Source organism: Peromyscus californicus, unplaced genomic scaffold (assembly GCF_007827085.1).
Source record: "Peromyscus californicus insignis strain IS unplaced genomic scaffold, ASM782708v3 Scaffold_1__1_contigs__length_55948999, whole genome shotgun sequence".
Lineage (NCBI taxonomy): Eukaryota > Metazoa > Chordata > Mammalia > Rodentia > Cricetidae > Peromyscus > Peromyscus californicus.
In genome coordinates, this window is record NW_026294492.1 from 37,953,641 (window position 1) to 38,097,819 (window position 144,179).

The 144,179-nt window shown below is 49.6% G+C and overlaps 1 protein-coding gene and 1 long non-coding RNA gene across 2 annotated transcripts; one reads left to right on the forward strand and one right to left on the reverse strand.

The window, feature by feature from the left end:
- Positions 1-27,057: 27,057 nt before the first annotated feature.
- On the reverse strand, positions 27,058-85,612 carry Kcnk12 (potassium two pore domain channel subfamily K member 12). The gene is made up of 2 exons (XM_052746516.1): positions 78,282-85,612; positions 27,058-28,109 (listed from the first exon to the last, which is right to left on the reverse strand). The coding sequence occupies exons 1-2, from the start codon at positions 78,670-78,672 to the stop codon at positions 27,208-27,210; spliced, it is 1,293 nt and encodes a 430-aa protein (XP_052602476.1). The 5' UTR covers positions 78,673-85,612; the 3' UTR covers positions 27,058-27,207.
- A 15,616-nt stretch (positions 85,613-101,228) lies between these two features.
- On the forward strand, positions 101,229-115,673 carry LOC128115634 (uncharacterized). The gene is made up of 3 exons (XR_008220239.1): positions 101,229-101,421; positions 102,441-102,550; positions 115,077-115,673. It is a non-coding gene; the product is annotated as an uncharacterized LOC128115634 (long non-coding RNA).
- The last annotated feature ends 28,506 nt before the right edge of the window (positions 115,674-144,179 follow it).

Consider the following 144,179-nt stretch of genomic DNA (forward strand, 5'->3'; position numbering starts at 1 on the left):
TGTGAGTGAGGTTAGTTAGAGTCAGGGAAGTAGAGATGGAACTCTTTTTTTTTTTTTGGTTTTTCGAGACAGGGTTTCTCTGTGTAGCTTTGCGCCTTTCCTGGATCTCGCGCTGTAGACCAGGCTGGCCTCGAACTCACAGAGATCTGCCTGGCTCTGCCTCCCGAGTGCTGGGATTAAAGGCGTGCGCCACCACCGCCCAGCCGAGATGGAACTCTTGTACACCAGTGGGAATGTAAAATTTCAGCCCCTTTGAAAAAACAATATGATAGGTCCTCAAGCAGTAAAAAACAGTGGTTCCTGTCCTGGGTGTATATCTAAGAGAAAGAAAAACATCACATCATAAATTGGCACACAAACACCAAGATTTTCATTTCTTTGTAGCCGAAAGGTAGAAACAGTCCCAATGTCCCCAGTGGGTGAGTGTATCAATGAAATGTGTTCTGGCTATATGATGTTCATCTGTGTTAAGAGAAACAAAGTGATACATAGGGAAAATTGGACAGAGTCCTGAAAATGTGCTGAGTGAAAGAAGCCGGTCAGAGGTCCACACAGGATAGTCTGCATTGAGTCACCTGCCAGAGATAAGTTGATAAGCAGTGGTTTGGGGTTGAGGTTTGGGTTCAGTGTTTGTGAGATGCAACTGTAGTCCTGGGTAGACACACTTGTGAACACACCAAAACCATTGAGTTGTGGACCTGAAATGGATAATCATGGTATCTGAGCAGTATCAGTAAAGGTCACTATCCAAGAGAAAAGATAGTAGACAGCTATAAACACAAAAGCGTTTTCAGGCTGGGGATGGTGGCACACACCTTTATCTTAGCACTTGGGGGACAGAGGCCTGTGGGTCTCATAGTGAGGCCAGGGCGGTGAGCGCTACAAGGTCAAACTCCCTCGGTTTTTTTAATTACCAGACACATCCATGCCAGGTTACTTCATCCTCCAGACCTGACTAGCTTCAAGTGGCAGTGCCAGTGTTGGTCAGGATATGAGGGGGCAGTGTGGGTGGGGGATAAACTTGGTAAAATTGAAACCGTGGCTCCAGCTTTCTATCTAAAACATTCTCTTCTGGGGGGACATTAGAAGGTTCATGATAGCTGAAAGATGAAGAGGAGCTACAGCTTCACTGAGTAATATCCACGGACCTGAATCCGGAAGTACTTTTTGGCACACCCTTTTAATCCCAGCACTCCAGAGGCAGAGGCAGTCAGATCTCTGTGAGTTCAAGGCCAGCCTGGGCTACAGAGTGAGTTCCAGGACAGCTAGGGCTACACAGAGAAACAACTGTCTCGAGAAAAAAACAAACTACTTTCCCTTACTTATGAAATTTATTAATTATTGGTTATGCGTGGTGATTCACCTGCACGTCGGTCTGCATCACATCATGCCTGGTGCCCGTGGAGACCTAACAAAGGCATTCGATCCTCTGAGTTGAGGTGCAGACAGGAGCCACTATGTGGGTGGGTGCTGGGAATTGAACCCTGGGCCTCTGGAAGAGCAGCAAATGCTTTTAACCACTGAACCATCTCTCCAGACCAGTGTGGAATTTAAGTAAGTGAAGTACAGAAATGTGCTCACTGCAGGGACCACTAAAAGAAACAACTAAGCCCCAGGAGTCATCCTGGCAGGGTGGACCTTTCCCCAGGGCCTCCAGAGAGCTAGTGTTCTTCACATGTGGCTTTGCAGGGTTTTTTAAACCATTACTTGTTAAGTCATGCAGTTTTGTTTCATACATGTAAATTTCCTGTGAAGATGAATTGAAAATTAAGCCTAATCTTTAAGTTAGATTACTGTGCTCTTTTCCATCGTAGACGGATGCTAGTTTTTCCTTTTTGAATACCAGAAACTCAGGAAGAAGGCCAACTTGGACAAAATATGTGTGTGGTTTGTATTTTGAAATGGGAACTTTCTGTGACAGGCCAGGCTGGCCTGGAACTCTAGATTTTCCTTCCTCAACCTCTCAAGTATTGCACCACGACCAGCTTCAGGGGTTTGTTTTTAAGACGGTCTCACTAGGTAACCCTGGCTGGCCTTGAACTCATAGAGATCCATCTGCCTCTTGAATGCTGGGATTAAAGGCGTGCGCCACCACGCCTGGCTGAGCCAGGGATTTTTTATATAATTCAAAAAGCAATTTTTAAAGTGAGCTGAAATATTTTCACCCTTGGATGGCTGTAAAAGGGTGTTTTTAGATCGCTGTACGGAAGCATGTTGAAAATGGAAATCAGCTATGACGGGTCTAGTTGTTAGGACTACGAGAGATGAGGGAGTCAGTACTGAGTCCAAGAAAACATTTAGTCTATCGAGCTCTACCAGCCAGGCTCCTTCCATTTATCTAAAAGAGGCTTGGCGTTTAGTTTGAAGACGTTTTGAAAATGATTAGGATGCCAGGGACTGGAGCTGGACTCCTACACATGCTAACAAAACAACCAGGCCTTCGGTTAGAGTGCCCTTCCTTTTGGAACCTAGAACAACCTAATTTCTGGCCTGTCAAAGTGCATTTGGGCTGGAGAGATGGCTCAGTGGTTAAGAGCACTGGCTGCTCTTCCAGAGGACCTGAGTTCGATTCCCAGCACCCACATAGAGGCTCAACCCTGTCTGTGATTCTAGTTCCAAGAGTTCCTAGGCTTCTGGCTTCCTAGGGTACTGCGCTCATGTATGAGCGTACTCCCACATACATATGCTCATGTATGCATACTCCCACATACATATATGCTCATGTATGCATACTCCCACATAGATAACATACACAAATTAAAAAAATAATAAAAGTAAATATTTATTTTAAAAAGGCAGTTCTTATAAATATTTAGCTGTAATTTAGTGGGTTTTTTTTCACAATTGAAATATTAATCAGTAATTCCAGAATAAAGCAAATATAGTGTCTAAGATTACAAACCCAGCCAGGCAGCGGTGGCGCATGCCTTTAATCCCAGCATGCACAAGGCAGAGGCAGGCGGATCTCTGAGTTTGAGGCCAGCCTGGTCTACAAAGCAAGTTCCAGGACAGCCAGGGCTACACAGAGAAACCTTGTCTTAAAAACAAAAACAAAACAAAAAGAGATAACAAACCCAACCCTGGTTAGCATGAAGTCTGTTAGTCATATAACCATGCTTCAGAGAAAATAACACAACCAAAAACAATCCATCTAAGAGCCGGGCGGTGGTGGCACACGCCTACAATCCCAGCACTTGGGAGGCAAAGGCAGGTGGATCTCTGAGTTCGAGATCAGTCTGATCTACAGATCAAGTTCCAGAACTATATAGACAAACCCTGTCTTGAACAATACCCCCCCCCAAAAAAAATCCATCTAAGAAGCAATTTTGTAATTGATTATATTTTCCCTCATTTTGGGGAGGGGGTGAGGGTTAAATGTAATGAAATAGTGGGTAAAAAGTGTGTGCGTGTGTGTGTGTGTGTGTGTGTGTGTGTGTGTGTGTGTGTGTGTGTGTATTTAGATATATTAAGTTGCCAGCTGTACCGACTTAGCTGGCCGGGTGACTGGGGTAGGTATATTTAAAGAATAACTTGTTCCCCTCAAAGTCTCAGTGTTCCACATACCAAGCACATCCTGTGAGACTTCTTGAGTATTAAATACATCTTCTATCCTTGGTCTTTCTGCATTTAGCTTTTTTGGGGAAGTGTGTTTTTACCCTCAGCATATGGTAGGAGCTGCTGATTCAGTATTGAATGGCTCTTTAAGCTTGTTAGTTACATTCTGTTGATTAAAATGGTGTGCAGAATAGTCAGGAGAAGCCTGTCCTGGTCTGAAATAAACACTGTTAATTAGTTTGGGGAGAACAAACAGAGGAGAGAGACTTTTCACCCAGATTCTGTGTGTTTGGGTTAAGGAGGGAGGGTGTGGTCAGGCAAGAGAATGAAAATGCCCAGAATGACGTGACGTTAGCGTGAAGCTGGAGGGGCAGCCCGACGTGAAAGAATAGCTTCTGCCAGATGTCCCTTCTCGGTGCCCACCCCCCCACCCCCGCTTTGGCCAGAGTTTGTACTGCTCTGCTTCCGAGTTTACGCTTGCGCTGTCCCACACCTGTAATCCCAGCACCGAGGAGGAGCCTGAGTTTGGGACCAGCCTGGGCTTATCTAGGAAGTTTGAGGCCAGCCAGGGCTACACTGTGAGACTGTCTCAAAAGACTAAAAAACAAACGGAAACCCTCCGGAAGCCTCTTAGCTTGTGTGCAGCCTGGCACAGCGGAGGGGTGGTAGCTCCCTCTACACAGCATGCCGCTGTACGGATTGGATCTTTTCGTTTGCTCGCGGAGGGAAGTAGCCTTGCCTTGCACTGGCCTGGCCACAGTGTTTTCCTCCATCCGCACAGTTTCAGACAGCGTTTAGAACATGATCCAGTCAGCACAGTTCTACTTCAGGGTGTGGTTTGGCCCGTCCGAAGTGCCCCCTACACATTAACAGCCGTATGGGAAAGTGCAAGAGCCATACGACGGCGGTGGGATGACGCTGATTTATCTTCTTGAGCCCAGGCTGGCCTGAGTTGAGACCCTCCCGCTTCAGTTCCCCTAGTTCTGGGATTATAGGTGTGAACCACCATGCCTTCCCCTACCCAGCCTCACTCATCATCATCTAGACCTGGTGACCAGGAGACTATGTTGAAGCCTTTGATTCATCTCAATGAGGGAAAAAAAAAAATAGAAATTCCCTTAAACGGTTAAATTTAAAAAAAAAAAAAAAAGAAGAAGAAGAAGAAGAAGAAAATCTATCTGTAAATAGTTCTGATTCTAAAAAGGACCACAGCAACAGATTTGCTTGTTCAGAATCTACCAGTAAATGCAGCCCTAATAAAATTTACAAAGTATCTTGGATGGAGATAGCTACAGCCAAACTGAGAATAATAAATTTAAGATGATGTTACTTTTCAGTTCAGTCACTGACCTTCAGGTTTAAAATGCCGCCCACCAGGACACTTTTATGGATTCACTTAGTTTTGACCCAGTGCTTCTGGTAGCCCAGATTAGCCTCAGCTGTGTGCACTCGGGTTACAGGGTCAGAGCACCGTGCCCGGTTTATGTGGTACTGCGGATTGTGCTCTTTGTGTGTGCTAGGCAGGACCTCTTCAGTTGAGCAATATGCCCATATCCTCCGTTTTTCACATAATGATTAGGGTTAGGGTTCAATGTTTACTATCAAGCATATTGTGATTTTTCTTGCAGAACATTGTCCAGTTCAGTCATATTAATAAAGAAAATGACTCTCCATGCTGAGTCCTTAATGTCACAACATGGATTCACAAGTTGTAGAAACTGGTCACAGTAAATACTTCCTGAAGGTCCGAGAAGAGCTCTAGCTGTTTAGGGGGTTCTTCCAAAGACTCCTTAAGCAATAGTCTCAGTTACTATTGTCATGAAAAAACACCATGACCAAGGCAACTTATAAAATAAAATGTTTAATTTGGGGACTCACAGTTCCAGAGGGTTAGAGTCCATGACTACCAGAATGGGGAGCATGGCAGCGGGCAGGTAACCATGGTGCTGAAACAGTAGCTGAGAGCCTTTTTTTTTTTTTTTTTTTTTTTTTTGGACAGGGTCTTAGTATGTAGTTCTGGTTGTTCTGGGACTCACCATGTAGACCAGTCTGGCCTCAGACTCACAGAGATCCACCTGCCTCTGCCTCTCAAGTGCTGGGATTAAAGGTGTGCACCACTATGCCCAGCTGAGAGCTCACATCTTGATCCACATGCATGAGGCAGAAAGAGCTAGCTGGGAATGATATGGGCTTTTGAAACCTCCAAGCCTGCCCTCAGTGACACACCCCCTCCAACAGGGCCACACCTCCTAATCCTTCCCAAACAGTTCTACCAACTGGGGACCAAGAATTCAAATATATAAGCCTATGGGGGCCATTTTCATTCAAACCACCACATTCAATTCCCTGGTCCCCATAGGTCTGTGGCTCTATCACAATACAAAATGCATCTAGTCCAACTTCAAAAGTCCCCAGTCTTTCACAGTCTTATCATAGTTTAAGAAGTCCAAAGCCTCTTCTGAGACCCAAGGCAATCACCTAAGTATAACCCTCTGTCAAATCCAAAAAGCAAATCACATGCTTCTAACATACAATGGCATAGAATATACATTACCATCCCCAAAGAGAGGAATGAGGACATGGTGAAGAAATACTGAACCGAAGCAAGATCAAAACTCTCAGCAGGGCAAACTCCAAATCCTATAGCTCTGCCTTTCTGTCTCTGCTGACCGAAACACAATTCTCTCTGTTGGTCTGATTCCACTCCCTACATGCCGCTTTCCCTGGTAGACATCTCACGGCTTTGGCACCTCCAACATCCCGGTTTGTCCAACCCAATCCAGGTTTCACTTTCTCAGATTCATGAAATGGCCTCTCAGAGCCTCCCTGTAGGGGGTCTCTTGCCACATGGCTGGCCTCGGTGACTCCCCTTCATCATAGAGGAAGATTCCACAGCCCCCTTTGCTTGCGCATCCTCTATGACGCTAAAGCCGGAGTCACGTGGCCAGTGTTGCCAAGTTTGGCTGCCAGTTTGGGATGGAGCCCGGCCCCCTTGAGTCCCATTTGCTTAAGTTTTCCTTTGTTGCACAGGCTTCCCATTACTTCCTTAGGCATTTTCTTTTTATGAGCTGGACACTTAGCTGGGTGGGGTCTTGCCCCGAGGGCACCACTCTCTTTATTTTATTCCCCTCACACTGTACATTTTTGCATTTCTTTTTTTTTTAATAACTTATTTTATTTTATGTTCATTGGTATTTCACCTGCATGTATGTCTGTGTGAGGGTGTCAGAAGGCCTGGAACTGGAGTTACAGACAGTTGTGAGCTGCCATGTGGGTGCTGGGAATTGAACCCGGGTCCTCTGGGAGAGTAGCCATCTCTCCAGCCCCCTGTATTTCTTTTTTGCCCCACTTGCTCATTTTCACTGCACACCTGCATAAGCATGATCACGAGTAACAAGTGAGAGAGTCAGTATTAGTCTGTCTTGAAATCTCCTCGGCTAACGAAGTTAGTTCAAAACTTTTCAGTTTAGCTTCAGGCAGATTCACGAGGGCAAAAAGCAGCCAATTCTTTGCCAAAATACCACACGAATGGTCTCTAGGCCAGACATTGTTTCCCTCTGACACCTCTTGAGCCAGGCCTCCACAATCCAGAGTGTTCTCAGCACTACTGTCTTCCAAGCTCCTAAGAGGATGGCCCGTTAAGTTCCACTTATAGCATCCAATTGCTTCCCTAGCCCGAAGTCCCAAAGTCATCCCCATCCCTCCAAGAAAAGCATCTATGTCAGGTCTATCACAGGACTAGCCCACTCCCTGGTACCAACTTCAATCTTAGTTATAGCTCCATGGTTGTGACAAAACATCATGACCAAGGCAACTTACAAATGAAAATACTTAATGTGGGGTTCTCGGTGCCAGAGGGTTTGATTTGGTGACCATCATGTGGGGAGGAGCATGGCAGCAGGCAGGCATGGCACTAGAGCTGGGAGGACTCACGTCTTAGTCCACCCACGAGGCAGAAAGAGCAAACTGGGAATTGGCAGGGGCTTTCGAAACCTCAAACCGGAAGTGTGGACAATGACAGAGAGAATACAATGTCAGACCCAGAGGAGCATGTCCTCAAATCTTGGGAAGCCATGTGTGATCTCCCACAAGCTAAGAATGCTTCAGCCCGCCCAGCGGGAGTTGCCCAGGGCTTCTCCTGATTAGTCTGCTTTGAATATGTGCGGCTGATGACTGAGCCGCGTGGGCGAGGATATGGTAGAACTAAAGAGAGCCATCATGTAGCCTATTCTGAGGACTGCCTTGGAGTGCAGTGAGTACTTATCTGTATGACTTTAAACTGCTCCCCACCTCCTTGGTTTTCTTCCCTCTTCTGTAACCTAAGACTGGATGACTAGAGCTCTCCAATGCCATTCCTTCAGGGCTGAGAGACTAAGGGGTACAGAAAGTGCCCAAACCTAACAGCGTTCAAAAAAGTAAGAACACCACTAGACATGGTGGCTATTCTTCGTTGTAACTTGACTATATCTGGAATGAACTCCAATCCAGAAATGGAGGGCACACCTGTGAGAGATATTCTGCCTGGTTTAAAGTGGGTGAATCCATTTCTAGTCCGGACCTTTGAGGTAGGAAGACATACCTCTGATCCGGATCTTGAGGTAGGAAGAAACACCTTTAATCTGGACCACACCTTCTGCTGGCAGCCTACATAAGGACATGGAGGAAGGGAGATTGTGCTCTTCGCCTGCTTGCCCGCGCCTTGCTAGGGCATCCATCCTTCACTGGCGTTGGAGTCTGCTCCTCCAGAATTCCAGCATATGCAGAAGACCAGCTGATACAGCCAGCCTCATGGGACTGAGCAACTACTGCATGCTTGAACTTTCCATTCACAAGTAGCTATTGTTGGATTAGCTGGATGCAGCCTATAAGTCATTCCAATAAATTCCATATATATGTGGAGAGAGAGAGAGAGAGAGAGAGAGAGAGAGAGAGAGAGAGAGAGAGCTTCATCCCACAAGTTCTGTGATTCTGGAGAACCCTGACTAATACACTGGGGTTGAGGGTGTAGGTTCAGGAATATAGCTTTGCATGACATTTTCAGTTCATTCTCTAGCTCCACAAAACAGAACAAAATAAAAGCCCACTAGTCAAGAAAATGTATTTTCTGTCCTTAGTTTGATACCTAGGAACCACATGGTGGAAGAGAACAGACTCCAGCAAGTATGTGCAATCGTGTGTGTACACACACACACGCACACGCACGCACACACACACACACACACACACACACACACACACACACACACACATACAAAACTAAGAAGAAACCTGAACCCTGGCCGGGCGGCAGTAACATACACCTTTAATCCCAGCACTCGGGAGGCAGAGCCAGGTGGATCTCTGTGAGTTCGAGGCCAGCCTGGTCTACAGAGTGAGATCCAGGACAGGAACCAGAACTACACAGAGAAACCCAGTCTCGATTAAAAAAAAAAAAGAAAGAAAGAAAGAAAAGAAAAAATAAACCTGAACCCTAAATAACAACAAAATGTAAAAAGGATTTGTTAATGCAGGTGATCTTTCCATACATGTATATGTTGTTTATATTTAAGTGCTTTTAAACATAAATGCCCATAAACATTTTTTCGGATATCAGACCCAGGAAAGCATTCCACTGTGGAACTACATCCCAAGTCCTTATCATTTCTCTGTGGCATAACTACTCAAAATCATTGATTCCAGCTTTTTGAGATATCATTGCTTCTGAGATACACAGTCCATAATAGCTCCATTTCATCATGGTGCTGTTCACCAGCACAGTGTGCTCCCGCCTAACTCACCCCTGCCAACCTCTCCCCTGCTCTTCCCTCCCTCACTCCTCCAAGCCTCGGGTCACCACATCCACTTCCATGAACCAGCCCTATCGCTGGCCTGTGAGTGAAGCCCCCTGGGACTTTCTCTTTGTGTGTCCACACTGTCTCATTTAAAACAATGACCTCGGTTTCTGTGGCAGCCCGTGCCGCAGTAGCGTACTGCACACGTCCGCTGTGACTTCTGTTCACGTGCCCACAAAATCGTAAATGCCAGCGAGTGTTAGGATAACAACTACACTGGACTGGAGGAAGGGTGTGAGCATGAAAATCTGCTACTCTTTGTAAGATAATATCTAAAATTGGAAAACAGCCACATAAGCATGCCACTGAAGACTAGGGATGGAAAGCTGGAGAACTGTGCGGACAGGGTTGGAAGTGGCTCCCTCCGGGACAGCGAAGAAGGCAGCCCTGGGAAGGGGCTATGCTTTCCATTGTGTGCTTCCCAGCATACTATTTGTGTGTGTGCACGTGTGTGCCCGTGTGCACGCATGCATTTGAGTGTGCGTGTGCGATATTTGAGTGTGTGTCTGTGTGTGTGCACTTGTAGACAGTCATGCAATGCAGGCTAAGGGTCGAAGGAAGGACCTTATACATGCTAAACATGTGCTCGTTCACTGTCTTCAAGCTCGCACATGTAGACAGTCATGCAATGCAGGCTAAGGATTGAAGGAAGGACCTTACACTTGCTAAACATGTGCTCATTCACTGAGCCACCTGCCTTCAAGCTCAGTCACGACAATTAAAGAGAATTAACGGCTCAGTGGGTAAAGGCGATTGTTGTCAAGCCTGAGAACCCGAATTCTATTCCGACACCCACGTGGTAGAAAGAGAAGTCAGACTTGCAGAGGTTGTCCATTGACCTCCACACATCCCCCACTCCTGCGAAGGCTCAGGGAACACTGTGGAAGAGGTGGGCAGAAAGAATGTTAAGAACCAGAGGATGGGCAGGAGCGCTGTGAAGTACTGTTTCCGGGACGCGACTCGGCCATCGCAGTGATGAACTCACCGTTGTGGTGACCTGCCCGAGATCAAGCCGGCAAGTCAGGCAGCATTCCAGCGGGCAGCACCAGTCGGACTCGGTGGGTTACAGACCATCAAAAAGAAAAGGCATGAGGTGGGAAGGGGCACGTGTTGGAAGCGTCCGCAGAGGTAGGGGTGGGGGGTTGTGGGGGTAGACACCATCACGATGCATTGTTTACATGTGTGGAAGTCATCTCGTGGACAAGACAACTTTGGGAGCTCCAGCCAATGCACCCTCGTTAGACCTTTTTTGTTTTAGGCCAGGGACTCATTATATAACCCTGTGGTCCTGGAACTCACTCCGTAGATAGACCAGCCGGACCTGGAAACCACAGAGATCTGACTGCCTCGGCCTTCAACTGCTGGGTTTTATGGCAGGTACCACCACTTCTGGCCCCACCCACATTTTAGGAGACAGGAGACAGGACAGCACAATCTGCCTCCTGTCATAGGCACACCAATGCTGTCACTGGCATCTTCTTTGCTTGGAAATATTGAAGCATACCTCTGCCCTGGTAGAGTGTTGCCAGACAGAATGCTGGGCTGGGGGATGTGCCCTAGGCTGGCTAGCAGCTAAGCTTCCGGTGCCTGGAAATCTGGCTCCAACACCAATTTCAGGAAGAGCCTCATCGAACAGGGCCATGAAGTGAAATGGAAACGGATAATAAATCTTCATGTGTTTGGAAACTGTTTCCTCCTCTTCTCTTGGAGTTGATTAACTTAGCTGAAAGTAATGAATCTGAACTGCCTTTTCGAGCATGAGGTCCAAGTGGTAATTATTGAGTGCACGCCCTATTTATAGGTTAATAGGAAAGACCACAAGCCTATTAGCAGGGTCCTTCCTCCCACTTCCCCAGTTTCCCCTTGTATGAGAACTGACAAGCTGGAAGATAAATGAGCTGGGAGGAAACCAGCTTCTCTTTTCTGCGAGCTGTGCCATGCCTCTAAAGGGCAGTGCTAGGAGCTGTAAAACTGTCCTCAGCATTTGGGAGGAGGAGGAGGAGGCAGAAGGAGCTCAGTGAACTTGTGGTCATCCTGCTCTATATAGTGAGTTTCAGGTTAGCCAGGGATGCAGAGTGAGCCCTTGTCTCAAAAACAAAACCAAACCTACAAAAGCCAAAAACCAAAACCAATCCCCCCAACCCCAAACAAAATAAAGCAGTCGCCTTTATATACACCAACAATACACTCACAGAGAAAGAAATCAGGACTAATATCCCGTTCAAAACGATTACCCCACCCCAAATTAAGTATTTAGGAATACACCTCACTAATGAAGAGAAAGCCTCTACAATGTAAATTTCAAGACATTGAAAAAGAAAATCGAAGGAGATACCAGACGATGGAAAGACCTTCCATGATCCTGGATTAACAGAACTGATACCGTGAAAATGGTTATACTTCTAAAATGAATCTACAGATTTAATACAATATGTACCAAAATTCCAAAGTCATTTTTTCACACATCTAGAAAAAAAAATCCAAGAATTCATATGGAACCACAAAAGATCTCAAATACCCAAAGCAACACTATGAAGTAAGAACATCGTAGCTGGAGGGATCTCCATCCCAGACTTCAAATTACACTATAAAACCATAGTGATAAAGTTAGCTTGGTACTGGCACAAAAACAAACAGGTGGACCCATGGAACAGAATAGAAGACCCATGTATAAACCAAGAAAGCTGTGCCCACTTAATTCTTGACAAAGGAGGCAAAAACAAAACAAAACAAACAAACAAACAAACCAACAAAAAAGCCCATACTGGAAAACCCACACTGGAAAAAGTCCGCTCTACAAATGATGCTGGCAGAACTGAATATTCACCTGCAGAGAATGAAATTAGATTTGTATCTTTCACCTGGCACGAAAAATCAATTCTCAATGGACCAAAGACTCTAATTAAAAACCTGAAACAGTAAAAATAAATAAATCTTAAAAGCAGGGGGCGGGCGGTCCATAGCCAAGGCAGGTGATTTCCCCAGGGACAGCTAAGTGCAAAGAGCTGGTGGGCGCTCAGGGCCTCAGCCGGATTCCCATGGCTGCACAGCCGCATGGCTGATCCTCTCTCTCTCAGCCCATCATGCTTCACTCAGCCAGCTAGGGCAGCATGTTGATGGGCCCTCGTTTTCACCGTGACAACAAAAAACATGATATTTTTCTCCTGCATCAGCTGCAAACTAGCTAGTAATATTTTCCTTTTCCTTCCTCTCAGGGTTGACTGAGGAGACAGGGAGGGTTGCATGGACCTTTCCTGGCTTCTTGCCTCCACCCTGCTGTGTGCAGGGAACACGGGTCCATAAAGACCATCTCTAACGTATCCATCATCTCCTCGTTTAGATCGTTTTGTTAGTTTCCAGATCCCTCGTGACAGGTCCAGCTATCATCTTGGAAGAAACCCGGCTCTGTGCACTGTCCTCGGAGGAGTGAGTAAGCATTGGCTGGAGAAATATGAGAGTGAAGGGAAAGCCATCGCTCAGGTTATGACAGTTACCATGTGAGGCATCTTCTTGTATAAGAGGGAAAAAATGTCCTAAAGTTTTCATTAGGGAAAGAGAAATTTGTATCAGATAAGATGAAACCCTAGCACTCGTCTTTGACAGAACATGAGGAGAGGCCTGGGAGCGTTTAGTCATCCAGTGCAGCTTCTGGAGCTCTCTTAAGACGCTTTCACTTCTGACAAGTTGTTTATTTCCAGGTTGGATGGTTAGTTGTCGCCTCCGGGTTGCATTGTCCTGTCTACTTTGATGGACAGTGTGCAGTGGTGTGTCTAATAGGTTCTCAACAAAGATGTGTTAGAGGCGGTCATCACATGATCGCTCAGTGAGTTAAAACACTTGCCGTGCGAGTGCGAGAATCCGAGTTCCAGTGCCCAGGACCCACATAAAAGCCAGAAGCATAGCATGAGTAGCTGTAATCCCAGAGCTCCTGTAGGGAGAGGAGAGACGGAGGCAGGAGAATTCCTATGAAGGTGTGTGGCATATGAAGAGGAAAACAACAAAGAGACTCTGTCTCAAATAAGGTGGAAAGCAAAGATTGGCATCTAAGGCTATCCTCTGACCTCTCACACGTGTACCACACACACACACACACACACACACACACACACACACACACACACAAACACACACACACACAAACACACACACACACACACACACACACACGGCGGGGGGGGAGCATTGATGTAATGCACATATTGGTGGGTGGTTGGAGAAATGGATGGGTAGATGAGTGAGTGAATGGATGGTTCAATGAAAGAAGGGTCAATGGATGATAAATGATGAATGGATGGATGATGGGTGATGGATGGATGGATCACTGGATGGATTATTAAATGGATGGATGGATGGGTGGGTGGATGGATGACTCACTAGATGGATGGCTCACTAGATGGATGGATGGATGATGGGGGATGGATGGATCACTAGATGGATGGATGGATGAGGGATGGATGGATGAGGGATGGATCAATGGATGGTTCAATGGGTAGATGGATGGATAGATGATGGATGGATAGATGAATAGATTGATGGATGGATGACTGGATGGATGGATGGATCACTGGATGGATGGATGATGGATCACTGGATTGATGGATCACTCGATGAATGGATGGATGGATGGATGGATGGATGGATGGATGGATGGATCACTGGACAGATAGATTGGTGGATGGGTGACTAGTTCTGGATAATCAGACTTGGCACAGGAAAAAGTTGTGGATCTAGAGGGAATGAAAGAAAGGAAGTGGTACTCATTGAGTGTCTATGCTGGACACCATTTAACACTGTATAAAGTTCCCTGCAGGCAACCCCCACACAAAAACAGTTGGATAGGTTTGTGTTCTCATCTCAAGATATTAAAACTGATTGCCAGGAGGTGGTGGTGCAACCCTTAATCTCAGCACTTGGAAGACAGAGGCAGTTCTAGGCCAGCAGAGTTCCAGGACAGCCAGGGCTACGCAGAGAAACTCTGATTTTAGAAAGCTTAAGGAATTGCTAGTGGGACTCTCATCTGGGTCAATGTGAATGAAAATACCCACTATACTATAACTTAAACCTGCACTATCTCCTTCCTCCCCAAAACATTGCTACTTTAAAGCATATTGTGGAGGAAAAGGGTTTCTGTTACCAAAACAAAGGCAGACTCAGAATCTTCCTCATTGTTCGATTCACATGACTTCCAATAGTTGACATTACATTTTTGCACATGCCTTCTTTGGGAGATGGCTTAGCATGACCCCATTCTCTTGCCCTCCATAGGGAGGCTCATTTATTTCTGTGACAGGCCCAGGTAGAGCAGGAGGTGCTGAGGTATATTTGTACAAGGACCTTGGCCTTTGGAGTAGATGCTTGAATCACGGAGCACATCCTCAAGATGGAGGACCAAGATTGGCTCTTCCCATCCCAGGGAGTGGGCAAGGCAAGGACCTGCGAGCCCCCAGGCTCACAATGCTTGCACTGGATCTTGGAATTCATGGAGGAGAGGTGTTTCTTAGACAGGCTGGAGAATGGTGGGATGTCCTGATCCCTGCCGATCCTCATTTACCTCCATCTACAGGTGTGCAAACACCTCTTTGTGGGCTCCCCTCGGCCACTGCATACACAGTGAGTGACCGAATTGAGGGGGGCAGGTCCCATGAAGTTCGGCTGTATGTCTCCAACAACACCTAGGACTAGGTGTTCATGTAACTCTGTGTGTGTGTGTGTGTGTGTGTGTGTGTGTGTGTTTGGGACAATGCTGTCATATATGTAAGCACACATACCCCTCCTCGTCTATTTATAAGCCCAGGTCTGTGGCGACTGCGGTGGGCACTCCTGTTGTACACAGTCATGTCCCTAGAGTACGGATTTACACTCGTGTAAATTCATGGGATGGATGTGGGGTATGGATGTGAATGTACAGGTGCATATGATGAACAGTGCCTGGGGACAAGGGAGAAGAAGCCATTTGGAGGTAGAGGGGACCACAGTGGCATGTTAGAGCAAGGCATCTGCTTCAGCCCCTCTGCCCCAAGGTTGCCCCCGAGTTCAGGCCTTTTGATCTTAGAGGTCCGTCTCTATTAGCACTGTGACAGAGCCTTCTGGAAGGACAGGTGCACTGTATACCTATGCTGACCAGAAGCTTGCCCTGTAACGCAGTGCCTGACAAAGCTACTCCAGAGAGAAAGGGTTGGTTTATGGTGGCTCTGGTTCGTGGGTGCCGTCCTCACAGCGGGGAGGCTGTGGTGGTAAACGTGGCTCCAGCTGTACCGGTGAGAGTGAGAGTCGCTGGTCACATTGCAGTCATGCTGGGGAAGCGGACGGACAGAGGTCACTGCTCGTTTGTTTCTCATTTTTATTCTGCCCGGGCCCCCAGTCCATGGGATGGTGCCACCCACATTTGTGCATTTTCTTCTACAGACGTGCCCAGAGGCGTGTCTCCTGGGAGATTCCAGATCTCAAACGGACGGTGAAGATTAGCCATCACGTGGCGGTGGTTAGGGACATGTAGCTATTGATCACGTGTGTCTAGAGCAACTGAAGATCGGGCGTTTTGAAAAAGTTGATTACATTCATTGTGTGGGGGGGTCGGGGGGAGAATGTATACCACAGTGAGGGTGTGGAGGGCAGAGGACGCCTTGCAGGCGTCAGTTCTCTCCAGGGATCAAGCTCAAATCATCAGGCTCGGTGACAAGTCCCCTTACCTGCTGAACATCTTGCCAGCCCAACACTGGAAATTTAATTTTAATTTAAATCTATGTAAACATTAGAATCTGTGTGTAGCTAACGGGGCCTTAGAGGACAGCATGTGTCTAGACAACAATGCTTTATGTGGCCCCCAGGTGACAGAAACCGGAGACACCAAGAGCCAGGAGCTTATGTTACTTTCTGGGCCGTCAGACGCTGAAGTTGCATCCTCAGCAGGGATGTTTCCTCCCATCCTGAACCCAGGTGGCTGGTCCTGCTGTACCCAGCCATGGAGACAGAGCTAGATAAATTGTTCAAGCTAGACAGACACTTGGTAGATGCTCACTACATACGGTTCTTGATAGGAACCCGTGTGACCCCTTACTTTTCTCCCTTCTTTCCTTGGCCATCAGAGCTTCAGGGAGACCAAAGGCCAGCCTCTCATTTTGCTGACCTGAGAAAAGAACCCGGGTGATAAGAGGGATCGGATTGCAATCATGCAGAGGCAGAACCAAGGCCAGAAGTTCTGACGGTCCGTTGCCACCCGGGTAAGAGTTTTCTAGTGATTCTATCAATAGCCCTCTGTGTACGTGCCCCTCAAAATGAACTCGTATGCTCTCAAGAGTAGACTAGAGTGGGACATGAGGGGAATGAATGATGATCCTGTATTCCTGTGGAGGCTGAGGTGCCTTGAGTCCAACCGCTTCCACCAGCCTGTGTAACATGGTGAGACCCTGTCTCCATAACCAACTGCTAACCAAATAAAGGAGCAGGATGTAACTGTCTTGCTTCCTGGTGGCTATGGTGTCCTAGCGGAGTGGTGTACCATTTATCTTATTTTCAAGGATTTGTTTTATTTTTGTTTATGTGTATGTGTGTGTCATTCTGTGTGTATGTGTGTACATGTGTGCAGGCACCCATAGTGGTCTTTCTGAGGATGTTGGATCCCATGGGTCCAGAGTTACAGGAATTTGTGAACTACCCAACATGGTGCTTGATGTACTATTTTATACTTACTGCCTGTGGTGGTTTGACTTGGAATATTCCCCCAAAATTCATGTGAATGCGTGGCTCACAGGGAGCGGCATTGTTGTGTGGCTCATAGGTGTGGCCTTGTTGGAGGAAACGTGTCACTGTGGGGCAGGCTTTGAGGTCTCATATATGCTCAAGCTGTACCCAGCACACAGTCTCCTTCTGCTGTCTGAAGATCAAGATGTAGAACCCTCATTTCCTTCTCCTGCTCCATGTCTCCCTGCATGCTGCCATGTCCCACCATGATGATAATGGACTAAACCTCTGAAACTGTAAGCCAGCCCCAATTAAATGCTTTCCCTTATAAGAGTTGCCGTGGTCACAACGTCTCTTCACAGGAATAGAAACCCTAACCAGCTCACTGCCTTTACACTGTTTTTGCTTTGCTGAGGCTGGAAGTCTAAAAACTACATTTCCCAGAATCCCTTGGCAGTTTCCTTCCAGACAAGCAGGCAGTTGCTGGGACGGCAACCAGAGGCGGCAACCAGACAGACACTGAGTCTGAATCACACTAGCAATAACGAAGGGATACAAGCCCGGCTTTACCATGAGCTCTTCGAGATGCCCCTGCGGCTGCAGAATGTCCCCTCAGGAGCCTGAACAGGAGCCAATCTCACCAAGCCCATGGCTCACTTGAGGAAAAATAGTTTTTAGATCCATGTGCAGCCTTGTTAGGTCATATGACGAAGTTTGGGTTGATAGAGTATGAAAGTGATGTGTGTTGTCTTGGGGCCATACCCTTGACGAAAGGCATCTGTCTAGACCTTTCCCTTGCCTGGAATGGAAGTGAATCATCTTGGACCACAGAGCCTTAGACCATTCCGCATGGATGATGTGGAAATAGGTAGATGTGGCAGGGGCGTGGATGCTGAGGACCCCTTCCTAGGAGAAAAATAACCTCTTACCTGTTGTTAGCTAATATTATTTTGAACTTCTGTTAGCATAGTCCAATTTTCTCTCTAACTAACATTCATAAGATGTGACCTGTGAAGATTAGACATGACAGCTCCATTCCCAGGAACCACTCACAAGCTGAGGCCCTTGCCACCAAACCCGATGCCTCTGCCTCCCCCCGCAACCCCCACCCCCAACCCCAGGTGTTGGGATTCGACCTTCTTCTTTGCTCTTTCTACACTTTTGGACCATCATCAATTCTCAACCTGTGGGTCGCAGCCCCTTTGGGGTTGGGCGACCCTTTCACCAGGGGTCACCTTAGACCACTGGAAAACACAGATATTTGCATTACAGTTCACAACAGCAGCAAGATTACATTGATGAAGTAGCAATGAAAATGACTCTATCATTGGGGGTCACCACACCGTGCGGAACTGGATTAAAGGGTCTCAGCGTTAGGAAGGTTGGGAACCCCTGGGCTAGAGACTCCGTTAGCCATCCCGAGGCTGTGGACCTCCGGATTACTTGTCTCATTTAGATTACAAAGTTAGTTTTTGCTGAGTGGAAACGTCTCCCCGGGACACTCCCAGACTCCTTTAAACCCAGCTTCTTGCCAGGCATGCTGGCACCCGCCTTACTCGAGGTGCTCGGGGCCAGAGGCAGGCAGATCTCTGGGCTTTCGGGGCCAGCCTGCTTTACATAGTGAGTTCCAGGACAGTTAGGGCTTCCAACACAGACCTTATCTCAAACAAACGAGAAAACAAACAAAAAACCAGTTTCTCCCCGTTTGAGCTCATCATTTTTCCTGTCCGAGAATATTCCCCCTCCAGGGTCACCGCTCTCGGTGTGGTCCACTTCCAGCCCCAAATCTGGGGCCTTTTGTTCTTAAACACTTTTAAGATTGTGTTTATTTGTCGTGCGTGTATATGTGCACATTCCTATACGTGTGCTTGTATGTGAGCACATGTGTGCCGTGGCACATGTGGGGAGGTCAGAGGGCACCTTGCAGGACCAGATTCCCTCTGTCCACCACGTGGGATGGAATTTAGGTCTCAGGCTTGTCAGACATCTACCTCCTGAGCTAGCTCGCCGGCTTTTCTCTCAGACTTTTGCCCACAGGCAGGCACAGTCATTGCTTCTTCCGTTGGCCTAGCTGCTCAGACATCTCCATCTTCACTCTCACAGACTTTTCTCCCCGAGTCATTCGGCAGTCCAAGCTTCCTTAGGATTCCTCTGCTAGCTTCCCAGTGTCCTCAGGACGAGGCGAACCTGCTTTGGTTTACGAGGCCCTTCGTGAGCTGTCACGTCTTTGGTCTGTCCCTCCAGACCTCAGGAACTGCACGCAGCTTTCTGAAGGAGCCCGGCTCTGGTCTCCCATGCGGCCAGCTCTGTCTGTTCCCTCTTCCTGTGAGTCACCAGCAGGCTCCCTGCAGCCCCCTCCCCCTGTGGGCTCAGTGGGAAAGCTTTCTCTGCAGCATCAGAGTGACCGCATCTCTCCAGCAGTCCCAGGATCCCAGAATGGCTGCAGCTGCAGACCTTCCCGAACTGTGCTGGAGTGCCAGCCTGTTACTGGTCATCGTGAGCCTGGGGTCCAGGGTCTGCAGCGATCATGTTTTCTCACCCTTTTTCTCCAGCCTCTGCTTCAAGAGCCCCAAACTAGAGAAGTTCCTTAGCCTCTCTGGCTGGAGGGAAAGCATCAATGTTTGCTTGCTTTTGGTTTTGTTTTTTGGTAGTTGTGATAAATATACAAGCCTGGCTTGAGACATGGTTAAGTTCCCTTTTCGTTTGTACTTATTAAGAACACAGGTATCTTCACAGAAAGGTAACTGACCACAGAGGAGACAGGATTGGCCATCCACCCACATATTGTCTGTCAGGCTCCTTAAAATGTCATAGGAACCACAGGCCTTAGGACCTGAAAAGCCGTCAAGGGTCACCAGGATGTTTCAGTGAAGATAGAGCACTCTCTGGAATGTGCCACACAGCTGAGCCACAGCTGGAGACCCCAATCAAAGGCAGAGCTGGGGGGTGGCTGAAGCTGGTGTGCCCAGCATTTTAGCCGCTTATGGTCTCGATTAGAAGTGGGACAGTTGGAAGCCCTCCCTCCAGAAATGCTCTGGGCCTGGGGGTTTAAATGGCAGGGTGACTCCATGGGAGGACCATGAAATCATTTCGCAACTTAGTCCAGCATTAAAACAAAAGGCAGCCGGGCGGTGGTGGCGCACGCCTTTAATCCCAGCACTCGGGAGGCAGAGCCAGGCGGATCTCTGTGAGTTCAAGGCCAGCCTGGTCTCCAAAGCGAGTTCCAGGAAAGGCGCAAAGCTGAACAGAGAAACCCTGTCTCGAAAAACCAAAAAAAAAAAAAAAAAAAAAAAAAAAAGGCAAAAACTGGCAAAGAGAGTCAGTGGTTTGTTAAAACTTTTATTTATTTATTGGGTTATGTGTGTGTGTGTGTTTTGCTTGAATGTATTTATTCATATCATGTGTATGCAGTGCCCAAGGAGGCCAGGGAGTGTGTCAATCTCCTGGAACTGGAGTTAGAGGCAATTGTAAGCAGCCGTGTGGGTGCTGGGAACCCAACCTGGGTCCTCTGCAAGGGCAGCCAGTGCTCTTAACCTCTTAGCCACTTCTCTCTCGATCCCTGATTAGACTTCTTGTTCTATTTCATCACTCGGTGTCATGAGAGCCTTGTTGTGGATAGGAGAGGGGAGAGACTTGTTCATTTGGTTGTAGTCAGCAGGATAGAGAGCTCAAGACGCTAGAGATGTTTGTAGATTTTTTGATGGGCAGGGCCAGGATAGGCAGGTGGAGGCCGGGTGGGTGTGGCCAACATTAGGACACAAGGAAGAAACAGGCTAATGCTGATAAGAACCGGAGTTTGTGCTGGGGGTGGAGGTTGGGGGTGGGGGTGCATGCTTTTAATCCCAGCACACTCTGGCAGCAGAAGCAGGTGGATCTCTGTGAGTTCGAGGCCAGCCTAGTCTACAAAACTAGTTCCAGGACAGTCACGGCTACACAAACCCTGTCTTTTATATATACATATATGACCAGTTTCTTCTTTGGCTAAAAGCAGGAAATGGCCTTAGGCCTGTGGGCAGCTTCATCCTGGTTGGAGCTCAGAGATGCTAGAAATGTTTAAGCCAAAAATGTCTCTGTTTCTGCCACAGCCATAGGCGGGTAATGGGAGCATGGTGTTTGTGTATGTGTGTGTGTTCCTTATCCCAATCCCCCTGAGAAAACACCACTCTCTTGGAAATGCTAATGAAGAAGTAACGGAAACTTCTAGACACTTGCAGGGAAAACTGGGCTGACCCAGCTCGCCTCCACCCCTCTCTTTCTCCATCAATAACATCTCTGCCTTATTAACTCCAAGGCAGTGAGGCTCAGTGGTACCCTACTTCCTGGGACCCCTCCTACTACGGGGGAGCTCTTCTCCCCCCCACCCCCTTAAGTGCCTATCTATTAGCCTACAATAAAATTCTCTCTAACACCCTCTATGGTCCACAAATTCCACTCTTCAAAATTTCCAGACAAGGACCTGAAACTTCAGGGTGGTTTTGGTGACTGTTGAGTTTCTGGGACCCTAGTTCCTCAAGAAAGGCTCAGTTGTCATCAAAGACTCCACAATAGTCCTTTATCACTAGGAGGGCATGTGGAGGAGGAAGTCTCAGCGGACTCCGTGATGCTATCGAGAGCTGAGGACTACTGTAAAGAAGAGGTTTGCCAAAGCAAGGACTAGGAGAAGCAAGAGGGGCCTCTGGCCCATGTCCTCATGAAATGCTTCTCAGGGAGGGGACCCCTTGCATCTCTGGAGCACTTTGTACTTTCAAGGGCTCCCAGCCTCTGCTTACTCCTAATATTTTGGGGAAGTGGGATGTGGGTTCATGATCCCATTGGAGAGATGAGGAAAGCCAGGAGCTGAGCCAGTTCTGTGCAGTGTGAGAATCACCTGCACTACTGAAAAAGATACTAATCCTAGTGCCTGCCCTGGGTCCCTCCTGGGAAGGGCCTGGTCTCAGCATTTTTTTCAAGCTCACTTTGGAAGGTCAAGTGTGCAACCAGATTTGAGAGCATGGTCATGGTTCAGTGAATGCCCCGGACTCTACCAACCTCAGCCCAGGCAAGCCCAGGGGTACCTCTGCTAATCTGTAGAGTAACTCCCTATGGCCTTCCCAGGTCTGGAGGGGCCTGGAGAGGCAGTGTGAGCAGGAAGTGAGGAGGAGGGGCCTGGAGAGGCAGTGTGAGCAGAAAGTCAGGGGGAGGGGCCTGGAGAGGCAGTGTGAGCAGGAAGTGAGGAGGAGGGGCCTGGAGAGGCAGTGTGAGCAGGAAGTCAGGGGGAGGGGCCTGGGGAGGCAGTGTGAGCAGAAAGTCAGGGGGAGGGGCCTGGAGAGGCAATGTGAGCAGGAAGTCAGGGGGAGGGGCCTGGGGAGGCAGTGTGAGCAGGAAGTCAGGGGGAGGGGCCTGGGGAGGCAGTGTGAGCAGGAAGTCAGGGGGAGGGGCCTGGGGAGGCAGTGTGAGCAGGAAGTCAGGGGGAGGGGCCTGGAGAGGCAGTGTGAGCAGGAAGTCAGGGGGAGGGGCCTGGGGAGGCAGTGTGAGCAGAAAGTCAGGGGGAGGGGCCTGGAGAGGCAGTGTGAGCAGGAAGTCAGGGGGAGGGGCCTGGGGAGGCAGTGTGAGCAGGAAGTCAGGGGGAGGGGCCTGGGGAGGCAGTGTGAGCAGGAAGTCACGGGGAGGGGCCTGGGGAGGCAGTGTGAGCAGAAAGTCAGGGGGAGGGGCCTGGAGAGGCAGTGTGAGCAGGAAGAGGAGCTCAGACCAGACAGAAAGCAAACAGTTCAAAGGGTGGCAGGCTGCTTTTTATTCATCGTTAATTTAAATACCCTTTAGTCTTCTCTCAGAGCAAAGTGCTGCTCAAAAGGAGAAATGTGTTGTTTCCAAGCGCTGTAGGCTTGCCTGCATGCTGGAACCCCTCCCCAGAGAACGCAGCATGAAAAATGAGTTGTAAAGCCAGGGCCAGCTTCCTTGGGAGGAGGGACAGGATCTCCAGTAAGGTTGGTGCCAAAAGGCCATGGCACTTCTCCTCAGTGCACAGTGAGGCTGGCTTTGCTCTGCATTCGGTGATGTCACATGCCAGGATGCCTTCTGGTGCCAAGGCTTCTCCAGGGTCATGAGAGTCCGGGCCACATGTCTGTGCTACCGAGCCCACGGCTTCAGCAGGTTTTTCTCCCTTCCCACTGTACGGGAGGCGCCTTCAGGGTCACCCAACAACCTTATGGACAGACAGACATGCCCAGCACCTCTTCTGGATGCTGAAGTGCCCCAAGCTGCTGACTAGCAGGGCCTCCCAGACACTGAGATTTGTGCTTTTTTTTTTTTTCCCTAAGAGTGTAAAAGGTTACATTAAGATAGACCCGGGTGGCCCACAGGCTCTGTGGTGGCTGACTAGATGGGGTGCTGTTGGCCTCAGTCCCTCAGAAGCACCCCCTCTGTTAATAAGGGCTCAGGTACCCTCACTCTAGAACCTGTAGGAAGAGGAGCCTGCTGGGGGTCTTGGTGACCAGCTCTTTCTAGGGGTAGACTTGGGGCTGGATGCTGGCTTCTGTGTAACACATAAACACATGCACACCGCACATAAAACTCCTGACACAGACAGGGACAAAGCCTGAGGAGATCTCTAGAGAATTAAACAGGAAAAATCGTTCTTCTTCAAGTGGGCCCCACCTGGGAGGATCCCTTGAGGAAAGGGCTAGTAGCTGTTTGTAAGGCTGCTGTGTGCGGGAACACCCGTGCGTGACATGCAAAGGCCAGGACTCCCTGTCACTGTTCAAGGGTTGAAGGCCTGAGACTGCCCAGCCCGTAGACCATCCCACCAGGACCCTGGGCTTCATTTGGAAGACACAGGGGCTGACTATGTGGCTTTAGTGGGCAATGACACCCACAGCGGCTTCTTTATCTACCAGCTCAACTCTAAGAAAGCCCGAGGCTCAGCCCCTGGCTTCTGCGTTCTGTGTGGCCGCAACCAGAAGACAAGGATTATGGGAGTCACGCTGTGTTATTATAGGAGCCCACAACCCAGTAGGACACTGTGAGTGTGAACCTGAGGTTAGGCAGGCGAGCTGCAGCCCACAGGAGTTGAGAAACTGGGGAGCTGCCAGCCATGGGTTAGACTAGAGATACCTGTGACCGTGGGAGAGGTGCTGCCATCTAAGGACACGGAGCCCTTCTTAGGAAAAGGGTCCTGAGCATTGTCATTGTTTCCAGAACGATAGGAGAGCCTATCTTTGCTTCTCTGTGTTGCCTTAAACAAGCGGTCACACCACATCGCTCTATTGCTCCATCAAGTCCCCTGACCTGAGGAGCCCCAGCTTTTTAAGAGCTGCACCCCCAGGCGTCTGGGGCACTGAATCCTTAGTCTGGGCAGGGGAGAGAAGGATGGCCTGTCGTACCACATAGTGGGACTGAGACTGGTTGTTGTGTGATGGGGACCAGAGGGGTACATGTGCCACCGGATCCTGAGATACTTGGAGGACAGACATTTCTCTGGGAAGTCATGTGAGGGAAGGAAAAGAGGGCCTTCCCTGCCCTGCCCCCTCCAACCATGTGTGTGCTTCCTTTAGAGGCTCTGCTCTAACTGTAGCCAATTGACTTCTTCCAAAGCCAGCGCATAGGAAAGGAACTGAAAACATCTAAGGCTGTGTGTGCAGCAGAAGCAACTTAGGGAGCCTAAGAAGCTTGGCGATAGAGGAGGCTGCCAAGGAGTGCTTGGCATTTCTCTTCCCTGGAGGAGGATCCTGGTGGTTGCTCCCCTGCTCCTGAGGAGGCAGGACTCCATGCATTCGTCAGTATGGTGGCTTGGATGGCTTATTATGTGGCGACTTGGTGGCCGAGCCTTAGCCCCACTGTTCTGTCGTCAGGGCTCCCCCGCCATGGGCAAAGTGCTATTTTGCCTGGTCCAGATGCCTCTGCCACAGGAATCTCTACTTCCCCCCTCTGGATGGCTCAGCTCCCCCAAAGTATTTCCCGTTGCCTAGGTGACATCTCTAACTGGATGCTTTTTAATCTGTTCTTCTTTTAAAGGGATAAGCCTGGTGCTTTATTTCCAGGTCCTGTCAGAAGCCCTATACTGGAGACTCACGTCTCTTAAGACTGTGTAGTCCCTTCCTGGGACCAAAGCCATTGTTCAGATGATAGCTCATGGGCTGGCCCTGATGTGCAGTCACAGTGGACTGGAGGGGTCATGGCTTCTGGAGGGGTCTACCCCTTGAGGATTTAGTAAGCCCGTCTCTCTCCTGTCAGCCCTACCTCGTTGGTTTTATACCAGACTAGAGCCTGTGTTTAAAGACCAACCCCAAAACCAGACTGGAAATTACCCAAACTAACCAAGCCCTGTGCCCTGGGTTATTTTTTTTCCTTCCTATCTGAAACTGGAAGGGAAAAATCAGAATTTGACATTCAAATATGGTTTTTAATGTTCTGTGTGTGTGAATGAACATGTGTGTATATGTGCACACACACTCCAGGCACATTTGCCAGGGAGAGGGATAGTGTACTGAGGTGATAATTTTTTTTTTTTTAAATTCCTACCAGCAGTGTATATTGGGTCACACCGTGAACTGACACTTTCCTTAAATGTTGGCATTTCTTCAGATGAGACAGAGGGCAGAGGTGTGCTCCTTCACAGCTTCAAACTCTGCCGGTTCAATGAAGCCTTGGGGATCTGGACTTCCCTCTGCAGAGGACGAGTCTGGGAGATTCTGTCCCTCAGCCTGAGGGCCATCATTCAGAACATCACTTTTTTTTTTTTTGGTTTTTCGAGGCAGGGTTTCTCTGTGTAGCTTTGCGCCTCTCCTGGAACTCACTTGGTAGCCCAGGCTGGCCTCGAACTCACAGAGATCCGCCTGGCTCTGCCTCCCGAGTGCTGGGATTAAAGGCGTGCGCCACCACCGCCATCACTTTTATCCCATGGGTTCTGGCATCTCCCTCCCTCCTTCCTGCCTCCTCCACCTCCAGTGTAGGGTATGCAGAGAGAACACAGACCTACCTGGTTATTTGGAGACCACACAGGCTTCAGAATGTAATGTGGTCTCATTGCGCCAGCCCCTAAACACTATGTGTTAGGCACGGGAGTTTAATGGCCTGACGTTTGCTTTTGGCTTCTGGTGCTGTAGGTCCCGGTTGGGGTAGAGGGCCGAGCCCTAAATTAGAGCAGAGGTGGATGGGGGCTGTGCTTCCCCTCTAGGCTCTCTAAAAGGGGGAAGGGTTGAACTGGTCAACAAGGGTTAAGAAGACAACGGTAACAAAATCTTATCTGAGAAGAGGCACCCAGTCCTGATTAGTACCGGAGAGCGGCCGTGCGCGTGCGCGTGCGCGAAGCTTGTGAATGAAAAGGAAGTCGGGGGTGGGAGGGGGGCTCATTTCAGAGATCACGCTGAAGCAGAGCAGGACTCCCAGTCTGAGAGCGCCTCTCCCTACAGGTCCCTCTGATTTTCCACAAGCAGAACTCAGGAAGCGGACTAGCTGCGGGCTGCGAAAGGCCAGCTAAGCCCCTCACCATTTGCATTTTCCAAGTGTGGGGGGAGATGCCACGGACTGCAGGTTGGTGCTGCGGTTCCCTCTCATTGCATAATACTACAGCAGCCCCGTGTGTAGTGGTGTTCTATATATACACACGGGGAGGCAGCATATGGCGCTCCCTACCCCCACCTGTCAAAACTGTGACTATATCACTTCTGACGACCAGAAGGAAGCTGCTAGGCTGGGCCAGGATTCTAAAGGCTGAGGAGGTAATTCAGAGCCATGAAAGGCGGCACCATATGCTTCGGGGTTGCCAGCTGCTTATGTGCATGGGGAAGGCTTTAGTGCCTGTCTGCAAAGCCCAGGAATGCACTCTCCTTGCTGCAGTATGCACTGGCACGGGGAGAGGGGGGGATTTGGGGTGCCACTTTTTCTCTTCCTGGAAGGGAAATCTGTTGCGGGGGCCACGGTGCTCCAAGAGGGGACTCAAAAGATCACAGTCTCATCTAAAACTTGCCCTTGGTCACGTCAGGCCTGGCCAAATAGTATTTCTTTAGAAAACATGTTTGTTTTTTTGTGTTTTGTTTTGTTTTGTTTCGTTTCGTTTTTATTGGATAAAGATTAAGAAAGCGCGGTCTCGGAGAGGATCGAAGCAAACCCGCCCGGCGGCGCGCAGCCCGGGCCGGGTCCGCGGCGCTGGGGGCGGGCAGCCGCTCTACCTGGAGGCGCTGGTCTCTGCCAGCCGGTTGTTCATGATGCCCAGCGCGCCCACGCCGCCCGAGAAGCCGTTCTGGCGCGTGTTGACGCACACGCTGCGCGGGTAGCCGTTGGCCGTCTCGGACAGCTGCTTCTGCAGCAGCGCCAGCGACACCTTGTTGGACGCCGTGAGGTCGCGCATGGAGATGAGCTCGCCCGACAGGCGGCGGCCCTCGGCGTCGCTGTCGCGGGTCGCGGGGTCGGCGCCCAGCGCGGCCAGGCGGCGGCGCAGCCGGGAGCCCGGGGTGATGGCATTGCGCCGTGACAGGGGCGCGCCGGGCGCCGGGCAGCAGCGCGTGCAGCAGCGGCAGCTCAGCTTGCGCAGCATCCAGTTGAGCACCTGCTTGATGAGGATGGAGATGACGTTGAAGAGCGAGTAGATGCAGCACACGCCGAGCAGGATGAAGAGGAAGTTGCCCAGGCGGTAGAGCCCCTGGTTCCGGTAGGCGGCGTGCTGGCTGCTCACCAGGTCCCCGAAGCCGATGGTGCTGAAGGTGACGAAGCAGAAGTAGAGCGAGTCCACGTAGTCCCAGCCCTCCACGCTGGTGTACATGGCCGAGGCGCAGCATGCCAGCAGCACGGCGAACAGGCCCAGGATGAGCAGCACGTGGTACACCGAGGGCTTCCAGCCCGCCAGGCTGTCGGCCTCGGACAGCGCCGAGCCCCGACGGAAGGTGGCGGGCAGCAGGCCGCTGCGGCGCAGCTGGCGCTCTCGGCAGGCGCGCATGATGAAGGCCAGCAGCGAGATGATGCGCTCCAGAAAGAGGTTGAAGAACAGGATGGTCCCCGCGCAGCCGAACAGTCCGTAGGCGATGAGGAAGGCCTTCCCGCCCACTGTGGCTGGGGTGGTCATGCCGAAACCTGTGGAAGATAAGAGCCGGGGTCAGCGAGGGCAGGTGGTCCCTATCTGGTGGGGGCGTGTGACAGGCCGGATACAGATGCGGGATCAATTCCTACCCTGACAATCATGGGAACCCCAACAAGATGGAGAGAAGCCTTTGCCGTGGGGACGTTTACACAGCATGGGTAGGGCAGATAGGCACTAGGATGGGCCCAGTGGGCTCTGCCAAGCAGCAACAGGTGCGCAGACGCAAACCACCGAGCTGCCCACAAAGCCTGCAGTAACACCTGTTCCCCTAACTGAATTTTTATTTTTATGGACTCCCAGGCAGACAGCCTTGGGCTGGACTTCCAGAAGGACATCTTGTAATTGCGATTGCTTATTCTGGGACCAGTGAGAGAGAATGACCAGATAGCTCTGGTTCACTTACCAAGTTCACACAAGGATCCTTTAGGGGACAAGTTCCCCTCCCCAGCCACGGGGCTTCTGCTGATCCCCCTCTCTCCAGGACCACCATCGGTCACCCTCGCACAGACCATGGCCAAGGGAAAACGTTTTTGGCCCAGCTGGGTCCTGTGGTGCTGGTCTACGGCTGGAAGGTCTGTCCTAAACCTAGGCAGCTGCTTACTGTTCTCAACCCTTACAATTAAGAGAGGAAACCTACCTACCCATTTGCTGAAAGCTGGGCCTTAAAGGATTTGTTAACCGATTCCCACAGGAGGCCTGGCTGCCCCACCAGCCTGAGCATTAGAGTTGCTTGAGAAGGGGGCGGGGTGAGAAGGGGGCGGGGCGGGTCTTGATTCTTTCTTGGTGCTTGGAGTCTGCGCAGTCTGACCACATCACACATTTCCATGCCTGGGGGAGCGAAGCTTCAGAGGTGTCCCCACTTCCTTCACGCCCGACAGAAAGGGACAGCCCGTGTGCTGCTGTGGGGATAGGTCCAGCTTTGGGAAGAAATCGAGGATGCTTTGTCCCTGTTGGTTTACTGCCTCCATAAATAGGCCAGAGAAAATACTCCCTAACGCTAACAGAGCAAATTCCTTAAGCGTGTATGCTAATCATTTTCTTGATTCCCTGGAGGCAACGCCCAAGCCGTCTATTCATTTTACGCTCACTGACTCAAGTTCAAGGAAAAGCCTATGCTATGACTCATTGAGAAAGATGATTTGTGCGCTGCATTCCAAATTTAGCCACAAAAGAATGAAAAAAAAAAAAGGAAATAACAGCAACAAAACAAAATGTTAGTGGTTTGTCCAGGACTGTGAAAGGATTTTACAGTAATCTAAAGCCAAATTCTACTTCTTGGGCTCATGAAGAAATTAACTCCGTATTTATATTAGTGCATGTGGAGGTACAGTGTAGGCACGGTGATGAATGCTTATAATCCCAGCTTTGAGGATGAGCAGATCAAGGTCATCCTTGCCTACATAGTAAATTATTAGCCAGCCTAGGATATAGGAGACCCTGAAGGGACTCTAGCCAGCCCGAGCATGGCGAGCATGGCAAACATGGCTCTGGCAGGCCTTGCCCTTCTCCCCGATTCTGTCTTCCTCTCTAAAAACCATGAGATTACATTCCTAAAGCTGGCCACCAAGTTCTATTCCCTATTTGGCCACTCCCTCCTCCTGACGCCGACTACCAAGGATCAGGTATCAAAGTATTGAAGTCCAGCAATCAAAAGCCCCTTTTGGTTCACCTAATTAACATGCCCAATTAAAATTAAACACCTCATCTTAACATGGGGCTTCCCCTTGTACCTTTATAATTGCCATTTTCCTGTGGGCTACATCTGTCTCCTCTCTCTCCAGAGGCAGTCCTTTGTCCCTCCAGGACAACTATCCCTTCCCCCTCTCCCTGGTTCCGTTCCCCTTCTCCCTCATTCTCTATCTCCTGTCTTTGCCTCTCATTCCCTACCCTCTGTCTCTCTGGGGCAAGTACATCTCCTTTATGCTGAGAACTTGGTCTTGGGGGTCCTGAGCTGATGCCAATCCCTTCAGACCCTGTCTCAAAAATAAAATAAGCCGGGTGGTGGTGGCGCACGCCTTTAATCCCAGCACTCGGGAGGCAGAGCCAGGCGGATCTCTGTGAGTTCGAGGCCAGCCTGGTCTACAGCGCGAGATCCAGGAAAGGCGCAAAGCTACACAGAGAAACCCTGTCTCGAAAAAACCAAAAAAAAAAAAAAAAAAAAAAAACAAAATAAAATAAATTTAAAAAGTTGTAGATTGGCGTCTGGAGAAATGGCCCGGCGATTAAGAGCACATACTGCTCTTGCAGAGGACCTTAGTAGATACTTCAGCATCTAGGTGATTCACAACCACCTGTAACTCTAGCTGCAGAGGGTCCAAAGTCTCTGCCATTCAAAGCCTTAGGCACCTTCACCCACACACCCCATTCAGCCAAAGTCCTATATTGATAAACCAGTGCCCAGCAACGTAACTAGACTATGGTCTGCTCAATACAGGGGAACCTCACTCATTGAAGAAAAAACAAAAACAAAAACCATGAGCCATAGCTATTTACAATACAATGAATCTCACACAAAAAAGGACATTAAACAAAAGAAGCTATAAAGGAAATAACCTGCACTGTTTCAGTAATATAATACAGTTTTTTTTTTAAGGGATGCCTACTTGATTGATCAAATTATAAGGAAAGAGTAGGGGCTTTCTTGGGGAGAGGGTGCAGGGAAGAGTGATTTACATCCAGGGGTCCTCGAATTGTCACCCAAATGCTAGCTCTGTCGGATGTGTTCAACTGTGCATTTTATATGTTTTCTCACACCTCCACGATAAGAAAAAAAAAAAATCTTGATTTTTAGAGTGTTACAACTTTTGTTATCACGTAGCTATTTAAGCTTGAGGACTATTTTATTAGAGTCTGAGAGAAAAACAACTGGCTGGTTTGTTATTTTGTCGCCATTGGCGAATGCAGCCATGCCTGGAGCAAGCCTGGTGAGTGCTCTGCCACTGAGCTCCATGCCCCGCTAAGAGACCTGAATTTTGACTTGTCCCTCGAGGTGTTGGTGAGGGGGGGAGGCGCAGCGAGAGCCTGGCACTCACACACCACCACCTTCCTGTGTCACAACGGGAAACAGACCTCTAGTGAAGGGGTTCCTTTGTTAAATTCCTAAAGAAACGGAAAATCCTAAGCCTGGAAAATTGGTGCTTGGTCTAGTTATGAGAATGTTAAATTGCACTTTCCTATTCTTTCCAATTTTTGGCTAAAGTCTCAATACTGAGAACAACCTGTGGCACGTAATTCTTCATTCTTCCTCTTTTTTTTTCTTTTTTCGTGTGTGTGTGTGTGTGTGTGTGTGTGTGTGTGTGTGTGTGTGTGCATGTGGAGGTTTAACAGGCTTCTCATGTAGTCCAGGATGGCTTCAGATTTCCTATGTAACCAAGGCTGGCCTTGAATTCTGGATCCCTTATTCTATCTCTAGACTGCTGGGACTACATAGTGTAACACTATGTCCAGTCAGACGTGTCCATGCTGGATTCACTAACAAAACAGTTTTGACAATTAGGACACCCTGCACACCTCCAGGAATCTGAAAGTCTAGAAATTATCCTGGATATTGGTGGGAGATGCATCTGAGGTATTAGAGTCCTTGTGTGTAGGCTTCTTCCACGAATCCCTAGGCCACTCACCTGGAACTGTCCTGGAACTCATTCTGTGAACCAGCCAGTTCCAGGACACTTTGTATAGCAGTAAAATTTGCTATGTATCCAAAAATGACCTTTAACCCCTAATTCTCCTGCTGCTAGCTCCTAAGTGATGGGTTTACAGCATTCACCACCATGCCTGGCTAGTTTGGATCTTGAATAGCCTCCAAATTCTCATCTGTTGAAGGCTTGATGCCTAGGCACGATTAGGAGGTGATGGAACCTTCGGGGTGAGGCCATAATGGGAGTTCTTTAGGCCAGTGGAGGGCCTGTCCTCGCAAGGGGGTTATGGGACCCTGGCCCTTTTCTCATTCTGTTTTGCTTTTTGGCCATGAGTAGTGGTTGGTTGGTGCTAGGAGTTGAAGCCAGGGCTCTAAGAAAGGGCATGCCTGTCCTTAGAGTGGGCAGTGTAGCCTCATCAGCAAGAGCCAAAAGGGGATGTTAAGGGTCCAGTGACATAAGACAAGGTTCCAGCCCTACCACGCCCTCCCTTGCACCCACATTCCTGGGCCACAGGTCAGGCCAGAGCAGGAGGAACACGCTAAGCTTTGGCAGGAGGTGAATTAGAAGACTGGATTTGGTACCTAGGGATGAGTCTCCATCTCAAGATTAGCACTAAAGCCAAACCCAAACAGAAGGCTGTTTGGAAACGCTGGTGTTTGTGGAAGATGCTGTGAGAGCATGCAAAAGGACGTCCTTAATGACAACCCGTGGAGATGAAGCTGCTCTGTCAGCCCCTTTGACAAACCGATTCCACGGCATTTGCCCTGCACACTGCGCCGGCCCTGTGTGTATCAGCTCACGCCACCTCTACCAGTTATAAAGACCCTTTAAGATATTTTTATTAAGACCCTTTAAGATTCGTGTTACAGAGACAGGCCCCACTTCACCGAGGAGACCATGGGTTACGGCAAAGCAGCTGCCAGGGCCCCACATCTGGGAAGTGGGGAGGCAGGGAGAAGAGTGTTATCCCTAAGTGTCTTGCCTCTGGTTGCTAAGAGGCCCTTGTGGCTCTTGATCACAGCTCCCCCCACGACCTGGACACATGGAGGCACCACTGATCTTCCTTCGTTGTTCCCAAGATGGACTTACCTTCCGTAGCACAGATGAGACACACTGGTCATTTAGATAAGAGCTGACCCAGGGCTTGGGCACAGCACATGAGATGTCTGCTGCTTCTGGATAAGGGTCTGGTTGACCACAGGCAGGGTACTCATCTCTCCCTTGAGGTCCCCACAGGCCCACTCTACCCCATGTGGCCAAGACTATTTCCTCCATTTTCCAGTGCATGTGGGGACTCTAGCACCCCCACCCCACCCCCACGTCTGGTTTCTGGCTTCTACTGAGGTCCTCCTTTAGTATTTGGGTTTAGGTTGCAGATTTGGCTTCTTCTTGGATAGCTGAGCCTTCCAAGGGTCTCAGCAAGATGACCAATACCAGATAAGTGGCCTTTAATACCAAATTATTAGTGCACAGCCTATTCCTATCGTTCCTACACAGAGCAGGGCCAGAACCCGTGCTGGAGTCTTCTCGTGGCCCTCGCCCAGTTTCCACTCAGCACAACCACTTGGAAGGGCAATGACTGTACCCCCCGGAATGACAATGGATGTCACTGTGCAGCCTCTCTGTAAGGAGGTGACAGCAGGTCTGGGGGCCCTCCGGCAGGTCTGGGGGCTCTCCAGGTCTGGAGGCCCTCCGGCAGGTCTGGGGGCCCTCCGGCAGGTCTGGGGGCTCTCTGGCAGGTCTGGAGGCCCTCCGGCAGCTCAATGAACAGCCACTGAGTGTGTCTTTGATTGTCTTATTCTGAGGTCTGGTTTGTCGGGCTCACTACTCCACTCTAAACCATACATCGTTAGTTCAGCTCAGCAGACAAGGCAGGAGATGAGCCGTCTTCCCTCCCCATCAACAAGATGGGCACAGGGCACTGGGGAAGGCTGAGGAGCTGGCCCACACGTTGCTTCCTCAGTAGAGTGGCTGCCCCCTCAAGCTCAGGCAGCTCAGGCTGAATCTGGAGAAAGACCCCAAAGCCCCGGCCCCAGAAAATGAAATCCCCAGGGAACTGAGGCTGCCCCGCCACCCCAAAACCTATCACACCCTGCAGAGGTGCAATCTGTCCCCGTAAACAAAACACCAAGCCTGCTGTTTGGTTTAACCACACATTTGATCTGCCATCCCAGTCTGCGAAGAGCAGACTTGCGGCTTTATTTTGTCACTCTGACAAAAGCTGTGACGCTCATTCCCACAGTCTGCCTGCTGCTGTTTTCTCCAACAGGGCCCTGCGGACAGGGCCTTTGCAGTTCGACTTGAGGAGCCTGGGACTGAGATCGGGCAGACACCGCTAATAGGCATCATGCACCCCTGGGTGGTAGCCTCTGTGAGATGCTGGACACTGACATTCTCTTCCTCTGCAGTCACTCTGGGAAGAGGGTGTAACTACCCCCAGGAACGCAGGCAAGGAAGTCAACACAGAAGCAGAGGTGCTCCCCCGACCCGTGTGTTAGAGGCTGTACTGCCCTGGGGCAGTGGGAGACTTGGGTCATCACCCTCTGGAACCTTCTGCGTGGAGATGCTGCTCTGCTGACTCCGGGGAGAGGGATGTGATTTATAGTCCAAGCTGGCATTCTTTTGAGACTAAAAATGCCACTAAGAATTTCCCCAGGGTGATGTAACAATCAGGGTGTTAGAAAGCAGCTGGACTGTATGACTACAGAGTAGATTCCAGGACACATCTCCTTCCAGAGGGTTTCCCCAGTAATCTGCATTTTAACGAATATCTCCACAGGACTCTGCTATAATCAACTGGAGTCATGATATTAGATTTAAATTAAATATGTCAGTAGGTATCTTGGAGGATGTCCAGCTGTAGAGAGTTAATTAGAATTTCCATTTGGGGCATATTTTTACTAAAAGACGATTTCCTACGTGAACTAGAACTACAATCGCAGGGCCTGAATTTGATTTGCTAACCTTGACCACAGAGACCCACCTGTCTCTAGGAAGCCTTTCCCAACATCACCGTCTCATTTTGACCCTGTTTTGAGACAATCATGCTCTGTAACCCAGGCTGGCCTTGAACTTTCAGTAATTCCCCTGCTACAGGACTGGGATTACAAGCATGCACCCCATAAATTTGAATTGTCTAAATTCAAATTTAATTCAACCCTCAAGAATTCCAAGACTCATAAGAAGGTCAGGTGTGGGGGGCACACCTTTAATTCTAGTACTAAAGAGGCAGAGGCAAGCGGATCTCTCTCTCTCTTTTAAATCACTGATTTCATTTTATTTTATGTGCTTTAGTGTGAGGGTGCTGGTCCCCTGAAACTAAAATTACAGTTGTGAGCTGCCATGTGGCTGCTGGAACTTGAACCCAGGTCCTCTGGAAGAACAGCCAGTGCTCTTAGCCACTGAGCCCACATTCAGCCCCGCCCCCCCAGATGAGGACCTAACTCAGGGCCTTGCCACTGAGCTAAATCCCCAACCCCGACAATCAGGTCTCTTAAGCGGGTCTCTACAGAGTGAGTTCCAGGACAGCCAGAGCTACAGAGAGAAACCCTATCTCAAAAAAACAAAAACAAAAACAAAAAAAACAACAACCAAACAACCAAGATAGACAGACAGACTGACTCATACAAAGCTGGGCTGAGGCCCTTTCTCTGGACATAGAAAAGAAGGAGATGTGGGGTGGGATGTGAGGGGAGGGGCTGCAGTGTGGGTGAAGTACAACCTGACTCTATAAGAGACTCCCAGCCGCACTCCGTGGTCCGGTCAGGTGAGAATGACAGGGTCAGAGACTTCCTGGGCCACAAGCCACGGACCTGAAATTTCAGGACTCCCTGGGTAGACCAAGAGCTGTCTTGATAAGCCTGAACCTTTGGAGAGCGCCAGGGCTAAAAGGGGAGCTGGGAAAGGTCACAAAGCACTGAGAGAGGGTTGGAACCCAGGAGGGCCAAGAACAGCCGATCTGGGGCGCCCTCAGCATCCAGCACTGTGCAAAGTCCTTCAGGCTCATCAGATCATTTAACCCTTGCCGCCCCAGGGTACCCACCCGGTTTCCTTCCCCACCCTCTGTATTTTAACATGTCTCAACTCATCATGCACCTTACAAGCAATGACGTAGTTTATTTGGCAATATTGTAAGTTCCATGGTACACACATGGTTGAGGGTATTCGTGACGAATAGTGCCTTAGATTGGATGGACCATGGTGGGAGTTACTATCTGCCCCGTCTGCGAGACTCATAAATGGGATCCACCCAACAGATAAAGACGCTGAAGTTGGTAACTTGCCCAAGAGCACTGCACAAGTGATAATGCTTGTAGCTAGAAGAGAAGGGAAGAGAGACGTCCATGGAAGAGTGTGGAAGAAACAAGGAAGGCAATGTGCCACAGTCCCAGGGAGACAGCACTCAGATCTAGTCACACACAGCAGCATCACCTGGAGCACCTACAGACAATCCCACCTCGCCAGATGCATCCCCTGTAGCTCCCCCTGAAGAACCCCTGCTGGAGTGACTGGGAAAAGCCAGTGGATGGAGTGTTTGTGCTCAGTTTTGAAGACTGGGATGTCAAGAGTGTAGGAGCCAAACTCCAGGACTGAGAAAGACATGCCATCCCCTAGAGCTGTACACAGGGTCTGGGCACATGTAGGGGTCAGCCTTCTGGCGCCTGCCTGCGGCTGTGTTGGAGTACATGAGTCTGTGGGAAAAAGAAAAGGAGAATGCAGGGAGAGCCTGTATCCATCTCATAGCTTTGCACGAATGAATGCTACCCAGCTCTGCTTTCTAGGAACTGAAGAGTCTAGAAGCCTCAGAAGAAAGTCAGGAAGTCGCCATTCCCAAGACCTTCGTGGACTGTTGAGGGCGGGAGCCGTGGTGGGTGTCGTGACGCCCCTGCCCTCAAGTGGGGTCACGTGGACAATGCTTCTCTCTGCCTCTCCACATTCCCTCTGAGACACCCAGTGCCAATCTCTCACTGTGGTTGTGAGGGCTAAGGGAGGGCGTGGTTTCTCCAGAGTTTAGGGAGTGATATGAAAGTACTAGCTTCCTGGGAAACGCCTCGGGCAGGCACTGCCCTTATGTCATAACTGAAGTGCTTCAGGGCAGATGTGTGAGAAAAGTGCACTTTAAAAAACTAGGTAGGAATCTGGGCATAGGAAGCAAGCTCCGCTGGCCTCTATCATGGACTTGTCTTTCTCTTCACTGGGCCTCAGCTTCACCTCTGGGCTCACTTCCAGCTTCGGGCTCTCTGCTGGGTAGAAGGTCCATCTAGAGGTAAGTGCCAGCTTTGTCAATCCAGAGAGATAGAAGATAGATTAGATGAAAGATAGATAGATAGATAGATAGATAGATAGATAGATAGATAGATAGATAGATAATAGATAGATGATAGGCGACAGAGATATGGGGCTGTTGTTGGAAAAGCAGAGTGACACTTGTGTGTTTGTTGCTGCTTGTGGTTGGGCTAATTCAAAGGGCAGAAGTGTTGGGTGCAGGTCTCTCTGTGGGTGCAGGGCTGAGTGTCCATCTCACTCCAGTGTTCAGTGACTCTGGATACAGTGCAGGAGCCAGTCAGTCACGTGGCAAAAGCACCTGCCCCCACTATCCTGCCTGCCTGGCTTGTCTTTGGGGGCCTCTGGGACGATTTTCTGTTTAATGGCAGGAGGCTGAGGGCTGGGAGGCTGAGGGGACAGGGCAGCTGGGAAAACAGGACTAAATCCCATGGTGCAGACCAGGGGTTTTCTTTCTTGGTGATGAAGATGGAAACCAAAGCCTTGTGCATGCATGCTCAGCAAGCTCCTACCCCTCGAGCCACGGCCCAGCCTCTAGGCCAGGGCTTTTCAACTCGAGAAAGGTTTGGGTAAGCTGTCAGCACAAAGCAGTCCCCTGGAGCGCTGAGCCCGGGCACAGCTTTCCTGCTGGGGTTGCGCTTAACCCCCACTCGGTGCCTCATCCCTGGGATTCAACTCTTGTCTCCTCACCAGAAATCATTCAACAAAATGAGTTATTAAAAGCCGGCTAACTGCTCTTGCCTCCGGGTAGCTCCCGTTTAACAGTCTCTCCTGGGGAGCAGCTGTCAAGCCCAGGCCCCGGTGGAGCTGCCAGGAAGATGACTCATTTACATAGTGTCGAGCTCCATCCTGCCCCCCCCCCCTCCCCAGCTCCGTCCCTGTCTCTCTGGTGACTAATCCCCTTCAAGGATGAGATCACCACCCCGCCTGTCCCCCATCAAAAGAGCAGAACCCCAGCCTCAGCCCAAGACTTTGGGAGAAGGAGGAATCTAAAGAGCAGACCGGGCTTTGGCTGAGGCAGAAGTGTGGCCAGCAATGGAGGAGATCGCCTGCCTTGCTCAGCCCTGCTCAGCCCTGCTCAGCCCTGCTCAGCCCTGCTCGACCTTGCTCAGCCCTGCTCAGCCCTGCTCAGCCCTGCTCAGTCCTGCTCAGCCTGGCTTCTTGCTCTTCCCACTTCAGAGCACCTAGTGAGGCTCCCTCCAGTGATGACCAGGAAGTCAGGCCACCTCTCAGAGGGAGACAGAGAAGCCGACGCAAGAAAGCAGGCCCTCTAAATAAACCCAATTTACATGGTCAATAGATGTCAGTTTCATCATAATGTATCTTGAATCTTCCAATCCCAGAGGGGCAGGATTTTTAGAGAATGCTGTGGTTCTAGAAAGGCAAAGAGTCCTGCTCGAAGTGGAAAGTTCAGCTCTGCCCAGTCAGGTCATTATTAAGCCCTCTCTGCCCACCCGTTTAGCCTCAGGCTGCCTTGAGGGCCTCTCCGTCCCCACTTAGCGAGGGGACAGAGCTCCAAAAGGCTAGCTGCCAAACCCTCAGGGATGATTTGGTGATACACAGAGGCCAGTCTTGGTCCTTTTTGACTATGGTGTTCCATATCTGCTCGCAACCTCCACCTCTGCGCACAGAAGGTAGCCTGTCGGCTGTTCACAGTAGATAAGAAGACACAATGAACACAGACCCACAGCTTGAAAGCTGCATCCAGAGAAGTACCCAGCAGGGACCACAGAGAAGCCGGTGTTTGCCCTGCCAATCTGCTGACAGGCCCCATCCAGGGGCTGGCAGACAGGCCAAGGCATCCATCAAAGCAACCACCATAGCACCTCAGAGTGTCTGAGCACAGACCCTCCCTTAGAGCCTGGCAGGGGTCAGCAGGGGTGGGACTGTCACTGCTGAGCTGAGGACCTAGGCTGGGCGGGTTCTAAGTGTGGATTCTCCTCTCAGTTGCTGTAGAGGGGAGTTCGATGACTGTTGTACAGGAAGCGAGTGGAGCTGAGGAGTGAACCCGCACCTTTGGAACCCCAGGCCCGGCATCCTGCTGGTGCCTTTGAGGTGCAGTCCAGAGTCACTACACAGGCTTGGGGAAGGGAAGGGTGTGACAGAAGAGCACAGGGCACAGTCATGACATTCAAAGCTTCCCCCATTGTCCTTGAGGTCCTGCTCAGCGTCCAAGTTAAGAGGATGCAACTGTGATTTTGCTTCAAAGCACATGCCCAGTCAGGTATGCCCAATCGTACCGTGCAGAGGAGGCTTGCTGCGGTCAAGATGCCTGCCCTGGGTCTGTGGCACGAGTTTGTACTGTCCTCTGTGTGGGAAGGAGATGGAGGCTGTGTGGTTTGAATAGACATGTCCTCCACAGGCTCATAGATTTGAGTGCTTGGTCATTAGGGAGTGGCACTATTAGGAGGTGTGGCATTGTTGGAGTGGGTGTGGCCTCACTGGAGGAAGTGTGTCCTTGGGGATGGGCTTTGGGGTTACAAATGCCAGGCCCAGTGTCTCTCTTCCTGCTTCCTGCAGAGATATAGAACTCCCAGCTACCTCTCCTGCACCATGTCTGTCTGCACACCACCGTGCTTCCGGCCATGACTAAACCTCTGAATCTGTCAGCCAGCCCCAGTTCCATGTTTTCCTTTGTAAGAGTTGCTGTGGTCATGACGTCTCTTCATGGGACATTGACTAAGATAGGGCCCAAGTTTTGGAGCTGTCCGTGACCTTGGCCAAGGGCATAGAATGAGGCCCTGGAGTTGTAGCTCAGGACTGCTCATCTTTGTTCCTCTTCCTCCACTACTTACCTTTTCTTCTCCCAGGGACACAGGGATGGCCGGGAGCGCTGTACCTCCTTCTACACACTGTCTCAATAGTATCACAGAAGCAGGGCCCGTCAGTGTCACGCTCCTGTTCTGGCTGGCTGAGCGCTCTGCCTTCCACAATCAGGGGCGACGGACTTGCTGCACTCACACCTTGTGAATTCACTCATCACCAGCTGGCATTTTTTACATTCTTTTTTACTTTTTCTTCTCTTGAGACAGGGTTTCTCTGTAGTCTTGGCTGTCCAGGAACTTGCTCTGTAGACCAGGCCGGCCTTGAACTCACTTAAGTTTTTTTTTTTTTTTTACATTATTTATTATTGTTATCATTATTATTATTTTTGAGACAAGGTTTCTAGCTCTGTAGATCAGGCTGGCCTCCAGAGATCCGCCTGCCTCTGCCTCCCAACTGCTGGAACTAAAGGCATTTGCTACAACTGCCCGGCCATTATTTATTTATTTATTTATTTATTTATTTATTTATTTTTTTTTTGGTTTTTTGAGACAGGTTCTGTGTAGCTTTGCACCTTTTCCTGAATCTTGCTCTGTAGACCAGGCTGGCCTCGAACTCACAAAGATCCACCTGCCTCTGCCTCCCGAGTGCTGGGATTAAAGGCGTGCACCACCACCACCCGGCTTATTTATTTATTTTTAAATTAATCTATTGGGGGGCACATGCATACCATGTGTGTGTGTGGGGGGGGGTCAGAAGATAACTTGGAGGAGTCAGTTCTCGCCTTCTACCATGGGGGCCCAGGGAACTGAACTCAGAGGGCAAGGTTTGGCAGCAAGCGCCTTTATCCACTGGGCCATCTCACTGGGCCACCCAGCAGTACTTTTCCCCTCTCCGGACATTTAGTTCCAGGTTGCCTAGGACTGCTTCTGCTCTGCTCTTGACTATTGCCCTGAAGTGTTATTTAGCCCTTTCCGTTTTTCCATTCTGTCTGGCCAGCGAAGACACACAATTTTCCAGGCTTCCTCCCACCCTGGGGGAATCGCTTTGACATTCCTGCTGGAACTGACTGCCAGTCACCCGCAGGTACTGTTCCAGGATCATGGATCCCCTCCTGGATGGAGTTTCATTCCTTTAAAGGGTCTGGAAGTGGCTCTCTGTCTTTAGGCTAAGATCGGGTGTGCTGTGGTTTTGATAATGAAGGTGGAGACGGGGAAATGCCATGAACAGCGTTGTTCGTGGCCCACAGCCAAGGACACCAGGAAAACACCCATTGAACAATGTGGCTTTACGAGCTGCTGGTGACAAGGGTTCACAGTACGCTGTGGGGAGCATCTCTGTGAAGGGGCTATCTGAAAGGGGGATTCTGTGGTCTGAGCTTGACTCTGAAGACTTGGGGGAAAGGCTGAAGGCAGCAGGCTTCACTCTGGATTGGATGCTGCCAGGGAGGGGAGGTAAGTTTATGATGGGCACTTTGATCACTCTTAGCTGGCACATGGGATCCATGGAGCGCTGCCAGTCCTATCTGCCAGACAGGGAACGCTTGGTTGCCCTTGTGGTCTGGTAGATGCTCATCCCTTGGTTGGTGTTAGGGATTGATTATAGGGCTTTTCTCTTAGTTTGCTCCGTTACGGTCATACAGTGAGCTCCTCTGCTGTAGTTCTGTTCAGTCAAAGCACAGCATAGCCCTTCTGTTAGCACCAAACTGGCTGTGGGGAGCTGCCTTCATCCATCTCCAAAGGCCTCTGTCCTCAGTGTCCCACGGCAATATCCAGTTGGATGTCACGCATTATTTTCCTAACAGAATTTCTTTCCCAGTGTTCACTTTACCTGGTGGTATATGTGCAGGTGTGCACACACACGCACTCATTTCCTGTGAGGAGCATGTCTTTGGGTGGTGAGGATATGACTTTCATTTAAAATTTCTTCTGTATGCCTTTAATAAATATTTCACATTTCTGTAGTGGGTAGCCATTCCAGCTTTGGTCTGGAAGTTCCAACCCCCATTGAGGTTTTGGTAACTATCACGCCTACAAGGCAGGGGCAAGAGAGGACCCTGAAGACCCGAGATCCGGATGCGCCGCCTTCTCTTGTTTCCTGGACCCTGGACGCTGGAGGTAGACCAAGCACAGTTCTCCAGAGAACACCGCCAGACTGCGCTGTGTCTTTCCCAGACCCTGTAACCTACCTATCCCTTCATTTGTAAGTTATGCCACTAAATATATCTCCCTTTTAACTACGTGAAGTGGCCTTAATAATTTCACCGATATATTTCTGGGTACAAATGGGGGTTGTTCCTGCTTTTGTCTTTTTGCAGTGGTGGGCATTAAACCTACAATCTTGCATGTGCTAGCCAAGTGCTCTACCACTGAGTTATAGCCCCATCCCTAGTTTCTACTTTTATAAGTAAAAAGGAGTAGTTTCAGGTCTCTGCCCTGGCGGCAATGATGATGTTACCTTTGAAAATGACAGAAAAGGAGATCCTGAGGGAATCCAGGGAGCTCTGAGAGAAGAGGTGGGAGGCCTTCCTGGAGGAGGTGCCTCTGGATCTGAGTAGATGCCTTAGCAAGCAGAGGAGGTGCCGAGGACAGGGTCTGGGAGGTCCACGTTGGGCTGAGGAGTCGGGGGTCCTGTAGGTAAGGCCTTCTAGGGAGCACATGTGGTATAAGAATGATGGTTCGGCCGGGCGGTGGTGGTGCACGCCTTTAATCCCAGCACTCGGGAGGCAGAGCCAGGCGGATCTCTGTGAGTTCGAGGCCAGCCTGGTCTCCAAAGCAAGTTCCAGGAAAGGCGCAAAGCTACACAGAGAAACCCTGTCTCGAAAAACCAAAAAAAAAAAAAAAAAAGAATGATGGTTCCTGAGGGACCTCGGCACTGAAAGGGAGGAAGCCTATGAAGGAAGTGTCGTTCACTTACTAGACACATACTGAGGGCCTGGAGAACATGGGGCACTGTGCCAGGGCCTTGTGAGTCACCGGTGGTCCTAACCAAGGTCCCTGCTCTCTGAAACTTACAGCCCGGTGTGGAAGATGGGTACCAAACAGCAAACACTGTGCGGTAAGTTACATGACATAAAGGTGCTGAGTAGTCTCAACAGCAGGAAGTGTAGAGTGTAAGGGGAGGGAGGGAGGAGGTGGGCTGGCATTGAGTCAGAGGAGGGAGGTCTCCTGAAGGCCTCTAGAGAACAGTGTCTCAGGCACATCAGCAAAAGCACTGAGGAAGGGGGGCAGGGGACCTCAGAGAGGGGAGGGTGTTAGGATTCTGCCACTCCAGCTGCATGACCGCACATGCGCAGTTCAGTAGCTAAGCAAGGGATCTTGCATCCTACGTCATCAGCACGCTGCGTAATCATGGAAGTGTGTACAGCGCAGTCACACAATCAGTACATGTAGCGTAGCTCTGGAAGCCCACCTGAGCATGTGCAAAGGGATCCTTAAAAAGTCAGACATTCGGGAGGCAGAGGCAGGCGGATCTCTGTGAGTTCAAGGCCAGCCTGGTCTACAAAGCGAGTTCCAGGAAAGGTGCAAAGCTACACAGAGAAACCCTGTCTCGAAAAACCAAAAAAAAAAGAAAAAAAAAAAAGTCGGACACAGACTCCTCCTCTCCCTTCTCTGTTCTCTCTTCCCCCCACTATCTCTCTCTCTCTCCCTCTGCACGTGTGTCTCCACAGGCCTGCTCACTCCCTTCTGTCCCCCTCCTCCTAAAAAAGCTCTGATACTGGGTTTTGTCATGTCTCATGACCTTTTCGCCTGGTAACAGCACCACTTATTATATTTTTTAAAACATACAACAAGATGAACCAGGCTCTCCCCACACTCTGCATCCCGGACCCTGTACCGAGGTTTATTGAACCTATGACAGCTTGCTCTGCTCTTTTCATTTGCACAGCCACCAGGACCGCTCCGCACAACACACCAGCTAACCAGATTGGTGAGTTTTCCCTTTCCGATCCCTTGCCATTTCCCGTGACTGTAGCCTGAGATATATTTCTCACGTTGGACCCCTGGGGGGTCCTCGGGCTGCGCACCGTGACACATTCTCTCTTAATGAAGTATTGAATGCTGTCTGGACTGGGGTGGGGTGGGGTCCTCTGGTACATACGCTCCCAGCCCTTGCCCCTCCCATGACGACGAGTAGTGTAATTTGTGGTGATAATTTATGCTGGTCCACAGATTACCTGTCCTCGGGGATGCCCGAGATGGGAGCCTGGGATTCCGTTTGTTATTTTAATTTTTTATTTTTCTCTTGGCTGCAGTCATGGGACATGGAGGCTTCCTCCCCTGACAAATGCCTTAAATATTCCCAGATACCAGTAAATTTGGCCATGTAATGGCTGCTTGAATCCCAATATTTCACAGGAATTATCTAACTTCTGCCAGTGAACAGGCAAATGAAAAGAGTTACCTTATCCCCATGTTTTTACCTAAGCTCTAAACCCTCCCTTTCTGATTCTCTCTCCTAACCACGTGCATTTCTAAACCTGAGCAATCTCTGCTTCCAAATAATCTTCGCCTATCTGACCTCTACTCTGTTCTCCAGTACCAGGTGGGCTGCTAAGCACTGACAGGTCTGGAAGCAGGCTCGGATGCATGCAAATAAGTTTACAACCAGGACCCACATTGGGATCATAATAATCTGGATGACTGTCTAATAGAGATCAGTTTACAGCCTGCCTCCTGGGAGGTCTTCCTAACGCTGTCCTAAAGCCAGTAAACTATTAAAAAAAAAATCAAGACATGGAATAAAATCTGTCTCTTGTCTCTCAGAGCTCCCCGACATCAGGGCTAAACTTAAGCATCTGGAGAGCAAGGCTCCTAACCCCACAGGTGGAAGTCTCAGCTGTGGCATTTAAGGTACCATGGGAGAGATGAGAAAGCCCATGAACAGAATTGCCAAATGCTGACACACACTATCCAAGCAACTGCATAAGGGCTTCCAGGTCCCTGTTTTAGAAGGCCACATGGGCTAGTGTGTGCCCTGCCAGGCTATCAATTGAGCCTTGTTCAAAGTGCCACCTAGAGAGACAACTGGTCAGCTGACTGTCCCTATGCACCTCATGGCCTGGGGACAAACAAAGACCTCCAGCAGCCCTCCTAGGCTTGGCCACAGGCTCACAGGGAACCCAGGATGCAGCATGGGGCAATCCATTTCCTTCCTGTTGGACACCAAGACACTTAATCACCCTAAGAGAGTTTTGGGGTCCCACCTCTCCTTCTCATTTCCCTATTGTTGGGGTAGGGGGACAGCCTTACCCACCTCACCAGACTTAATTGTACTCCAGGGGTACTTAATGGGAAGAAATTTTCCAGCTAAGGTAGGAGCTTTCATTTAGTTTGCTCCCTCCATGTGCCTCACTCCCGACCCGTCAGCAGTGACACAGACAGGGCCCGGCTCTCTCTCAGATTCCAGACAACATCAGGATCCACTGCCTTGTCCCCAATTCCAGAAGAAGGAGGTCTCACCCCACAAGCTTTTCTCTTCCTGGTTCCCTCTTTTGATTGACTACTCAGCTAATTGTTACAGGATCACCATAGAGCTGGAGTCCAAGGACCATCAAGTATACCCAGGTGATAGGGAACAGTAACAGTCCAAAGGTATTTACATCCCTAGACCCAAAGGGGTCTGGGCTCTGCCAAAACAAACTTTAATATAATGATCTATTACTGTTAAATGCTCTCAGCAATTGATCACCTGTGTCTCCTGGATGCTAAACTAATAAAGGAAACAGATGCCTTAAAATAATCTGTCTCTGATAAAGCTTATAGCAGGTAAAAATTAAAAACATGTTCCAATCTCTCTCTCTCTAACTAACACTAACCAATGTAAGCAGAGTACTAAACAATACTACAATGTCATGGTCACTAGCCCAAGACTTTAATTTTCTCATGGCTGCTTCTTAATATGTTCAAAATTTTTCTGAGCTCCAGAAAATCCACCTGGACAGATCAGTGAGCTCTGGAACTGGCTTGAATCCACCTGGACAGCACCTTGTCAGATGATTCTCAAACCAGCAGACGACCCCAGGACTCCTGTCTACCTCAGAAGCTCCCTTCCCTAGCCCCCCCAACAGTCAACTGATGCCCACCAAGTCAGCTGGAAGCAGTTTTTCCGAGAGAAACAATGCCTCTATTCCTGTTCACCCGCTTTTTTATAATAAGCAAAAAGTCTGGAATGTTAGGATTCTGCCACTCCAGCTGCATGACTGCACGTGCGCAGTTTAGTAGCTATACAAGGGGTTTTATGTACTACGTCATCAGTACACTACGTGATTGTACAAATGCGCACAGCATGGTCACGCAATCAGCACATGCGTGGCGTAGCTCTGTAAACCCACCTGCACCTGTGCAGGGCAATCCTTAAAAAGCCGGACACAGACTCCTCCTCTCCCTTCTCTGTTCTCTCCTCCCCCCACTCTCTCTCTCTCTCTCTCTCTCTCTCTCTCTCTCTCTCTCTCTCTCTCCTTCTCTCTCTCTGCACATGTGTCTCCACATGCCTTCTCACTCCCTTCTGTCCCCCTCCTCCTAATACAGCTCTGATGCTGGGTTGTCGTGTCTCGTGACCTTTTCACCCAGTAACAGTGCTGCTTATTATATTTTTAAAACAACAGAGGGTGTGTGGGCAAAGGAACTGAAGGAGGGACCTCAGAGAGGGGAGAAAACAGCAGCCAAAGAGATGCCCTGGCCAATCCCCAGCACACTCCACCTGAGAGGATGAGAAGACCTGCCCCTACCATTGGTTGGAGTAGGAGAGAGAAACAAATCCATCAACGAGTTTACAAAAAGAAAGGGACACATGATAGCCAAGGAGATTTCGAGCAACAGTGGGGACACTGAGCGTGTTGGCTAAGTTTTTTTTCTTTCAGAATTTTATTCAGTTTTAGAAGGAAATGGGAAGACTAACCATTATCGTGCATGCATGTGTGTGCACATGTGTGTGTGTGTGTACATGTACATGCATGCACACACACTCGCACTTGTGCACATGCGTGTGGGAATATACATGTATGGAAAAGAGGGGACCCACACAGGGCAGTAGCCAGGAGGAGACATGGAGCCATATCAAGGCCGCAAACAGGAGGGAACAGACTCAAAACCTAAAGGCCGTAGAAGGTTAAAAACAGAAACAAGCCAACATATGGAATTCCAGCACTCAGGGAGGTAGGATATCAGGTTCAAAGGAGTTCAAAGCCATCCTCTGCTACCTGACGCCCTATCTCACAAAACCAAATTAGAGCAACCGGATGAAACCAAAAGCTGAGATAGAGTCAAACAGCAAAAAGGTAAGATGGAAACCTCATAGTTCCTCAGGATGGGCAGCTGGGAAGCAGCTGGCTCTGGGCACGGGAGAAGTGGTCCCTGGAGCACTTCCTGGGAGTCTGAGGGCACCCAGACGCCAGAAGTGCCACTTTGCCTCAGAGAAGCAGAGTAAATTGTCCATATACTGGGGCATGGTGCCAAACCACAGGCCCTGGAGCCACCACGCCTCACGGGGACCTTCAGCAAGTCATGTCCGTTTCCTTGTCTAGCGGAAGGAGACAGGTTTCGAGGGTCAGACAAACAGCCCTTGTACTCAGCAGAGTACTTGATGGAAAGCAGACATTAATGCATATGACTTATCAGCCTAATACTGAGGTTGGGTACCAGCAAAAGGTCAAATTAGAGAGGACCAGGCCACACTGGGCGGACCTCCAGCTTACAGAAGATACAGTAAGTGAGGGTACCATTTTTCTGGCTCACCCATGTGCTCATCTGCTATTGGCTTTCCTAATGTTATAAAGAGCCTACTGTGTGACAGCCACGAAATGAGACCGCTAGGCCAAGGGGTTTAGTGTCTGTCCGGGAGGAGAGGGACACTATCTCCCCACTTTACCTCCCCAGGAGGTCCTAATGGCTATAGGCAAAGAGTCCCTCTGGTGGGAATTCCAAATGCATCTCTTTTAAAAATGTATGTATTTACTTTTGTGATTTGTAAATGACGTGTGTGTCTCTGTGTGAGCATGTGACAAGTGCAGGTGCCTGTGGAGACCAGAAGGGAGTGCCAGATCTCCTAGAGCTCAGGGTGTGTGCTGGGAACCAAACTCAGGTCCTCTGCAAGAACAGTACTCATTTGTGACTGCTGAGCCATCTCTCCAGCCCTTCCAAATGCCATCTCTCTGACTCTGTGGTGTGATGGGTTAGTTTTGACTGTCAGCGTGACACAATGTAGAGAATCATTGCGAAAGGACATCTCAGTGAGGGATGGGCTGGGTTAGGTTGTCCCGAGGGCATGTCTGTGAGGGGATTGTCTTGATTGCGTTAATTAACGGGAGAATGCCCGTCCCACTATGGGAGGTGCTATTCCCTAGACCAGGGATCCTGGGCTGTTGAAGTGTTGAGAGGAGGCTAAGCACAGGTAAGCATGCATGCATTAATTTCTCTCTGCTCAAGGATGGGGATGTGTCTAGCTGCTTCAAGTTTTTTCCTTGACTTGCCTACAATGAACTGTAACCTGGAATGGTAAGTCGAAATAAAGCCTTTCTTAAAGTTGCTTTTGTTAGGGTATTTTATCACATAAAACTAGTACAGATGGGCAGTCAGAAAGTGGACACTGTAGACTACGGAAACGCCTTCTCCATGGTTTAATGCTAGCTCTTCTGCCTTCGTGAAGGAATGATAGAGGCATCTGCTTCACAGCCTTCTGCAAAACCAGAGGACGAGCACCGCTGCCCCTGTCCCATATATAAGTATTCAGGAGACTCCCTGCTCAGTACCTGAAGCCTTGGTTCCTATGATACTTGTTGGTTTTCATCCTTTTAAGGAGCCCAGGCCTCCCTTTGGCCCAATATGACCATCCCCATGGGTGGTTCAGAGCGGAGCAGCATGGAGGGATCGCTGCCATGCTGGGTCTCAGACTTGATCCTCTCTCACCGTATTTTCATTGTATCTGAGTTTCCTTCATCCTTCTGCCTCCTTATTCTCCTCTAGTCTATAGGAGCCAATGATGAGCAGCCACGCTGCACCCACAGCGTCTTCTGAAGCCCGTATGGGACCGATTCACATGTGTGTGGAGGGCCCAGCACTCGGAGTGTGGCTCAATTGGTAGGTAGCTCCTTTGAGACAAAGAAGAGCCACAAGGAGGCCCTCATCTGATCCTGGAAGCTATGAGGGGCCAGAGACACTCAGAGGGACGACCAGGGGGAGACACAGACAGACAGAGCCTCCGTAAGGAAAGAAGAAACCAAGCCCTTGGCCTCGGTGTTACCCTATGGCAGTGTGGCGCTGCCTGCCCATGCGCCACGGAGCCAAACCAGATCCACATGGGCCCGGCAGCTTGGCTGGCTGCAGGAGTCCGCATGGCCAACCCTGGCCACTGTTGCCTGCAGCAGCAGAGGCAGCAGGGAGTCCAGGATGCAAAGCTTCATTCCAGAGCCTTGATCAGGAGGCTGTGTTTATATTTATCCCACTAACTGCAGGGGGATGTTTATACCCAAAGAAATGGCCTCCCCGTGAGATGGGTCATCTGCTTCTGGCTCCTCTGGGTCACCGTCACCATCATGGGGCCACCTCCTGCAGGCTGATGGACAGAGGCCCTGGCAAACAAGCCAGGCCCTGTTGTCTTTCGGCTTCATTATAAACCTCAGTGCCTTGTAGGTACTCAATAAACACGACAACGAAAGTTTTGCTCTAAAAAAAAAATGAGTGTAAGGGCTGGCAAGATGGCTCAGCAGAAAAAGGCACTTGCCTCCAAACCCGAGTTCAATCCCCAGAACCTATATGGTGCAAAGAGAGAACTGACTCCTGAAAGCTGTCCTCTGACTTCCACTTGCTGACCATAAGAGGCACGCACGCACACACGCATGCACACACACACACACACACACACGCTAACATATAATATGTATATACACACTAATATATATGTATACACATATGTATATTCACATATATACGTATATATACACTAATATATATGTACACTCATGTATATACACATACTAATATATTTGTATATATGTACATACACACACTCATGTATGTATACACAAATATATACATATGTATATATACACTAATACATGTGTATATACACACACTCATATATGTATATACAAACACACACATATGTATATATACAACACTAATACATATGTATATATACACTAATACATGTATATATACTAATATATAGGTGCATGTATATACATTAATATACATATGCATACACACACACACGTTAGTCCAGGCCAGTGAGATGGCTTAGCAGATGCAGGTGCTTGCTGCCAAGCCTGATGACGTCCGTTCAACCCCCAGGATCCACTCGGTCGAAGGAGAGACCAGACTCCCAGCAAGCTGTCATCTGACCTCCACACACGCACTGTGACTTAGTCCCCATGCCCACACACACACACACACACACACAAGAAAATGCTGTATGTAGTACATATGCGTGTGCCCATACACACATACTCAAAATAAGTAAATGTAATGAAAATTTTTTACAGAACTTATACAATAAAAATCTTAAAAATTAGTGAGGTGTGCTGAGGTGAGGAATCACAGCCCGTAATTCTAACACCCAGGAGGCTGCACAGGAAGAGTCTCTGAATTTGCGGCTTGGACTGCAGAATGAATCCATCTCAAGAAAACAGTCAACAGGGCGGGTGAGATGGCTCAGAGGGTAAAGGCTGCCAAGTCCAAAGACCTGAGTTCGATTCCCAGTACCCATGGGGTGGAAGAGAGAAGGAACTCCTGAAAGTTGTTCCCTGACCTCCACACACATGCTACACATATGCACATACACACAAGAAAATGCAATGTGTAGTACGTGTGTGTGTGCGCATGCTGCAAGCCGCAGGAAAACGTAACGGAATTCAGCTATATCACAAAAGCTACTACTTGGAAAAGTCAAGGACTTCTCCAAAGGTCAAGCCATGACTTAAGAAGTCCGGTGAGCCAGGCGGTGGTGGCGCACGCCTTTAATCCCAGCACTCGGGAGGCAGAGCCAGGAGGATCTCTGTGAGTTCGAGGCCAGCCTGGACTACCAAGTGAGTTCCAGGAAAGGCGCAAAGCTACACAGAGAAACCCTGTCTCGAAAAACAAAAAAACAAAAAAAAAAAAAAAAAAAGAAGTCCGGTGATATTTTAGCTCTTGTATGTATATTAGCTGGTTCCTACAGTGACTTTCTTGTAATGCTATGCATGCTTCCAAGAACTCCTAACAGTGTGTTTATCTAAAATACCTATCAAGCATCCAAGGCCAAAGGAAACAACACCTGTCTCCAAGTCAGGAGGATAGCTTTATTTCTTGTGCTATTTAGGGTGAGACCCTCCTTCCTTACAGCCTTACTAATAGACTCCTAATTTCTTACTAACCACTTCTAGGAATGTAGATTCAGCACATAAATTCCCTTCTAGACTAACTGATTATTAGCACTCATTTGGGTTGTAAAAGAAAGCCACACACACACACACACACACACACACACACACACACACACACACACACAATAAAAACCTAACAGATTAATTTCTTTATATCTTGGTTAACTGTAGAACGCCTTTTGCTTTTTTTTGTTTTGACACCGTGTCTCATGGATCCCCCAGGGCTGCCCTTAAACGATGCTCCTGCCTCCATCTCCTATGCGCTGAGATGACAGACGGAGATCCTGACTCTGAGGGCAGGGTGGGTTCTAAAGCCATGTCCTGTTCTGCGGTCTTGCAGCCAGGATGGGCTTTTGGGAGCCGACAGGGGTTGCAGCCCTGCCACACTGTGACTGTTCAAGTCCAGCAGGGCTGGCACAAGGCAAGAGACCAATGCCAGGTGAGGGTCCCCAGGCTGCGGCCTTCCCGCACGGCCAGTGCCTGCCAGTCACAGCAAGAGCAGATTGCCAAAGCTCCCAAATTCCTGCACCGATTAACGGGACACACTTCCACTTCCAAATGAATAAGAGAGTGTACTTTGTTGGAAGACTTGCCTAGTGTGCACAAAGCCCTGGGTTCGATTCCCAGCGCTGTATAAACCAGTATGGTAGCGCAGGCCTATAATGCGAGCACTTGAGAGGTAGAGGAGAAAGACCAGAAGTTCAAGATCACCCTTGGCTACACAGCAAGTTCGGGGTTAGCCTGTACTGCCTGAGACCCACTCCCCAAAACAAACAACAAAACATCCCCCAGGCCTGTTCACGGGTTGGCAGGCAACTGTGATCCTTTAAAAAGAATAGGTTGACGCCGGGCGGTGGTGGCGCTCGCCTTTAATCCCAGCACTCGGGAGGCAGAGCCAGGAGGATCTCTGTGAGTTCGAGGCCAGCCTGGACTACCAAGTGAGTTCCAGGAAAGGCGCAAAGCTACACAGAGAAACCCTGTCTCGAAAAACCAAAAAAAAAAAAAAAAAAAAAAAAAAAAAAGAATAGGTTGAGGTAGAAGGGTTTTTTATTAATTATTTTTATTTTTAATTTGTTTTTTATTTTTTAAATTTTTTTAAATTATAACTGGGTGGCGGTGGTGTACGCCTTTAATTCCAGCACTCAGGAGGCAGAGCCAGGCGGATCTCTGTGAGTTCGAGGCCAGCCTGGTCTACAGAGCGAGATCCAGGACAGGCACCAAAACCACACAGAGAAATCCTGTCTCAAAAAAAACACCATTTTTTACAAAATTATTAATTAAAATTATTTTTACTTTATCTGTATGGGTGTTTTGCCTGCATGTATGTGCACGATGTGTATGCAGTACCTGCAGAGGCCAGAAGGGGGCGTCAGATCCTCCTGAACAGAAGTTACAGATGGTTGTTAAGACGCCGCCTGAGTGCTAGGAATTAAATCTGGGTCTTCTGGCTCTTAACTGCCAAGCCGGCTCTCCCACCTTTGAGGCATCTGAGGAACTGGAAGAAACCTCGGCTAGGGCACTAGATGGCAGCTCTCGCCGTGGCTGCCACCAACCACTCCCACCAAGAGCAGGTCACAGCTACACCCCTCAAACCTCAGTCACTGGCCTGTGACACTTTCTCCCCCGAAGCTTGAGTGGCCTTTGCAGTTTTAGACCAGTTTTATTCCTCACGCCTACCTAGGTCGGCCGTGTGTCAGCCTGTCTTTAGATGTACAGTCTGAGGCTCAGGTGACGGTGTGGGGGTTGGTAGAGCGGGGTCAGATCAGGGACCCCACTGTGGCTGAGCCTCTCTCTAGGTCTCAGAGCAGAAATCAAAAAGTGAGGAAAGGTCAGCTGAGCTGCCAGCGACATCTGCTCTGAGGCTGGACACTCCAGAGGGACAGGTGTGACCTGACGGACACTCCAGAGGGACGGGTGTGACCTGACACACACTCCAGAGGGACGGGTGTGACCTGACGGACACTCCAGAGGGACGGGTGTGACCTGACGGACACTCCAGAGGGACGGGTGTGACCTGACGGACACTCCAGAGGGACAGGTGTGACCTGACGGACACTCCAGAGGGACAGGTGTGACCTGACACACACTCCAGAGGGACAGGTGTGACCTGACGGACACTCCAGAGGGACGGGTGTGACCTGACACACACTCCAGAGGGACAGGTGTGACCTGACACACACTCCAGAGGGACAGGTGTGACCTGACGGACACTCCAGAGGGACAGGTGTGACCTGACGGACACTCCAGAGGGACGGGTGTGACCTGACGGACACTCCAGAGGGACGGGTGTGACCTGACACACACTCCAGAGGGACGGGTGTGACCTGACGGACACTCCAGAGGGACGGGTGTGACCTGACGGACACTCCAGAGGGACGGGTGTGACCTGACGGACACTCCAGAGGGACGGGTGTGACCTGACGGACACTCCAGAGGGACGGGTGTGACCTGACGGACACTCCAGAGGGACGGGTGTGACCTGACCCACACTCCAGAGGGACAGGTGTGACCTGACGGACACTCCAGAGGGACAGGTGTGACCTGACACACACTCCAGAGGGACGGGTGTGACCTGACCCACACTCCAGAGGGACGGGTGTGACCTGACGGACACTCCAGAGGGACGGGTGTGACCTGACTGACACTCCAGAGGGACAGGTGTGACCTGACGCACACTCCAGAGGGACAGGTGTGACCTGACACACACTCCAGAGGGACAGGTGTGACCTGACACACACTCCAGAGGGACGGGTGTGACCTGACACACACTCCAGAGGGACGGGTGTGACCTGACACACACTCCAGAGGGACGGGTGTGACCTGACACACACTCCAGAGGGACAGGTGTGACCTGACGGACACTCCAGAGGGACAGGTGTGACCTGACGGACACTCCAGAAGGGACGGGTGTGACCTGACGGACACTCCAGAGGGACGGGTGTGACCTGACGGACACTCCAGAGGGACGGGTGTGACCTGACGGACACTCCAGAGGGACGGGTGTGACCTGACGGACACTCCAGAGGGACGGGTGTGACCTGACGGACACTCCAGAGGGACGGGTGTGACCTGACGGACACTCCAGAGGGACGGGTGTGACCTGACGGACACTCCAGAGGGACGGGTGTGACCTGACGGACACTCCAGAGGGACGGGTGTGACCTGACGCACACTCCAGAGGGACGGGTGTGACCTGACGCACACTCCAGAGGGACGGGTGTGACCTGACGGACACTCCAGAGGGACGGGTGTGACCTGACGGACACTCCAGAGGGACGGGTGTGACCTGACGGACACTCCAGAGGGACAGGTGTGACCTGACACACACTCCAGAGGGACGGGTGTGACCTGACGGACACTCCAGAGGGACGGGTGTGACCTGACGGACACTCCAGAGGGACGGGTGTGACCTGACGGACACTCCAGAGGGACAGGTGTGACCTGACACACACTCCAGAGGGACGGGTGTGACCTGACACACACTCCAGAGGGACGGGTGTGACCTGACGGACACTCCAGAGGGACGGGTGTGACCTGACACACACTCCAGAGGGACGGGTGTGACCTGACGGACACTCCAGAGGGACGGGTGTGACCTGACGGACACTCCAGAGGGACGGGTGTGACCTGACGGACACTCCAGAGGGACGGGTGTGACCTGACGGACACTCCAGAGGGACGGGTGTGACCTGACACATACTCCAGAGGGACGGGTGTGACCTGACGGACACTCCAGAGGGACGGGTGTGACCTGACGGACACTCCAGAGGGACGGGTGTGACCTGACGGACACTCCAGAGGGACGGGTGTGACCTGACGGACACTCCAGAGGGACGGGTGTGACCTGACGGACACTCCAGAGGGACGGGTGTGACCTGACGGACACTCCAGAGGGACAGGTGTGACCTGACACACACTCCAGAGGGACGGGTGTGACCTGACACACACTCCAGAGGGACGGGTGTGACCTGACGGACACTCCAGAGGGACGGGTGTGACCTGACACACACTCCAGAGGGACGGGTGTGACCTGACGGACACTCCAGAGGGACGGGTGTGACCTGACGGACACTCCAGAGGGACGGGTGTGACCTGACGGACACTCCAGAGGGACGGGTGTGACCTGACGGACACTCCAGAGGGACGGGTGTGACCTGACACATACTCCAGAGGGACGGGTGTGACCTGACGGACACTCCAGAGGGACGGGTGTGACCTGACGGACACTCCAGAGGGACGGGTGTGACCTGACGGACACTCCAGAGGGACGGGTGTGACCTGACGGACACTCCAGAGGGACGGGTGTGACCTGACGGACACTCCAGAGGGACGGGTGTGACCTGACACACACTCCAGAGGGACGGATGTGACCTGACGGACACTCCAGAGAGACGGGTGTGACCTGACGGACACTCCAGAGGGACGGGTGTGACCTGACCCACACTCCAGAAGGGACGGGTGTGACCTGACGGACACTCCAGAGGGACGGGTGTGACCTGACGCACACCCCAGAGGGACAGGTGTGACCTGACACACACTCCAGAGGGACGGATGTGACCTGACGGACACTCCAGAGGGACAGGTGTGACCTGACGGACACTCCAGAGGGACGGGTGTGACCTGACGCACACTCCAGAGGGACGGGTGTGACCTGACGGACACTCCAGAGGGACGGGTGTGACCTGACGCACACTCCAGAGGGACGGGTGTGACCTGACGGACACTCCAGAGGGACGGGTGTGACGTGACAGACACTGCAGAGGGACGGGTGTGACCTGACGCACACTCCAGAGGGACGGGTGTGACCTGACGGACACTCCAGAGGGACGGGTGTGACCTGACGGACACTCCAGAGGGACGGGTGTGACCTGACGGACACTCCAGAGGGACGGGTGTGACCTGACAGACACTCCAGAGGGACAGGTGTGACCTGACGGACACTCCAGAGGGACGGGTGTGACCTGACGGACACTCCAGAGGGACGGGTGTGACCTGACGGACACTCCAGAGGGACGGGTGTGGCCTGACGGACACCCCAGAGGGACAGGTGTGACCTGACGCACACTCCAGAGGGACGGGTGTGACCTGACGCACACTCCAGAGGGACGGGTGTGACCTGACGGACACTCCAGAGGGACGGGTGTGACCTGACGGACACTCCAGAGGGACGGGTGTGACCTGACGGACACTCCAGAGGGACGGGTGTGGCCCTCAGGCGCTGTGCTCTGTTGGTTCTTCCTTAAACAGAGGTCGGACCAGGACAGCCATGAGACCCTGGAACTGCGTGTGCTCTGGTCCCCTGGGAGCTGGGCCTGGGGAAGGACACACCCCCACCGTGTCTGATTCTGAGGTCCGGAAAGGGCACTTAGCATTTCAAAGGCACTTGGCAACCTGGCTTTGGTTCTCCTAGCTGTTCCTATGATGGCAGGAGGTGGAGGTCCTTCCAGGCACCAACACACAGATGTGGTGCTGAAGCCCCGGCCCGGCCTGCCTCACCCCACCCAGTGGAAGGCCAGCAACCTTCTAGAAACATACCCTCACTCTCACCTCCTGTGTGTGTGTGTGTGTGTGTGTGTGTGTGTGTGTGTGTGTGTGTGTGTGTGTGTGTGCATGTTCCTGTGTGGATGAGAGCATGTATGTACATACGTGCATGTGTGTATGGAGGCCAGAGGTCAACCTCAAGGGTCTTACTAGACTGGCTGGCCAGTGAGCCCCAGGAGCCCCTCTGTAACGGGGCCACAAATGCATTCCACGGCACCCAGCTTCCTAACACGGGTCCTGGGGATCAAATCCAGGTCCCCATGCTTATGAGGCATGGGCTTTATTAACTGCACCGACTCCCTAGCCGCACAGTCACATCTTTCTATTGGACTCAGGGTGCTGAGCACGGCTGGTCCTCCACCATCACACACACACACACACACACACACACACACACACACACACACACACACACACGTCCAAGTTCTCACCTCTTCAGCTGTGCTGTGCTCCGGCCTCCTGCTGCCCACATGCAGGCGTCCCAGGGCAGAACTGCACCAAAGGGATTCTCCCTCTGGATCATCTTGCCTGGGTCACCTTCCTTGGCAAGATGGCAACCTGGAGATTTTCCTCCGGGCGCCTCATCCACTGAGCTCTGAGCTGCCAGGCCGAGTGCGAGGGGGCCGCTGGGAGGCCTTCCTCCCTCCGAGCGTCCCTCCCAGGCCCAGGGCTGGCCGCACCACTGTCCCAGCGTTCTTATTCAGACACGTGGGTCCCGTGTCCTTTCCTCCTGTCTGAGCCGCTCAGACGGCAGAGGCTGTAATTTCCCGGGATTTGTTGTAGGTGCCCTTTGTTGGCAGACGTGGGCTGGGCATGAGCACTCTGTAATTTTCCAGCCTTCTAAATGGCCCCTCTGGAGCTAACACATACCGAGCATCAAACATAACCCACCCCCTTTCCCTCCCCCAGACAACCCAATTACTCACGGTCTGCACCAGGGCCCTCCTGGTGGGGGAGGGTGTCAGTGAGACAGGCCTTACGGAGGGGATACACATGCTCATGACAAACCATGGTACACCCTCTCTAAGGAACACTATGCATCTAGCAAAAAGGATACTTAAAAAAAAATACATGAAAAGCAATGCCCCACATTTTATCACGAGGGAAGACTCATAGGTAAATCTCTGGATTGTTAATGGTGGTGGAAATAGGAACATTTCCACCCTTTCTTTCTTCTTTTTCCTTTTGGTTTTCGGTTTCTTTAAAGACAGGTTATTACATTTTATTTATGTATGTGTATATGTCTATAGGCATGTGTGAGCATTGAATGGTCAGAGAACAACTTTTGGGGGTTCTCTTCTTCCACCATGTGGGACCTGGGGATCAAACTCAGATTTTCAGGCTAGGCAGTTACCCACTCTTGATAGCCCAGTCTTTGTTTCTGTTTGTTTGTTCATTTTTTTGAGACAGGGTCTCACCCTGTGTGGCCCTGGCTGTCCTGGATCTCACTCTGTAGACCAGACTGGCCTCGAACTCACAGAGATCCTCCTGCCTCTGCCTCCCGAGTGCTGGGATTAAAGGCTTGTGCCACCACCGCCCGGCTTGGCTTATTGCTTTTAGTAAGGACAAGTCTGGGTGGGAAGGGAAGCCATTCAAGGGTAAGATGATAACAAGGTTGTGGGGTGTTGCCATCACGGGCAGAGGACAAATCAGAAAGGAGGGTGAATGAAGCCCAAGTGACCAGGCAGGTTCCTCAGAGTGACCCTCACAGACCTGGAGTCCATGCGCATGGCCTGTCGGTCTTGGCTAGCCCTGAGGCTGTGGCGGCGGCGGGGGTAGGGGGTATACTGAGATCTGGAAGGGCTGGGCACACGCAAAGCTTCCCCTGGAGCAAACAGGAAGCCATTATCAGAAAAGGCTGTTGCCGTCCCCTGGCTCAGTCAGTGGCAAGTAGCTTTATGTCTCTCCATTTGTCATTGGGGAGTACCAGCTTTGTGGGGAGTGGGGTGAGTCCACGATGGAGTCAGTCACACCTGGGTTAGACTCCCAGCTCTGTTCCCAGATCAAGGAGCCATCCTCCATCTCAGAAAGTCATGTGACCTACCTTTAGAAAAAAATTTAGATTTATTTTATTTTATGTGTGTTGATGTTTTGCCTGCTTATATGTATACGTGCCGTGCGCACGCCTGGTACCTCCAGAGGCCAGAAGAGGGCATTAGATGCCCTAGAACTGGAGTTACAGACAGTTGTGAGCTGTCATGTGGGTGCTGGGAACCGAACCTGGGTCCTCGGCAAGGCCAAGTGCTCCTCATGGCCGAACCATCTCTCCAGCCCTGCTCCCCATCTCTGTTCCGTTTCCTTGTCTGCAGATATCAGTACACGATGTACCTGCCGCCACAGGATGCAGATGAGGGTGTAATGAGCAACGTGTGTGAGCTGCTTCGCACTGTGCAAACACCTTCTCACGCAGACCGTTTGCGCCGACAGGTGCAGAGCAAATACCACAACCTGGAGGCAAAGGCTGAGCATGGAGGACAGAGGCTGTCATAAGAATGCCTGGCTAAATTTCAATTAAATTCTTGTTTTCTTTGGGTAAATAATTCGCTCAGGGATGAGGCCAACAGGTAACGGGTAAGGGCTCCCTTGAGAAATAGCCCACTCAGCACCATCACCCGGGTACAGAGACAGCTGGAAAAATTTTTCCGAAGTGAGTGTGCTCCCTATGCATTACAGTCAGCTCCCGAAAAACTGCCGATGGGGCCAGAATCCTGGGCCCTGGACCTAGCATGGAGTCCTGGGCCCTGGTGATCATGGAGTCCTGGGCCCTGGTGATCATGGAGTCCTGGGTCCTGGTGATCTATCATGGAGTCCTGGGCCCTGGTGATCATGGAGTCCTGGGTCCTGGTGATCTATCATGGAGTCCTGGGCCCTGGTGTTCTATCATGGAGTCCTGGGGTCCTGGTGATCATGGAGTCCTGGGCCCTGGTGATCTATCATGGAGTCCTGGGGCCCTGGCAGTTACATATTTATGCAGCACTGTGCAAAGCCTTATATTTCTCCTGCACACTTGAGCTCTTGTTTCCAAAAAGACTCATGATGAGGAAGGATGCTCTTTTACATGCGGCTGAATTAATTCAGGGACTTCAGAGGGCAGCATGGATTTCTGCTAACTAGTGCATTCTGGAAGTATACAGACAATGACTCCTGGTACTGGGAAGTATTTCTAGCTTCCCCAGGACTTCCTCCTTAGAGGCAAATAGTCTAGTACTGAGCTGTACCCTGATCATCTGAGCATTTACATTCACGTCTTCCCCCTCTAAAGACTATATTAAAATGGTCTATAAATTGGCAAATCCCAAACTTGTATCTCAGTCCCAACCTGAGGTACAAGTCCACCTTTCCCCATCTCTGTAAACAGCAAGCCATCTTTTTCTTTTTTAATTTCATGTATGTTTTTCCTGCATGTATGTATGTGCGTCACATGCATGTGGCATCTGACAGGTCAGAAGCAGACTGGAGATTGAACCCAGGGCTCTCATGCATAAACGGATATACAAAGCCAGCGCCTTACCCTGCTGTTTTCTCTTTGTAGTGTGTGTGACCACTCAACACTCACTTATTTGTGGGTCTATTGCCTTTCTTCCATAACCAGAATGTTATAGTGCGGGATCTGTCTATGTGTCCATTGCCGTATCCCTGGGGATTTAAGAATGTACACACAGAGGACATCCAGCAAACATTTGGTGAATAAGTATCTACTTATCTAACTGGGACTGTGTTTTCTGGATGCTGAATTGGAACACAAGGCCTGATAATTGTTCTGGAAAATGTAGATGGGAGATCAGTGTAACACCTGCATCCTGCATCCATACTACAAGATTTCCTGAGCTCTCTACTTCTAGGCTCGTTAATCCATAAAAATGTCTGGTGCGTTTTGGCAGAGCCTATTGGTTTAAGGTGCAGCTCTAGCCCCAGGCTGCCCTGCACAGAGGCTGGAGAGGGCTCTGAATGCCATCTCAGTACAGCCCAGCAGGGAAAACCTGGAAACACCGCAGAGAGGCAGAGTCAGAGCCACACAGATGCCCGATGACTCCTGAGTCTTGGAATAACGGAGGCTCTGGGTCCCCTCCCTCCTCCACGCTTAGCCCTGGGAGGGGATGGGGTCACGGGCTGATAGAATTCATCAGAGTACCAGCTTGGAGTAGGCATCTGGGGTGCCCTTCAGCCATAATGGCTATAAAGCAGAGGTTTTATGGGAAAACATTAAAAAAAAAAAAAAGAAATAAAGCAGGGATTAGATGAGGGTAACGAGAGTCTAAGGACAAAGGCTCCGTGAATTAAGGTCGTTGTTATATGCTGGCTTCTGCTGCATCCCAGGCCCAGCCTTTCTCTCTGCAGGACACAGGAGGTTGTTGTCCTGAGATCCCAGGGTGGGGCAGCGCTGACGAGCCCACTTTGGAGGAGGGAGTTTCCTCCTCTAAAGGCTTCTTCTCCAGGTACACTGTGGAGAGCTCCAGGCCCTGCTAGCCCCTTGCCATGGATCTTCATCTGTGGTCTTTTTTGACCCCCCCCCCAAGATTTATTTTATTCTCTCTGTCTCTCTCTGTGTGTGTATGACTGTGGGTGTGTATGTGCACATGTGTACAGGTGCCTGTGGTGGCCAGAAGAGGGCGCTGGACCCCTTGGAGCTAGAGTTGCACATTGCAAGTGGCTGTGAACTGCTCGGTGTGGGTGTTGGGAATTGAAATCCTCTATGCTGCTTTCCAAAGTGTCCACCTGATGTGGGATGTCCTGTATGCTTCGAATATGTGTTGCTTTTATTAACTGATGAATAGCTGCTTTGGCCTTATGGCGGGGGGAATATTACTAGGTGGGAAAGGTAAACTGAATACAGGGAGAAAGAAGGGCAGAGTTGAGAAGATGCCATCCAGCCACCCAAGGAGCAACATGCCAGCAGACTGGTAACACCACAGCCACGTGGCAGTACTTAGAGGAATAGAAATGGGCTAACTTAAGTTGTAAGAGCTAGTTAATAATAAGCCTGAGCCATCAGCCAAACAATTATAATTAATATTCAGCCTCTGAATGATTATTTTATAAGCAGTTGTGGGAGCCAGGCCCAGAAAAGCCTCAGGCTACATGAACCCACAACCCTGAGATTAAGGTCTCATGCTCTACCGACTGAGCTACAGATACTGATAGCTATCCTATCACTGGTTCATCCCACCCAGTTCCCTCCTGGGCTGCTACATTACATCCCCTCAGTCTATGATTGGAGGGATCTCCCTTGACCCTGGACCCTGGTTAAGTCCCCCCTCACAAGGTCATGGTGAGAAAGACTTGTGTACAGCTTCTACATTCCAGCTGCCAGATTCCACTAACTGTCCATTCCAATGGCAGCTATAAAAGAGAACACCAGGAGCCACTCAGAACTCACAAAACAATTCACAGTGACAACCCTTTTGAAAGAGTGTGGGATCACACAGTGGGCCAGAACTAAATATACGAGCTAAGTCCATGTCCCTCAGAGAATGCGCTACTCTTAGAGACACACAGCTCTCGATAAAGTGAGGGACAGCTGGCGGTGGGCTGACTTACATGTTGGTAAACAGCTAAGACAAGTGATTACACAATTACTTGGTTGTTTCTAGGCAATCTGGATGCTGGTGGCTGAAGCTAACTAGATTGCCTGACTACGTGGCCTTAGAACGGCTCCTGCTTCCAGTCTGCACATTTCTGCCTGGCCCTTAAGGTCTGCCATCAAGACAATTGCAGGTCACTGCTACTTAACATGCTTGAGGCAGCCTGCCCCTGCCCCGGCTCTTCCTCAGGCCTACCCACCCTGTCAGACACAGTGGAAAAACAAAAGACGGGTCAGGCTCCTTGGCCATGATCTGGCCACTCCCCGGATGATCTCAGCCCAATTGTGCATTCATATGAGCACGGCCCCATCTTAGAGGGCTTATTAAATGCAAGGGCTGAAGCATCCGCAGCCACCCACCCACCAGGAGACACAAGTGCTCTTCCCACCCCTGTTTTATAGATGTTAAAATGGGAACTACATGTAGTAGCAGGGGCCTGCCATCACAGCATTTAGAGGGTAAAGGCGGAGGATTAGAAAATCAAGGACATCTTTGGTTACCCAGTGAGTTCGAGGCCAGCCTGGGATACATGAGGCCCTCTCTCAAAAGAAAAGAAAAGGAGATATGCAAGAAGAAGGTGGTTCACTGGCAAAGATGAGGGGTTCAGTGGAAGGGGGAGAGAGAAATGGGAGTGAGGAGTGATCACAATACATCACATACATGTACAAAATTGTCAAAAAAAAAAGTAGAAACAACACCCCCATAAAACTTGCAAAGTTTATATATTTGTTCTGCAAACACCAGGCAGTGGGAATCTGAGAGACAAGGTCTTTGCTCTCATATGCAGGGAGTAGGTGGGAAATGTGACCAGGATTTCTTTGTTTTTTTTGTTTTTGTTTTTGTGACTAGGATTTCTGAAAAGAATGCATGCCCTTAGGGCAGGCAGTAACCAAGTGAGAGACGACTACAGTTAGGGTGCCAGGAAGGCTCCGTGAGGGGTGACATGTTCGCTCTAGACAGTGAGGTGTGATTAGAGTTGAGAAGTGAGCCATCGGTGACCTACAGAACGAACGCGAACGAACGCTGCACCCAAGGTTAAGAAAGTGAACGCTAGTGGTCTGAGGTCTAAGAAGATGAGAAAAGGAGAAAGCACCGTGGGCCCTGCAGGAAAGGGGGAAGAGCACGATTTGGGGGCAGCGGGCCTTCATTGAAGGTTTCAAGCAAGAGAGTGGACTGACCTGACCTATGTTTTTAAAGACCTTCAGTAAGTTGGGCCTGGTGGCTCGTAACCGTAATCACAGCACTTGGGCAGTGGATTAAGGGGATCAAGAGTTCAAGGGTAGCATTGACTACATGGTGAGCTATAGGTTAGCCTGGGCTACATGAGACCCCCCCCCCCTTGCCCTTTTGAAAGTTATCTTTGGTTTTGGGAAACAGGCTGTCAAGAAGCAGAGAAGAAACTAGAAGCTAGGATGGGTTAGGACCCTGGCAGCCTTCCACGGGAGAACACGCAGAGGGCTGGGCGAGGCGAAGGATGATGGGGAGGCTAAGGATGATGGCGAGGCTAAGGATGATGGGGAGGCTAAGGATGATGGGGAGGCTAAGGATGATGGCGAGGCTAAGGATGATGGGGAGGCTAAGGATGATGGGGAGGCAGACAAGATGGGTTTTGCAGGTCGAACTGGCAAGATTTTTTTAAAAACATTTTTTTATTTATTATGTATACAGTATTCTGCCTGCATCCCTGCAGGCCAGAAGAGGGCACCAGATCTCATTACAGATGGTTGTAAACCACCATGTGGTTGCTGGGAATTGAACTCAGGACCTCTGGAAGAGCAGCCAGTGCTCTTAACCTCTGAGCCAGCTCTCCAGCTCCCTGGCAAGATTTGATAATGGATTGGACATGGAAAGTTAGGAAGAAAGAACTGGGACAGCTCTGCAGTGTTGGTGACATTTATTGAGATGAAGACTAGAAAGAGATAAGCAAGGGTGGGTATCAATATTCTGGCCCGTTACATAGTTTTGGCTTGCTGTCTTTTTGTGTTTGAAACCAAATCTTGCCATGTAGCTCTGGCTGGCCTGGAACTTGCTATGTAGACCAAGCTAATCTTGAACCTCTAATCCTCCTGCCTCTACCTCCCAAGTGCTGGGATTACATGTGTGTACCCACCGAACATCACTTTTTTCCTTACTGTGCAATTATTGGTCATTCCAAGGGAGTGGATAGAACCTGTCGGAGTGGATGGAGAGACGCATTGATTTAGAGATGTCAAGGAGTCAAGGTCATGGCTGAGTCGTCTAGGGTGACTGTCGTTGAGGAGTGGAAATAGATTCACTGAAGGAGCAGGGGGTAAGTGACAGAATCACAGAGCAATCCCAAACCGTGGCTGGAGTCCCCAGCACTCCCCACTAGCACTCTGCACCCAGGCTCAGAGTGAGCTGTCCCCTGATTCGGCATCCTTAAACTGTAGGCATGAATAACACACACTTGCCGTCCACACCGAGCTCGTCCAGCAGCTTTGTGAGGTCGGTCCTCCCAGTCAGGCCCACAGCCCAGTCTCTGCTGGGCAGTTTCATGTCCTGAGTGCCTGCTGCAAGCAGTCCAGCCTCTTGGACACCCTTTTCAATGGTCCAGTAGGTCATCTATACTCATTGCCTGTGAATTTGACGGGAGGGACCGAGGCTGCCTCAGGCATTAGGGGCTTGCAAGGTGGTGAAGGAGAGTCTGCAGAGGTTGGCTTCAAGTTCTGTCCCTTTTTAACCTGCTGGGACACCCAGCTCATAGCAGCCCTGCCATGAAGAACTCAAATACTGGAGTTTTCTTTTATAGAGTGAATCATTATCTACTTTCCTTCCTTCCCTTCCTTTCCTCCTCCTCTTCCTTTTTTTATGTTAAAGTTTGTGTGTGTGTGTGTGTGTGTGTGTGTGTGTGTTCGATTTTTCAAGATAGGGGTTCTCTGTGTAATAGCCCTGGCTGTCCTGGAACTCGCTCTGCAGACCAGGCTGGCCTCGAACTCACAGAGATCCACCTGCCCCTGCCTCCTGAGTGCTGGGATCAAAGGTGTGAGCCACCACTGCCCGGCTTTGTTTGTTTGTTTGTTTGTTTGTTTGGAACGGTTCTCATGTGGCTCAGGTGAGCTTCAGACTTGAGCAGCAGAGATGACCTTGAACCGACTCCTCTGCTCGGCTTGTCATTTGGTTTGCAAGTGGAGGTTTTCGTAGCTTGTTTTTTCTTTAGTAAGCACCCAGGTAGACTGGGAAATCTCAACCATTTGTTCAAATGTACATTCATTTCAAGAATATTTCTGGAGCCGTGTACCATGCTTGATTCGATGGGAAGAGGAGAAGGCCAGAGATACAGGCTCCTTCCAGGAACCCATCATCCGCAAAGGAGATAGATGCTAACCACCGGTTACATAGTGAGGGCGCACCTAACAGGAAGCGTGGTGGCGAGCATGTTGGCAGAGTTGGGCCTGAGGTCCCCCACATCGGCACTGATGTGGGCAGGGGCTGCTATATCGCCTTCAGGATTGGCTAACATGCCACCTCAGCGTTCTGAGGAAGCAGAGAACCGTACGATCTAAACTCTCCAGGCCTCCAAAGTGCTGCTCCCCGGGGGTGAGTGCCAACGTGCTCTCTTTTCCCTCCTGCAGGAACTGTCCCCACAGCATTTCTGGCAAGGTCTGGGGTGAGCAGCCAATGAGGCTTTGGGAAGGCACTCCGAATTCGGAGCACTTGGCAGAGGGGAGAGAGATCTCGGCCATTTGGAAGGGAAAAGGGAGAAAGCACGTGGGCTGTGATTCAGGGTTTGCGATGATCTCCACTGTAACTTTCCAGAAAGCTGGGACACCCAATTCCAATAAAAGCTTCTCTGAGTATTTCTGGAGGCATCGTGGAGGTGCTGGGCTGTGTGGGTGGGTGTGGCTTTTCTTGGTTTGTGGAATTATATTTTCTTACGGATAAAAACTTCCATCAGATTTGTGAGCCAGTGTCCATCCGTGTGGTGTGTCCTGAGCTGGTGAAGGCAGAGGCCACGTAGGGTCTAGAGATGGAACTGAGAGGGGCCTCTCGTGACTGAGGGACACAGCTAAGACCAAGGCAAGACCGGACTCTAAGGCGATGGGAGAAACGGGACCAGAAGTAGATGCTCTTACTCAGGACTGAACTTTTCCCACCATGCCCAGCGGAGGGGGCGGGGCAGTATCGTGTGCCGCGATCTTATCTCGCCTGCTTTGTTTTCACTCCGGCAATTCTGACTTGGTCAGGCACATTTATACCCCAAAGCCCTTCATTTAGCAGGGTCAGGACAGGACCCATCTGACTCAAAAGCCGCAAAGCCTGCACACCAGCCAGGGGAGTCCCAGATGACCGAGCTGCACACCTGCCAGCTTCGGAGAGATGAAGCCCATGGCCAGACCGAGGGGCCAGGAACATGTTCGGCTCCACCAACCACAGGGGTGGGATGGGGGGGGGGGAGATCTGGGGGGAGGGGCATAGCTTGCTGTTTCCCAGAGGCCCAAGCTTTTCAGTTATCCATTCACTCATCCGTCCACTCAACGTGCGTTGGCCAATTGAGTACTTTGTGCCAAGCAACATGCTCCAAGATTGACGGACACCCCCTTTGTGCCTCATCATCTCTAGACAGAGAGGCCACTTCCGAGGAGTCGCTCAACACTCCATGCTGATCCAGTCATGATCGCTTTTCTAGGTGCGGGGGGGGGGGGGATTGGGGGGGACCCGTACCGCTAAGACCATGCTGGTGCCCTGAAGAAAGAGAGGGCAAACCACACACAAATATGAGACGTCTTGTGCCAGCTTTGGACACACCCTCTTCCACCCGATGCAAGCTTGCATCAGAGCTGGCGAAGCCGGCACAGACGTGAGTAATTAGCACACGTCTGGGGACTGTGAGAGGGGGCTTCATATCAGGTACCTCGAAGACCAAGTTCAATGGATAGAAAATGGGAAGGAAGAGAAGGGCCTTCTTCTAGGTGGAGGAAACAGCGTGAGCATTGGTCCAGCGGCTTGCTGATGTGCCTGGAACAAGGGTGTGGTGTGTGGGTAGATGGAGGAGTTGGAGGAGCAGTGAGGAGCGGTAGCCCGAAGTTAAGGCTGGTGAATGGATACCTCACAGACACATGGTTTTTACATTGCTCAACAGCTGGTCAGGGTTGACCTTTAGGCTATGACCTTGAGCAGACTTTCCCTTGCCGGCCTGCTTAGTGGCCTCCTCTCAGAGGTGTGGGCTGCGGGATGGAGAGCGGGCTGCCCTTGCTCCAGCATAGCCATGGAGGCTAACACGGTATGGCCATGTCCTGCCTGGGATCCTCCCCCACCCTTCCACCTCCTGTCAGGGGCAGACCCGAGGGTTCCTAGGCTTTAATGACTAAGTCAGGAACAGCAGATAGGATCCTGGGCAGTCAGGACCCCGAATTCTTTTTCTGCCAGGACTGACCTGCACAATGACTGTCACTCAACCTCCCTGAGCTTCCTCTGTAGCTACAGAAGGAGAATTGTTTTTTTTCTGTCCAAAGGATTTGGGGAGGCTTCTGGGAAAACACAGATGAAGGCACATGTGCAGACATGCCAGACGACATACAGCAGGAAGGGGAGTCAGCTAAAGAGATGATGAGGGTTTGGTCGTTCCCTTCATTACTGGAACACAGGCCCTGACTTCTGGCGTGGTGGTCTGCAGTGAGGAGTTCCTGGAATCATTCTCCACCAAACCCTACCCAGTGGTCTCCATACCAGGTCCAGGGGAACAGGGTAGGACCCATCTGGGCCAGACTTTTCTCCGTTGCTTTTAGTGCTCACAACCCTCCTGCCAAGAAACCGGAAGGTGGAAGGACAGGGCTGCTGACGGCTCTGTGGAGGCCGGGGGCAGAAAAAGCACTGGGCTCAATCACTCAGTCCTTGGCCAGATCATGTGCAGAATGGCTAAGACGTTAGCTGGGTCCTGGAGATGTCACTCAGTTGGCAGGGTGCTTGCCTAGCAATTGCAAAGCCCGGGATTTGATCCCTAGCCCCTCAGAAAATGGGTCATAGTGGTGCATGCAATCCCAACATTTGGGAGAAGAAAGAGGATCATGGATTCAGGGTCATCCTTAGCTACAGATCAAGTTGAGGGCTAGCCTAGACTACATGAGACCCTGTCTCCAAAAACACATAAACAAATAAATAAATAAAATGTATCTAAGAGGGCTCAAAAAAAAAAAAAAACCCTTATAAAGAGCACCATTATGGGCTTGGAGGTAGATGCAGAAGGATCAGGTGTTCAAGGTCATCCTCAACTACATAGCAAGTTCAAGGCCAGCCTAAGCTACATGAGATCTTGCCTCAAATGCAATCCAAACCAAATCACCACAATAGTTATGTAACAGCACAGGACTACAGCATTCCCTAGAGACAGAGGTCATCTCAAAGTGGTGGATGCCACTGTATAGATATGGAGGAGACCCAGAGGGCCCTGCACAGGGTGGTGAGGTGGGAGGCGGGGGGAGCTTCAAGGGCAGCCCAAGAGTCACCAACAAGGCATGGCCAACTCTAGTAAGCCGCTGTGCCACTGTGGCCTGACAAGGCATGCACACAGGATGAACCCTTTTAACTTTTAAAGCAGGTCATGAGCAAGAACCATTTCTTTCTATTTTGGGTATGTGTCCTGGCTAGTTTTATGTCAACTTGGCACAAGCTAGAGTCATTGGAGAGGAAGGAACCTCAATTGAGAAAATGCACCCATGAGATCAGGCTGCAGGCAAGCCTGAAGGGATTTCCTCAATTAGTGATTGATGTGGGAGGGCCCATTGTGGGTGGGCCACTCCAGGCTGGTAATCCTTGGTTCTGAAGGCATAAACTGGAGATGCCACGACCGTGGATGACCACTAAGAACAGCAGCAGCAGTGGAGGGGGACCAGCCAGAGCCTAGAAGACAAGCTGGGTGTGCTGCAGAGGGCAGAGCTGGAGAAGTGACCCAAGCCCCTTGGAGAGGCTTAGAAGATGGAAGTGGATCCTAGACATTGGACATTGAGTAATGTACACAGTTTGAGTTTGGCTTTGCTTTGATGCAATTTTGACTGTGCCCTGGTTCTTCCCTCTTGAAGAAAGAAGTATTTAACTTATCTTCATTTTTCTAGGAGTCTACACTTGAAAGACATTAAATTTTAAATCACTTTGGATTTTAAAAGAGACTGAATATTTTAAAGTGACCTAATTTTTAGTTGCTTAATTTTTTAATGATTTATGTATTTTTATGTGCATTGATTTTGCCTGCATGTATGTCTATACGAGGGTGCCAGATCCCCTAGAACTGGAGTTACAGAGAATTAGGAGCTGCCATGTGGATGCTGGGAATTGAACCCAGGTCTTCTGGAAGAGCATCCAGTGCTCTTAACTACTGAGCCATTGCTCCAGCCCCTAATTGTTTGAATTTTTAAAGGCTATGAGACTTTGTAAAATGGTTTATATTGTGATGTCTTTATTAATGTGTGATCTTGGGGATGAATAAGAAAGGAAAGGTTATGGCTTATTAGTGATGTGTTTGTGTGTCAAGTTGACAAGGGGTTGGTTGTGCTAGCTAATTTTATGTCAGCTTGACACAAGCCAGAGTCATTAGAGAGGAGGGAGCCTCAGTTGAGAAAATGTACCCATAAGATCAGGCTGCAGGCAAGTCTGTAAGGAATTTCCTCAATTAGTGATTAATATGGGAGGGCCCATTGTGGGTGGGGCCACCCTGGGCTGGTGGTCCTGGGTTCTATAAGAAAGCAGGCTGAGCAAGCCAGTAAGCAGCACTCCTTCACAGCCTCTGCATCAGCTCCTGCCTCCAGGTTCCTGCCCTGTTTGAGATCCTGTCTTGACTTCCTCTGATGATAAACTGTGATATGGAAGTGTAAGCCAAATAAATCCTTTCCTACCAACTTGCTTTGATCATGGTGTTTAGCACAGCAATGGTAATAGTGTGTGCATTTATACATACATACATACATACACATATATATATATATATGTGTGTGTGTGTGTGTGTGTGTGTGTGCCAGAGACCATCAACATATGTGTGTATAAAGTTTTATTGATCTATTTATTGTGTATATGAGTGTTTGGCCTGCACATGAATCTGCGTACCACTTGTGTGTAGAACCTGCAGAGTCTAGAAGAGGGCATTGCATCCTCTGGAACTGTAGTTATAGATGGTTGCAAGCTGTCATGTGAGTGCTGGGAAACAATTCCAGGTCTTTTGCAAGAGCAACAAGTGCTCTTAAACGGCTAAACCATCTCTCTAGGTCCAACCTCCCCCTGCTCCCTTAAGATAGTCTTTGGCTGGCCTGGAACTTGCCAAGCAGGCTAGACTGACTGGCCAGGAAACCCCAGGGTTCCACCTATTTCCACCTCTCCAGCTCTACAATTACAAGTGTGCATGAACCACCATGCCCAGCTTACTGCTTTTTAGTTCTATTGTTTATTTGTTTGTTTGTTTGTTTTGTTTGTTTGTTTTGATGTGATGTACATTTGGTTGGTGTGATGCTAGGCAAGTACATGATCTATCACTGAGCTGCATCCCTAGATATTTTGTTTGCGGATTTTGAATAGGGTCTGACTACATAGCTCAGGCTGGCCTTGAACTCGTTATGTAGGCCCACACTGGGATCAAACTCATGGCAATCCTCTTGCCTCTGCCTTCTGAGCGCTAGAACTGCAGGTGTGGACAACACACCGAGCTCAGGAGACATCGTTATCTTCACTTTAGAGTAGTAGTTCCCGTTCCAGTAGTCCACAGCTTGGGAGGCACAGAACGGGACTGGCCCCCAGGCAGGCAGCTGCAGCTGGGGTAGCCAGTGTGTCCTCAGCCCACACTGGCAAGGCTAAGGGAACAGTCCTCACACATGAGACAGCATCAGAGGAGGAAGGGACTCGAGTGGTTCCTGGCATTCCCTTCTTTAAATGGAGAGACTGAGTCACCTGGTGGGGATGTGCCCGGCCCAAAGCCACACAGCCACTGACCCTAATTGTGCTCCTTCCCTGATCCCTACCTCCACAGTGTGGTCTGAGGCCCAGAAGTCTAGACACAGCGAGGAGGTTGTGAGGAATGCAGACCCCAAGGTCCCACCGTAGGCCTCCAATCGGAAACTGCAGTGAGGAGACCCTGGGTGGTTCCTCTGTACTCTGCAACGTGAGAGACACTGCATGGGGGACCTTATCTTTCTAGTCTACAACATCTGTCCTGAAGATAAGAAGTTATAAAACTTGAAACTGTAAGGCACTGGGTTTTCTACCAGTCACCTCAGCAGGGGTCCTCTGAGACCCAGGGGAAGCAAATGGAGCCATACCTTCTGGGACCTAGGTGACCTGATGATGAACCACTTTAGCTCTGTCCAAGCCCAGGAAGGTCTGTCTTGAGTGCAAAGCCTCCTTCACCACAGCCACTGGCCACTAGAGGAGGTCTAGTTGCTTCTAAGGACTAAAATTGGCAGTTGGCTATGGACAGCGGCACTTAGGGTGGGATTCCCTAGGGCCAGAGCCCTGAGCAGCCAAGCACAGCATGGGTGAGGACTAAAGACCGCCTCTGCCCTGCATAAGCACCTCCCCTACACTGTGTTTCAGCTGTCCTCAATCCCGTAAACAGTGGGATGCTGCAGGGCTTTCCACCCATTATTTCAGCCCCAGGGGGACCCCATCTCCTACCGTGAAGATCTGAGGCTGGAACCTCTCAGTGTGGACTCTACGGGATCCAGACACATTTTGGTCCTGCTGGTTGCTGGCCCATGTACCCATTCCAGAACCTGGGGTCAGTGGCACTGGACAGAGGCAAGGGCAGGGCTGGAGCACTCAGAGAAGGCCTGGGGTCGGGACCACCCCAAGAACAGACCAACGGCCTTTGGCTGTCTCTTAGCTTCTCCTAATATGAGCAGCCTGCAAGGTGAAGGTCACCCCGCTCTGGCTGGGAAGGTGGGGTCCTGGATTCCAAGCACACACCCAAGGCTGTGACCACCACCTTCAGATCAGGAAGTTTTACAAACAATCTCCTCCCCTTCTTTTTTTGTGGATAGCTGAACACTCACTCTTCTAGAAGCTTAGGTACCAGGCTTGGGAGAACTTTGGCCTAATTCAGTCCTTGACTTCCTTTTGAGCAGTGTTGGCAAGAACATTATCCCCCCTGCTCCTGCACTTCCCTCCCTCCCTGTCCCTTTCCTCTGTGAGTACATGTGTGTCTAAGTGGGAAATACATCTCCTTCAGCAATTCCCATGAAACTTTTCTAAAGCTTGAGTTCTCAATGCCCTTTCAGGCTTGCTATGGGACTGTAGGCAACTTCTGGGCCACTCCGGGCCTTGTGTAAGAGAAGGACTACATTTAATATGAGCCCCTTCTGGACTAGTCGTGGAAGGGCTTTAGGGCCCCTCAAAGACTTAAAGGGGCCAATTGTAATATTTTTATGCCTGCAATCCTAGCCCTTGGGAAATGAGTTCTAATCCAGTCCAGGCCATATAGCAAGCAGCAGCCAGCCTGGGCTACACAGCAGGATTCTGTCTTAAGGGGTCGGGGGATGGGGGAGTTCAGATAGTAGATGGTGTCTGAGGGATGGTCTATTGGTGAGCTTCTTGTCTTGATACCTAGTCAGTACAGCTCTGCTACAGTCTGTTCTATAATGGGATCTGGCTGGCTTTTGTTGACAAAAATGTTCTTCTAAATGCTTAGAGAAAGTTCGAGAAGATCTTCATGGTACTTGCAGCTATAAAAACTTAAGGGTGCTTTTGCTCCATTTGGCGTAACTCTGAGCCACCCAAGACTGAGGCCCTTGGGCAGTGTCAGTGCCGAGTAGAAGGATGCTCCTCATCAGCTGCCTGAGACTTGGAAAGATGAGGGTCCAGATGTTCCTCTTCTCTTAGTCTGTAGCTGTCCCCATCTGTTTCTCCTCGTCTTTCTTCTCTCAACCAGTGCTCCCATAGGAAGCAGCAGTGGAGGCTGAGATGCCATCAGCCTAGTTCATCATGATCCTAGAGGAAACCTACATATGTGGCCTGCGTCCATGGAGCAATTAGCGGATGGCTGTGCAACCTCTGTGAGACTTTGTAGAAGCAGACACTTACTTCAAGAGAGAGCCAACAATTCCTCCCTCCAAGATGGCTGGCCCGAAGCCGTGAAGACAGCAACACCCACTGACTCAGCAATTTCACTTACAGTGCCCACTGACTCAGCAATTTCATGGCTGGAGACTCACCCTGAGGAGATGCTCTGCAGAAGGACCAGGCCGTACGCCTGAAAATGCTCTTTGTGGCATTGCTCGAAATAGCCCAGACAGGGAACCACCCAGCTAGCCTGCAGTAAGGAAGCATCAACCACAATGAAGAGTATGCACCTACTAAAAGCCACATGTGCAGGCCACGGAGACACTTGACATTGATGATACAACAGAGGGAAACAGAGCAGCCCAGGTCAGTTAGGTCCTTTGTTTACCCACTGCAGGGGACCGGCAGACAGGAGAAGGGCTGGGTTGGAGCAGTGTTATATTATTCTGAGGGACTTGTTCTCTGAAATCGCTTAAACAATCACTGTTTACTGTGGCCTGGGTCAGCTCTGAGGTGGGAGGGTGGGGGGAGGGGCAGAGAATAGGAATGTATTTCTTGTTCATCTCCAGCTTCAAACCCAATGTCTGTTTCCCCCAATATCCTTCAATTCTGTCAGAGCGTCTCGTTCCAACAAAAAACCCAGTTAATGAAAGAAGGAACTGAAAGGAGGCACCCCCCTCCTTCTGGGACACGGATGCCACTCCAGGTGTCAAAACCACCTCCAGCTACTTCACATACACATTAGAAGAACCAAATGAATTATGGCAGTGACATCTTGGTCTTATAGCGTCTTAGTCTCCTCTGCAGCAAAAACAGTTTTTAAAAAAACCCATGTTTTTGTTTTTTAAAGGGGAGGGGGGTGAGTGGAGTTAGGACTTGTTACTAATCTTGTGGCCGAATAATTAAGTGCGCCTAATTCTGAAAGCAGCGAGCTAAATTATGCAGTGCCAAACTCAACAACTCTCGTACCTACACCATCTCGTCTCCACCGGCATGATTTTTAGCTTTGCAGCTCAGAAACTCTGCCAGGAAACCTAATAAAAGGAAGCAAAAATATTTCTGTTTCGACCAAGCTGCCATTTGAGAAAGACTTTTAAATATGTTCTTCTGTATGTGTAAATCTGACAGCAGATGCATAATGAAAGCCCCAAGGGAGAGCTTCCTTTTAATCTGCTCAAAGAAAACCAATAAAGCATCCTTTAAGATGTGAGATGATGGATTAATACTCTTTGGACTGTTCTGAATTTCTCCAAGCCAGAGTGTTGCTGCTAAGAACACAGTTGGGAACTAGTGAAGTGAGAGCCACGGTCCTCTTCCTTGGTTCACCTGACGCCAGATGACACAGATAATGATGTACCAAAGGCCACACTTGCATCTGTCTAGAGTGCTGTTGCTTTGGGTGTTTGTTAAATGGAAGAAAGCAGAAGCAAACATGTTCTCATTAAAATAAACTTAATCCCACCCTCCCCTAGGGAATATGTCACAGAGAGTAAAGGGGAGAAGTAGTAATTACCCAGGGTTTCAGATCTGTGTGAGCAACGAGGATGAATAATTTAGGGTACAAAGTGGACTTTTTAAATATCTTGCTCGAGCTACTCAGACTTTTTATACATCCTCAACTACCGCTGAATAATTGCAGGCACATTTCCCCGTGGGGTCTGTGCTGTGTGAAGACGTGTGTGTTTGCACAGTTGCAAAGTGCCCAGCTCAGGATACGGGGCCCTGTTCAGGTCAAATGTTAGGACAAATATTCCCTCTCACTGTGATGTTCCATCTGACCTTGAACACACATGGCCAGATCGAACCTCCCTTTCTGCTGCTACTACTGAAGACCAATTCCCGTCCTTTCTGTTACCTCCCCTGAATACATGCTCTCGAGAGTGAGGGTTCTTAGACCACACTTCTCCAGAACGTCCCCTGCTTGCTAGGGCCTGTTTCTGATTTTCTGTAGTTTGTATTGGCCCTTGCCTGCCTAAGGCCTACAGCTGCTTCTAACTCATCTGCCTGGAACATCTGTGCGACCCTTCAAGTTTTTTTCTGTATTTAATCAGTTGCTGGCCTGACTAGCAAACTAGTCCTTCCTTGCCTTAGTATCAGATTTATGCATGCATACAGGCAGACAGATAGACACACACACACACACTCACACACACACACACACACACAGATACACATTATTAATATTTCAGTCTCACATAAGGATAGTCCCACTGCTCTATGTATGAAATTACTGTAATATACATCACACAAATTCAGCTCTGGATTGAGGTGAATCCCTCATAACTGTGTGACCTTGTATAAATCTCCTAACACTATACCACACAGACTCCTTTTTGTTCTGGTCGTCTTTAGTGAGATGGATCAGACATGCTGCATCTCAGCTGCCCCTGTTGAGATATGCTCAAACCCCTGGCATGTAGAGCAAAAGTTAATCTTTCAAAACAGAGCACTGGGCCTTGCACACAAAACACTTCACAGTTACAAAATGAATGAAGGGATGTCTACACCAAAACTATATGGATCGTTCAGCTGAACCAAATAAACAACAAAGGAAATGCTCCATCTCATTAGGTGGGATACAGAGTTGGACCCCTGAATTCCACACTGTCCCATGAACCACACACCCTGTGAGGATTTTTGATCAAGTAAAACCCAGAACATGATAGTTTTCCTCTTCCCTGGATGAGGCGGCGGACTGGAGATCCTCCACTCTGCATTTATGGCTGAGCTTCGGTTCCCTGTGTGATTGCATCCGTAACTGCATCAGTAATCATAACAAACGGACATTTGAAGGGGAGGGGATAGACAAGCAGAACATAAGCCGACATATGTAGATCTTCATGGAAATCTCAACAAATACATTTTTCACAGAGAAGGCTGAAAGGATAATCATGCTGGTTGGGCACTCAGCAGAACTTACTTGGCTGACATAAAAGAACCAATTTAAACCACTATCCCCAAGTGTCGTGGCAGACAGGCAGGCAGGCAGGCAGCTGGCAGAGACCACTCATATGGCAGTTTTGTTATCCCTGCAGAGGGTCAGTTCCACCCCGAGCCGTCCACAGGCTGGTACTAATGTTGCCCTGCAGATTTTGGAAGCAACTTGCTAGGCCATTCATAACCCACCCACAGTCTTTGGTGTAGCTCATCTGCACTGCCTGCCTAAATCTAAAAGAGAGAGCATAGTTCCTTTCCATTTGACTAAAGAGCAGCCAATCCTGACGGTAGGAAAAGGTTGAGGTAGGGAACAATTTCCAAACAAGCTGACTTGGTTTTGTGCATTAAGTTGAGGGGGAAGCCCCCGAAAGAAGGACAGTGATGCTCAGAAGAGACACACAGTGAGCACAGGTCACAGGGGCAGGCTCTTCGGATGGATTCCCAGCCTGGAGGGGAAGAGGACGCTGGGCAACAACTTCTGCTTATCTTGCAGCTCCCTTAGGAAGCTAGAGCATGTCACTGGGAGAAAGGTACTGTGACAAAATACATTCACAGGTGTACCTTCAGGTAGAAGAAGCAACAGGGAGTGTTTACAAGACAAGTGCATGTCAACAATGAATTATAAACACATGATGTCATCCTCCAAGATTAAGCATCCTTAGTACTTTTAAAGCACTTTAAAAAAAACCTCTAGTTGCTATAGCAACTCGATGCAGCTCTTAAAAGGGGATTTTGAGGGGGTCATTTTATATCTTCAATCACCATAACAACATGATACATATTTTTAAAGGGTTTTTTAAAAATATCTAATTTGTGTAGACTTTGGACTTGGTCCATATTTGTCTTTTCTATTTAAAATAATCAGATCAAGCATGACACGGGAGAAAAATGATTGGAGGCAAGGAAGTACTTTCACAGACTACAGAGAGAGAGAGAGAGAGAGAGAGAGAGAGAGAGAGAGAGAGAGATCTCCCTCTGTGCATATCTTGAACAAACCTGCTACCTCTCTCCGCCTAGGCAGCGTAGGCAGGTGGTCCATGCCCCATAGTCTGAACTGTCACAAAGAAAAGGTGTTCATAGGAAGTTTCTCACTTTTCCACCCTGAAAGTACAGCCTCTTCCTCCCAAATTTCACTAGCGGAAAAGGATGTCTTGGGGTGATTAGTGTGACCAGCAAGTGCTTCTCCTACCCTGAGACTCAAAAACGAGTGGGTGAGACACAACCAAGTCTTGTCAAAGTAGGTTTCTTCTGCACTCTGCAGAGCTAAATAAATGGGGGAGGGTGACTGTTTTACATGATGCCAAACGCCTGGGAAAAGGAGTGGGTGGAAGGGGCTGGACACAGTGGTGGCTGGAGACCGTCTCTCCAGAAGGAGCACCAGGGGACTGAATCTAGCTGGGGAGGGGAGCTGGGGTCTCAAGACTGCACATTTTCCCCAAGGTTAAGAAAACCTGAGCTGTTTATACCAAAAGTATAATGTAAAGGCGACTATCGCCTGGCTGTCATTGGTTGGTCAAGAGGTCAAGAACTTGGAGAAGATGGAAGGGGAACAACCAAGGCGAATGGCATAAAACAGTTGAGCGGAAGAGGTGGATTGCAAATAACGGACTTTACTTTGAGGGGGTGGGGCAGTGTCGACAGGAGAAGAGAATGCGCGGAGGAAATTCAAACGCTGGGAACGGACGGAGAAAAGGCTTTTATATTCACCTGCTGAGGATACCGAGGCCTGGGTGGGGTGGGAAATAGCAGCCCTCAACACATGTTCTCTCACCAACCCTCTTACAGAGGACAAAACCGAGGAGCAGAGCCTGGATATGGAGCGCTCAAAGTGCTTGGCGCCTCGCTGACACACAAGTCAAATGTGATGGCAGCCGATAAGAGCTAGAGATGGTCCATTCGGGCCACCTCTCGCTCCGAAGGCAGGAAAGAAAAGTAAGAGGACCAGAGGACGGAGAACGAGACAGAAGTAGGCAAAGGGTGTCAGGAAGAGGGCCCAGCCTGGGATCGGTGGAAAGGGCAGCGAGTGACAGGCGCGCAGAGGAAAGACGCGCGGGGGGCGCCGCTCACCTATGGTCGACACCACGGTGCCCACGAAGTAGAAGGCTCCGGGGAAGTCCCAGCGCGGTCGCAGGGCGTCGGCGCGGACCCCGGCGGCCAGCGCGGCCTCGTAGTGCCGGAGGAAGGCGCGCAGCTCCGGCTCCGCCACGCCGTGCGCCGCGCTGAAGTTGCGCAGCGTGGCGCCCCAGCGCGCCCGCGCCTCCGCCTCGCCCGGGCTCTCGAGCGCGGAGAAGACGGTGGCTCCCGCCACCAGGTAGAGGCCGATGAGCGCGGCCAGCAGCACGAAGCGCCCGGTGTCCTCGTTGAGGTGCGAGCGGCGGCAGCAGCAGCAGCAGCAGGAGGGACGCGGCAGGCGGCGGCGGCAGCGGCGGGGCGGGGGCCGGGGGCTGCGGGAGGACATGGTCCGCAGCTCAGCCCCGGGGCTGGGGCGGCGCTCGGAGCCGGGGCCGTGACATCCCCACCGCAGGAGCAGGAGCGTGAGGATGGTGGCCAGAGGTCTGGGGCCGCCGCGGAGCCCCTCTGCAGCCTCCCCGGAACCGGGACGGCAGGGAGCCTCCGTCTCCTGCCCGGGTTTCAGGCCACACACCGTGGGTCGTGCGGCCCAGCGGGCACCCGGGCTGGAGCGCTTCTCCCGGCTCCCCGACGCCTTACTGCCTCCCGCGGCTCGTCACTTGCTGCCCTCGGGCTCCGGGCTCCCAAGCTAGGCCAGCGCCGCCCGGTGGCCGGAGTCCACCGGGCCCCGGGCCGCATACTCCTCTCCGGACAGGCCGTGGGGTTGCAAACCGGTTGAGCCGTGGGGTCCGGACGCCTAGGATCGGAATACGGTGGCAGGGCACAGAGAGAGTCCTCTGGGGCGTCCCATGAGGCTGCCGGGGCTCGGTGGCGCCTAGGCGCAGGCTGGGCGGGCGGTCCTGCTCCACCGCTGATACTGAGCTGGTGGTGTCGGCTTCGGAGCCTCAGAGCCGAGCCGAGTCCTCCGGGGAAGCGGTTCTTTCCCTTCCCTGCTACCGCCGGAGAGCTACCCAGCGCGGAAAGGCGGAGTCACCGGAGCACGGGGCGGGGTGTTGGGGAGGGGTGAGTAAGGAAGGGAGGAAGGGGTGGAGAGTTGGGCTGCTGCGACGCCTCCGGGTCGTTCTGGCGGCACCAGCGCGTCCCATCGGAGCAGGTGTCCCACTGCGGTGCTTGGCTGCCAGCGCGCTAGACAACCGCGTCCTTCCTTCCCTGCGCTTGGGCTCCGGAGTCTCTTCCTTTCTCAAGCCACTGGGAAACTTTACTCAACTTGGTGCTTTGAGGTCTCTGGGGCTGGGGGCCATCGGGAGCCAAACCCGACTTCCGATTCTCGGGCTCCAGCCTGAAGTTTAAGTTCCCTTTGCTCACTCTGTTGTTCCTGGATCCAACCGCAGCGCCAGGACTCCGGCGGAGTCCTCTCGGGGAAGAGACACGGCTTGGGAACCAAGGACAGGCTCCGGGCGCGGCGGGAACCAGGGCGTCTGCTCCCCCTCCCGACCGAGCGGCCGGTCGGCGTCAGCACCGCGGACAGCGCATCGGTGCGGCAGACCGGGGTGGGAGGCTCTAGGCTGCGGGGACCCGCCACCCGGAGCGAGGTTGCTCACCCAGCACCGCGGTGCTCCCCAGACCCTTCTTGTTTCCCCCTTCTACCTCCAGATTGTCCCCTACTCCACCCTGACGCAGGTGCGGTGGCCAAAACAGCGTGTCGCCAGGGTGCGGACGCTGCGGAATAGAGTCAGGAGGAGGAGTCACGCGCAGGTGGGGGACTTGGGGCCACCAGAGCAGGAGGATCCTAGGCCCAGCACTGCTGGGCTTCTCTGCTACCCCAGCTCACCCGCCCGAGGGACGAGAGACTGGATACACCCCGGGTGTGGTGGAGGGTGAGGAGGGTAGAAGCTCGCTAGGAGAAACAGTGTGCTTTGGAACGCCCTACGGAAGCCTCCTCCGCCCTATACCGGTGGGTGTATATATAGTGGGTGATGCGCGCAGCCGCTGGTCCTTCTCTGCCAGGCAGAACCCAGTTTGGCTGGGGTCATAAAGTTGTGCAGTGAGGAACGCCCTCGGTATAGACAGATAATCCCGTCCTCTCTGGGTAGCCATCTCCCCCCTTCCCCTCCTTCTCTCTTTTATTGGCCGCGAGGAAGATCCTACTAATGATATGATATAGATAACAGGGAAGAGCATGCTGATGATGACTTCTTAGACACTCCAGGTGGCTGAGAGAACTCTGGCAAAATGCTGAGCTGTCTCCATCCCGCCCCCAGCCCAGGGCCAAGGTTTGCTAGCCTCCACCGCAGGAAAACACCACCATCTACTCAGAGGGGTACTTGCAGTGTGGTGGTACTTATTGTGAACCAACCACGCAGTGAATATTTCACGGCTATAAATCTGGGGTCCCCCACCCCCCACCCAAGTGTAGAGGCACAGGCTGGCACTGGAGGCGGGAGAGGTGTGGAATGCTGAGTGACACCTGTCTTGGGATGTAAATGGTGACTAACCAGGGGTAATGGAGGCTTGCATCTTAGAGGCGCTGCTCCAGTGTATGGGTAGAGGGGACCGTGCCCCTCTAGGTATGCACAGATGGGGAGAGATCCACTCCACTATGGCCTCCAGGCTTGGACGGCTAGTTGTGGTTTAAGGAGGAGAACAGCTTATCCACTGAGAACCCTGAGTACACTGATTCACAGTGGGAGCTTTATCCAGTCGCCAGCCATCACCACCGCAAACTACTGTTATTGTCAGCTGTTCCCTTCCCAAGCCTTTGCCTCAGCTGACTGTTGCCCCAGTCAGCCTCTGCAGACAGTAAGAATGGCCTAGCCACGGACCTCTGAAAGGTGTGATTTCAGGAGATGTCCACGGAGCCTCCAGATGCAGCTGAGAGACACTGCCAGGCCTCACCTGGCTTTGCCAGACTCCCAGAGCAGGGTGTGTTTGACTGCAGCGTTCTGTGCCTCTGGGTCCAACTCCTTGCCTAGCTGGCAGAGGGCCCACCCTGTCCTCCAACCTGTGATTCTAGCTTGATTAGCAGAAAACCCTTGGCATCAACTTCAGTGCCAAGAGGCAAATCTGTTTATGTAATAGAGAAATGATGAGTTCTCTGCTCATAGATGTGGGTCCTTTAGGGAACCAGCCCCATGATGAATGTGGCCTTTGCCCACTAAATCAATATCTAAGGCACTGATTGTGCCAGCTGGCTATCCTAATGCTTTTACCTCAGCCCAGAATTGTCGCAACAGTCCTGAGGATAGGGCTTGCTGAGGCAAAATTTCCCCACCTAGGTCCATCCTAACTGCCAGCCACTGCTGTCATCCTGCCCATTCAGCCTAGTCATGTGACGGATGTCTCCAAACCTCACTCTCCAATGGCTTTCTAACCCTATACAAAATTGGTGTTTAAGTCTTTGAGTTTGTGGTTCAGCGCCTTTATCATGTGATTTCCAGAGTTGGTGATGGGGGTGGGGGGGGTCTCATCCCAGCTTTGCCTTCTACCTCTTACTCCTTAAGCACCCCACTTCCGACCCACTCCCTAGGCCACTGATCATGATGTGGGCCCCTGTTCTCAGCTTTCCAAATATAGAATCAGCTTCGATTCCCTTTTCTTTTAAAATTTTGATTTGATGTTTGTGTGCGTGTGTAAACACGTGCGAGTACACACTACTGTATGTGGATGAGGTCAGAAGACAACTTAGGGAGTTGATTCTCTCCTTCCACCAAGTCGGCTCTGAAGAATGAACTCAGGTCATCAGGTTTGGTACCAAGTGCCCTTCCCTACTCACTGAGCCATCTTGTCAACCCTAATTTTCTTTTTCTCACAAAACTTTTCCTTTGTAGGAAATTCTGACCCATGACTTTGATGCTGGCATTTCAACCCCAACCTTCTTGTATCTACCATGTACTCAGGAACTTCAGACAGGACAAATGAACAGACATAGCCCTCCTTCCTTCCTCCTCTTCCTTTTTCCTTCCTTCCCTTTTCTTTAGTAAAGGGAAACACAATGCTGGAGTGCTAGCTAAGAAAGCCAGGTAACACCAGATTCAAACTCAACCAGCACTTCCATGCATAGGAATACATCCAAAGGGGTTAGGGATTTAGCTCAGTGGTAGAGCGCTTGCCTAGCAAGCGCAAGGCCCTGAGTTCGGTCCCCAGCTCCAGAAAAAAGAAAGAAAGAAAGAAAGAAAGGAATACAGCCAAGATACATAGAATTGGGTATCTACTGCACTCAGAAATACTGACTGTCATAGCAGTAACACATGGGAACTGTTAGGTCAGCTAATATATGAGAAAATAAAACATAGTATGTCTATACAACAGAATGTTCAGCAGCAAGTAGAGTGAAGTACTGATATGGGCAATAAACATATAATAATCCTAAAAGAATTGTGTTTATAAGGAAAACAGTATCACAAAAGATCACATATTATGAATTCCAATTTTATGAAATGTCCATAATGAGTAAACCCACAAAGATAGAAGCAGCTCAGTGGTCACTTTGGGGTTAAGGATTGTAGTGGTTTGAAGAAAATGGCCCTCATAGGCTCTAGGGAGTGGCACTATTAGGAGGTGTGGCCGTGTTGGAGGATGTGTGTCACTGGGGGCAGGCTTTGAGGTCTCAGATGCTTAAGCCAGGCCCAGTGTGGCATTGTCTTTCTGCTGCCCGCCCATCTGAGTGTAGAGCTCTCAGTCCTTCTCCAGCACCCACCATGTCTGCCTGCACACACTGTGCTTCTCATCATGCTGACAATGGACTAAACTCTGAAACTGTAAGCCAGCCCCAGTTAAATACTTTGTTTTATAAGAATCGTCATGGTCATGGCGTCTCTTCACAGCAATGGAAACCCTGAGACAGGGGCGGATGGGAATGACAATGGATAACTGAGTTTCTGTCTGAGGGTGGTGAAAATATTCTAAAGCTGATTGTGGTGATGATGGTATGATTCCGTTAAGAGACTAAAAAACATCCAGTTATGTATTGTAAATCCGGAATTGTACACTATGTGAACTAAAGCTCAGTAGACCTGTTTAAGAAGCACAAGGGTAATGGATTTGACAAGTTTGTATTCAAAAAATAGAAGTAGAGCCAGGCATGGTGACCCATTTTTACAATCACAGCACTGCAGAGGGTGAAGCAAGATGGTTATGAGTTTCAGACACATGCCTCCTTCCCAGGAAAATAATATCATCCTTTCTTCCTTCCTTCCTTCCTTCCTTCCTTCCTTCCTTCCTTCCTTCCTTCCTTCCTTCCTTCCTTCACTATGTAGACCAAGCTGGTCTACAACTCACAGAGCTCTACCTGCTTCTGTCTCCTGGGTGCCAGAAGTAAAGATGTACACATCCATGCCCAATGAAAAATAATTTATTAAAAAAATAAAATAAGTAGTTTTGGGGGGCTGGTGTGGCGCAGTTGGTTGAGTGCTTGCCTTCTGGGTTTGATCCAAACACCACATAAAACCCTAGTGACAGCACATGTCTGTAATCCCAACAGAGGCAGGGGATCAGATGTTCAAAATACATAGTGCATCTGCAGCCAGCTTGGGCTACACATGACTCTCTCTCAAAAACAACGAAAAGGTGGAAAATTTGAACCAGTTTAGCTGTAAAGAGAAAAATGGTTATAAAATTCAATTTGAACAAAGGAATTTGTTCCAGACAATACTCTCTTTTAGAAATTAATCTGTGCTGACCGAATTTTTGTTAGGATTCTGCATTCCAAGTAGCAGATTTAAAACGTGCCAGGTGCCTCCAGACCTTTTTGATCTTCTCAGAACTGCTCAGACACTATTATCTACAGTTCTTTACAAGTTCTGGGAATCAGCCCCTATCTGAAGGGGGTTGGTAAGCACTTTCTCCCGTTCTGGGGGCTGTTGCCTTTGCTTTCTGGAAACTTTCTGTTTTCGTGTACCATCTGTTGATAATGGAGTCCTTTCTCTTCGTCACTGTAGCTTCACGGCATAGTTTGAGGTCCGGTGCTGTGACTCCAGCAGTGTTCTCACTCCTCAGGTCTTTCCTGGTTTTATATAAATGATTTTTTTTTCTAGACCTGTAAGATATGACATGGTAATTTGATAACGATTGCATTAATTCTGTATATTAATTTTGGTAGCATAAACATTTTCACAACATTAATTCTGCCGATCCAGGAACATGGAATATTTTTCCATCTTCAGTACCTTCTGTGCTTTTCTTTCTCAATATCTTTCACTGTAGAGACCTTTCGCCTCTTTGGTTACATATATTCCTAAATGCTCAATTTTGGGAGAATTAATTTGAATAGAATATTATTTCCAATTTTTTTATGAGTAGGCTATTAGTATAAATGAAGGCTACTGTTTTATGTATATATTGATTTTTTTTCTCCTACAACTTCATTGTGTTTATTAAGTCCAAGAGTTTTCTAGTAGACTCAATAAGGTCTTTTAACTAAAAATGATGTCATCTGGAAACAGGACTAGTTTGACTTTTTCTCTTCCTGTTACCCCTTTTATGTCTTTCTTTTGTCTGATTGCTGTAGCTAAGATTTGAGCATTATACTGAATAAGAGAGGAGAGTGGATACCTTATCTCCTTCCTGATTTTAGAGGAAATGCTCTCAGTTTGTCTCCATTTAATATAACGCTGGCTACAGGTTTGTTGGACAGAACCTTTACTATTTTGAGGTATGTTCCATCCACTCCTAAAATCTCTGGACTTTTCTCACAAAGGCATGTTGAACTTTGTCAAATGCCTTTTCTGTGTCAATTGAAATAATTACATTGTTTCTGTCCTTTGGTTTGTTTATACGGTGTAGTACATTCATTGATTTATGCTTACTGAACCAACCTTGGCTTTCTGGGATGAAGCCCACTTGGTCATAATGTAAGTTTTCTTTAGTGTGTTCCTGAGTTTGGTTAGTAAGTATTTGGCTAAAAAATTTTGCATCTATGATCATCAAAGAAATTGTTTTGCAGTTGTTTTTATTTGTCTTTACTTGGTTTTGGTATAAAGATGATATTGGCTTCATAGAATGAATTTCTTCACTTTCTATCTTGTGGAATAAGTCTAGAAGAACTGGTGTGAAATCTAAGTGGATAAAGAAGGAGTGAAATCGGCTAATGGACACAAATTATGAATATATATAAATGTAAATATAAAAGGATATAAAGCTAATTGTTTTTCTAGTTCTAATTCTGTCATGGATTTTTTTTTTAATTTGGTGGTGGATACATGCATAAAATACATTCATTACTGAAAGTGTAAAATTTAACGTGAAGCTTCACAGCTTCTGTTTTCGATGCCAATTTTAACTGTCTATAAATTCATTAAGCTCTGTAGACTTTGGCTATGGTTAACTTGGGTGTGTCGTGTTTTATTTGGAAGGTCTTTTTAAATAATAAAGTTTCTTTTTAAAAACTGGAGGAAGTTGGTCATCTCTCTCCTATGAAAGGTCACTTGAGTTCCCTTTCTGGTTGTTAAAAGCCATTGTCTTCCCTATGTTCTTGAAATTAGGATTGTTTTCCTCAGTGATGCGGCAAAGGTTTCTTCACACCAGTGCCACAGGATGGTGGAGGAGTAAGCCACTGTCACCTTTGGGGATGGAAGAGACAGTTGACTAATCTAATGTGAGGCCAGGGAGACTTGGTAAAGAGAAGATCAGGTGAGGGGCAGACTGTGGACCGGGAGCTGTTTGACAAAGTTGTTCTGAGCAAAGTGAAGCCTGACTGAAGCCTGCGGCTCACACCAGGGTCTAAGTGAGTGGATGTTGTGGGGAATCACTGACAACCCACCCACGTACCTCAGCTCTAACTTCCTGGAGCCATTTGGCATTTGAAGACAAGGTTAAGCCTGGACTTATGACCCGAGAAGAGGACTTCTTTGATACCCAACGTGGATCTTGACAGGAAGGGGCATGTGATCAGCAGTAGATAAGTAATGTCACAGAGGACTCAAGGTCACAGGCAACCACAGTGCTACTTATGATGTCTTGCTCTTGCTCTGGAGATGTTCTTCTTGACAATTGCCATTTAAAAGAGAGGGTTCTTGAGACTGAGTAAACCTCATGTGGAATATGCCTCTATTGCATTATTAGTCTATTAGTCCAATAGTCCTATTGACTATTGGATATGAGATATTGAAGTCTCCAACTATTGTTGTAAAACTGTATATTTTTCCCTCTAAATCTGTCAATGCTTATTGTCAGACATTTTGGGACTCTGTTACATATTTAGGAGAGTTAGAGTTTCTTGATGAGTTTACCCTTTTATTAATATGCAATCTCTTTCCTCTCTCTCTCTCTCTTGCTCGCTCACTCATTTTCTCAAAGTCTAGTTTGTCTAGGAATAGGATAGCCACCCAGCTCTCTTTTAGTAACTGTTTTTAAAGGATATCTTTTGGGGGCGTGGAAAGATAGCTCAGTGGTTAGAAGTGCTCACTGTTCTTTCAGGGGAGCAGAGTTCAGTTCCAGCACCCACATTAGGCAGCTCACAAATGCCTGTCACACACACACACACACACACACACACACACACACACACACTCCAGTACTAGGGTTTGAACCCAGTGCTGTGCACATACTAAGTACAGGCTCTACACTGAATTATATGGGCCACATCCCATGTCCCAAAGTCCACCCCCCGATATTGGGATTGAACCCAGACTCCACACATGCTAGGCAAGTGTGCTACTTCTGTAACTATACCTCAGGCCCTCAAGAATATGTTTTCCATTCTTTTACTTCCAATTTGTATCTTTGGATATTAAGTGACTCTCTTGTGGAGCTGCATATAGTTGGAAAAAGAGACTCCATGTCTTAACAAAAATCAACTTAAATAATTCTTAATTGTTCAGTGATCTCTTGATAAGTTTCTTTTTTTAGGATGTGTGTGCTGTGGGATGGTCTGTATGTCAAATGCTCTGATTGGTCAATAAATAAAACACTGATTGGCCAGTGGCCAGGCAGGAAGTATAGGCGGGACTAACAGAGAGGAGAATTGAGAGAACAGGAAGGTGGGAGGAGACACTGCCAGCCGCCGCCATGACAAGAAGCATGTGAAGATGCCGGTAAGCCACGAGCCATGTGGCAAGGCATAGATTTATAGAAATGGATTAATTTAAGATGTAAGAACTAGATAGCTAGAAGCCTGAGACATTAGGGCAAACAGTTTAAACAATGTAAGTCTCTATGTGTTTACTCAGTTGGGTCAAAGTGGCTGTGGGACTGGCGGGTGAGAGAGATTTGTCCTGACTGTGGACCAGGCAGGACTGGAGAAAACTCCAGCTACATGTGTGTGTGTGTCTGTAAGTGGGTGTGTCTGTGTGTGTGTCTCTGGGTCTGTGCTTGTACGTGTCTGAATGTGTCTGTGTGTTGCTGGTGAAGCCCATGCATGCTATACAAGAACTCTACTGCTGAGACGCTCTCTAAGCTCTTCCTGCTTATTCTAAAATAACTAATAAGCAGACATTTATCGAGAACCCACCAGACACGAAGCAGTATACTAGGTAGTGTACACAGAGCCGTGAACCCTGACCGTTTGCACCCCCAGACCCTGCCTGGGGACAACACACATGCATGAAGGCCTGAGAACTGTGTTCCAGCACATACGGTTCAGAGCGGTCTCTGTGGTGCTGGTTATGGGAGGATGGAGCAGAGAGCCCGTGGTGAGGGATGCAGCAGTCAGAGGCAGGTATAGATGGCAGGCAGGCTGTGGGGTGGGTCTGAGGGTGGGTAAGAGTGTGACTGGAGAAGAAGGGACATCCCAACCAGGAGGATTATCCTGGGGGCAAGGTGTGGAAGCAGAAAGAAGCACACTGAGTTGAAGGATCTGTGATGAGCAGAAGGTGACCGTGTCTGAGGGACCGACTCACTGTTTTATAACATGTAGCCTCATTGACTGGTCTTTTATGGGATGACTTCAGTCTAAGCAACAATTCACTCTGTAAAATCCACAGAGATTTTTTCCCCCTTCAGGAGTGAGAATCAGATATCTCATAGTGGTGGGCTTGTGCTTGTGATGAAGCCAATTTAGATCAGATTTCCAGGGTCCCCACTTGTATTACCACATAGCGAGGCTTCAGCTACATCTGTGGAGGAAAGACCAGATGGATGAGGAGTATTGAGTGGAGTCATGGGCTCTTGTCCTAAAACCTTGCGGAGAGCTTTGTTTTCCAAATATGTCTGTGTGAAGAACGCACCATCTTGTTTTTATGTCAACAAGACATCTGTGGATAAATGGACCCACCGATTGTCCCTGCTGACAAGGATCCCAGGGTAGAGAAGAGCCCTAAAGGCCACTGAGGGCCAGTTTATCTCAATCTTCAATCCAGAAAGTGGGGTTCCCTGTCTAAACAGGCCCATGGGAATCAGCGTTTCCCTTGAGAAACGGTTTTCTAAATGCCTGCTTCCATCCTCTCTCTCTCTCTCTCTCTCTCTCTCTCTCTCTCTCTCTCTCTCTCCATATATATATATTCTGAGACAGCGTTTCTCTGTGTAATAGTCCTGGCTGTCCTGGAATTCACTTTGTAGACCAGGCTGGACTCCAACTCACAGAGATGCATGCCTCTGTCTCCCAATTAAAGGCGTGTGCCACCACTGCCTGGCTACTCTTTTATTGAAAACCCTACCCACAGGTAAGGACATAGGCATGTATTGATTTTTGTCTCAAATGGATTTTGACATTACTTTTTAAGACTATACGCCCTGGGAAGGCAGCTCAGTTGTTTTGACACCTGCCTAGCATTCGAAAGGCCCTAGATTTAATCCCCAAGGTTGAAAAAATAAAAAAAAACCAAAAAACCAGAAGTAGCTAAATACAGTCAAGCAGCTACTGTCACTCAAACCTCTAACCTACAGTACTTGGGAGGTTGAAGCAGGAAGAGTTTGAGGGAGGTTTAGGCGACGCAGTAAGTTCCAGGTCAGCAGGGAACACAGAGCAAAACCCTATCTTAAAAAAAAATTTTAAGAAGACTATAATAATGCCTTTAATGAATTGCTAACTTTGAATGATTAAAAGCTTAGGAAAGCAAAAAGAAGAAAATACAAATCCCTCCAGATTCCGGGTCTCCTCTCCACCATTGTACATTGTAACTATTCTTCTGTCTCGTCTGGCCCCCTCTGTCTGCCATTGTCCATCATTTCCCCTTCGTTGTTGTCATTCTTGAATAGGAGATGTCCCCCATAGACTCGCTCACAAACTGGACACTTGGTTCCGAGCTGCTGGCCACCCTTTCGGGAAGTTCTAAGACCGCCAGGGGAGCCAGCTGGAGGAAGTGAGTCACTGGGGTGTGTTTTAGGGGTTTGATTCTCTTTCCCTTCTACTCAGCTCTTCTCCACGGGCGGGCCTCCATTGCCATGGGTTCCCGCCACCACGTCGTCTAAGTGTGCGAGGCCGAAGCCTCTGAAACTTTGGGTTAAAAATAACCCTTTCCGCTTTCAAGTAACTTGCTCATGTTTCTTGTCAAAGCAACAAAGAAAGTCACTAAATAGGCTCTCAACCAAATCTGTCCACATACACATGAATTTCACTGGATTAAACCCAGGCGATACTTTCCATGCTACTTGAAACTTACCTTTAATTTAATACAGGCTGTGCAAATATGTTTCAAATAGTTCTAGTCAAATGTATTTGCTGGATATCTCCTGCACACTGAGCACAGTTTAAGGTATCTGGAGTTGTGTGGGTCAGTGAGCACAGAGCTTACATAGCTTTTTAGTTTTCTCACTTTCGCAATGTTTATCTAAACTTGTATCACTGTTTTGTCCAGTGTCCTCCCAAACGAGGTTTTAGCTGAGTTTCATCGACAGATCTGTGGCAGGATATTTGATCACACCATGTGAAGATGTGTCTGTTTTACCTCAGCTGCCTAAGACACCTTCTGATTGGTTTAATAAAGAGCTGAATGGCCAATAGCTAGGCAGGAGAGGCTATGTGGGACCTCTGGAAAGAATCTGAGAGGTGAGAGATTCACCAGCGAGACTCTGAGGAAGTTGGACGTACGGTACTGAGGAGAGGTAACGAGCTGTGTGGCAGAATGTAGATTAATATAAATGGTTTAATTTAAGTTTTAAGAGCTAGTTGGGAACAAGCCTGAGCTAAGGCCAAGCTTTCATAATTAATAAGAAGTCTCCATGTCATTATGTGGGAGCTGACAGTCCAAAAACAGACTGGGTACATAGATCCTGTGAGATTCTTTGCCCTTCCTTTCCCTCTGTCCTTTTGCCTGTCTCCTTTTCCATTAAAATAGCAGTGAATATTTGGATTTGGCTTTTAAAAATTATTATTACTGTTGTATGTGTATGTAATGTTATTATTATTACTGTTGTATGTGTGTGCAATTCTATTATTATTATTACTGCTGTATGTGTGCAATGCTATTATTGTTGTCTGTGTGTGCAACACTATTATTATCATTACTGTTGTATGTATGTACAACACTATTATTATTACTGTTGTATAAAATACTATTATTATTACTGTTGTATGTGTGTGCAATGCTATTATTACTGTTGTGTGTGTGTGTGCAATGCTATTATTATTATTACTGTTGTATGTGTGTGCAATGCTATTATTACTGTTGTGTGTGTGTGCAATGCTATTATTATTATTACTGTTGTATGTGTGTGCAATGCTATTATTATTATTGCTATTGTGTGTGTGCAATGCAGCTGCATGTGAAGGTCAAAAGACAACTGTAGTGGGTATTTGTTTCACCTATAGCCTTGGGGTGCCAGCCCCTAGGGCATAGCCTCATTGCTAGCTTAAGACCTGGGAAGCATGTATGCGGGTCCCTTCTCTCTCAAGCTCTTGAATGGTGGAGACCGAATCAGGCCGCATAAAGCAGTGTGGGACCAGTTCTCAGCCTTCCAGGACTCTGTGACTGAATCTGCCTTATCCTGTATTAGTGAGTTGTTCCCTCCAATATAATCCTTTAATAAGTAGCTCTTTTATCAGTAATCCCCATATTTCCTGATGATGGGGGAGTGTCTTTTTGTATGCTGTAAAAATATGTTGCTCTGATTGGTTGATAAACAAAGCTGCTTGGCCAATGGTGAGGCAGAATAGGGTTAGGCGGGACATTCTAACTAGAGAGGAGGAAGGAGAAAGACAGAACAGAGGGGACGCTGCCATCCGCTGCCATGAGAAGCAAGATGTAAAGATAGCGGTAAGCCATGAGCCACGTGGCAAAGTATAGATTTATGGAAATGGGTTAATTTAAGATGTAAGATCTAGCTAGTGAGAAGCCTGAGCCAATAGGCCATACAGTTTGTAATTAATATAAGCCTCTGTGTGTTCATTTGGGTCTGAGCAGCTGCGGGACCATGAGGATACAGGAGCTGGGTGGGCACAGGAAAACTTTCAGTTACATCCTGCACTATCTGGTGCCCAATGTGGGGTTGAACCCATGGCCCTGGGGTTAAAGGTCCCATGCTTTACACGAATACCCACTAGACAATGGTTGGGAGTTAGTTTCTCCACCACGGGGTGGACTCAGGTTGTCAGGTTCATGTGGCAAGTGTCTCTAACAGCTGAGCCCCCTACCCTGCCCTTCTTAATCAGACTGCTAATTGCCATTAGACGATGCTTTCTCAGCAAAAGGGTGATCATTTTATTTGTGTGTCAATGGGTCCGGTGAAAATGCCCTATTCGGGGGCCAGTGAGATGGCTCAGCACACAAAAAATCCCTTGTTACACAAACCTGATAACTTTAGTTTGATCCCCAAATCCCACAGTGCAGAGAACTGACTCCCAAAAGATGACCTCTGACCTCTATCTACATACAACTACATTCATACTCACGAGTGTATGAGCATGCATACACACACACACACACACACACACACACACACACACACTAATTGACTAAAACTACATAAGCAAAACTTCATTTTTTTTTTTTTTTCTGAGCGTAGTGGTGCATGCTTTACTCCCAGTACTCAGGAGGCAGAGACAGGTGGATCTCTGTGAGTTCAAGGTCAGCCTGGACTACATAGAGATTTCCAGGCCACTCAGGGCTACATAGTGAGATGCTGTCTCAAAAACAGAACAAAATAAAACAAAACAAAACAAAAAACAAACCAAACAACAAAAAAAACCCTGTACATTTCAGCCCCTCTCATACTTAGCTATAACTTTATCTTTCTTTATTGTTACAGATTGAATGTAGGGCGTTGTGCATGGCAAGCATGTGTTCTGACACTGAGCTACATCCTCAGCCCCTAGATGACAGTGTACTTTTAAATTATAGCAAAATATTATAGGGAATTCTGGAAATGTGGCTTTTTCGAGACAGGGTTTCTCTGTGTAGCATTGTGCCTTTCTTGGATCTCGCTCTGTAGACGAGGCTGACCTCGAACTCACAAAGATCTGCCTGGCTCTGCCTCCCAAGTGCTGGGATTAAAGGCGTGCGCCACCACCGCCTGGCCAAGACTCCTGTTTAAATGAGTCTGGGGTGGAAGTTTGGATCCAGCAGGTAACACCTTCATATCTTCAAGCTTTCTCTCTCATTGCCCAGCCTTCCCTCTTTTCTCTCAGACCTCGTACCCAATGTTCTCCTCGAGGGGGACCTGCTTGGGCTCTGCCCCACCCCTAACGACGCTGACCCCTCCACATTCCTGCAAGTGGGAGAGATGAGAAGCTGGCAGCCAAGAACCAAAGAGAAGCAGCTCTGAGTCATTGCAGCTGACTCTCAAGTCCTGAGGAGTTGGGAGCCTGAGAATATCAGATTGACCTTTTGAGAGAGATTGGGCAATCGTTTTAGCCAGGAAGCTTTTACTTTATTTTTAATTTGCTTATTTATTTTTAGATAGGGTCTCACTATGTAGTTCTGGCTGACCTTGAACTTACAAATGTGGGCCTTGAACTCAGAGATCCGCCTGTCTCTGTCTCCTGAGTTCCAGAATTAGAGGTCTGGGCTGGGAAGTTTTTAAGGATGGGATGAGGTCCTGAGGAACAGGCATAGAAGGAATACAGGAGAATGTATGTGCAGGGATAATGAAAACACATGTTCTTATAGCTTGGCTGTGGCCGTGAAACCTGTGGCAGAGGATGAATCACAGCAGACACTCTAGACCTGAGAGGAAAGCTGAGGCTTAAGGTTCTTGTAAGTCCTCTAGAAGCAAGCCTTGGGAGTGGGGAAATGGGTGGAGGGGAGGGGAGTGAGGTGGTGTCTGCATGGGAAGTATCAATGGAGGATGGGGGAAATAATTTTGAGAACGTCTTTTTTAGTATCGTTTACAACACCAGGCTTCAGGATAAGGAACGTTCCTAAGGATAGGCCTGTTTTAAAGCTGAGCATGTGGACTGGAAATGTAACTCCATAGGTAGAGTGCTTACTGAGCTTTCAGGGAGCCCTGGGTTGGATCCCCCACTACATGCCTGTAACCCCTGAACTCAGAAGGTAGTTGCAAAGGATCAGAAGGCCTTTCAAAGCCAGCCTGTACCACTATGTGAGATGTCTCAAAAATAAAACAAATGAGTCTCCTCTCTCTCTCTCTCTCTCTCTCTCTCTCGGTCTCTCTGTCTCTGTCTCTCTGTCTCTGTCTGTCTCTGTCTCTCTCTCTCTCTCCCCCCTCTTCCAGCAGTATTTCCATGCCTGTCCTCTGTATCAGGCACTGAGCTTTCAAGGATTCTAGCTCATTACAGATTGTGCTGGCTGTAATGATTGGACAGGAAGGAGAGTGGGAAGAGCACAATGGTAGCTGGAATTCCAGACAAGGATGCAAAGGCACAGAGAGAAGTCAGAGGCACCAACCTCCCGTACATTTCCAGTCTCTTCCAACAATGGCTTCAGCGGACAGAACTGCACCTCTGTGTGGTCCTCTCTTCCACATCTGAGCCCAGTAGGCTCCCATTGAATATGCAGTCTCCTGGTTGGCACACTCAGCCTCTGGACCGCTTCAGAATCATCAGCTGGAAAGACGAGAGAGCATACTCCAAAGAGATTGGCTGGATGTTAGCAATTAGATATGACGTGTCTCCCCTAAAGGCTCTTGTGTTGAAGGCCTGGTCCTCAACTGCCACATCAAGTCTGATCTGAGAGCTGATTGGATCCTGGGGTCTTTGAACTAATCAATGGATTAATCCCTCAAGGGATTCTTAATTTAATGGCTTTACTGGGAGATGGTGGGGCCTTGTTGAAGGAAGCAGGTCCCTGGGAGAATGTTCTGGAAAGACGTAGTCTGTCCCTGCTCCTTTCCTTCTTGCTCTGCCTGCTTCTTGGCCACCCTGAGATCAGCTCCACTCCACGTGAACTCCCTTCTGTGGAGTTCTGCCCAGAGACAACAAAGCCAGCCGTGGACTGAAACCCCTGACTCCAGGCGCCTGAATGCCTCTTATCTCCTTCAAGTTCCTTCTCTCAGGTGGCTGCCACAGTGACCAAAGGAAACAATGAAGAAAGGGACAGCAAGGGTTTCCTTGTGAGCAGGAAGTGCAGAGTGAATTTACTCCTGGACACAGTTACAGTCTGGGAGAAACGGCCTCATTGTTCTGCGCACTCATTCTGCTAGGGGAAGAAGTATAATATCCTGTGCTCTGAGGATAATGAGCCAGCAAAGCAGCCATGTGATCTACCCTGGGAGCTACCACCATCCTCGGTTTCCCTGGGCAGCAGACTTCTATCTAGAAGGCCCAGGCTGGGTTGGAGGAGGCACCAGTGGAAATGCTTACTTCAGAGACCCTGTTCACTTTTCCTGCTGCCCGCAACGGGTCTCCAAGGGCCCTAGGTTTGATAGGAATATTCCAGCTTCATTTCTTCTTTTCCACCAGGCACAGTCAGGTAGCAACCACATACCAATGCTGGTGGGTTGCGGCTGCAAGAGCTGAGTCTGACTTGGCTTCTGTCTTTACGGAGTTTCAGGATGAATATATATCCGCACTGATGAAAAGTGACCATTGGTACACTAGCAATGAAGGCACATGTCATGCATAGAGAGATTTGATCAAGCCAGACCCACAGCACAGGCAGAGGCAAAGAGGAAAGTATATGTGTCCAGAGGGGTGATGTGTAAAGGACCAGCACGTACAAGTCCATTAGCTAGAGGCAGAGGCAAGGAAGAGCCCTGTGGGGGTAGGCGAAGATAGGTCTGTCGTTGGTTAGTCTTCTACCTTTTACTCTTTGGTCTTTGGTCTTTTGGGGGGGGGGCACCCAGCTCGCAAATAAAACACACACAAAGACTTATTATTTCTTTTTTTTTAAATGGTTTTTCGAGACAGGGTTTTTCTGTGTAGCTTTGCACCTTTCCCGGAACTCACTTTGTAGACCAGGCTGGCCTCAACTCACAGAGATCAGCCTGCCTCAGCCTCCCGAGTGCTGGGATTAAGGGTGTGCGCCACCAACACCCGGCGACTTATTATTTCTTATGAATGCCCGGCCTTAGCTTGGCTTGTTTCTTGCCAACTTTTCTTAAAATACCCCGTCTATCTTTAGCCTTGGGGCTTTTATCTTTTTCTATTCCTGTATACTTTTTCTTTCCTTCTTCCTCCATGTCTGACTGGGTAGCTGGGTGGCTGGGTGGCTGGGTGGCTGGGTGGCTGGGTGGCTGGCTCCTGAAGTCCTCCTCCTTTCTCACTCATTCCTTGATCTCTCTTCTTTCTTCCTCTTTTCCTCCTAGATTTCTCCTTCTATTTATTCTCTCTGCCTGCCAGCCCCACCCATCCTCTCTCCTGCCTCACTATTGACCATTCAGCTCTTTATTAGACCATCAGATGTTTGAGACAGACACAGTAACACAGCTTCACAGAGTTAAACAAACACAACATAAAAGAATGCCACACATCTTTGCATCATTAAACAAATGATTCACAGCATAAACAAATCTAACACATCTTAAGATAATATTCTACAACACAGATCTAACTGCTACAAGGCTTTGGAAATCCTATAGGAATTCCAGGGAACAGGAGGAAGCCCGGGCTTTTGGCTCCAGCCTGTTACTTCCCAGAACCTTCCTTCCACAGTCCAGCCTCAGTGCCTTGTTTTCCTCCTGCATCTGACTTTTGCTTGGCTTCTGCCCCTTCGTTGGATCTCCCAAGTCCAGAAGGGCCATTCCAGCCTCCTCCTAGGAGATCCTAGGCTCTGTTCTTTTGGACCTAACTTACCTGTAGATTTGTCTGTTTCTTTTCTCACATCCCTTCAGGTCCTGCACCTGCTGGCCACGCCCTCGCAATGTTTCCAGCTTTACCCAATACACACAGCATCTCCATGGCCCCTTCCTCCCTCATTTCTACCTGAAGACTCTTTATGAGCACACTCACACATACTAGCGTGCACACACACACACACACACACACACACACACACACACACACACACACGAACTGTTGCGGTAACGCCCACGCTACCACCACCCATTCACCATGTCCGAGAGAGGGGCTGTGGATTAAAAAATAGAGACAGGAAACAGCAGGTCATTCACCTCAGCAGAATGCCAGATGCTGTTTATCGAAAGAGGGAGGAAACCTTAAATACAGGCTTACAGCACAATGGAGGAACCCCAGAGGGCAGAAGTTCGCTACCCACTGTTCTACATTCCTGCATCTAAGCTGTTTCCACCAAATGCAGGATGCACAAACAAAGAACCTCCGGTAGACTGTTAGGTGAGAAGGAGACCGGCAGGGAATCAGCATAGGGAGGACATCTGGTCAAGGTCGGCAAGCAGGCAACAGCTCCCCAAAATGGGGGGGCCAGGGCCCGTCAATGAACCACATAAAATAAGGCATGCAAAGACCAGCTAAGCTGGTTGAGACTTAAGTTTCCTCTTCAGCTGGGCCTGGTAGCATGGGTCCATGACCCCAGCTGCTTGGAAGACTGAGGCAGGAGAATCGAAAGTTCAAGACCTGCCTAGGCTTTGAGTGAGCTCAAGGCTAGACTTAGTGAGGCTCTGTATCAAGAAAATAAAATGTCAAAAGATGATCGGGGTGTAGCTTGGTGGTTGGAAGCTCGCCCAGCCAGCCTGAGGCTCTAGATTCAGTCAGTCAATGAACAATCAGTCAGGACCCTTCACTGGGGAGAGGGTGGTGGGAACATAGGCAATTGTAGTGAAAGGAAACTATTGTTAGAGGAGATGAGGAAGCTGGAAGGGTAGCCGTGTGGGAAGGGCTTTGAAGAGCTGTTTTGTTTCAGGCTGAGCCTCACCCTAACATTGCCTCTCCTAGCGTTCTTCAGCTCTGTCTCTAGCCCTGCGGGATGGATGGCTTCTGCCATCCAGAGAGCGTCTGCCTTCAGAGTGTCTACCTGAGCAGGAAAAAGGCAACGACAACCACAGAAAGAAAGCCTACTGATCGTCGACCCAAAACAATAAATCAGTTGTTTATCTCGTATTGAGAGACCTCCTGAGTGCTGAGCTTATGATCCTCCGTCACCTCAGACATCATTAGCAATCCACGAACTGAGGCGACATCTCTAGAAAGCTTAGAAGAGTTGCTTTGTTGCACTCACTGAGCAGAGTTTGGCAAGACAGGGAAAACCCGGCTGCATCGAGAACAAAAGGTGCATTGGATGCTCCCTCCCCGGAATGACGTTCCAGCACACTGGGCAGTTTGAAAGGGAATCGGGGGTGGGAAAGACAACACACCAAAGCAAACAAACAAAGCTCCCGCTGCACAAACATGATGATCTGAGTTCGATCCCCAGCTGTGCTAGCGCAAGTGTTCTCATGCCAGCGCTGGGGGTGGAGACGGACATCCCTGCGACTCACCAGCCCACTGGCTCCCCGGCCAGTCTACCCACCTCATCAGTCCCCTGTCTCAAAGAGAGGACAGAGCAGATGGCTCCTGGTGAGTCACACTCAGGGTTGACTTCTGCCCTCCACATGCACACAGGAATACACTGGGGGCTGGGGTGGCATGGGAGTGTGGGTGGGGGCTGGGATGGGGTGGGAGTGTGGGTGGGGGCTGGGATGGGGTGGGAGTGTGGGTGGGGGCTGGGGTGGGGTGGGAGTGTGGGTGGGGCTGGGGTGGGGTAGGAGTGTGGGTGGGAGCTGGGAAGGGGTGGGAGTGTGGGTGGGGTGGGCTGGGGTGGGGCTGGGGTGGGGTGGGAGTGTGGGTGGGCTGGGGTGGGGTGGGAGTGTGGGTGGGGTGGGCTGGGGTGGGGCTGGGGTGGGGCTGGGGTGGGGTGGGAGTGTGGGTGGGGCTGGGGTGGGGTGGGAGTGTGGGTGGGGTGGGCTGGGGTGGGGCTGGGGTGGGGCTGGGGTGGGGTGGGAGTGTGGGTGGGGCTGGGGTGGGGTGGGAGTGTGGGTGGGGGGTGGGGGGAAGTTGGAAAGTCTTAGAAGCTGCCTCAGAATCCAGAATCAAGGTCTCTCTGATCTTCTCTGGTTTCTTCCCTAGCTCCTCTGTGAAGGAAGGGCTTCTAAAAGAAATGCACACGTTTTGCTCCCTTCACCCCTGGACGCTTTATCAACCAGGAAAATTAATCGAAAAAGATCTTTAAAACAAACATGGCGGGTGAATGCCTGTAATCGCAGTACTTGGGACTCGGATGCGGGAGGATCAAGGGTTCAAGGCTGGCCTAGGTTACATAAGACCCTGTCCCAAAAATATAAACAAAGAAACAGAAGACCCTTGTCTTGCTCGCCCAGACTTCTTAGCTAGTCATCTGAAGGGTGTTACTGAGTGACACTTTATCATTAGATTTTTCTGCTTAACATGATATTTTAATAAGTTCATCAGGTTGTAACAGCATATGTTCGTACTTCATCACTTTACGTGGCTGAGTAATATTCCACCGTGTGGATATGCAGCATTACCTATCTATTCATCACCGACAGACATTTGGGGGGTTTATGCCTTGTGGATATTTTCTTTTTTCCTCATTACGTAGCCTTAGTTGTCCTAGAACTCACTATGTGGACCAGACAGGCCTTGTGCTCCCTAAGGGCCACCATACCTGACTGCCTTTGGAGTATTATTTTTGTGGTAGTAGTCACTGAACCCAGGACCATTGAATGTGCTAGGCAAACACTCTACCATGGAACTATATCCCCAGTTTCTCATTATTTATCTATTTATGATGCTTGGCAATAAGCCCAGGGCCTTGTGCCTGCTAGGCACGTACTGTATTGGTGAGCACTATCCAGTTTCTACTTGTTTATGTGTTTGTGTGCTGGGCACCAACCCCAGGACCTTGTGCATATGAGGCAGGCACTCTCCTCGTGAGTTTTACATCCCAGTCTCTTTGGGATATTATTAATAACACTACTACAAACATTCGTGTGTATTTGCTCAGACACCAGCTTTCAATTCTTTTCAGTGTTTGCCTAGGAGCAGCATTTCTGGATCACACAGTAATCCCATATTCAGTGTTTTTGAAGAACCACCAGGCTCTTTTACGGTGGCTGAGCACAAAATCCTTTTTTATTGTCCCATTCAATATCTGCTACACATCACAGTTGAGTCTTTTTTTTTTTTGTCCCCAAGGCCTCCAGCAGAATGTCCCTCACTAGTTTGAAATTTCCCCTAGGCTAGTGCCCACAATGGTGAAATTTGTCATCAGCGTGCTGGCTAGTTTTTATATCAACCTGATACGAGTTAGAATTATCTGAGAGGAGGGAACCTGAACTGAGAAAAGGCCTCCATAAGATCAGGCTGCAGGCAAGCCTGTGAGGGAGGTATTTCTTAATTAGTGACTGGTGGGGGAGGGCCCAGCTCATTGTGGGTGGGGCCATCCCGGGCTGGTGGTCCTGGGTTCTATAAGGAAACAGGCTGAGCAAGCCATGATGAGCAAACCAGTAAGCAGCACCCCTCCCATGGCCTCTGCATCAGCTCCTGCCTCCAGATTCCTGCCCTGTTTGAGTTCCTGTCCTGACTTCCCTCAGTGGCGAACAGTGATACGGAAGTGTAAACCAAATAAACCCCTTCCTCCCCAAGTTGCTTTGGTCATGGTGTTTCACACAGTCATTGAAGCCCTGACAAAGACACCAAGGAATGACTGCTGCCGGAGGACCAGGTCCCAGGCCAGTCTCTCTCTTCAGCTCCCAGGAGAGGCACACCTAGGCACGTCTGTCCTTCCGTACCTTCACCGGTGGCCTACTCCATAGCCTCCCTAAGAAGTCATTGGATGGTTGAGGTGAAGTCAAGGTTGGATCAAGACTATGGGACAGTCTCCCCACAGAGCCAGGACAAGACTATGGGACAGTCTCCCCACAGAGCCAGGCTCTTGGGGCTGAGATAAACAAGGTAACAGCCATTCAGCATCATCAGGTGTAGGGCTGTTGATAAAGGTGCTGCAGTCTGAATGCACAGAAATCAAGTACTGCAATCTACCCCAAGGTGATAATATGGGGTGGGGGTCCTTTGGGACATCATTAGATCATGAGTGTCCATCTCCTCTGGATAGCCTTAGGAAAGAGGTCCTAAGGGAGCTGCCTGGCTCTCCCACCGTGTGAGGACCCATGGGGAACTCATCATCCAGGAGACACAGAGCCCTCCTCACCAGACATGGAGTTTGCTAGCTCGTTGATCTGAGACCTTCTAGTCTGCAGAATAGGGAGGCGAAATTTCTGTTGTTTGTTAACCGCCCTGCTTACGGTAACTGTGATGCTGTAGTGGACCAAGACACCGACTGCATGGGGACGTTGGACCCTTGAACTTCACCTAGCCAGTGTGTGACCCTGAGCAAGTCCCTTTCCGTCCCAAGGCCTCCATTTCTCAGTTGTCAAATGAAAGAGGCTTACTCTAGGGTTGTCCCCACAGTCCCGTGACCTGGGTCCTCAACTCCACCTTGCTCTGAAGCCCTGCCTCTCTCTCTCTCCATCTTCCTGAAAGCCCATGGTGTTCAGCTGGATAGAGACCCACAGAATGCAGACTGCCTGTGCTGGCCCCTTCCTTTCCCCTCTCTCCCAGCACGGGGTTTTCATCCACTGACCGCGGGGGCGGGGGCGGGGGCGGGGGCGGGGGCGGGGGCGGGGGCGGGGGCGGGGGCGGGGGCGGGGGCGGGGGCGGGGGCGGGGGGGCTCCCAGCGCTTCTCCCAGCAGCACCAGGTGCTGCTGCTGTGTGCAGAAGGCAAGCAGCGGCTACCCCGGGAGATGAAACAGTTGCTTCTGAGTGAGGCGTGGTGAGCTGTGCAGCCCTCACCTGATCCTTAGCGACGCTGGAGCGCCTTGGACTGCGTGGGCAAGGCAGCTTCCTGTCTGAATGCTCAGCCAGGAGGCGTTGAGCTCACCCGCACCAACAACCCTGTAAGTGCCCCCACTTGCACGCCCACTCAAAGGGGCCCTTGCAGGACTGGCAGCAGCATCTGGGTGCCCTCCCTCCCTCCCTCTCCCAGAGCTGCCATAGAGCCTGCACCCTGTGGCTCCGTGTCCCCTGGAGAATGAAGCTCACTCTCTAGTCTTCCAATCAAATGTTCATTCAGTTTTGCAAGAGATATTTAATATGCAAAAAAAGCTATAACGGAGTAAGTTTTTTTTTGTAATAATTGCTTTTATTATTGCTCAACATTTATAAATCCAAGGGATGCAAATGGCAACTTTGGAACTGTGGTTTTTAAGATGAGTTTTAATGTAATCTCTGGAGTTGAATATCACTTGATTTTGTTTGCTGCCATATGGGGCAGGCACTCTACTACTGAGCCACATATTCAGTGTGTGTGTGTGTGTGTGTGTGTGTGTGTGTGTGTGTGTATACTGAGGATTGAACCCAGAGTTTGTGCATGCTAGCCCTCTGTCACTGAGCTGTATTCCCAGCCCTACAGTAGTATTCTAAGTATGGCACGGTAGCACTTAAGTATGCTTTCTGTGGAAGTGGGGGCAGCCTGTCTGTGGTTTGAAGAACATTCATGTCATGGCTTTTTAAGAGCCAACGCAATTTCCTTAGACTTTGTATAATTCCTGGGGTCCCATGGCCCAGCCTCTGATGTCCTCCTAAGGAGCCACAGTTACATGGCTGCTGACCCAGCTAGTGCTCTTTTCTATGGGTGCCATCACGTGGGACTTGATAACGAAGAGCAGCGGACCAGGCTTTGAGTGGCGAAGCCTTGGGCAGTGGTGTCCCTGTGTACATGGACTATGGTGTTAGACAGGGCGTGTGTGATGGCCAAGGGCGGGCAGATGACTGAATGGGCTCTAAGCTGTTCCCAACCCTGAGGTTAGGGCTTTCAAGGAAAGCTTGTAAGGGGCTGCTGCCCTCTGAGGTGTTTGTGTCCTGCCATGGAGGCACTCTTGGGCTGTCATCACCTAAACCATTTGCATTTCCCCAGTCAGGCGGAGGAGACAGCATCCTGGAAGACAGTGAAAGGCGAGCACACGGTGACCACGTCCATAAAAAGGATACAGTCTTCACTGATGAGTTCAAGGCATCCTGTGCTTGGTACTGTCTTGATTCCCAAGTGTCCTGCCTCGTCTCTGGTGTGTGTGTGTGTGTGTGTGTGTGTGTGTGTGTGTGTGTGTGTGTGTACAATTGTGCATTTGGATACATCTATTCATCAACCCAGTGTGACCAGGACTATAGTCTGTTCCTCAGGTCAGGGTTGTGGATAGGCCAAGGTTAACCTAATCTCTACTACAAAGATAGACTGGCAGAGTCCAGTTGCCCCTTCCTTCTCATTTCTCCAGTGAGCCAGAGGGAATCTGCCCGTGAAGAGTCCCCTGGCAATGCCCACTGGGAGCCTGTGTGCCCTTCTGCATGGGCAGAATAGCCAACTGTCTCTGTGGTACATAGAATTAGAAAAGACAGGAGTTGTACCTGGAGCTCCACGGCAGAGCACTTGCCTAGCGCAGGAGAAACTGAGGTCAGTTCCCAACAGCTTGTGTGAGTGCTGTCTCTCCCTCTCTCTGTCCACCCTCTCTCTCCCTCTCTCCTCCTCTCTCTCCCTCTCTGTTCTCTCCCCCCCCCCCCCCCCGTCTCTATCACACACACACACACACACACACACATACACACACACACACACTCCAAAGCTGCCCTCCATGTGATTCTCTATTGGGCCTGATAATTATCATTAGCAAGTCTTACCTCTGAGTTTTAATAATCTCAATTGTATACGCTTATGGAAAAGGGATGAGGGCACACTTGAAGACCCCTTTATTTACGCTGTATTTCTCTCAAGACAGGAGGAGGTAGCACAGTCCCCCTTCTTGACTTCTGGAGCAGGCGTGGAGCAGGTGTGTAGACGTGTTACCCACTCCACTGCACTGCGCGAGGACAGGGGCAGGCAGGGGAAGGGGTAGGCATGCTGTGTGTGGCTGCTGTGAATCTTAATTCAATTCACTCTGTGTGGCTTACTGAATCAATGTTGGGAAAACAGAGCACTCTCCTGGGAGGAGAGGTGTTTGGTATAAATAGAAGGTATTATCACTGCGAGGCAATTGGGGGACGTCATGTCGCTCATACATACAGCTCAACGCAGCAGCCCCAGCTCCAGCCGTGGGCCGCAGGGCATCCAGTAACCTGCTTCCATTTGCTCATCCCAGGAGAGAGGGCTCTTCCTCTACTCAGCATCCGCATCAGGGAGACCTGAGCAAATCCATGTCTCTCTGGACTCTCCTTGCCACCTTCATTTAGCTCTCTTTGGCTCCGTCATCTCAAGCTACCTTCAGGGCCCTCTCAATTGGGTCCTTCCCACGCTGATGAGGTACTGTGAATGGGGATGCCACTCTCCACCCTCAGCACCAATTCTGAGCCAGAGCTGGGTCTTTCCTTGCTAAAGCACTTTTGTGGAGCTTTACAGAGCTCTAGCGTACACACCACCCAATTCACCTATCTAAGGGTAGTCCCAGTCACTAAGGAGATGGAGGCGGGATCAAAAGTTGAAGGCTGGTCTAGGCAGTTTAATGAGACCCTGTCTCAAAATAAAGCATGGGGACTAATATAAACAATAATATGTCTAGCTTTTATTGTTTTCTCCCAGGGTCCGTGGAAGAGTCTAACAACCAGCTGAGGATTCTAATCTGAGGGATATCAAATGAATCTAAGCACACTGAGTTCGTTAGTCCATTCCTTTATTCTTCTCAGTCAATTCTATCTACAGTTTCTTTTCTGCTCTCATACTTAGCTCTTCTCAGTCCCTCCTGCTGTTCTCTCATGTCTACCGAGTTCTTTCCATCTCCGTCCTCATCTTTGTGCTTCTCAATCCATTCTCCCCAGTGCTCTCAGAGAACCAGTACATATACCCAAGCAGTAATTCTCTGGCAAAGCAACTCGAGGCTTGAAGTTTCAGAGTCACAGAGAGAGGTGATAAGGATCTACACATAAAGCAATAAATGTCAGCTTCCAATTACAACCCAAAAGGGAGTGACTAAAGGGGAGTTCTCTGGTGGGGTCAACTAAAGGCTAAGATCAATTAGGGAATCTAGGACTAGCACCTGGCTGAGGAGGAATTAAAACTTAATTTGCACAAGAAAGAAGCTTGGCATCTATCACCTGCCTGGCCTTGAGGGCAATCTCCTTGGGTCAGTGGGAAGTAACTACCTTAACTCAGTAACTAGCAAATGGCTAAAACTTCATCCCAGGAATGGGAGCAGTAAATCTCTTAAGTTAGGGTCTTGTGTAAATAACCCGGGGTGAAGGTAAGGAGTTGAGGATTTAATTGTTAGTGGTTCTTTTCTCTATCTGTGGGTGAGATGAGCTAATGTTTATCTATGCTCAGTTTTGTCCTTGGAAAAAGGTATCTTTGCTGAAATACTTTTGTCTGGAGAATGGCCCTGGTCAGATATATGTTAATGAAAAGATAAACACAGCTGGGGACAGTTATCCAATTACCCCAAATGTATAGGGAAAGTTGTGCCCAAGATTGAGATGCAATCGTGAGATTACATGTACACATAACATGGAGATGCACGGTAAATGGGGAGAATCATAGCTGTTATTGCACAAGAAGATTACAACAAGAGACAGCCAGTTCATTCGAAAGGCGGTAATTCCATAACACCTTGCAGGATGGTTTCCTCTAACAGAACCCTTAGTTCTGATAGGTTGACCTTCGGAATTCTACTTGTCACTGCTGTATTCTCCATGGACTTTTGCTACCAGCGGCTCTCAATAAAAGAGTGGATTGGCGATATTCCTCAGTGAAAGGACACTTACCTAGTATACTGGCTAGTTTATGTCAACTTGACACAAGCTAGAGTCATCTGAAAGGAGGGAACCTCAATTGAGAGAATGCCTCCATATGATCGGACTGTAGGGCATTTTCTTAATTGGTGATTGATGGGGGAGGGCCCAGCCCATTGTGGGTGGGACTACCCCGGGGCTGGTGGTCCTGGGTTCTATAAGAAAGCAGGCTGAGCAAACTATGGGGAGCAAGCCATAAGCAGCTCTCTTCCATGGCCTCTGTATCAGCTCCTGCCTCCAGGATTCTGTTCTGTTTGAGTTACTGTCCTGACTTCCTTCAATGAGGAACAGCAATATGGAAGTGTAAGCCAAATAATCCCTTTCCTCCTCAACTTGCTTTTTGGTCATGGTGTTTACTACAGCAACAGAAACTCTAAGACACCTAGTATGTGCAAGGACTGAAGTTCAATCCCGAGACTGCACACACACACACACACACACACACACACACACACACACACACACACAATTTGATGTTTTTATTCTGTTTGCTTTTGAGTTTGTGTTCTAAAGCATCAGCTGGCCTGGATCTAAATATATAGCCCAGGTAGACCATGAACTTATGGAGGTCCCCTGCCTATTCCAAGCACTGGATTACAGGCACGCACCACACCATGACTGACCTCGGTTCAGTAAGGTTTTAGCAAAACTGTCCCCACAGTTATAGAACATTTCCATCACCCACATTCTCTAGCTATCTCCTCCTCATCTCTACATCACCACGGCCTTTCTGTTCCTGTCTTTCTATTGCTGTGAAGAGACACCTTGGCCACGGCAACTCTTATAAGGGAAAGCATTTTTTTTTTTTTTTTCGAGACAGGGTTTTTCTGTGTAGCTTTGCGCCTTTCCTGGAACTCGCTTTGGAGACCAGGCTGGCCTCGAACTCACAGAGATCTGCCTGGCTCTGCCTCCCGAGTGCTGGGATTAAAGGTGTGCGCCACCACTGCCCGGCAGGGAAAGCATTTAATTGGAGCTGGCTTACAGATTCAGAGGTTTAGTCCATTACCATCATGGCAGCATGCAGGCAGACCTGGTGCTGGAGAAGGAGCTGGGAGTTCTACATCTGGATCTGCAGGCAGCAGGAAGAGAGAGACACTGGATTTGGCTTGGGCTTTTGAAATTCTAAAACCTACTCCCAGTGACACACTTCCTTCAACAAGGCCACACCCACTCCAACAAAGCCACACCCCCAACCCCTGTCCAGTAGTACCACTCCCTAATGACCAAGCATTCAAACATACGGGCCTATGTGTTGTGGATTGTTTGTATTGTAATGGTGTGTCTCTGTCTATGGCACTTTCTGATTGGTTTAATAAAGAGCTAAATGGCCAATAGCTAGGCAGGAGAGAATAGGCAGGCCTTCCAGGAAGAGAGAAGAGAAACCAAGAGGATGAATCTAGATGTGCAGATTCGCCAATGAGACAAGGAAAACAGGAGGTGTGAGATGGAAGAAAGGTAACGCCGTGAGGCAGGCCGTAGATTAATAGAAACGGGTTAATTTAAGTTATAAGAGCTAGTCGAGAACAAGCCTGAGCTAAGGCCAAGCTGTCATAATACTAAGTCTCTGTGTCACTATTTGTGGGCTGACAGTCCCGATGAGAAAGCTTGCTACACCCAAGGTGGTCATTCTTGTTCGACACCACAGTTCCCGTAGAATCTTCTCCCCATTTCTTCTGTTTCAGAGAAGCTGACATCCTAGGTGCATTAGTCAGGGTTCTCTTGAGGAACAGAATGTGCAGCATGAAAACAGACGTATAAAGAGGATTTATTAAAAGGCTGTGGTCCTTCTAGTTCAACAATGGCTGTCTGCCAACTCACAGTCCAACAATCCAGTAGTTACTCAGTCCGGGAGGCTGGCTGTCTCCGCTGGCCTTCAGTGTATACAAGAACCCTGAGGAAGTAGGCGCTGACGCCAGTAGGGACGGACTTGCCAGTGAGTGAGAGCAAGCGGGCAGAGCACAAGCTTCCTTCTTCCATGTCCTTTCGACGGGCTGCCAGCAGAGGTGTGGCCCCGGCTCTTCCCACCTCCAAAGATCGGAATTAAAGGTGTATGTATCTTCCCAGCTCAAAAGATCCAGATTAAAAGAGGATCTTCCCACTTTAAATGATTTTTTTTTTAATTAAGAAAAAAATCCCTAACCAAGAATAGCCATCATAGTGAGACATATGGTCCTTTTTGAGGCAAAGTCTCACATACCCGAGGTTAGTTTCAAACTCACTACGTAGCTGACGATGACTTTGCGCTTCTCATGTTCCTGCCTCAGCCTCCCAGCACTGGGCTCATCACACCCCACCACACAGTTCCCAACCTTGTTCTTTTGTTGTTGTGGTTTTGTTGTTGTGGTTTTGTTTTGGAGACAGGCTTTCAGGATGTAGCTCTGGCTGCCCTGGCATTCAGTATGTAGACCAGGCTGGCTTTGAACTCACAGAGGTCCACCTGCCTCTAGAGTGCCAGGGCTACAACCATGCACCCATATACCTGCCTCTACCTTGTTCTGAACAATGATCAGACAATTGCTATCAAGCCAGGGGCAGGCTCAGGGATTATTTGATACTTAGTTCTTCAAAACATTTTATTACATTTACTTGTTTGTATGTGTACAAGTGCGTATGTATATATGTGGGGGCACAGACATGCATGGTACCTGTGTGGAGGTCGGAGGACCATAGTGTCAGAGTCAGCTTTCTTTTTCTACCAGGTGGGTCCCAGGTAAGGAACCCAGATCGTCAGACTTGACCGCAGGCTCCTTTATCCACGGAGCCGTCCTGACCACCTTACGTAGTTCTCTTTATGGTGGCATGGGGCCTGACCGCTTCACCTGCTTTGGGTTTTTTTTTTTTTTTTTTTTTTTTTTTTAAGATTTATTTATTTATTATGTATACAGTGTTCTGCCTGCAGGCCAGAAGAGGGCACCAGATCTCATTACAGATGGTTGTGAGCCACCCTGTGGTTGCTGGGAATTGAACCCAGGACCTTTGGAAGAACAAGCAGTGCTCTTAACCTCTGAGCCATCTCTCCAGCCCCTGCTTTGGTTTTTGTCCAGACTGGAATGTGAGCAACTTGGAGGATTGCTTCCTTCTGCAGGGTTATAGCTGGCAACATTTTGCCAGTGCACAGCCTTTCCGCCTTTGTTGAGAGCCGTGAGTTCATGCACGTGTGGGTCTGTTTTTGAACGCTGTCCTACTCCATTTATCTGTGTGAGCCTTGATGGCCAATACCACCCTGTCTTGAGTTAACTTTGTGATAAACCTGAAGTCAGGCAGCGTTTCTCCAACTTGGTTCTTCTTCAGAGTTGTCTTGGCTAGTCCATGTACGTTCTAGAATCTGCTTGTTGACTTCTACAAGACAGTGTCCTGGGGTTTGGTAGGGAGTATGGTGACTCTACGGAGTAATTGGGGGAGGGGACCCAGGAGACCGCTCTGGGGGTAAAGGCACTCACCAACCAAACCTGACAACATGAATTGGCTCTCTAGAGCCAGCATGGTGGAAGGAGAGAAACAAGCTGTCATCTGTCTTCCACAAGTGCTGTGAGGGACAGACAGACAGATGGACAGACAGACATACAGGCAATAAATAAGTAAATGGGGCGAGCTAGCATCTTAACAACGCTGAGACTTCCGAGCTGTGAGCATAGTTGATGAATCCATTTGCTTAGTGGTTGCTTCCTGCCCACCACCCCCCAACCCCCAGAATGCTTTGCTTACTTTGTTTTTAGGGATAAAAGTAGCCCAGGCTGGCCTGGAACTTGTAGCAAGCTTCCTGTTCCTGCCTCTTGATTGTTGAGATAATAGATTCGAGCTACCACTCCTGAATGCTCAATATTGTTTTTGGTGCTGGTGGTGGTTGGCATGTTGGTGTTTGGGTGGGGTGGGGTGGGGTGGGGGAGGGGGGTTGAGATTTGAAATAGAATCTTACTACGAAGACTTAATTGATACCAGTACTCACTACATAGCCCAGGCTGGCTTCACACTTGTAGCGGTTCTCTGGTCTCAGCCTCTGGTGTGCTGGGATTATGGGCAGGTCTGCAGAGGTACTCCTAGAATTTCATAGTTTCCAGTCCTCACGCGTCTGCAGGGCATCTGTGCCCCCACACTCCCTAGCTCTGAACAGTTGACCGTGGGGTGCAGCTCCAGCCCTAGAGTGAAAGGCTTTCCCTCCTGGGCCCACTTGTTCAGAACACACTAACCACGCTCAGTGTGTGATGACACAGATACCTGCCACTAGGGACTGCTGAGGCCTCCAGCTGTCATTCTGTGGACCTGAGGGCCAGCCCAGCAGTCCACATCTGGCCTCCAAGTCCACAGATGTGCAGCTGAAAGGAGGAAATACATCTCTCTTCTCCTCTTAGGTTTGTGATTAAGCCAGGATGGCAAGGAAACAAGGCTCAGGCTGGGCGGTGGTGGCGCATTCCTTTAATCCCAGCACTGGGAAGCAGAGGCAAGTGGATCTCTGAGTTCGAGGCCAGCCTGGTCTACAGAGTGAGTTCCAGGATGGCCAGGGCTACAAACAGAAACCCTATCTCAAACAACAACAACAAGGAAAAGAAAGCCCCAAATCTAGTCTTTGGTTCTACATCTCCAATGCTGTGCTCCAGCCAAACCACACTCCTCCACCGGTGAAGCACACTCCTCCTCTAAACTGGCGCTCAGGTGTGCTGTGTCCTGCACCGATCCTCCTGTAGGGAGGCCCACACCGAGACGTTCTGGGTCCTTACAGGTCAGTTCACATCCCGTGTCTCTAACTCGCTGGACTTTTTCTTACTCCTTGGGGTTAGTCAGAGGCATCGTGTTATGAAAGCTATTAACTTTGGTGGTTATTAGTATAATTAGTTCTCTTTTAGTCAGTCTGTGCCAGCCACCACACACGTGTACACCCATGTATATGTGGGCACACACACATATTCACCTTTAAGCACTTTTGTGAGTTTGTTTCCTTATAAAGATTGATTATTAGTCAGATATCAAAGGTCAAGGCTCCCAATAACTCACTCTGTGGGTGCTAACCAGATTTCAAGAAACTGCTTTCTGTCCCAGAAATCAGGACAGGGCCCCCCTGTTGACTCTCTCCCTGGACAGAGCTGATAAAGTGTACTGTGACCTAGTGTCCACCCCCCCCGTCCCCTCACAGTAGACCTACCCTGTTCTTTACAACCCTGAATTACAGCTCCTTGCCTTTGATCCGTGTCCCGGACTTCTCCACAGGCTGCAGGTCACATGGCTCCTTCCCCCTTTGGAAACCCAGGGTGTTCAGTGTAGCAACTGTAAAACTGTAGCAGGGGGTTGCTTCACAGCCAGCGGGAAGAGCCGGCCTCTCCAGGGAGAAATCGGGTATCCCTGGAATTCACTCAAACCCGCGGCCACAGCAGGCTGCTTTTGCCCAGGAGCAGTTGTGCCTTTCTTACAGCCTTTCTACTCTCCTGTGGCAATGCGGAGGGAAGTGGGAAGGGAAGAGAGCAGGCGTAACTGAGAACACTCTCAGGATTGGCTGTTTTCTCCCTGCACCAGGTTTAACGGCTCTTTTCTGATTGGTCCTGTTTCACATTTCATTTGCATACTACACATTTCATTTGCATACACATTTCATTTGCATACACATGCAGCGCCAAACTGGGCCTATCAGGCTTTCTGTGACCCGCCACAACCCAGCATCCCCAAGAGTCCTGCCCCTTGCAGGGTGTAGTTTGTTGGGTCTAGTATGTTGCTTTCCGAGTGTGACCCCCCTGAGGCCCACGCCTTCCTTCCTGGCCACTCAGTTTAGCTCTAATTCTCAGGCTGTTGTAATAGACTTGGTGCTTCAAGGATCATCTTTGTGCTGTCCTCAAAGACAGCCAGGAGGGATGCTCAGAATCCAGTTTGACTGAGCATATTCAAGAGGGGTGGACAGTCCAGCTTGGAAGAACATGGAAAGAATTCAGGATAGGATTAGGGCACGAACAGAGACCCTCCAGTGTTGTGAGGAGGGGTCTGGGGGTAGGAGTGGGTGTTGGGAGAAGCCTTGCAAACTAGATTTTATTGTTAGGGAAGTATGTGGGGAGACATAGCCCAGGCCTGAGGCTGTGAAGCCACACACACACACACACACACACACACACACACACACACACACACACACACTGCCCCCCACGCGGAGGATTTGGAGTGGGAATTACAGTGTCTGCTCCGAGTCAGGTTAAGTTTAAACACATTAGTTTAGGCTCATTTTATTCATTATTGTCATAAGAAAAGTCTTCCAAACCGGGAGGTGGTGGCGCATGCCTTTTATCCCAGCACTGAGGAGGCAGAGCCAGGTAGGTGGGTTTCTGTGAGTTCGAGGCCAGACTGGTCTACAGAGTGAGTTCCAGGACAGGCTCCAAAGCTACAGAGAAACCCAAAAAAAAAAACAAACAAAAAAGTCTTCCTAGATCTGTTGCTCAAGATCATGTAGCCCAACCAGAGTATTATCTGTGGGGCAACCTTATCTGAGCAAGAAGGCCCCCAACTTTCTAGGAATGGTTACTCCCATTCCTTAGGGTGGTCAAAGTGCTTTTCAGTGAGCTTTTTCTATCCCTGGGATGGCTTAGAGTTAAATGTGGGCATGGAAAAAGTAAACACCATGTTGTTATTAACTATTATGGTTTTTTTTTTTTGTTTTAACTCGCAGACTAACATGTATTTTAAAATTCTATTTATTTAGTGTATGTGTGTCCTTGCATGTGTGTTTGTGTGTGTGTGTGTGTGTGCAAGTGTGCATGCATATGCCACATTGTGTGCGTGGAGGTCAGGTGACAACTTGCAGGAATCAGTTCTCTCCTTCGCCAAGTGTGTTCCAGAGATCTAACACAGGTTGTGTCTTCACCTGCTAAGCTCTCTCCCCCACCCACAGTTTTGTTTTGGTGAGTGTTTGTTTAGAGTGATTGATAGATTTAGCCTTGAGTCTTTTTCCCATGTTCTCCCACACAGTACTTAAAAATATAATGGTATTAATTTTCCCCCATTCATTTAGCAAAATTAAGATCTATCCAGTTTCACAAAAGGGAGAATAAAGCCCAATCTTCCACGTAGAGTAGAGGATTCTGGAAGAACATATGGGGCTGGAAATACTACCCTGGCCCTCCTGGGCCCTCCACCTCCATGACTGTCTTGATTTATTTTATTTTACAAGTATGAGTGTTTTACTTGCATGTATATTTGGGCACCACAGGTCAGCTTGGTGCTCACAAGGTCAGAAGAGGGTGTCAGATCTCCTGGAACTGGAGTTACAGAAGGTTTTGAGGTAGTGCTGGGAACAGAACCTGGGTCCTCTGCAAGAGCAGGCAGTGCTCTTAACCACTAAACCATCTCTTCAGCCTGCCTCCATCTTATGCTTGAAAGTCATCTTATAGTAAAGACAAACTAGGTTCATTCCTGTTATGATTAAATCTGTTTCTCAAGGACTGGGCTATAGCCCACCTGTAACCTTAACTACAAATGATTCTGTACTGTGTGTTCCAGAAATGGCGACCATGTCTTTATTTCAAAAGGTTATTGTTACACCTCATTATGACTACCTTGTTATGATCACCTTGCAGCCATTTCTTTGTTTCCGGAGGTTATTATGACCAACTTGTTATGCTTATGTTCTGTTCCTGTACCCCACCTATTTGCCTGCCAAACCCCCATTTGGAAACCCCCTACTCCTGAGCTATAAAAACCCTTATCTTACTCATGCCCAATGCTGAGCTCTTGAACCCCATGTCTCTATGGAGAGACAGCTGGTTACACAAATTAAAAAACCTTGCTTTCATTAATTGATTGCTTTCATTAATTTGGTCATGATTTGGGCCAGTGGTCTTTCTCCTTGCATCTGTGGGATTAACAAGAGCATATCCGAAATGACCATTATAAGAGGGATGAGAAGCTGAGGGCAGGGGAGCTTCTGAGTTGGAGAAGCTTAGAGTAAAGGGGCAGGCTACCTAGGGAGCCTGGAGGCTAGCATGCGCTTTGTTGTGCCAACGGACACCATAGATAGCCATTTGTCCTTTCTGCCAGTGATAAGGAAATGGCTCCTTTGGTAGAGGGGAACAGGTGCCAGAATTTGGGGGAGTGGAGTTTCCTTTGGACCTGATGCATGGCATTTCACAATAGCTCCTGCAGGGCACCTCTAGACTCCCTTGTGAGACAGCCATTCTCCATCCGTGTAAGGGCTTGATGTTGAGAGGTCCTGAGCACTGTGCATAACACCAATGCTCTGACTGGAGATGGGAGGAAACCCAGCTCAAGGGATCCGCATCTTCGGCATTTGTCCTCAGAAGACTTGCTGAAACTGAAGCATGTGCTCAGTACCATCTCTTAAATTCTGGCTCAGTAGGTCTTGGGGGAGGGGTGACATTTGCAATGGAAATAGTTTCCCAGGTGATGCTGTTGGGCTGGGGACTGTAGCAGGCTCTCTTGTATGGCCAGCCCCCAAATAATGACACGCAGAGACTTATTAATTATGAATGCTCTGCCTTAGCTTAGGCTTGTTCCCAACTAGTTCTGAGAACTTAAATTAATCCATATTTTTTTAATCTACATTCTGGCACGTGCCTTGTTACCATACTACACATCCTGCTTCCTCTGTGTCTGGAGACTCTGCCTTTCTTCCCATAATTCTCTTGGTGCCTGGAAGTCCCACCTATACCGCCTGCCTAGCTGTTGACTGTTCAGCTTTTTATTACACTAATCACAGCAACACATCTTTACACAGTGTGCAGATATACACATCAGGGGACCATTACTTTGTAAATCACTGAGTTCATGCATATCTACGGGAGATTCTTTAAGCATACGATCTACTCCTATGTGGTAATTTGAATGTAATTGGCCCCCTTGTTGGAGGAAGTATGTCATTTTGGAGATGGACTTTGAGGTCTCATATGTGTTCAAGCCACATCCAGTGTCTCAATTCACTTCCTGTTGCCTTTGGATCAAGATATAGGACTCTCAGCTCCAGCACCACATCTGCCTGCACACCACCATGTCCCACTATGATAATAATGCGCTAAACCTCTGAAACTGTAAGCCAGCCCCAACTAAATGTTTTCTTTATAAGAGTTGCCATGGTCATGGTGTCTCTTCACAGCAATAGAAACCCTAACTAAGACACCCCATGTGCTGGCCAGTTTTTATATCATATTGACACAAGCTAGAATCATTGATTGATGTGGGAGGGTCCAGTTCACTGTTGGTGATTGCCATCCCTGGGCAGGTGGTCCTGGGCGTTATAAGGAAGCAGGCTAAACAAACCATGCTGAGCAAGCCAGTAAGCAGCACTCCCCATGGCCTCTGCATCAGCTTCTGCCTCCAGGTTCCTGCCCTGTTTGAGTTCCTGCCCTGACATCTCTTCAGCAATGGAGTGACCTGAGAGTTATAAGCTGAAACCAACCATTTCCTCCCTGAGTTACTTATGGCCACGGTGTTTTATCACAGCAACGGAAACCTTAACGGAGATACCCTGGAAACCAGTGGAGAGCATTGTCAGATGGGGATGGGGTGGGCTGCTGTGACAGAGAGGCCCAGCGGGAAATAAAGGGCTACAGAACATCAACATTTCTCTGTGTGAGGGAGAATCATAACAGATCCTGTGGGGTACCACCAGACCCCCTGCAGGACCAAGGTGGTCATTCCCCAGTTACACAGTTACAGGGAGTGTTGATGGCTTAGAACTTCTTGCTTGACCCCCTCCGTCTGTCATGGGGAGGTGGACCTGCCATCCTGCCTCAGTTTCCTCAATGTAGCAGTATGAAGAGCCGTTGATGGAGACTCTGCCATTGTGCTTATCCAACAGGCAAAAGTAGCTGCCTCCGCCATGGTGTTACCCTTGCAGGAGCAGCCTGCCTCTGCGAAGGACCGGTAGTCTGGGAACACAAAGGTTCCATCCCTTGACTCTGTCCAGATGTTCATGAAAGGCCACCCTTGTTCCAGAGTGCCCATGAGCCAGCAGACTGCTCCCATTCAGCGTCACTGAGGTGCGGTTTCTTCTTCCTTGTCTCCTGGGTACCCAAGTAAGCCCCAGGGCACAGACTCTGTTCCGAGCCAGCTGAGTAACCTAAGGTACCAAGAGCGTGTTCCTGCTTGGTCAGTAGTTTTGCCCTTTGTCATTAAGGGACCCAGTTCGCCTGCAGCTTGGGCATTTACCGTCACTCTGGCTGGGCCCCGGGTTGAAGGCCAGTGCGGTGGTTTGAATGAGAATAACTCCCAGAGGCTCATGTATTTGATGAACTGTTTGGGAGTGTCCGGAAGTGCGGCCTTGTTGAGGAGGTGTGTCATTGGTGGTGGGCTTTGAGGTTTCAAAAACTTATACCAGGCCTAGTATTTTCTGTCTCTGTCTGTCTCTCCATCCCTCCCTCCCTCCCCCATTCTCCCTCCCTCTATCCCTCTCTCTCCCTCTCTTCCTCCCCCTCCCTCTCCCCTCCTCTTCCTCCCTTCCTCCTCTTCCTCCCTCTCCCCCTCCCTCCCTCCCTCCTTCCCTCCTCCTTGCCCCCTTCCTCCCTCCCTCCTCTTCCTCCCTCCCTCCTCTTCCTCCCTCCCTCCTCTCCCTCCCTCCCTCCTCTTCCTCCCTCCCTCCTCTTCCTCCTCCCTCCCCACCCCTGCCTGCTGCTTGAGGATCAGGAAGTAATGCTCTCAGCTCCTTCTCCAGCACCATGCCTGCCTGCCTGCTGCCATGCTCCTCCCCGCCATGATGATAATGGACTAACCCTCTGGAACCGTAAGCCAGTCCCCATTAAATGTTTTCTTTGCTAAGAGTTGCCTTGGTCGTGGTGTCTCTTCACAGCAATAGAACAGGGACTAAGACAGCAAGTGACAGGCCCCTCAGCGCTCAGGCTGCAGCAATGGGAGGCACGTGCAGTGAAGGGAACCTTAGGACATGGCCTGGGAGTGGCCGTCTACCACAGGGAGGCCGAAGACCTCTGTCAGCTGCCTGGTCGCAGCACTTTGGAAGAAGAGGTAGACAGTTGTGACTATGGGCCCGTGTGGCCCCAACTCTGGGTGCCCCAGGCCTCTGCAGCGGGAGCGGCAGATGTGGGGCCCCTCGAAATGCTGTCGTCCATGTAGCGAAAACCCTTAATCCGCCTTGAGGTGTTCACTCTGGGCTCAGCACACAAGCTACTGTGCTGATTTTTGCACACTAGGCCAAATGCCAACATCGCCCCATCACTTCCTTCTCACACAGGGAGCTTAGCCAGATGGAAGTGAGAGAAAGTGACAGCGTATTAGCTCCAAATTACTTGTAAAAAAAATCTCTGAAATGTCGTGACACACGGTGCCCGGCTTCCAACTGCAGCCTCCCCACCCCGGAGTGGACTTGCCAGGGCCCAGGTGAGGGCACCTTATTGCACTCGGATGGGGTGGCCTGTCCTTGGCAGTCTCAGGAAGGGTGGCTGAGGGCCTGAGGCACAGTTCACGCTATACTGCTGTCCCCTCAGCCCAGCTCGGAGTCCCTGGCCCATCTTTGTCCTAACTTGGGTGTCAATGCTCTGAACTACCTTGCCTCCCACTGATCCCTGTCACCTGTACTCCTGTGACCAACACTGGGAATCTGACAGGTGGGCCGTGGGGCCTTGGGTTTGCAATCATCATCTCCAGTGTTCGCTCAGTCCTGTCTGGTCATGTGCCACACATCTCCTGAGGCAGTGCCCACCTGCCTCACCTCAGGATGCCGACTCCTCTCCTTCCTCAAGCCCACATGCTTTCTGCGCCCCATTCTGCACAAAGGTCTCATCCTTGATGGGAGGATGAAAACCGCTAAAGGGGACTCCGGTGACCATCCCCAGTGTCACCGTGCAGGAACGGTCCCTTTCCCTATTTATGGACAGACCCTCTCCTTGGTCTCTCAATCCCGTCTTTAAGCCCTTCATTCTAGAATCACACTGCTTCTCCCCAGCCAAGACCTCATTCCAGCCACTGCCTGGATCTGTTGTAGTAGGTAGCCATTTGACCTGGAAATACCACCCCCTTTGAGGCTTCAGTAACGGTCACGCCTACAAGGCGGAGCCGAGAGAGGACCCCTGAAGACCCAAGATCCAGATGGGGGAGCTCTCTTGGTTCCTGGACCCTGGACACTGGAGGTAGACCGAGCAGAGTTCTCCAGAGAACACCGCTGGACTGTGCTACACCTTTCTCAGACTCTGTAACCTATCCCTTCACTTATAAGTTACCCCACAAAATAAACCTCCCTTTTAACTACGTGGAGTGGCCTTAATAATTTCACCAATAATCCGTGACTGGGTGTCCAGGGCAGGGGACATTGCTGAGGTGGGGATGTCAGTGAGCAGAGAGCCAGGTGAGGTCATGTCCAGCAGCAGGGTGCTAACAAACACCTCCAAAGTCATTGCAGAAGGGCCGGAGATGGAGGGTTTGCAAAGATTCCACCAGGTCGGCTCCTCCAAGCCATCCCAAGGGCCTCCCTCTGGCCTCTGTGGTGAGGGTGCCCTGGGTGATATCAAGGCCACGGCCTGAACCAGCTCACAGTTGGCAAACCGCCCAGGATAAGTAAAGGACAGGGAGGGTTTGAGCTCAGGAAGAGGGGAATTCAGGGAGGAACCGCTCCTTCCTGCCTGCCCGGGTGCACCAGGCTCCGCAGGGGACCACGGTTTGGAAGCCATGAACTGTCTGTAGGTGCTGGGGACTCCGGGGCCACTTCATTCTACGTTTGGCGCCCACCCTGCTCTGTCTGCTCACTCCATCTCACTTTCCCAAGAGAACATACAGGCACCCTAAGGAGATGGATTGCTAATTACCTGTCTTCTCCGTGTGGCGCCAGCTCTACGTGTGGGCTACAGTTCCACACTGTACCTCATAAACAGGTACAGTCAGTACGCGTTACTCATTTTTTTCCCAAAAAAAATTATCTTTTATAAAAAGAGAAAGGGGGTGGGGAGGAAGGAGCTGGAGCCTCTGGGTGAGGGTGGAGCTGACTCTTCACCCCGTCCCTGACCCGCCCGCCCTCCAGCTGTCAAGCTCCTCACATCTGGTAGCCAGTTCAGATTCAGGTCCTGAGGTTTGTTCAGTTCAAAACTTTGTAGTGTATTAAAAATGGCGTGGGCTTTGGCATCACCTTCTAGTTTGTTTGTTTTTTCGAGACAGGGTTTCTCTGTGTAGCTTTGGAGCCTGTCCTGGATCTCGCTCTGTAGACCAGGCTGGCCTCGAACTCAGAGATCCGCCTGGCTCTGCCTCCCGAGTGCTGGGATTAAAGGCGTGCGCCACCATCACCCAGCTCCACCTTCTAGTTTATGTGTGCCTGCTCCACAGTTTCCATCCTCCATTTCTGAGGGGCCCGGGAGGGGCTGGCGACCTGGGCCTGGCTGGTGCTTTCTCTGGAGCACGTCCCCTGTTGAGGAGGTGATGGGTGCTGCTCTGGTCCCCTGGCCCAGGGCAACCATCTCAGAAGGACCTCCAGGCTGCCGAGGGTTCCGTCGTTGGAGCCCTAGCCTTCAGGACCTCTGAACGTGACGTTATCTGCAAACAGGATCGTTATAGACGCAATTAGCTCAAATGAGGTCATTCTGGAGTAGGAAGGTCCCCTCACTCGCCATGACAGTGTCCTTACAGGAAGAGGATGGTGTCACCCAGGCCGTGTGACGGTGGAGACTCAAAATAGAAGTGACGACGTATCTAACGGGTGAAGAATGCTGAGGCGCAGGGATCCTCCGGTCTTCAGCACTGGAGACAGAGGGAGGGCTCGTCTGCGGCTTGTAAGTGACATGGCTGCTTCTCTGGTACCTTCGCTGCAGACCTCAGCTTCCAGGGCCGCCAGATAGTGCTTTGTGGTGTCCAGCCTCTCAGCCTGCGGTGCTTTGGGTCGGCACCCTGGCAGCTCAGGGAGGAAAGCAGCTTTGCCCTGGCGCCCACTTAAACAGCATTCACAGGGGCTGAGCCCTCCCTGTCTGTGGCCGGTGTGGTGGCTTGAATGAGACTGAGTCGCAGGAATTTGAACACAGCTGGTGGCTGTTTAGGGAGGATGAGGAGGTATGGCCTTTGCTAGAGGAAGCGCGTCACTGGAGGTGGGCTTTGAGGTTTCAGACGCATGCCATCCCCAGTGTGCTCTGCCGCTGGAGAGGTTCCAGATGAGAGCTCTCAGCTGGCCCTGCCGCCATGCTAACCCTCTGGAACCATAAGGCCAATGAAACACCTTCTCTCATAAGTTGTCTTGGTCACGGTGTTTTATCACAGCAGTGGGAAGTAACCAGCATGGCCGTTCTGTCCTGGAGATGTGAGGGTCCCGTCACTGTGTTCTTGGCAAGCTTTCAGTGGACTGGTCACACTGAGGCGGGTCCTGCCTTCCTGTAAGACTGCATACCCGAGATCTTGGGAAGATGTCAGATATGGGGTCAGGGTGGGTGGAGAGTAGGCCATTCCTGGGGCCTCTATAAAGCCCCTTTTCTCCGTATGTCAGTGAGGTTCAGCCAAACTTCCCTTTCCTGCAGGATACAGCCCCGCCCCCTCCAGGCCTCGGGAATGTCTCACTGTGAAGGTTGAGGGCCAGGGCAGTAAGGCTCCCCTAAACCATTCCGGCACATTTCCAGCCTGTGCTAAAGGCACCAGGCTTGTGGACTCGGCTTACAGCTGCTGTGCACTCCTATCACCGACCTCTTCAAAACCTGGCGGGGAGGTGGCTTGCATGGTAGACTGAGGAAGTGAGGTAGGCTTGCATGGCAGGCTGCTGCGCCAGGCTGAGGAAGTGAGTTCGGATCCCAGCACCCAAGTAAGCAGCTGGTGTGGCTGAGCTAGCCTGTGACCAGGGCCAGCGGTTGTGGAGGGGGCACAGAGACAGGAGGATCACTAGGGCTTGCTGCCACGAGCCTAGCTCCAGGTTCAGTGAGAGACCCTGTCTCAGGTGAGTACTGTGGAGAGTGATAAAGCTGGGTAGCCAGTCTCCTCCTTGTACAGGAATGTGCACACATCACGCTCATGTGTTCACACACACACTTTTTCCCCCCTAAAAGCTCTAAAAGTAAGAAAACAAAACCCCACCAGCTTTCAACCAGGTGTAGCTGAGGCAGGAGGACTGCTGAGAGTTCAAGGCCAGTGTGAGCTCCGTTGCAAGCCTCTCAAAACCTAAACAAAGGCTGCAAAGCGGTGGATGCTCAGTACTGCTCACCCTGCTCCTTCCTCTCAGCATACTCGATAAATCTGTTTTCTTCTCCCAAAGCAAGCAAACAACAAAAAAAATCCATCTTTCGTTTCGGGCTCATCCGAGGAACAGATTCAGCAGGACTAAGTCCCATTCGTTCGCTTCCTCTGCTCCAGGCACCGTTCCATTTTCGGAGTCTACGGAGTAGCCCATTAGTTACCCTCTTGTTCCAGACGAGGCCATAGCCACTCAGTGGTCAAGGACTTGACCCAAGGTCACACAGCGGCCGTTGTCCCTGGCTCAAGCCTCAGAGTTTTCCACTCTGCTTACTTTCTGATGGGGACCTTTCAGAAAACCCCAAACCCTGGAGACTTTTAGACAGCAGGCCGTGCCGTGGATGAAAGAAAGCACTGAGGAGCCGAGTCCTCCTGGGGCCGTCTTTGTGCCGGCGAATTTAGAAAAGTCTCGGTGCTCAGTTCTGGTTCTATTTTTATCTCCTCTCAATTTTCAGTGGCTCAGGCAGGTTCGGAAGACTCTGTCAGCCTCAGTGGGCACCGCTGCACGCAGCGTGGACTCTATCTACTGTGGCGTGTGAGATGGGGGGCTTTCCCCAGCTAACTCTAACCTGTCACGTCTCATTTCTTTAAGCCCCCAAACCACCTTCCACTTCCCCTAAAGAAGGACACCCCCCACCCCACCCCCCGCCGCCTTGATTTAGAACCATAGACGGTACCAGAAGGAAAGTGTTTGGGCATGATACCTCTAGTGGGAAGTCCATAAGTTATGGGAAACCCACTCCAGGTGAAGGAGCATGGGTATTAAAATGCCGACATACCTCTCAATAGGAAAAAGGTGTTTATATTATAAATGTCTGTGTAGCGTTGCCCACCTCGTGTTGACAAATATAGCCATGGAGTTGGGGCAACGGCTCAGTGGATAAAGCACATGCTGTACAAGCTTGAGGACCTGAGTTCAAATCCCCAGAATCCACGTAAGAGCTGGACGTGGCACAAGTGTGTGTAGTCCCAGCTGGAGACAGGCGGTGGGGACAGGAGACTCCTCGGGACCTTACCAGGCAGCAAGGGGTGAGCATACCAGAAAAACAACACAGACCCATCTCAGACAAGGCGGACGGTGACCAGAGGTTGCCCTCTGACCTCTGATCATGCTTTGCCCCAAACTCAGTAAGTTTAAATTGAAACAGAAATGCGGTGAAGTGTGGAGCTAAGACGGGAGCCTCCGGCTCTGAATTTCAATGGACATTGGACTTTTGAGGTGTCGGGGAAGCGAGTTCAATGCAGCCTGTATCGGATTCTGTCTTTGTTAAATCTGGCTTCTATTTTTAATACCGTATAATGCACAGGAAGACTTCAAGCGTGGCATGAACAATACCCCAATCTTTCCGTATGAATGGATACACAGTGTTCTTCCCACGTTTGTTTTCTCTGTCTCTGTGGGTACACTTCTTGACAGTCGGCCAGCTAGCCATGGTGCTGGGGAGCAAATGAAGGCTAGAGCTGCCAGAGGTCCGGTCTCCAGGGAAGAGGCCACCACTGAGCCCGAGTGACAGGGTGACAGGACAAAAGCAGCTGGCGATGTGGCTCAGTGGTGAAGGACTTGCCTAACGCTAGGGGAAAAAAAAAAAAAGAGAGCAAAGAAAATGATCGAGACTTGACCTAGGTGGGTCTAGTGGACCACACTGTCACCCCAGCATTTAGGAAGCCGAGGGAGAAGGCTCGTGAGTCTCAGGCCAACCTGGGCTACATAGTGAGACCCTACCTCAAAAAACCAAGGGCTGAGGATATGGCTCAGAGCGCTTGTGTACAGCGCTGGGTTTGATCCACAGCACTGCAAAGAAAAAGACAAGAGGGTGAAGGGGAGAGTAGAACTTCTGTTTGTTCAACACTTTCATATATATATATATAGTTATAGGGATATGAATGTATATAAATAAACATATACATTCACTAATTGTCCTCGGCAGTGAACCCCCTGTCTTGCAATGCTAAGCGCGTGCTCTACCACAACCACGGTCCGGCAGACGTTTGACAGTCTCTCTGTCGGATAGTACGGCCCCTGCCTTTGCGCTCATTTTCTCGACAGTTACCTTCCCTGACGTGTGACAAGCTCCTCGGAGTGGCGCAAAAGCTACCTTCCTTGTCACGGCCCCACTGACGGCCTTCCCAACTCCGCTAGACCACGCCAGCTCCTCCACCTGCACACTGGCTACTGCGCATGCTCCCTAATGCACTGTTGGGTATTATTTGTTTACTTGTCTGATTCATTCACAACATCTTTTAGCCGGGCGGTGGTGGCGCGCGCCTTTAATCCCAGCGCTTGGGAGGCAGAGGCAGGCGGATCTTTGTGAGTTCAAGGCCAGCCTGGTCTAGATGAGCGAGATCCAGGAAAGGCGCAAAGCTGCACAGAGAAACCCTGTCTCGAACCTAAAAAAAAAAAAACATCTTTTAAATAGTCAAGGGGTTCTTTAATTCTTTGTTGTTGCTGTTATTTTTCAGTGGTTTCCTTTTATTTTTATTTTGTGTGTATGGGTATTTCACCTACATGTGTGAAATGATGCATGTGTGTCTGATGCCCACAGAGGACATGGGATCCCCTGGGACTGCCGTGGTAGATGGTTGTGAGCCACCATGTGGGGTGCTTGGGAATTGAACCTAGGTCTTCTGGAAGAGCAGCCAATGCTCTTACCGACTGAACCATCTCTCGGCCCTGTAGAAGAAATGTAATGCAGGGATGGGGGATGAGTACAGATCGGGAGGGTCAGGGATAAAGAAAGCCGGGAGGAAAGAGACCCTGTGCAGCGTCCCGGGGCGGGTTTGAGAACGGGGTCTTGGTGGCAGTGGTGATGAGGGAGAGAACAGAGGCAGACGGGAACTCGCACGGTTCTCCCCCGTGATCGCCTGCCGTTTCCGGAAGTCCTGGGCTTGGATGCATTGCCTGGCTTGTGAGTTCTGTGGAGAGCTGACCACTCTTTATCCTGGGCTGCCAGTAGCTGCTACAGGCCATCGCCCCCTCCTCTGTGCCCCCCTCAACAAGCACTTCTGGGGACAGAGTGCTTGGCAACACTGCTTCTTCACCACCGGTGGGGAGATGCCCGTGCTTTCAGGGCAGGTGGGCGGCCTGCAGCATGATGGAAGAGCAGTACCTTTCCAGGTGTGAGCTGGCATCAGCCCACAGGCTAGGACCCACCCTCCCAGGAGTCACCTGGAAGTGTCACCTGACCACAGCCACCTTTGTTCTTGCTGATGGAAGAAAGAAAGAACCGGGCTCCTAATTAGTTCTCTGGGTTTTTTCAAAAGTCACAATTATGGCCAACCACATTGGTCCATTCCCATAATCTCAGCACTCTGCAGGCTGAGACTGGAAGATTGCAAGTTCAAAGCCAGCCTGATTTATAGAGTGAGACTGTGTCTCAAAATAAACAAATAAACATCTATCCCAGTGTTTCCTAGCCTCCTGGGCGACACTGTTAGGTCTGGTTTACTACCCGGAGGTCCTAGCACATTTGTGGGTCAGCCTGGGGTGCAGGGAATGTCCCCAGACTTGAGTACTTGCTTGTCTGTTCGGCCTGTCCGATGTGAACATTTACACAGATTAGAAGTATGCTTGCATACTCTGCAGGGCCCGGACTGTGAAGTTCCAGAAACAAACATCCAAGAGTACAGCATGGACGATTCTCCAGTGTGGGGTGTGACTGTGTTGGTCACCTGGTGTCCTAGTGGTTACCCAACACCTGTAGTGGGTAGCTGTTTGAACCGTGCCCTGAAGCACCACCCCTAATGTGGCAGCTGTAGCTGTCACACCTGCCTATGACCTCGAGGTACCTGCCTCTGGGGCGTGACCACCAGGGACTCTTAAGGCCTGGGATTCTCTTGGCTACCTCGAGGTTTTGGATGCTGAAATCTTGGACCAAACAGTTCAGTGGGACATGGCTCAGCTTTCCCAGACCCTATGATAAATCTCCCATGGTTGTGAGTTTACCCCCAAATAAATTCCTTTGATCATTAAATAGACTCCGTGGATTTATCCCAATAAACACCCTCCCTGAAGAGAGGACCCCAGGAGAGTAAACCTTCTTCTGGAGGTTTTCCCAAACAAACAGACAAATCCACAGCCTGCTAAACCCCAAGACAGTGTCCTCAAGTCAAGGGGGGCTGCACACAGGCAGGAAGGCTATGGAGGAGGGCCCCAGAGCTGCAGCATATTGGGAACTGAGTCCAAAGGAAAAAAAAACCATGTAACTGATGAGGGTATTTGAGACTGGAGGGGTCTGAATGACAGGACAGAAAGGCTGAGGAGTGACTCTTGCACCCAGATGGCACACGGGCCTTGAAGCACTGGGAGATGTAGGGAACCATGAATGTCTGCTCAGTTTTCAGGTCCTGCTGTAAGCAGGAGGAGGTGGGGGGCACATTGGTCTGTCCCTACTCCTGCTCAGCCTGTACTAGGGGCTAGATGGAAGGGTGGATTGGAGCAGAGGGTCTCAGTCAGAAGAATGGGGTGCTCTTTAGCAATGCTCCCCTCTGGAGTGGTCCTACAGGAGGCTACCTCTGAGGCATGGCCCAGACAGGCTTGCATTGTAAAAGACACCAGTGTTTCTGGTCTTCCTGCATGAATTCACCTCTTCCATGCTGTTAGCTCTGAAATGACTGTTTCAGATGCTGAGAAGCTGATGCCAGGGCCAGTTTCCTGGAATCCTGACTAGCCCAGAGCTGGCCTCACAAACCACAGGGAACCAGGGGCCAAGGAGTCATCTCCTAAACCAGAATTCACTGCATAGATCAAGCATCTAGAATATCAGGTTGATGCAGAAGGGTGGGTGGGTGGGTGGGTGGGGGGTTCAGAACCAAGCTGACGCTAGGGGTGGAGGTGGTGAATGATCCAGATAATTGCAGTGCTACTGATGTCCTCCCAGCATGCCCTGGGGTGATAAGAGCCCATTAGTCATAGGCTGGGGTGAGGAGAAGAGCAGGGAATAAATAGGTAACAGTAAGCAGTCATGTCTCAAGCAGGGGTGGGGGTGGGGCTGCCAGTGCCCGAGGCAGGGAGGCTGAGACATGAGTCACCCCCCAGAGACACTGACCTAGCGGCACCGCCTCTCTAGGAGACTGGAGCTAGGCGCTCTGAATGCCAGACTTTGCCTCTTGCTGTGTCAGTGGGTGGGAGCACTTTGTCATCCCTTGTCACTAATCTCTGAAGTGCTGCATGGTGGCATGCATGGTTGGGAGACTTCTGTCCACACTTCCACCGTCCATCTGTCCTTAGCATCCGGAGCTCCCCTGCAGTGCCGCCTGGCCTTGTTCTGGACTGCAGCAGGTAGAGTGCCCTCCCCTCTGCAGCTTCCCACAGACTGCCTCTGAGTGAGGCTGAGGCTGGGGTGACCGTGGGAAACAATGGCGTCTGTTTCTAGCCTCCTCCTCCTCCTCCTCCCAAGTTTCACTTTGTTCTCGGTCCTTTTTCAAGGGGCCCCCCAGCCCGTGTGGGAGGCCACATCTCCAGTGTGGTGACGGGATCTAGACCTCATTCCTGTGTCACTTAGGCAGCTCTTGAAGGCACTAAAAAGCCAGCTGTGGCTGGTGGGGACAGTGCCAGCTTCACCAAGTTCCCTGAGGGACAGTGTTGTTAGCCCAGCTTAGCAGCACTTTTCTCTGAGATTCACATTTCTGTTCCTTTATTGTTTATTTCTCTCTCCCCTTCCAATCTTTCTCCCTCCCTCTTTCCCTTCCCACTTTCCTTCTTCTTCTTCTCTGTTTTTCTGAGGTTGGTCTTGAACTCATCCACCTTTGACCTTCCAAGTGCTGGGATGATGGGAATTCACCACAGCAGCCAGTTTCTGGAAAGCAGCCTTCCTCTCTTTCTTACAGGGGTGTGGGGGGACGTAAGTAATACTAAAGGCCTTGAAAAGCCATATGAAAGCCTAGACATCACAGGCTACTGTGAAGTCCCCAGTACCAGGAATGGGTTACATCTTTTTGAGCCATTGACCAAGGGGTTCTACCTATCCCCCCAAACATTGCAGATGGTTGCCAATGCTGCTAATTGCCCTCCACAACTTGACGGTAAGGCCCTGTTGCTGAGGATACCACATCCCTACGCCATAGATCTAGCTGGTCCTCACCCCTCCTAGCCAGCATTCGTAGTGCTAGAAGGTGCCATGCAGGCTACCAGAGGAGAAAAGTGAACATCCATCTCACCCAGCTACAAACCCTGTGGAAAGCTATTGTGAGGACCTGCCTGGAAGATATGCCCACTGGTGCGATAGTGTCATGGATTAGGGGAGTAGCCAAGTATTTTGTTTGTTTATATTTTGCTTTTTCAAGATAGGGTTTCTCCTTGTGGCCTTAGCTGTCCTTGGATGGCCTGGAACTCACTCTGTAGACCAGGCTGGCCTCGAACTCATAGAGATCGGCCTGCCTCTGTCTCCCAAGTGCTGGGATTACAGGTGTGCATCATCACTGCCCAGCAACCAAGCACTTTTTGACTGGATTTAAGGCCCACTGCATGAGATAAAACCTGTATTGTTAGGGAGGTCAAGAACCTGACTACGTAGGTCCTACGGGAAAACCTATGGCTCTTATTCTGCTAAGTGAACAAACACTAAAACCATAACGACATAGTGCCACACCCATAGATCAGCGCCTCCTTCAGCCCTCAGCAGAGAAGCTGCTTCTTGCAGTAGATGGCAGTTAACACAGAGACCCACAACTAGACAATGCACGGAGAGGGAGGGACTTCGGAGCGCTTGACCCTAAAACGGATGTCTTTCTCATATCCCTCCCCTCAGCTCAGGAATCTATGCAGACGAGGAGGTAGAAAGATGGTAGGAGCCAGGGGTGGTGGGTGACTTTTAAATAAACAGAATTTTCCAGACACAACGTGGCACATGTAAATACGAACTCACAGAAGCTGCAGCGGCATGCACAGAAGTTGCAGCGGCATGCACAGAAGCTGCAGCGGCATGCACAGAAGCTGCAGCGGCGTGTACAGAAGCTGCAGAAGCATGTACAGAAGCTGCAGCGGCATGTACAAGACTTGCATAAGCTCAAGCTAGACAAAATCCTGGCACCATGGAAGGGAACTGAGCACAAAGTCCCAACCCCAGCCAGGAAGCTATCTACAAACTATCGCTTCCAGGAGAGGGAAAATCCATTTTTTTCAGTGCAGTGCCACTGGGTATATCAATCACACTCCAAGGCAGGCCCTATGCTCAAGGGTAGTTGGCCAGCACAGGTCAGACTCCATGTTTTTAGTGGCTTTTCTTCTTTTCTTTTTTTTTCAAAAGAGAAGAATTGAGTGGGTAGGGAGGTGGGGATGGGAAAGAATATGATAAAATGTACTGTATGAAAGTCTCAAATAAATAAATAATAAAAAATAAGTTTTTATCTAGCATACAAAATATTGGTTTTCTTTATGACATTTTGTACACATATATGTAATTATATTTTGCACATATTTGCTGTCTTTATTAAGGCTTCTATTGCTGTGAAGAGACACCATGACCACGGCAACTCTTTTTTGTTTGTTTATTTTAGTTTGGTTTGGTTATTTGGTTGGTTTTTTTGAGACAGGGTTTCTCTGTGTAACAGCCCTAGTTGTCCTGGAACTTGCTCTGTAGACCAGGCTGGCCTTGAACTCACAGAGGTCCACCTGTCTCTGCCTCCTGAGTGCTGGGATTAAAGGCGTGTGCCACCACTGGCAGCTCTTATAAAGGAAAACATTTAATTGGGGCTGTCTTACACTTCAGAGGTTCAGTCCATTATCATCATGGTGGGACATGGTGGAGTGCAGGCAGATCTGGTGCTGGAGAAGGAGCTGAGAGTTTTACATATTAATATGCAGGCAATAGGAAGTGATCTGAGACACTGGGCCTGGCTTGAGCATATATGAGACCTCAAAGCCCACCTCCACAGTGACACACTTCCTCCAAAAAGGCCATACCTACTCCAGCAAGGTCACACCACCTAATAGTGCTTTTTGGGGCCATTTTTTTTTTCAAACCATCACATTCTACTCCCTGGCCCCCAAGGCTTGTAGCCATATCATAATGCAAAAATGCATTCAGTCCAACTTCAAAAATCTCCATGGTCGATAAGTCTCAAATTTACTTAAAAGTCTAAAGTTCAAAGTCTCTTCTGAGATTCATGCCATCTCTTAGCTATAATTCCTGTAAAATTAAAATAAAAAAACAGATTGTGTACTTCCAACATATACATTGGATATACATTACCATTCCAAAACATAAGGATTGAAGTATAGTGAGGAAATATTGGACCAAAGCAAGACCAAAAACCAGCTGGGAACTCCAAACTCTGCATCTCCATGTCTGATGTTGAAACACTCTTCAGATCTCCAACTCTGTTCAGCTTTGTTGACTGCAACACACTTCTCTGTCTTGGCTGGTTCCACTCCCTGTTAGCAGCTCTCCTGGGCAGGTAGCCCATGGCTCTGGCATCTCCAGCATCTTGGGGTCTCCAGGGCAATCCAGGCTTCACCTTCACAGCTTTACACAATGGCCTCTCTAGGCCTTCATTCAGGGACACCCCTGACACATGCCTGGCCTCAGTGACTTTCCTTAGTCAAGAAGGAATATCCCACAGCCCCTTTCTTCTATCCTTAAAGCCAGAACCATGTGGCCGAAGCTGCCAAGTTCTGTTGGAAACATGGGCCCCTCATTCAATTACTTCTTCACCAACTTTCTGTTTTCAATGGTTTCCTTCACTGTCCAAGCTTGGCTGTCCTGGAACTTGCTCTGTAGACCAGGCTGGCCTCAAACTCAGAGATCAACCTGTCTCTGCCTTCCAAGTGCTGGGATTAAAGGTATGAACACCTGGATCTAAGCTTTTCTTTAATTCGTTTTCACAAGTTGGAAATTTAGCTGGATGGGATCTTGCCCTGAGGTCACCACTCCCTTTATTCTATTTCTTAATCCATTTATCTCCTCAAACACAGGATTTAGCTCTAGTCCACTTCCTGGTGCCCCTTTTCTCAATTTGTACATTTTGTATTTATATTTGCTCAGCTTGCTCCTTTTCATTATAAATCTTCCTTAGAGTTACCCCTAATAACCATACAACAAAGTCTATACTAGGCTGTTTTGAGATTTCCTTTGCTAATGGAGGAATTAACCCAAAACTCTTCAGTTTAGCCTCAGGCAGACTCTTCGGACAAGGGCAGAAAGCAGCCACATTCTTCATCAAAATATCACAAGATCGGTCTCTAGGCCGCATATTAATATTCTTCTCCTCTGAAACCTCTTAAGCCAGATCCCCACAGTTCAAATCATTCCCAGCACCACTGTCTTCCATGCTTCTACTAGTATGATCCATTAAACAGTGCTTAAAACATTCCACTGAGGCCGGCAGTGGTGGCGCACGCCTTTAATCCCAGCAATCGGGAGGCAGAGGCAGGCAGATCTCTATGAGTTCGAGGCCAGCCTGTCTACAGAGTGAGTTCTAGGACAGGCTCCAAAGCTACACAGAGAAACCCTGTCTCGAAAAACAAAACAAACAAACAAAGAAAAAACATCCCACTGGTTTCCTAACTCAAAGTACCAAAGTCCATATTACTCCAAACAAAAACATGGTCCAGCCTATCACAGTAATACCCTAATCTCTGGTACCAACTTCTGTCTTCGTTAGGGTTTCTATTGCTGTGAAGAGACACTATGACCACGGCAACTCTTATAATGGAAAACATTTAACTGAAGTGGTGGCTCACGATTCAGAGGTTTAGTCCATTACCATCATGGCAGGAAGCATGGTGGCATGCACGCAGACATGGTGCTGGCTACATCTTGATCAGAATGCAACAGGAAGTGGTCTCCATGTCACACTGAGAGAAGCTTGAGCAAAATAGACCTCAAAGCCCACCTCCACAGTGACACACTTCCTCCAACAAGGCCACACCCACTCCAACGAAGCCACACCTCCCAATAATGCCACTCCCTTTGGGGGCAATTTTCTCTCAAACCGCCACATTTGCCCCCACAACTACCCCCTCCTGGCCCCTCCTTCAGTGATCCCCTTTCTCTCCCCAAATCTGGGAACCGCTTTCAAGGGAGCTCAAATCCAGGAGTTCATTTGGTCTTTCCTCGCTCTTCTCGATCTTTCTAGCGTGGCTTCTGTAGCTCTGTGATTTCTAGTCTCCCAGTTACAGCCTCATGCCGGCCAAGTGCAACCCCATCCTCCTCCTCACCTGGGACTGCTCTTATGTCCTGCTTGAGTCCTGCCTCAGGCCCTTGTCCTTCCTGGGGGGTGGAGGGGGAGGCTGGCTTTGGAGGTCCTTTGTAGACTTTGCCAGAGAATTGTGAAATCTTTCTGCAGTGACCAAAGACTGCTTGCTCTGTGTGAGGAGTTTGGCTTGCCCTTCTTTAGCTACCCCGGGGCCTCATCTGTTCCTTCCACAACAGAACGTCTGCAGTATCTTGGCTTTTAAAAGATGCTGCCATAGCTAGGAACAGTGGCAGGCTCGGGAGCCTGAAGCAGAAAGGTTGGAAGTTCAAAGCTGCGTAGTGGAATCCTATTCCCCCCCCCCCCCGCCCCCACCCCCACCAAAGCCTTTGACCTCTCGTATAGCTTTGTTTTATTGTATGCTTTTTTATCTCTCTAGTGGCAAGTGGGAGCGCAACACTGGGGGTTGGTTAGAGGTTTTTCTACACTCCAAGGGATATAAGGCTCCTTGCCTCCATATGCTTCCTCCACATTCCTCTAGAACTGCAGAACGGAGCTTGCATTCCGGCCATGAAGCGGTCCTTGACCTTGAGCCAGGGGAGGCTGACAGTCCTGGCACCGTTATGCTGTGGTGAGATATGCCAAAGCTCAGACTTGCCCCGGAGCAGAGGCTGCTATCCTGCCGTGCAAGGAGGGAAGCTTTACCCATGCCTCGGGTTAACAAAGCCCTTCACTTCCTCTGGGGTAGAACAGAACAGCCCTCCACCCAAGGACCCCTCTGTAAGCCAGCTCCATCCAGCACTGAGACGTGGCTGGTCATTCTGTCCCAGGAGTCCCAGCGCAGAGGTCTGACTGTTGGAATCCCAACACACCAGACTGGGCCGCTTGCCCAGAATGAAACCCAGACAGAAAAAAAGTGTTGCTGATAAAGTAGGAAAGGAATCTGTTTTCACTGTGGTCATCCTTAAAAGACAGATGCAAGGGCTGACCTCTGGTGTTGTGGGCAGCCCTGGGGTTACGTAGGGAACAGACAGTGGTCGGAAGTGATGGTCTATACAGCTAGTGATCCTGATCCAGTCCAAGCTGGGTGCTTACTTCCTTGACTGGTGTCAAGGTCTCCTGGGAAACTGCTGCCGCCTGACGGACAGTCTCCGTTTCTTTGTGGGTTGTTTGCCCTTTTCTGACATCTTGAATGTTAAGATAATCTGAAGGAAAGAGCAATTTAGAAAAGAATAGGTCAGGACAAGACAAAACAGCACCATGTTAGTCCGTTTGAGATTCTCAACAGGGCTGGCTTCCAGCACAGCAGGGTTAGCGGCATTTGAGGGTGTTGGAACCTAAGTCTAATGAAGTGTAAAAACCAAGCCCCCCACTACACAAAGTAAGTGGCACATGTGCTGAGGAGCCACGGGGGGCTGTGTCGCTGGCTTCACAGACCCCTCCTCGCCCTGTCCCATCTACAATACTGAGGCTGCCCATTTGCTCGCCTGCTTTCCCAGGGTCTCTAGAGACTTCTTTTGCCCTGGGGATGCTCCCAGGCTTTTCAGCCCATACAAATGGCTGACCCAACCTTCTTTCTGCAAAGAACAGGTAGGAAGGATCTGGTGACCAGGCTGCTTAGGCATTGCTAAGAGCAACCAACAGCCCAATGCTCACTGGCCAAATGAACGCCTCCCACGTGCAGTGGTGACATTTCCCAACCATGGGTGTCCTTCTGCCTCACAGCTCCTGACGGGGAAACTGGGGGACCCTGCAGCACTCCGGGATTTCCTCCGCTGGTTTCCCTCTTGTCCTCTGGTTATAAAAATAAAACTCCTCCCTCCCTCTGAAACTTTCCAAATTAAATTAAAAAAAAAATGATACCCAAAAAAGCACGTGGTAGAATGAATTTATTACGGGATGGAAACCATACTGGTTGAGCAGTAGAGCTAGAGAGAGCCTGTTCCAGAATTTTCCCATTCTCAGCTCCATAGTGTTGTATTTCCCTTCCCCCAAAGCGCTGCCCCAGAGAGAGAGGAAGCTGTGTATCCTCATGGCAGTACAGAAAGGCTGAGTGGGAGAGGGCCATGTAAATGCACATTCCTTGGCCCCATGCAACACCCATGGAGTTGGGATCTGGGGCGGGGATGGGGGGTGGGGAACGACACACAGATATGACAACACTGCATGCTGGTGACCGTACAGGAGTCCCCCTGCATTCTACAGTCCTGGGATAGTCCAGTCCCTGGCTTAAGATATAAAGACCCTGGATATAATGGCCTACGGTTTAAGGATTGGATGATGGCCACTGCTGGTGGTGTCGGCACAAGATGTTTCCCATCCAGTCTCCTCCCCTCCCTGCCAATGCACAACACACAGAGGTGTGTACACATACACATGTGTGTGTACACACATTTACTATTCATACATATATATTCACACCGCTGGCTAGGTAACTACCAGAAGTTAGCAGAAGGAAAGCTTGCTCCGAGTCTAACTGAATAGATGAGTCCTGTTTCTCTGAGAGGCCCTTGTGAGGGGAGAGATTCCTCTTCCTCGCCCATCCCTAGGAATGGGGCTGAGGCAAGTCTAGTAAGATAGTCATCAAGTGAAAACACGGGAGTGCCTTTCCTGTCTTGGTTATACACAATGGAGGAGCCTTCAGAAGTGCAGGCCCAACACAACAAAGACTCCTGTGTGTTTCTATACTTGAGTGGGCAGAGGTGCCCGGGTCTCGCGGGATAAAGGGTGTGATTTGATGACACCCTGGGGCAGCTTAGTAAGACCTGCTTTTTCCCTCTTCTCTGAGTCCCGTGTCTGTGGAGGTAAGGATGCTCCTGTCTTCCAGGTACAGAGTGAGCTTCTCCCAGGAAAGCCTGGAGATTCCTTCGATGGCTTCAGGAAGGGACCTGAGGTGTTCCAGAGACATCTTCCTGCTTCCGCTGTTTCCTCAAATATTAAGGGACTGTACTTGCTGGTCTTGTATGTCAACTTGACACAAGCTAGACTCATCAAAGCAGAAGGGGCCTCAGCTGCTCTTCCAGAGGATCCGGGTTCAATTCTCAGCACCCACATAGCAACTCACAGGCATTTGTAACTCCAGTTCCAGGGGATCCAACACCCTCTTCTGGCCTCGAGGGTTGCCAGGCGTATACGTGGTACCCAGACATACATGCAGGCAAAACACCCACACACATAAAATATAGAAATAAAATGTAAAAGTTAGAGTTTATTATAGAATTAAAAAGCATGCTGATGGAGCTGTTCAGCTAGTGAGAGTCCACTTCAGATCTGGCTGCAGGGCTTGGTCACACAGTGCTCTGGACCCTACCACAAGTTTCTGATTCAGGACTCCTACAGTGGCTTGAAATTGTGCATTTGTGACATTCTGGGGCGATGTTGATACTGCTGCTTGGGAGAACCACACTTGGAGCATCACTGTTCTACGATGATGTAACTTGCACACTCCCTTCTTAGAACAGAGCAAAGCCCAGGCCCGTGTGGAGACAGGTATGCTCCCAGATCAGCGCGGGGCCTTCCATACGCTCCCGTCTTAGAAGAGAAGCTTCTACCCCACAAACCAACTTTGGTCTCCATAATGTTGAGGACCCCTCTCGATGAACCTGTGCATTGCTATGCAGACCCAGTCTCTGGCTGGGCAAGGCTTCATAAAACCTTCAGCTTGGCTGTCAGGGGTAAGGATGAGCCCTGTCTTGCAAAAGCAATATTGGATACTTGAGTTTGGGAGATTTTATTACAATTAATTGTTAATTGGAATTTTCTTGTTGCTGTTTCTTTTTGTCTTGTGGTACTAAGGATGGAACCCTGGACAGGACCTTGGCCATGCTAAGTAGATACTCCACAATTAAGCTATTTCCTCCATCCTGGACATGTGTTTTTAAACTGGATCTCCAGGGGATTTAGTATGTGTATGTGCATGTGTTTACTGTGCCTTAGTTTTCTGGGCACAATGTATGTCACCAAGATAGAAACCTTATTTGGTGAACCTGGGCCGCACTGATGGAGAACTCAGGCCACCTCTTCCAGCCAGAACTCTGAGGGGAGCAGCGGCATGCCTGTAGATTTCTTTGCCCTTGGCATTTCTGAAGTGCAAAAGTTTATGGTGTAAATGAGCAAAAGATGGAGAACTTTCGGCTCTGCATTTATAGGTTTCAGCTTTTCCCGAGCAATCCATCTCCAACCCTCGGAGGAAAGCAGGCAAGCTGCCTCTGACTCCCATGGCTTGCTCAAGTCTTAGGCTATTTATTTTCCACTCAGGGAAACAATCTCACTCTCAGCCACCACCAAGGCTGTCAGGCAGAAAGCGGCAGAGTGCCTGGGCTCAGGTGACGTTTGTGAGCTTTCTCGGGAGCCCACAGCCCTTCCCTATAGAAGGGGAACAGAATTAAAAATCTCTTAGCAACACCCTAGCGGAGCTCAGCTATCCTCAGCTGTGCTGACCTACTGTTTGCTTAGTTAGTATCTATTTGTCCATTTCTCATATGGGCTGGTCAGTCACTCCTGGAGTGTCACACTCAGAGAAAAGACCTTTGAGAGAAGACTGGCCTATGTGGGGGAGGACTCCACTCTACATTACAGGGAAAAGAAGAGGGACCAGGAAAGTGTAGATAGAGAAGGATACTTGGGAGGACATTAATCTTTATCCTAAATATGCAAAGAACAGTTAGATAGAAACACCTTGAACTTGCTTCCTGGGGCTCCAGTGGGGGAATCTTGGGTTGTGGGTCAAGCCATTTGCCAGGGTCTACTCCTGGACTGATATTTAGTGTCAGCGTTTTTGAAGGCGTTTTTTCCCCTCATTCCTCTCTCTCCCTAGGCAGCCTCATCTTTTCTCTTGGCTTTAAATATCATCTTTAGGCAGATGACTTCCAAATGAATACCCCCAGCCCAGATCACTTTGCTAGAATGTAAACTTGTGTATTCGGCTGCCTACTCTCGTGGCTGCTTGATTTCACTGACAGCTCCAGCCCCAGTGTGCAGCAATGAACTCTTGATCTGCATCCCCTAACCCAAACCTCATCTTCCCACGGCTTCCCCATCTCAGTAAATGGCACCAGCCTCCGCCCGGTTGTCAAGTCAGAGATCCGGGAGTCATTTTTGGCACGTCTTTCTCACACTTCACATCACCCAGTTCTGTGTATCCTACCTCCCAATGATGTGTGGGTGCCGTGTGTCCTACCTCCCAATGATGTGCGGGTGCCATGTATCCTACCTCCCAATGATGTGTGGGTGCCGTGTGTCCTACCTCCCAATGATGTGCAGGCCCTGTGTATCCAACCTCCCAATGATGTGCCGGCACTGTGTATCCAACCTCCCAATGATGTGCGGGCGCTGCATATCCTACCCCCCAATGATGTGTGGGCGCTCCATATCCTACCTCCCAATGTGCAGGTGCTGCGTGTCTCTGCTGCTCTCCACCTTCTTAACTGGCCTTCTTCCTCCAAGCCACCATCACCTCTGCAGGAGACAATTACAGTGGCCATAAAATTGTTCTTTCTGCCTTCCGGTAGTCTGCCTGGAATCTCTTCTTACACACAAGGGCCAGGCACGGTGGTTTGAATAGGAATGGCCCTCATAAACTCGTGTTTGAATGGGTTGGCCATAGTGAGTGGCACCATTAGGAGGTGTGGCCTTGTTGGAGTGGGTGTGGCTTTGTTGAAGGAGGCGTGTCACTAGGAGGCGGGTCTTGAGTCTCAGATACTCAAACTATACCCAGAGTGGCACACCATCTTCTGCTGCTGCCTGCTCATCCTTGGATGTAGAACTCTCAGCTTCTTCTCCAGCACCACGTCTCCCTGCACACTGCCATGCTTCCCACCATGATGATAGTAGACTCAATCTCTGAAACTGTAAGCCAGCCCCAATTAAATGTTTTCCTTTATAAGAGTTGCCGTGGTCATGGTGTCTCTTCACAGCACTAGAAACGCTAAATAAGATACCAAGGAAGCACAACACACACACACACACACACACACACACACACACACACACACACGGGGGTGGGGGAGACAGAGAGAGAGAGATGATCACCTCTTCCCTCTGCTTAAAACTTAAAACGCTTCAGGGTTCTCTGTTGTCATTCCACTAAAATCCAGGTCCCTCAAGCCCTACAGTCCTACATGGTCTTCTGGATACCCTCTCCACTTGTACTACCCTCCCCATAGCTCTGCCCTTGAACCACACTGGCCTTTGTCGGGTCCTTATGTACATCAAACTCTCTCCCGATACCTCTGTCTCCCCCAATATCTCTCAGTCTTGCCCTCAACTTTACTAATGCTACCTTTTCAAATAAACCATCCTTTCCTGCTACCTGCTGCTATGGAGCAAACCAATCCAAAGATGGCGACTCCAAACCGCCACCACCATATCTTTCTCATCATTCTGAGCTGCCTGAGGCATAGTTGGGTGGGTCTTCTGCTGGTCTTGCTTGGGGTCCCCTCACATGGCTGAAATGAGCTACAGCTGGTGCTGAAACCTCCAAGGTTTCCCTCGTACACCTGGTAGGAACATCTCAGCTGGGCTTTCTGTGTCCACCTGGAGGTCTGCCTCTTGATGTGAACTGTCCACACGGTCTCTCCAACAGGACAGTCAGACTGATATGGGCTTGGACTGATTCCCATGAAAAGCCTTGTTTGAGGACCGGGGATAAAAAGTAAGTGGTAGAGCGTTTGCCTGGCATAAAAGAGGTCCAAGGACACATTTCCAGCATGTTTGAAGTTCAAATCCCACCTCTGTCATAAGGCATTCCTTAAAACAATTTTTATAGCAGCAGCAGCATCACCATCATCATCATCATCATCATCACCATTGTCATCGTCGTCGTGGGTGAGGGGAGGGGGAGCACATACCACAGCACACACTTGAAGATGAAAAGACAATTTCCTGGGGTCAGTTCTCTTCTCTCACTTTTACATAGGTTCCAGGGATCAAACTCAAGGCTTGGGTAGCAATGACCTTCACCCACTGACCCACCATAGAAGATACTTTTAAAAACTATTATTACTGTAATATAGTACTGTAATTTATTATTATTGCATGCATGTATTGTTTTGCCTGCATGTTACATGTTCCACTTTTATTCCTGATGCCCTCTGAGGGTGTTGATCCTCTGGAGCTGGAGTTACAGATAGCTATGAGCCACCAAGTAGGTGCTGGGACTTGAACCCGGGTCTTCGGGAAGAGCAGCCAGTGCTCTTTACCACTGGGCCATCTCTCCAGTTCCAGAACATTCTTGAGTAAGGCTGGGTTAGAGTGTAAGTCCCCACAAGGGTAGGAATTAATTTTGTATACAACTTTTGCATCAAAATGGGTATGTGCCATATGCTCCATAATGGATGAATGAATAAATGAATGAATATGTTATGTTTTCATTGTTGTTACTTAGTAATATCTATTTTCCACTTAATCCAAATGTCATTGACTGAAATATTAGTATTTCCTGTGTCACTAAGAAACAGGTGTTACTGACTAAGCTGTGATATACTACCTTTTCACAACTTAAAATTTTATTTTATGGAGATTGAAAAACAATTTTAGATGTATATAGCTTTAGAAGTTTATCATATGTGACACTTAGACAAGTACAAGAAAATATAAGCAAAATGAATTGGGTAAGGGAGCCCCAGATTTTCTTCATTTAGTCTTTGTCATGTAAATCATATTTTAATTCTGACCATTTGTTTTTCCAGAAGAGTGCTAGTTTGATAAACAACATTAATTTTGTCCTTTGAGGTGAAGTGGGGGTGGGGTTCTGAGAATCAAACCCAGCGCCTTGGACATGCTCTACTACTGAACCACGCCCAGCCTGGTCATGCAGCATTTCTCAGAAGAGTGGCTTACTTGTCTGTTGATGTCTTCCAAAGTGTCCCAAGCATTGATCAGAGTTGATGACTATGGTTGGGTGATGACAGCCACATCCTCATTGCCACTTGGGTCATAGGGATGAAAGACACTTCAACCTCAAACAGCATAGAGCCAATAGTCTCTGGTACTATTAGACAGGCTAATTCTCCTATTTATTCTTCTTGTCCATTTTTCCCCAGTTATTTTTGTTTTCTCTTTATAACTAGTTAAGTCAGGGAATATTAGTTATACAAATAGATGACAATAAATAACAAAAATGTGAATGTTACCAATACATGTGGAAACAGGCCTAATCATTGGGTTACTTACAGAATTATCAAATACATGGTTGTCCCTCCATCTCCATGCTTGGCCACAGCAGACATTACTAATCCATCAAGATTCTATCTTTTCACTGATTCCTGGGGAGGCTTGGAATCTTTCTAAGCACAGCATTCCAAATAGCCATTATTAACTGATTAGAGCTGGTACTTAAGATTAATCCACCCAAGGACATGTGAGGTGAAGAAGGACAGGGGAACCTAAATCTGCTACCAAGTTTTTGACAAGGCACATGCACATTTTCAACACCACCACTCTTCATTTGGAACAAATCATAATTGTGTATCAAAAGATTTTGAAAGGCTATCCCCATTCATACACAGATAGACCAACTCAGTTCAGAGCACAGGACCTGATTCCTTTAAAATTCCTTTTTCTACAAGGTAGAAAGTCATCTAGCATTAGCTTCATTATATTCTCTCTTCCTGTAGCCCCCATTCCTGAAGAGACAATGACCGTTAGCTCAGCCACACTTTCCCTTACAAGATCCAACCCTTACTTCTAAATGGTGCTGATGAACCACACACACGTCCTGTTAGAATGCTTCCTCTTACTGTGTCAGCCTGAGTCTGGGCTCAGTGATGTTGGTTCAGACTACAGATGCAAGGTACTAAGTTAGCTCTTGATACTCTAACAAAGCACCAAATACTTGTGTGTGTGTGTGTGTGTGTGTGTGTGTGTGTGTGTGTGTGTGTGTAGAACATGGGCTCTCCTCCTGTATTGCTTTCCACCTATAATTTTGAGACAGCATCTCTCTGTGAACCTGGAGCTTGACATTTTTTGGCTAGCCTGGCTGACCACCAAGTCCCAGTGATTTCCCTGTCTCTGCTTCACCTGTCCCAGCATTGGGGTTACAGGCATCACGCTTGCGCAAGCCTCTCAACATGGGTGCTGGGGATCTGAACTTGGATCTTCACACGTGTGTTGCAAGCACCTTTACCCCACTGAGCCAGCTTTCCAGATCCCACTTGATATAACAGAAATGTATTTCTTACAGCTCTGGAGGCTGGATGTCCAAGACGAAAATGCTTGTGAGGCAGAGTTCGTTCTGAGGCTTCTTCCTCTAACTTACAAACTGCCACCATCATTCTGCCACCACCGCGCTGAACGTGACCCCTGTGGGAGCAAAATGACAAAGCCAGCTCACTGACCTCCTCATCCATTTCCTGTGGATCCAGGGCTGCACTCTCGTTAACATTAATTACTTCCCTAGTGGGCCACCTCCCAATATATACATGCTGGAGTTAGGACATTAGCATTCATGTCTCACTGGGTGGACGAAGACATTTAGTCTTCTTCTGTTCACCCTAAGGAACAGAACCCTGAGAAAAATGTCCCGTGTTCTAGGGTCCGTGAGAAAAGCGGCTATCCCCTGGGTACCTGTGCCAGGCCTGCATCAACGTGCGAAGCAACGGAGGATTTATCAGTTACTGAAATCAGCGTTGTTTTGTTGCTGACAGGAAAAAGCCATTGTTTATTTATGCATTTTGGCACCCCCAGATTTGTGGGGAGAAGCCATTTTCAATTCATCCTAACAGCTTCCCTCTGTGGCAATCCTGGCCAATTAAGCCGGCTCCGAGGTTGCACACAGAGAGAGCTTTGTGTGTGTGCTATATTTAGTACCAGGTGGCAGGTGGACATTAGCTGCTGAGGCCAGCGCCACCGCTCCCTACCGCCGCGTGTCAGGATGACCCCTGAGGGCTTGTGTGGCATTCTGGAGGTGCCACACGCCAACTCTGACACCTCCCTCGCTGCCCCAGATGGCTTTGGAAAAGCTGCCTCAGTTGGCAGCGTGCTCTTTATGGGCACTATGCCGTGGGCCTGCTGGCTTTTTAAGGGGCCTGCAGTAAATACATGAAACCAGAGTTAAAAAAACGCACTGGTGCTCAGAGATGACATTTTCTAAATTGAAATTAGCAAATATTAAATGCCTATAAAATTTTAATGGTGACCTACATATATTGTTCTATTAATGTGGATAGTTTACTATAATGATATGTATATGGTAATATGCGTCATATGGGTAATTTACTTTCAAACAGCTAAAAATAGAAAAGTCTTTTCAGAGGCCAGCAGTAGCTCAGAGGGTAATAGTGCTTGTGGCCAAGTCTTACTGAGTTCTTTCCTAGAACTCATCTAAAGGTAAAAGTGGAGAGACAGCTTCACAAATTTGTCCCCTGGCAGTCAGCCTGTCCCTGCCATATATACCATATACATAATAATAATAAATGAAATTTTGGTAAAAAACCGAAAAGAATAACATACAAATACTAAACATGACTCACAGATCTCCCGGTGCTGTGGCCCTGAGCCACCCTAGCGCCATATCCAATGCCAGTAACCCCCAGTTTACTTCACTTCTGGCTAAAGTCCAGGGGTCTCGGATATGTGCATATGCCCAGAGTGCTTTCCTTGGTCTCTTTCCTGTCACTGGGGATTGCTACTCATTGAGCTGTTCTAAAATGTCGCTTCCGGGGAGAAGCCTGCTTTGACCAGCCTTTACCCCAAGGTAGATATGCCCACTTTTCTCTTTACCCTTTACTTTTTCTTCACGGCACTTAGGAGGCAATTGTGTGTGTGTGTGTGTGTGTGTGTGCGTGTGAATGTGTGTGTGCATGGGATTATATGTTTAAGATTCATCATAAACTTCCCGTTTGCTCCTTTGCTGAGGACACAGCACTCTACAAACATGTGTGGTGGGGATGAAGACGCCAGTCACCTGCCTCTGCCTGTTTGCAGCGGCCAGCTTTCCAGCAGGAGCCATGGGAGTTAACAGTCACAGATCTGAGAAGACATTCGTGGGACAAGGCGCTCGTGCGAGTTTACTATCAGCTAACAAAACAGTACTCCTTATCCACTCACACTACTTCTGCAGGTAAGGTCTCTAGAAGCAGTTCTGCTGGGTGGTCAGCTCAACTCTCTACCCTTCCCTCCCTTCTTTTTCCTGTCCCCTCCCACTGACCCGCATCTCAGTCCTTGCCAGATGGTCTGCTTCCAGGTCTCTTGTGAAGTTGTATCCGTGTGTTAGCCAAGGCTGGAGTCCATCTGAAGGCTTGACAGGGCAGGAAGGTCCAGCTCCAAAATGGCTGCCAGCATAGTGCTGGCGGCTGCTGGGTAGCTTTGGTTCATCGCTGAGCAAACTCTTCCGTAGGCTGCTGACGTACCCTCTCGACCTGGTATCTAATATTCTCTAGAGCAGGAGAGCCAAGAGAACACAGGACAGAAATGACCCGGCCTTGGAACTCACACCATGTCATTTCTGCTGAATCCTGATGATCACCGGGGTCAGTTCTACTCACTGAGGTGGATTATGCCAGGGTATGAGGACCATGAGGGCCTCTGGAGACCATCCTTGAGGCTGGCTACCGGGTGCTCATGTGAATTCAGAGAACAGTCTCTGGGAGACATAGGATTAGTTTCATGAAAGAAGTTGTTTCTCTGTATCCTGAAGAGCAATTAGGGAGCTGGAGAGATGGTTCAATGGTTAAGAGCACTTGCTGCTCTTCCAGAGGACTGGGGTCAGATTCCCAGCACCCACATGGGGGCTCCTAACAGTCTGTATCTCAAGTACCAGAGGATCCAGTACCCTCTTCTGGCCCCCAGTGGAACTGCACTCATGTGGTGTACAGACATATATACAGGAAAAACATCTATACATATAACATAAAAATATATTTTTTTAAAGAGCACTTGCTGCTCTTACAGAAGACCAGAGTTTGGTTCCCAGCATTCATGTCAGGTGGCTCACAATCACTTGTGATTCCAGCTCTTGAGGATCCAATGCCCTCTTCTGGCCTCTGTGAGCACCTGCACTCATACACACACACACACACACACACACACACACACACACACACACAGAGAGAGAGAGAGAGAGAGAGAGAGAGAGATAGAGAGAGAGAGAGAGAGAGAGAGAGAGAGAGAGAGAGAGAGAGAGAGAGAACTTAAAATAAAGTGAATTAAAGAAAGAAAGGATAACTATCAACTGGCAAGCTGTCCCCAGATGAAGAGAAGGAAGCCTGTAAGAGCACAACCTGAGAACTGTGAAGTGTTTGTAGCTTCCTATGGTGACCTCGACATCGTAAGATGATAGAGTTGGGTGACGTGGAATCCAAGAGGGCTCTTTACAAGTCAGTTGGTGACGTCTGGTTTTGACCAGCTGTGTAGGAGCCACAAGCAGGGTGGCCATGGCCCTGACAGTGTGTTAGGAAGGAGAATCTGGGGCCAGCACAAAGGACAGCTCAGAATGTGAGACACAGAAGGTGCGGACACGGGTCGTGGCCTGCTGAGAAACTGAGTCAGGATACTGACATCGGGAAAGGAAAAGGAGGTGGAGTTTCACACGGAAGAACTGACACTGTCTGGAAGAAGCAGGAACTAGACGGTGGACGAATCCCACCATCTCTGTGCACACATGGCCCAGGAGCACCAGCCCCACCTCCTCCCAGTGATACCAGGAAGACACCAGCACACCCGCAGGTCTTAACCTTGACAGCTGTCAATCTTTCCCGTCTACTTAGTTCCTTGTCTTGAGCTAGCTTGCAAGGAAGACAAAGCCAGTTCTTCCTTGGTTTGTTTTCTGAGACAGGGTCTTACCAACCCTGGCAGACCTGGAACTCTCTATGCAGGCCACACTGGCCTCAAATTTGTCATCCATCCCCCCCAACCCCCTACCCCTGCCTCTTCCTCTCCAACGCTGGGATCACACAAACGGGCAACCACACCCAGTTTTCCACACAAATTCTCATGCTGAAACCTAATCCCCAGTGTGAGTGTGAGATGTTAGGAGGCGGGCCTTTCGGAGGCCGTCTCCTCCCAGATAGGATTGGTGACTTCATAAGCAAGCCCGCAGAGCGTTCCCTCACCTGCTTCTAACTGGCACCACAGTGAAAAGGCAGCTCATTATGAACCAGGCTGTGGGCCCTCATCAAACACTGGGTTTGCTAACGGCTGGCCTTGAACTGCCTAGTGTAAAGTGACGGCGTGACTACCACACAGTATGGATAAGGGGGAGGTTTTTATTGTAGATATGAGAAAGACAACAGCCAGAGGCATCCGGAAGAGCCCAGAGCAGAGAGAGGAAGTAGTAGAGTGAACATGGCCAACAGAGTGGTCATGTCCGTGAGAGAAGCAGGAGGAGACAGAGAGAGAGAGAGAGAGAGAGAGAGAGAGAGAGAGAGAGAGAGAGAGAGAGAGAGAGAGAGAGAGAGAGAGGAAGAGCAGAGAGAGGGGAGGAGGGAGACAGAGCATAGCAGGGTTATAAGGAAAATGAGTAGCTGGGGGAAGGAAGGCTGTGAACTCGTGAAGTTTAGGTGGGGGCGGGGCAGAGCAGAGAAGAGCCAGGATGCTAACACGGACTTTGAAATGTATAGCAGGTACATGTGATACTGATAGAGTCTACAGGCCGCCATGTGCTTTGGTGTGCTAATAGGCATCACAGGTAGCC

Excerpts from the sequence above, each read along its gene's own strand:
- Kcnk12 (XM_052746516.1), bottom strand. The coding sequence starts at position 78,672 with ATGTCCTCCCGCAGCCCCCGGCCCCCGCCCCGCCGCTGCCGCCGCCGC. Across the intron at positions 28,110-78,281 it reads CACCGTGGTGTCGACCATAG|GTTTCGGCATGACCACCCCA; the intron begins GTGAGCGGCGCC and ends TATCTTCCACAG.